This window comes from Thamnophis sirtalis, unplaced genomic scaffold (assembly GCF_051295495.1).
Source record: "Thamnophis sirtalis isolate CommonGarterSnake01/CBP01778 unplaced genomic scaffold, rThaSir2_p1.2 scaffold_3, whole genome shotgun sequence".
Taxonomy (NCBI): Eukaryota; Metazoa; Chordata; class Lepidosauria; order Squamata; family Natricidae; genus Thamnophis; species Thamnophis sirtalis.
Window position 1 is genome coordinate 60,827,464 of NW_028261383.1, and position 144,179 is coordinate 60,971,642.

General features: G+C 37.7%; 2 protein-coding genes across 2 annotated transcripts; both read right to left on the reverse strand.

Annotated features, from left to right (window-relative positions):
• Positions 1 to 6,575: 6,575 nt before the first annotated feature.
• On the reverse strand, positions 6,576 to 67,854 carry LOC148047983 (uncharacterized). Its single transcript, XM_087708214.1, has 27 exons — positions 67,829 to 67,854; positions 66,628 to 66,845; positions 64,727 to 64,892; positions 62,746 to 62,952; positions 62,257 to 62,418; positions 60,102 to 60,182; positions 57,522 to 57,684; positions 55,419 to 55,493; positions 53,275 to 53,427; positions 52,368 to 52,472; positions 49,086 to 49,095; positions 44,966 to 45,062; positions 40,191 to 40,393; positions 37,967 to 38,043; positions 37,780 to 37,854; positions 36,847 to 36,979; positions 35,760 to 35,914; positions 33,671 to 33,839; positions 32,119 to 32,186; positions 24,919 to 24,988; positions 19,323 to 19,354; positions 17,436 to 17,458; positions 14,928 to 14,996; positions 13,957 to 14,081; positions 10,067 to 10,202; positions 8,475 to 8,615; positions 6,576 to 6,884 (listed from the first exon to the last, which is right to left on the reverse strand). Exons 1-27 carry the CDS (start codon positions 67,852 to 67,854, stop codon positions 6,758 to 6,760), a joined length of 3,066 nt encoding a protein of 1,021 aa, XP_087564340.1. The 3' UTR covers positions 6,576 to 6,757.
• Positions 67,855 to 77,208: 9,354 nt separating this feature from the next.
• On the reverse strand, positions 77,209 to 103,404 carry TXNRD3 (thioredoxin reductase 3). The gene is made up of 16 exons (XM_014054518.2): positions 103,166 to 103,404; positions 96,481 to 96,541; positions 93,850 to 93,959; positions 93,047 to 93,166; positions 91,081 to 91,153; positions 89,126 to 89,245; positions 88,378 to 88,520; positions 85,718 to 85,833; positions 85,402 to 85,627; positions 85,144 to 85,236; positions 84,794 to 84,870; positions 84,179 to 84,335; positions 83,707 to 83,814; positions 81,832 to 81,927; positions 81,068 to 81,202; positions 77,209 to 79,692 (listed from the first exon to the last, which is right to left on the reverse strand). The coding sequence occupies exons 1-16, from the start codon at positions 103,286 to 103,288 to the stop codon at positions 79,624 to 79,626; spliced, it is 1,827 nt and encodes a 608-aa protein (XP_013909993.2). The 5' UTR covers positions 103,289 to 103,404; the 3' UTR covers positions 77,209 to 79,623.
• Between the last annotated feature and the right edge of the window lie 40,775 nt (positions 103,405 to 144,179).

Below are 144,179 nucleotides of genomic sequence, written 5' to 3' on the forward strand. Positions count from 1 at the left end.
AGATAGAAAGAGAAGCTAAAACTATTTTCTTAAAGTCAGCCATGCTTTGCCCTATCTCTGAGGTTTTGTGCACTTTTAAGATAAATACAGTAAGGTTTTAAATATCAGTGCTTGTTCTATCTCACGAGTGTCAAACTCACTATGTCACATTGCCGTCACATGACATATCGTGATGTTTTTCCTTTGGGGAGCTGGGGTGGGTGTGGCCTGTGTGTGATACATCTGGCCCATGGGCCACCAGCTTGACACTGCTATATCTACTATATTTTTCATAGTATAAGACACACCAAGTTTTTGAAGAGGCAAATTTTTAAAAAAAGTTTTTGCAGACCTCCAAAAGATGGCCCGTTTTTCATGAAAACAGACCCATTTTTTGTCAAAAAAAAAAGAGGAGATGAATAGCCTTTAGGAGGCTTGTAGAGTGTTCCTGCGGGGTGGCCCCCCCAAAAAGGAGCTCCAAAATGGGCCCATTTTGACAAAATAGCCTTTAGGAGGCTTATAGAGTGCTCCTGAGGGCTGGGCAGGGGCAAGATTGAGTATAAATAGGCCTGTTTTTCACTCATTTCTGCCCTCACCAGCCCCCAGGAACACTCTGGAAGCCTCCTAAAGGCTATGGATGGCCATTTTGGTGAAGGGGGTAAGGTTTCGGGAGGCCAAAAATGCTGTATTCAGTGTTAAAGACGCAACCAGATTTTCACCCTTTTTAAAGGGAAAAAGGTATGTCCTATACTCCAAAAGATACAGTATCTGATCACTCTTCATTTCTTCTGAGTATATAAATGTTTCATTGTGCTAACAATTTCCCTTTATATGTAACTGATTAAAAGATTGGAGGGAATTCTCATTTTAAACAGAAACATGTTTGTCAAATTTTTCATGTATTTTAAAAAAATGCAAAACAGGGTATTAATAACATAAAACGGGCAAAGTAATTACTAAGGTAGACCTTGACTTACAACCACAATTGAGCCCAAAATTTCCATTGCTAGGTGAGAGTTTTTAAGTGAGTTTTGCCCCATTTGACGACCTTTCTTGCCAGTTGTTAAGCAAGTCACTGTAGTTGTTAAGTTAGTAACATGGTTAAGTGAAGTGAATCTGTCTTCTCCATTGATTTTGCTTGTCAGAAGATTGCAAAAGGTGATCACACGATCCTGGGACACTGCAGCTATCATTAATACTTGCCAGTTGCCAGGTGTGTGAATTTTGATCATGTGATTATGAGGATGCTGCAAGGGTCGTAAATGGTCAAAATTCAAAGTTGTAACTTTGAACAGTCTCTAAATAAATGGTCACAAGTTGAGGATTATCCATGTGTATCATCAAATATTTTCTTTGGGGAAAATGAGCTTCAAATCATTCCCAAAGAACTCTTAAAACTGTAGAATCGTGGTATGGAAAGGCATGGTTTGGACAACTCAGTTCAATCTTTTGCTTATTGTAAGGATCAAAATCAAAACTTTCACAATAGGTGAGAATGGCAGTGAGAATGACACAAGGTGGTGGTTGTAGTAAATACACTATTAGGAGAAGCAACTTAGGGAATTTTAATTTTACCAAGAGATAAAAAAAACTATTGCTAGAAGTATTATAACACTTGCAAAGTTTCTGGAGAAGTGCCTTACAGGAGAAAGTCAAGATCTATTCTGTATTATCCCTGGCTGATGTTTTTCTGGACTTGGAACAACTGTCTAGAATTGTAGGAAAGCAGATTCTGGTTGAATGTTAAGAGTACTATCTTACAGGTAAAAGCAATTTGAGAATGAAATCACCACCATAAAGGTTGTTGGCTTCCTTTCACTAAAATATTCAACATTCTCTACATCTCCACCATTCAAAATGATGAATAAGCAGGGGATCGTGGTCCAAAATGAAGAACTTTCTTCGGAAAGGTGAAATGGGGAACCAGGTATCACACATCAGTCTCAGAAGAAGAGCAAGTTATGCAAAAAGAGAAGTCACCTTCATATGGAGGTTCTAAAAGAGGTCAGGTGTCTGCCAGGTGCTACCGCCAGCAGAGACAAGAGGCATATTCTTAAGATAGTCAAGAATGCAAGTAAGGACTGTGATGTTGATGCTATTATACATCTTGGCACTAATGATCTGTCCCAGAAAGATGTACTTTCTGTGCAGAATGATTTCCAGAACTTGGGGTATGAACTTAATAGTATAGGTTGTAGGCTTATCTTTTCAGAGGTTTTACCAGTATATAAGGAACAAAAAGGGAAGGATCAGTGTGTAGCAGAGTTTAATGTGTGGCTAAAGGAGTGGTGTAAAAGGGAAGGCTTTGGTTTTATTAGTCATGATGCCTGTAGCTGGTCCAATGAAAAACTGTACAAAAGAGATGGTTTGCACTCATTCAAGAAAGGGACTGAGTTACTTGGCATTAAATTCACAGATGTTCTGCATAAACATTTAAACTGAACAACGGGGACAGAGAATTAATAGATACAGAACATTTCTGTCCCCAGCAAACTAAAATTCATATGATTATAAGTGCATGTAACATAGATGTTTGTGCGGGTAAGATTATCAGTCCTGCTGTCAAGCAAAACCAAGCATTTAATAGTGATTGCCATACCATGTGCATGAATCATACAAGTGGCAAGAAAATAGGGGCAGTCAGGCATAACACAGGTTATGTAGACAGTAAACATAAGGTCAATCAAAATGGACTCAAATGTCTATACACCAATGCACAGAGTATGAGGAATAAACAGGGTGAATTCGAAATTCAAGTAAATGAGGGCAGATATGATATTATTGCCATTACAGAAACTTGGTGGGATGAAACCGACAAATGGAATATACAGCTAGAAGGATTTAAATTATTTAAAAGAAATAGACCAAATAAAAGAGGAGTTGGAGTTGCACTATATATAAGAAATAACTATATCTCTACAGAAATAGAGCACAACAATGATGAGAATTATCTTGAATGCATTTGGGTCAATATTAAAGGTTGGTGGGAAAATGATATTGCCATTGGTTTAAAATACAGGCCATCCAACCAAGCAGAGGAAGTAGATGAACTTTTTGCTAGTCAGCTAACTAAGGTATGTAGGGAGCACACTACATTGGGCACTATCTAATAAAATGAAATTCAATGGTGAAGAGTAAGGTTCTACATTTAGGCAACAAAAACGAAATGCACATGTACAGTATAGGTGATACCTTCTTCAGTAGTAGTAACTGTGAAAGGGATCTTGGAGTCCTAGTGGACAACCATTTAAAATGATCCAGCAGTGTGCAGCAGCTGCCAAAAAAGCCAACACAGTTCTAGGCTGCATAAATAGAGGGATAGAATCAATATCACGTGAAGTGTTAATACCACTTTATAATGCCTTGGTAAGGCCACACTTGGAATACTGCATTCAGTTCAATTAGACCACGATGTGGAGACTCTGGAAAGAGTGCAGAGAAAAGCAACAAAGATGATTAGGGGACTGGAGACTAAAACATATGAAGAACGGTTGCAGGAACTGGGTATGTCTAGTTTAATGAAAAGAAGGACTAGGGGAGACGTGATAGCAGTGTTCCAATATCTCAGGGGTTGCCACAAAGAAGAGGGAGTCAAACTATTCTCCAAGGCACCTGAGGGCAGGAAAAGAAACAATGAGTGGAGACTAATCAAGGAGAGAAGCAACTTAGAACTGAGGAGAAATTTCCTGACAGTTAGAACAATTAGTCAGTGGAACAGCTTGCCTCCAGAAGTTGTGAATGCCCCAACACTGGAAGTCTTTAAGAAGATTTTGGACAGCCATTTGTCTGAAACGGTATAGGGTTTCCTGCCTAGGCAGGGGGTTGGACTAGAAGACCTCCAAGGTCCCTTCCAACTCTGCTATTGTATTGTATTGTAAAATTTTAGCAGATCTCTCAGCAGATACAATGCAGAAAATAAGCTCGCATGAAGGCAGAGCTATTATGGCCCATTTCAATTACTATTGAAATAGCCTAAATCACTCTAGAGTAGTGTTTCTCAGCCTAAGCAATAGAGTATCTCTGCAAAATAAAGCATATTTTGCTTTTTAAGTAAATCCAGGACCTTTTCTTTTAGCTAATCCTGTGAATGAGGTTGAGTGGAAACCCACCAGCAAGTAATATTAAAGATACTTTTTAAACTAACAATAGCTTGAAATGAAGGCTATTCACGTTGTCTCTTTCTAAGTTAGTAATACAATAGAAGTCCTGAAGTTGGGAGTTATTTTTTGTACAGTAATTACTACATGCTGGTAATTGGACAAAAATGCAACATCAAATATCCATTGAAAGAATTCAATGCCTTCTGGAAGTTTGGGCTTATAATGTTGCACATTTCCAAAACAGATGTCTGCCTTGTACAGACTGTTTGCTACTTCAGTTTTAAAATAACAATGGTTGCTCCTTGGATCTGCAGAGCTCAAATCACAGATCAGATTACAGAAATCTTCTTGATGAGAGATACATTCACCTGCTCCGAGCAGCCTTGTATTTTGCTGCACAGAAGGCAGCAAAGGTTGGTGTTACTCCCCCCCTCCTCGATGCTGACAAAAAAACACAAAGGGTTTTACTTTTACACATGTTCATTTTAAAGGGGAATATTTGAATGGAATGGAATGCAACTGGTGCATAAGATGAATCTATGCAAATGCTCACGGATAACTTTTTTATTTTAATAGTGTGCACACACTCAATTTTGGCACGCCTTTACAAAAAGGTTCGCCATCACTGACCCAAGGCATGTGTCCCTCTCTAAAGGGTCAGTTAGTCCAGGGCCTCCCAGTCCAAGTGATCTGGCACAATATGGGTGATGGTGAGGCAAAACGGGCAAAGCTGTTCAGTCTTCATGATTGAGTCTTAAGTTTATTCCTTTTCATGTAGATCTATGCAGCCTTCAAATGATGGGTTAAGACTTCTACTGCCTCACTTAACCTGCTGAGGTTAGCGATATACATCATATTGATGATAATCTGAGTCCTAACTAAGGGAAACCACTTCACACAGTGGTTTAATGTTGATATTAAAACAGAAAGGGAATGTTGAATCAGCAGCACCCCACAAGTGGGTGGGGATGGGTGCAAACACTCCCTTCCTGTCAACCCCAACTGAAACCAGCCACATAGAAAGGAGACACATTCTAAAATAATGCTTCCTACCCTCAGTCCTAAATTGATCTGAAAGGATCTCATGGTTGATGGCAATAAAAGCAGCTGAGAGATTAGGGAATACAAGGAGAGATATACCACAAATTTCTCAGCTTCACCACAAGTCATCAAGGACCATAGCTAATGCTTTCTTCATACCGAATCCTGGCTTGAAACCCTACTGAAATGAGTCCAATCATCTGCCTTCTTAACAATCCTCTGGAGCTGAAGTTCAACCACCCTCTCTATCACCTTCCCTAAAAACATAGGTTGGAGATTGGATATCCAAAGATTTGTTTTTCTGCAGCAAATTTCTAGCTCAGGTAATTTAAATCATTATTACTGCAGATAAAAATAAACTCATATTCACATAGATGTGTCTACATAGCAACCAAAGAGTACATATAGATTTATGATCCAGAGTTTAAATTTTAGAGTTCTCCTTCCATCTTTCAGAGTCAATGGATATTAGGTCATTCTGTTCAAGCCCAAGGAAGCAATATTGCTCATATTGAAATGAAAATTGTCTTAGGTTAGGTCATGTATTTTATTCTGGCTTTTTGGAATGGGTGGAGTATTTATTTGATTTTAAATGATTGACCTTATATTGTGGCTTATACTAATATTATGTATTTCCAGCCTCAAAACATTATTGCTGTTTTCAAAGAGGGCACCAAGTGTTGTAAAAAGGGGTTCAAAGGCCCAATCCAAGATATGGAGAGACCTATTTATTGATTAGACTAGAAGAACTCTGAAAACTTTAGAAAGCAAATAAAAGACAAAATCTTACACAGTGAAAAGGGAAATCGTGGCCAAAGAATAGTTTTAAATTAATCATTTATTGGTTCAGCAAAATTACATTATCTTTGCTTTTATACCAGGTATTTTAATTACAGATTTTAAGGGTATGGTCTTATTTAAGGTTTGCTTAGCAACTCACATCTCTTGAATTTAATTAGTACAATTAGACATTTTAAGGACATAGGTTACAATGCATTGATAAGAGGGTAAGAAATCTGTATATGCAGGCTTCAGCAGTTTGTGAGATGTCTCAATTTCAAAGTGACTCCCCTTTCAGGATTCACTAACCCTAATCCTAACCCTACATCTCACTTAGTAGTAGGTAGAAGTAATTAACATAACTACTAATTAATCCTCAAGGAAAATTGGACCATGAATGAATAGATCACCAGTTTACCAAAAACATGTTGATGTGGCTAGAGAAACAACACAGATAGTTAACAACACAGATAGTTAACTCTGTCTTTGCAGGTACAAGAAAGTGAAGTACATACCATATTGGGGTGTGTGTGATATTTTGCTCTGCTGTTATTCCTTCAAAAACTACTTCATTGACAAAATATTCATGTAAGAATAGATTAAAAGCTGCAAAAAGTACATCATAAAAATAAATCATGCTACACAATCAAATATGGAGGCTCAGATGCTGGTGTTATTGCATAGCTAATCAAACCAGGTTAATTTGTTCAAATATTAAAAAGGGAGAATACGCTGTTACATTAGTTTTTTTGCGTTACTATCTAGTGAAGGTATGCAAGAAGATGTTGAAAATGGCTTATTCGTTACAACGAAGCTGGTGAAAGAAGTGGATAGGACTACTTGGCTTCCCTCATATCTCAGAAGAGAGAACGAAGAATCTTTTCTTTCTGCACAGGGAAACGGGCACTGAGCAACCTGCTTTCCAGTGAACTCATAGTGGGAATTGAAGGTGATGAATTTGGGTCATTCACTAAGATGTATCTCCTGAAGAATGGAAGAAAGAAAATTAGTCAGTGACCATATTAACTGTATTGATATATTAATTAAACATTCAATATTTTTTAAGAATGAAGTCCCCACCATGAATTAATGGACAAATGTGGCCTTAATCAAGAAAAAAAGTAGTTCTTAACTATGGTGAACTGACTAGAACTTCAAAAGTTAACAAAATAAACAGAGCTGAAGAAGCTTCTTGGATGAGAAGTGAAACGTCTTCAAAGAAAAACAAGAAAGTCCAGTTGCCTCTTGGAAAAAAGCACCTTTGGGACAATTATGGCCTGGATGACTGAGAATCTCCATAAACAAAATAAGCAGTTTATGTTTCAAGTAAATTACAAACATCAAATGAATGATCAAGTGTTTCATGTTTCATAGACAGTATAACTTTTTTTTTTTGGCTATGTTCAAGGAAACGGAATGGTAGTATAGCTGGATGTAAAAAAAACAAAATTGTTGCATTATTTCTTCAACTGGAAGTTTTTAGATGGGTCTTTATGTAAGTGTAAGACAACAAAAGTATGCTTCTTTAGCTTATCATTCTCATGTGTCACACATAATTTCATTTTGATTTACACTCACTTAGCATTACAGAACTAGTAGAAGTAAAAACCAAAGACCAATGAAATGCCTCATTGTTTTCCTGCTGATAGTTTGTTCTTCAGGAACAAAACCTATAAGAGGTCTTTGCATTTTGATTTCAGACCACCATGGATCATAAAGCAAGGTATCACTTTTCTTTAGGTATCACTATTTTGGGATCCTCTCAGAAGTAACTTTTTTAAAAGGATAGAAGTTTGGGATTTATAGCATATTTATTGTGCAAGGATACACTTGCCAATTCAATTCCAGTTCAATGCTTGTTTTTCCTTCTATTGATTTTCCTATTTTTGCTGTTGCCATACTCAATTTTCCAATAGAAAAAACAATAAATCTGCTAAACTAGTGAATATGGAGATTTTTAAAAAATGTTTATCTCTTTATTACATTAGCAATAGGAGCTTGGAAAATTCTGCAAATCCATGGAAATATACCACATTATACTAGTGGTAAACCTTGCATATTATGCAGGATAAAATTTATTATGATTCATTTTTATTTTATTTATTGTTTTACTCTGGAGTCATAGATGCATATGTGAAATCAAAAGATTGCCCAAAGATCTCTAGATCCTGTTACTTGCTGGCTCTGTGAAATTAGCACCAGATCTGACATTTTTATCAAGGCAAGAAGTCTACCATTATAGAGAACAAACTCTGCCAAAAAATCCCAAAATAAACAAAAAAAACCGATTACTGTGGAAAAATGTAATAAACATGGATGATATCTATCTGCTCAGTTCAGCTTAAAATGTTCAGATTTTAGTAGCAATCTTAAACAGCATTGTTCTAAAACTGGACTGTTCCATAAATATTTCCCCTTTTACTTAAAAATCTATGAAACCTTGAAAGTGCATTGAAAGACCACACTGAAAAGTTTGCTCTCTTTGTCTTCACATGAAAATAATACTGACACAATTAACGCTATTGCTAACAAAGGAGTATTGGCATCATAGTGACTGTTATCTGTCAAATATACCCTCTGTCTGGAATTGATCTGGTTGGTGGCAAAGCTTTTTCTTGAACCACTTTGCTTGTTCCCTGTTCTTTTCTCAATTTCAGTTTAGGATGATAGAGTTTTATGCTCAGATCTTGAGTGGTTGGTGTCCCCCAGGCCAGTCTATAAATAGAACAGATTACACTGAATTAAATGTATATTATTTAAGGACAAAAATGCATATCAATTTAATACAATCCTAGTGTCTGAATATTTTGCATTCCTGTGTTCACTTCCCTAGGGACATGATTAGGATGAGGTTTTCAACATGTATTTTGTCTTCTGTAGGATATTCTCAGACATTCCACAGAAGGCTTACTAATTGCCATACGTTATTTCTTAATTAATTAGAGAGCCAGATACCATAGAGAGCCATACCATCTCTTTACAGTTATCATGTATTTACAAACTTCTTCCACAGTTTTCAAAACTCCCAGAACTTGGTTACAGTGAAAGTGTTTGAAGTGTGAATTCAGTGGCATTGATCTTTTGGTATCTTGCAAGCTACTGAACACAAAGTGCAATGGGATATCAATAGAGATTTATTCTGGGTCCCTCTTCGTCTCTCTGCCTGCTTTTTGCTAATTTCAGATCATTTCCTTTTGTTTTTCTTCCCAGGCACACTCACACAGAGCACGTACCTTGGGATTCTGCTACATGCTAACATGCAGTTAACTAAGTGTCAGGCTTTGTCTATCGTTACAATGTTTTTCCTTGTTAAAAATGTCATTTGAACTAGAATTGTAAAGCCTGCTTTGCTAAGCCTCAGGAGAGATTCCTGCTCTCAGGAACACTCATATTACCAGAGAGAACATGTCTGCCTGCGATAGGAAGTATCTCTGTTGTCATCTGTTTCTTTAAACCTGGATAGGTTAGTATACATACAAACATAGAACAACCAATTTGACAGGCTTCAGAACTGTTTAGGGATTTTAAAACTTCACACAGTGAGGATGGTTCTTGGTTCTTTTCCAGCTTCCCCCCCAAAAAAAAAATTAAAAATGAGATAAGCATTTTAGCAGTGCAGTACTACAGAAAATAACAGGAATCAATAATAAAAATATGACTGAAGTGTGCTTCTCATGTTTATTAGAGCCAAGGATACAAGAAGATATTAACAAAATAATATAGAGCAAAATTATTTATAAAGAACATCCCCCCCCCCAAAAAAACCTGGAGTAAATTATAAGAGAAGTTTATTAAAATAATTCTTTTTCAAACAGAACAACCCCTTTTCTCTTTAATTATTTTTCTTGGTGAATTCTAGAAGGATTTCTATGTTATCTAGTTGGACAGGATATGATACAGTATCCCCTGCAGATGTTAAAGTAGGATAGAAATCCCCTCAATGCTGGAAATGTACTCAAAGACACATTTACCCAAAAAGGAAAGGATGAAAAGGCAGAATAAAATTTAAAAGTTGAGTGCTGCATTATACATGGAACAACTGCATTTGCTCTACTTTCAGATGGATGAAATCTTAATATAAACAAGAGCAAGATATTTTGAACTATACTAAAAGGAATTCATTTACTAAACAAATTGACATTTTTAAAAATAATTTATTGATTTACCTGTAAGGGAAGTCCCTAGGAAGGTTAATGGTAGTTTCTTCCATCACTGTACATGGGCGTCTTTGATATTGTTTGGAAGGCTTCATCATAGCAAAAAATGATTCAGATACAAGGTTGGAATAATCTAAAGTTTGATCTAGGCAACAAGGAATAAAGAGCAAGAGGTATAAAACTTTAGGAGTGTTGCAATATATAATTTGTTAAATTTACATTCTTGTTTTTAAATTGACCTTATGGTCAATAAACGTTCTCAGTGATAGTTTCCCTCCGTTATAAGGTTGCTTTATATGTATTCACAGTCATTGTAAAGCATAATTTCTGATATCAAGCTTTATGCATTGATGCAAAAGAGCAGTCTTATGCTTACCGACTCACAACTAAGTCTGAGTTCAGTGGGAATTGTTCCCACTGAATGATAAGGAAGAATAAGATAGCAATTTAAGTTAAGATAGTGCTTATATTTACTTATTTTGACCATGACAACTTTGTTATGGCATATTGTCATGTGAGAAGATTTGAACTGTCTTTTTTGCTATCAGGCTCAAACATATTCAGTATTATTATTTTTTGCATAAGTGATTCTTAATAATATACTGCTTTTATTAATTATTTTTATATTAAATAATTGATGTATTAAATTGCTGGTTTTTGTACATTTGATACTGGAAAAAAGTTTCATTGATTTGTGCAATATGTGGATGAAAATGAATAAATGCATGTATTATTTATTCCCTGTTGTATTCAAGACTGGAAAGTCACCCTAGCATAGCATATTTAGAATGTGTCATACAGCTTTGAGCTAGGAATTTTTAAAATTATATAATTATTTAATGAGCTTATAGGCTTCACCTATAAAGTAGTTTGATCTATCCAGAATTAAAGATGAAATTTCTGTGGAATCATAAGGCTTTTAAAAAAAGTATTTTTATCCTACCTTCATTATTTTTATAAATATCTCAATGTGGCAAACATACACAATACTCCTTTCTCCTCTTATTTCCCCCCACAACGACAACATTGTGAGGTAAGTTGGGCTGAGAGAGAGTGAATGACCAAAGGTCACTCAGCTGGCTCTTCATGCCTGCTAACATAACCACTAGACCAAACTGCCTTTTACATTCACAGCCATTCTATCTTAATAGCATTGAACCTAAACTTAGTCATCCCTATCTAGACCCAATTGTCCCAGACATCAAGAAGGAATCCTAATCACATCTCCTGTTTGGTCAGCAACTGAGACTTAGAACTGATTATCGTACATTGTATACTTAAATGGACTCCAGAGGATGGTAGAGGACAGGAAGGCCTGAAGGAACATTGTCCATGGGGTTGCGATGGATCAGACACGACTTCGCAACTAACAACAACATACTTATGATATAAGTACAGAGTGTACTGACTGTGTAGTAATTGATAGCTTCCCTCTGTGGCTTCATATTCATGTTAAATAGAAAGAGAGAAATTGTCCAACGTTGTAGAACTCCACAGTAGAGGACCTTGAACCTTGAACTTCTTTTTCTCTATCACCACTGACTGGAACAACACATTCAAGAAGGTGGGAAAGCACTGAAAAACAATGCCTCCCACTCTCATTACTTGCAGTGGGTTTGGAACAAAACTGATTAATGTTATGGAAGGCTGTGAAAGATCAAGCAAGACCAAGAGGGTTGCATTTTCCCTTCCCCAGTCTTGCTAGAAGTCAATTATGATCAATGTGGGATTGATTCTATATCCCAAGTGAAAATTATCCAGAGGGTATAAGTATTAATATCTATATCATGGATATCTCCCTATCTAGAAAAGTGATGTTCTTCTAAATAAATGCCAGAGAATGCATCAGGAAATGCATGCAAAGCCCTTTGTGATGTTTTAAAAATATTTAAGGAATTTTGTATAGTTCTGTTGTTTTTGTTTTATTATGTTTTTCACTTTCTAGAAACATTTTTAATAAAAAACCCCACAGAACTAATTTTATAAATGAATTATAACAAGAACAAACTACATTAAAATGCATTAATCCAATCAGCCTTAAAGAGGCAAGTTGGTGAATTATGCAATTTTGGACCAAGAGTAGAACCTCTGGTCATGAACACTTCTAACCACAACCAAATCAGGTTCCGATCAAAAAAATCACACACACACACACCCTTCTGTGCCATTTTTTTTTGTAAGTGCCAAATTTCCAAAATTTGGTTTGGGTTACGACCAAATCGGTTTGTGACTAAAGTTATGGAATGAATTATGGTCATGACCAGTGTATTTGACAGATCATAAAAAGCCATTCTATAATAGGTCTCATCTGTGCTAGATCAGTTGACCTCAAATAGCACAGTCATAACATACACCTAAGATATCCTGTCAATAGGGAGATTTTTTGGACCTAATTTAAAGATGACAGGCAAAAGAACTTCACGAGGAAACAGTACATATTTGTCTAGCATTTCGTCTAAACTAGGTGGCAGGTACACCAGAATGTTCTATGGCTAAGCATTTGTTGCCTGAAGGCATCACATTTAAATAAAATATAATAGTGCAGAATCTGAAATCTTGGCGAAGAATTAGCTTGTCTTCATGTAAAAAATAAACATTATACCAGTTACAAAATATTCCGACTGTTTGCAACCCCAAGGCATACTATCATCATCATGTTGGTAACATTAGTTTTCTAGGACAAATTATAAAGGCATGTGTTAAAGGTAATTTATCTACTATTTTGCTCATGTTTAAATGTTAATTTGTAACCTAAACTTATAAATTTTGTTACTCAGTTAATATAAGGAGTCTACTTCAAAGGTTCAAGTTATACATATATTTAAAAATCTAAATGATATCAATGAAATAATATGGACAGCTCTTTTGTGGTATATTGTGGCATACCTAAAATTATACCAGGGAAGAAGTGTTTATTTTAGTTGGAAAATATATTCTATTGATGTCATCTGTTGTGCTGGTATGGAAAGGGTGTATACTGGGCTTTAAGTGGCCAGTAATTATGTAGAATGGAAGAAACGCTTTGAATTGCTTGCCTCATGTAAACCATATGCTCAATCTAGTTGTTATTTAAAGCAGAAGCCACCCGCAAATAAATTAAGGTTAAGGGCATGTTGACACTTAATGAGTCATAACTTCTAATTTTGATTATTTTTGTGCGGCCTAGCATTAAGCAACAAGAAAAATTGAGAGTAGAACTTTGAAAAAAAATGTCAGTCCATTCAATTAAAATTTTTGTTAGTGGTTTTCATCCTTTAGCATCACCTCAACTTAATTCATGATTTCACTTTGATTATTCCTTAAACTAATGATCATTGCAAATAATTTTACTAAGAAAATAGTGCTACTACTGTAGTTTTCAGAGTATAAGATGCACCTTTTCCCCCTCAAAAAATAGGCTGAAAATATGGGCATGTCTTATACACTGAATACAGCATTTTTTGCCTCCCGAAACCCCAACCCTTTCACTAAAATGGCCATGGCCTTTAGGAAGCTTCCGAGTGCTCTTGGGGGCTGGGGAGGGCAGAAATGAGCATGCTCTTTTTTTTACATAAAATGGGCCCGTTTTCATGAAAAATGGGCTGTTTTGGGGAGGTCTGTAGAGTGCAAAACCTTTTTTTTAATTTGTCTCTACAAAATCTTGGTGCGACTTATATTCCAAAAAATACAGTAAGTCAACATTAGGAAAAAGGGAGGAGTCATTCCTTTTGGTGCAATTTTACATTTAAATGTAAAATATCTTTTAACTTGAGCTCAATTATGATGACCTAAACACCTGATTCAATTCACTTGGCAATGAAGTGGAAAAGATTTGCCTTCTCATCTTTTTCCCTAATGTTTTTTGGGATTCCCAGACTAATGCTTTAGCCCTGTTATGCTAATTGAATAATCAACCTTACATTGCTGAGAGTTGTTAGGTGTGCAACAGTATCTGTGAGAAAATGATCTTTTCCCCAATTCGTGTGTCAAACTTTGTTCTTCCACTGGCTGATTTCGTTCATTTTCTTTCCTCAAGAACACCGTTCTAAACAAAAGGCATAATATAAATAGCTCAGAATTTTATCTATATACTTCTGGACTATCATTCATTTAAGATTTCTGATCCTCCAAATTGGCTATCAAGATTTATTATGAGCTTGCTACTAAAAGCAAACCTTTTAGTAATCAATATTAGGAATTAGATCTTTTTAAAAATGTACTTTTACTGTCATTTAACAAAAAGGCCTTAAAATATACCTTCAATAACAAGTGCACTGTAATGATGAGTGTACATTTTGGAGGTCATGACTATCGATAGCCTTTCTCTTCCCAAAAAACTGTACACAACTTATTACTACTACACTGCGGTAAATGACATATGAGGTCCTGAAGGTACGCATAGACGTATTCCTCATACAACCCACAAAAACTCAGTAAAAAGTTGAGGATACACAGTATTAAGTTTTCCCAAAATAACAATATTAGTTTTTGATGTTATATAACCCCAGGCTTGCAAGGAGTCCTGGACAAGCTTGCTGCTTTGGAAAGCTTTGGCTTAACTAAGCTCTAGTTTAATAGGAGCTCGTGGGGTAAGTTCCTTTTATACTTGTACAATTATTTGACATGCATGGTGTGTCAGAAATTAGAGGAAAAATTGGATATGACATTGGCAGCTTATATTTATAGTTATTATTAGCTTGATTAGTTACTATTAGATTGTGAGTTCATTCTTTAATAGTTATTATTAGCTTAATCAGCTACTATTAGGTTGTGAGTTTGTTCTTTAATATACTATATATGATTTGGTGTAATCATACTGAAAGAGAAAATCAAATTATTAATAACAGTGTTTGTTATTAATAATACTTCATATGTTTTATAACACGGGTACCTTATATCTTTTTCATTAGAGGATACAGAGCCTTCATTGTACTGTTCTGTTTTCTTTCTTGAAAATGGCCTACAAAGAAAAAATAATAATTTTGAACAGTTGGATGGAACAGGCCACCTGCCTAAGACCATCCAAGCTTTTCTGACCTACTGAAATACCTCATATGCCCCAAATTGCTTTACCCCCCCCCCCAGTCTGCCCCACCACTTACCTTCTAGATCTACAAAGCAGTCTCCTCTCCAGCCTTGTGCATTCCATTCAGTATTCTGCGGGCCTCCCCCAACCCATTGCAGTCTGAAATGGATCCTCCGGAGGCTGGATCCACGCCTCAGAAGCCCTGTTTGGCCACCCAAAGGCCTCGCCTGGCCTGTTGCAGTCTGAACGGCGCTTCTGAGGGGTGGATCCACCCCACAGAAGCTCCATTTTGGTTGGCAAGTTGCCAAGCGAGACCTCTGAATGACTGAATGGGGCTTCTACAGGGTGGATCCGCCCCATAGAAGCTCCATTTTGGCCAGCAACATGCAGGATGAATGTTGCAGAGCCTCTGCTATTGTTTGTAAGGGCGAACAACTGCCATGGTGCTGCAAGATTTGTAGTTTCAGGCCTTGTTTGGAAATGCTTGGGGGCACTTATCCTGCAACTTCAAACGTTCGCTAAGGGGACGCTTGTAACCCGAGGATTATCTGTATTCAACAGCATGATTTCATTGGTCTGCAAGTAAGTATTATCATAATATTGATAATTACTTCCACAAAATATGTGTTTTATTTAACATTAAAGATTTTCAAAGCTTCACAAAGTGTATGTCAAAATGCCACGAAATGTCTGCCATTAATACATTCCCAGGCCAATACAATAAATTTAATATAGTATAAAATAGCAAGAAAATTGCATTTATAGTGGAATAACTATAAACTCAAAAGCAACATATGTGTCAAAATCATTTCAAACAGAGGCCACTGGAAAAAACAACAACCCAGACCCCGAGTTACTGCACCAAGACACTTGACAGGAGGAAACTAAGAACCACAATGAGTTTGGCTAGAACAGTAGAAATGAAAGCCAATTTATCCTTCGTAGGGGTGGGGGAGGTCTAGAAACTTTTTGTTCAGTATGGATTACAGAGACATTTTATTTAAGTTCTAAATCAAACCTGTATAACTTTATTAACTTGACATGATAATCACTGGAAATCCAATAAGATTGACAATACACAACTTTGTGTGTGGGATGGAGGGTGGGAGAAGGCCTAGCCCTTGGCTTTTGCTTTGTGGGATGTGGCAGAACTCAACCTTCTTTCTGCTCCTATTTAAAGCAATCACTGGCAAATGTAATCTGGAAGCACCAGGTTAAGTATCATCAATAGGTTGATGATACCAAGATACATCTGCACCTGGACAGTCCAAGTGATGCATTGGAAGGCCTTTCCCCATGCCTTAAAATTGTGTAATCCTAGATAGACTTGACTGAATCCTAACAAGACTGAGAGATTATGAATTTTAGTCGTCGCCCCCCCCTGAGATATCTGGAGACCTTCCATCATTGACTGTGGCTGTGGTAAACTGATGATCCTCCATGTCCCATGGTCTTGAATAGTAGGGAACAGTCATGGCCAGGGGGTCTTTTATATAAATCAATGTGCATCACTTGTGCCTATTCCTAAACCACAAAGGACTGCTCAGCCTTAGTTCTGTACATGCAAGACTACTGCAATGTCATCTATCTGGGGCTACCACTGAAGAGCATTCAGAAGCTTCAGCTAATCCACAGTGTGACAGAACATGACATTTTGGCGTACCATAGTGTACCCAGGTAATATCACCCCTATGAGAGCTGCACTGGTTTTCAGTAGGCTTCCGGGTACAATTCACTTAAAGCCCTACATGGCATGGAACCAGCTTAATTGCAAACCTGAATATTTCTGTCTATTGTAATAAGATCCGATAAGGGTCAGCATGCTCAGGTTCCTTTCTGTGAAGCAATGTTATCTGGCAGGACCCAGGACTCCTTCTCTGTTATGGTACTTGCCTTGTGAAACAATTTCCCCCCTGAAATTTGGATGGCCCTAACCTGCTGATCTTCTGGAAGGCCATGAAGATTTAGCTCCTCCCCTGTTTGTGGAAACAGAATTTTAGTGGAGCCTAGTATGTGTGAGCTTTTATGTGTTACAGGATTTTTTTTAGGATAGATCAACTATCTGGCTTCTGATATTTCTTTGTGTTTTGTCTTTGCTTGTGATATTGGTTAAGATGAGTGATCATAAAATATTGTTAAATAAATACATGTTGAATGAATGAATGAATGGTGCTTTCCCTAATCCTTGTTATGCAAATTCTTTTAATTCATTTTTCAATAGGAATAAAGACAAATATGAGGCTTGCAATGAATATCTCCCCAAAGTCTTTTCCAGAAACAGAGAAGTTTGAGGAAGTAAAGATTTGATCACTTACTATGTAATCTAGTTACATTATTTGCAATATCCCAATATTTTCTTTCCATTATACAAACCTTTTTTCAGTAGGTGATAATGCCTAAAGTAGAGAAAAATACTAAATGAATTATCTTTTTTAAAGATAATACATTTTTAAAATGTTATTAAATATGTTAAAACATAAAGAACAAACAGAAAAACAGGAAAAGCAAAAAGTAATTAAGAAAGAGGTCCAGAAGGATTAAATAAAAATGTTAAAGCAAGACTAAATATACAGTGTCCACTTAAAACTTCAGAGTAATCAAAATAATATGCAATGATTATATTGTCTAAATTATAAGCAAAATGAAAGATTGTAATGATTTTTGCCAAAACAAATATCTATACATCACAAATCAGAAAGAAACATACCTGTCAAAAGCTTAGGAAAGAAGAAAACCGAATTTTGGCTGCAGTACAAACTCACATGTGAAATTGAAATTCAGGACTGGTTTCCAAGTCACACTGAATTCTTTATCCAATTTATTTTTAAAACACAAGGTTATTTTTGACATTGAACATTCCCTCCATGCAATTTACCATATTTTACAGGACTGGTTATATCTAATTACTAGTGAAAAGCACAAAATATCTTAGCAGCTATCAACCTATACAAAGCCAACTTGGTATATTTTATAGAATATGTAGCATTCAACATTTTAAATATGTTTTTGTTCTTTTATAGATAATTTTCTAAAACCATTGGGCTTTAAAATATTGTCATTTATTATGAAAAAAATGATCTGACCTGATTATTACATTTCCAACAATTTTAGAGAATGAATTCTCTATTTTAGCAATAACTACTGGAATAATTTACTACCAGTGGAACATGAATGTTTACGTGAGGAACAATCTAAGATGAAAAAAAAACACAATGGACCAATACCAAGCTGGTAGGTCAATGAGAAACAGACTATACAAACTATATTTAGAATAGAATAACAGAGTTGGAAGGGACCTTGAAGGTCTTCTAGTCCAACCCCATGCCTAGGCAGGAAACCCTACACCACTTCAGACAAATGGCTATCCAACATCTTCTTAAAAACTTCCAGTGTTGGAGCATTCACAACTACTGAAGGCAAGTTGTTCCACTGATTAATTGTTCTAACTGTCAGAAACTTTCTCCTTAGTTCCACATTGCTTCTCTCCTTGATTAGTTTCCACCCGTTGCTTCTAGCCTTGCCCTCAGATGCTTTGGAGAATAGTTTGATTCCCTCTTCTTTGTGGCAGCCCCTGAGGTATTGGAACACTGCTATCATGTCTCTCCTAGTCCTTCTTTTCATTAAACTAGACATACCCAGTTCCTGTGCTTCATGTTTTAGCCTCCAATCCCCTAATCATCTTTGTTGCTCTTCTCTGCACTCTTTCTAGAGTCTCCACATCTTTTTTACATGGTGGCAGCCAAAACTGGATGCAGTATTCCAAGTGTGGCTTTATCAAGGCATTATAAAGTGATATTAATACTCCATGTGATCTTAATTCTATCCCTCTGTTTATGCAGCCTAGAACTGTGTTGGCTTTTTTGGCAGCTGCTGCACACTGCTGGCTCATATTTAAATGGTTGTCCACTAGGATTCCAAGATCCCTCTCACAGTTACTACTATTGAGTAAGATACCACCTATACTGTACCTGTGCATTTCATTTTTCTTGCCTAAACTTTTTTGATCAAGGTGAGCAGGACAGACTGTCAAACATAAAAGCCAGTCACAAAAGCCAGCTCTTCTGTTAAAGTATTGACAATTTTACCTAGATTAGCAATTTTTAAGAAGAAAACCTGCTCAAAGAACACTACTATCCAAGCGTTGTCAACTTTCTCCCAAATGGCCCAATGTTTCAAAGTATAACACCCAATACACAAATATGCTTTTGAATATGACCTCAATTTCTTTCAAATATTGCATTTATGCTAAATATGTCATACCTGAGGTCCAAGGGCAGGGAATGTTTTTTGTCCTAATACAAAAAACAAACAAGTAGAATATTATGTATATTTGTTAGTCCTAAATTGAAATTTCATGCTATCTGAACATTCTGCCTAGGAATTTATTTATTATGCATGTGGAGTTTCCTTAGGTTGAATGAGAACCCAGAGTCTACCTGCAGTGTCAGGTTGCCCCATCATCAACTGTTTCTGGAAGACAGAAATTGAGAATATTGTCTTCTATTCACCCAGCTTGCCTATGTTTCAAATGGAAAATTTTGTTTTCTGGATTATCTAGTTCAGGGGTGTCAAATTCGCGTCGTCACAGCTGTGTCACATGATATATTATGACTTCCCCCCTTTGCTAAACTGAATGTGGGCATGGCCAGTATGTGACGCATCTGGCCCGTGGGCTGCAAGTATGACAGCCCTGATCTAGTTCAACCATTGTTTTTTTTTCTTTTGGAACCCCACTAAACTTTAGCTGTTTGAAGAAAAATGTCTCCTCCTCATTCGCCCCCCTTGACCCCAATAACATCTGCTGCAGCTTCAGTGACAGGTTTTTTTTCTACAATCATACTGATTACGCTTGAGATGCATAATATTTCCAGTCTGAAACACAGCATTTTAAAAAAAATATTTTTCTTGCATAATGCAAAATGGAATACAGATTAATGACTAGATTAAAGTATACTGAATTCACCGGGTCTTAGATAACCAATTCTAAAATTGACTTATCTTTGATAATATGTTGTGTCAAGTTGTATCAATTCTGAGGGACCAATTTAGGTTGTTTTGTTTGATTATTCCTTTATTTGCTATTCTTGCCTATTCATGGTATTGCCAGGCAACTTCTCCAACACCAAAGCTGACAAGTGTCCATAATCCTCTGATATGTTTTTTTTTTAATTCCAATTTTTGCTTCCATAGAGTGTCATAGGGAATCCCATTCTGATCTTTGTAGCTTTATTCACATGGCTACACCTGAATACCCTCATCAGATTTATCTTTAGCCATACACAAGTGCAGCCATGAGTTCAGAAACCTGTGGTGATTAAGTTAGAGTACTCCCTTCTTTTGCTCAACTGCTCTCATTTTTATTGTATAGAGATGGGTACATCCAGTGAGAATCCAAATGCTTCCAGCATGGTAAAATTCTTCATTTTCTTTGCTTTCAAGATAAACCTAGAAGATGCTATATAATATTTGATATAATATGAATATTTAAAAAACTAGACACCCAGCAAGAACCATCTCTTGTGATGTGTAAGACTCAAACTAGAAAATTCAGATTACATGCCCAGTGAGCTAATATAAACTATGCATGCTTCTTGTCTATGTTCTAGAGCAGGGCTGTCAAACTCGTGGCCTGTGATCTGGATGTGTCACATGGTGGCCATGCACACACCTAGTTTAGCAAAGGGGGGGGGGAAAGTCCCAATACATTACGTGACGCTGCCATGACGATGTGAGTTTGATACCCTTGCTCTAGAGTTTTCTTTAGATGCAAGTCAAAATAGGAGGTTTAACACCCATTCTTGTAATTAAACACGGGAAGCTTATGGATCAATCAGTACTGTTCAAAGTACTAGAAGCCTGGTCTTCTGATCAAAATAGATCAAAAGAGCAAGGCCATTTGCCATCTGCATTCAGAGTCTAGCTGAAGCCACTAATTTCAGGGAATCTTCCTTACCTCGTCTTAAATTGGCTAAAATAAAAACTATGGCCTTGACACTAATAATTAAGGTTAATCCTAGGCACGTCAATACTTTTAAGCCACTCTAGCTAATAACAAGAGAGGCATATTACAAATCAATACCACTACATCCTTCCTTTCTGTTGTCATAAGCTTTTCTTATTCTATTCTTTTTAGCAGGCCAATACTTGTCACAAAAATGAGAAATACAAGTATAGACTCACATTCCTCTTCTGTTAATTTATCTTCACTTTTGGGGTTCTTTTATATTTCTATTATAGAAATATTTCTAGAGCAGATGCAATTCTATATAATGGAATGTAAGCATATGTAAAGTCATATTTCTACAACAACCCCAAAGCGAAATAATAAAAGAAAAATCTCTCAAAAAGAAGTTCAGTTTGACATCTTTATAAAGTGCAGTAGGCTAGTCCAGTCCTGTTGGCAGAGTAAAGATAACACATAATAAAGATTTGTAAAAGCTAGTTGAGCATTGTTGTTGACATTTTTATATTATTCAAACATGTACATCTCTTGAAGAATTGAATTTGTAGTGTGCAAAATGCACACACAGTCAGAGGTTTTAACACATCAGGCTGTATTTCCTGAGCAGTTTGAGTTGATAACAAAACAAGATAACTTAAGCAATATTTATTTAGTGGAGTGTTTTCTAGAAGATAATAAGAAGTCCCTGTGATAGAATGAAATCCTGTATTTTCCACTGACTTCACTATATATATCTACAACTTTTGTATTTCACCTTAATAAAGTAATTTTACTAGTTAGAATTATTTAAAATGAAAGGCTAGCAATATGAGATCCTGCATAACTTCTTGGCTTTTTACTTATAGAAGCCAGAAGCCAATAGTATACTAATTTTGATTTGTTTTATAGAACACTGTTATATTTAGTTCTTAGGATAGCAAGTAAATGGGCTACCCACAACACAGTTCAAACTATTCTACTAAATAAATCACCAACCTTCAGAAAATAGTAATTAATCTAATAAAAATGTAGCCTCAATTTTCTTGGAAAAAAAATTCTTATTTCAATTTTAGTACACTTCAATTGCTTTACCTGTGGATGTTTCTGACAAACTGGAGGTTTAAAAGTTTTTAATATTTCATAAATATGATACACATTATATTACATCACAATAGTACAAAAAATGTCACTGAATGTGGGTCAGTGTGATAGTTAATTGTAACTGCCTCCTGGGTGCCTACTTGTTAGGAGTGACTACTGAAGGTTTTGATACATTATAGACACCAGCCTGAAGAACATCTCAGCTAGTACTAGAGAAGTACTGGCACTTAAAATCTGGACACATCACCTTTAGAATGCCCATTTTATGAAGAATCTTCTAAATGAAGTTGAAGACTTTCTTTATAGCAAGTTGTTCAAGTAATTTTACATGCTACTATAATTAGTCAAGAGTATGCTTTAATTCCTTTAGAAATTTTCTACCGATTAGTCTTGTATTTTGATTTTTAATGTTCCTTTTAATTGTAAGGACTTTTTAGAAAAACCAATTTCTGTTCTTAGCTACCTTTAACTCGCAGCAGGAAAGAAGTAACATTAATGCTTTAAATAAAACAAAATCAATCTTGCATTGTTCTTTCTTCCTGCTTTTATCAGAATCATATTTCCTTGTTTCTCATTTCTATTAATATGCAGTAGAACCTCGGGTCACGGACGATTCTGACTATGACCAAATCGGATGCCGACCAAAAAATCTGCTAAATGTTTCACTCTGGTCGCAAACACATCCTCAGGTGGCGATCAAACACAGCGATTTTCCCTGACGCAGCAATTTCCCCTTCTGCACCATTTTTTTTGTACGTGCATGCACAATCAGTCTTGTTTCTGGTCATGACCAAATCGGGTTGTGTCTGAAGTTCTGGAATATGGATTAGGGTTGTGACCGGAGGTTCCACTGTACACCATTCTTACCATACTTAGGATATGAGTATCTACAACAGTGATAAAGGAATACTGATTGTGGAATCTCAGTGGGAAAATGTGACAGTAGCCAATTATAAGAGTGCTACTGGATTAAGCAGTTATGTTATATAAGCTGCTTGGTGATGGTGATGGTGATTTTAAAGCAACCACCATTTAATACTACAACTGGTAATAATCTAATTTTAGATGTGGCCTACATCATGAGAATAAGGACTTTCTTCCAAAGAAGAATCTATTATATTAGATCATAGAGGCCTTCACATTGCCTTAAGAAAGGCAGGTTAGAAAATTCACTCTGAGGATGTTTGTAGAATCGTTTCACTGCAGACTCACTCAGCAAGGAAATATAGCTAAATTTTTCCAGACAGTCATGTTTCTGTTTGAGAGAGAAGGACCATTTCACATAACGGTAGCGAATATGTAAGAACTAACTTCACATTTCCAAAAACAGTTTGTGCAGTTTGTGCTCCACATTCTGACTGTTTAAGGTAACTGCAATGAAAGCATTTTTCCTCAGAGAGGCCAGTATTTATCTGGTAATTGCTACCTTGCGTGGCTTAACTACTGTTACTCAGGGGTGGAATCCTACCGGTTTAACAACCGGATCGTTGCGCGTGTATGCACAGTTTACAGAGAAATCACCTTCCGCATTACTGCTGGGGAGGAAAACAGCTGAGGCGCAGCAATCCACTCTGCTGCGCCTATCAGCTGGGCTTCAGAAAAGGGAATATAGGTGAGTATAGCGCAGGGGCGGGTAGGCTCAGCTAAAACTGGGAGTGAACCAGTTCGCTCCAAGCTGATAGTTGGAGCTATCCATTTTTCCAAACCAGTCCGAACCAGTCCAAACCAGTAGAATCCCACCTTTGCTGTTACCCCTTCCATCCCCTTCATCCCCATCCCCTATAGCTCCTCTTTCCCTGTCAAAAATATTTTATAGTGTTTCAGTACAGAGGAATTAATAGACTTAAGGCATCTTGCCCTGAAGAAAGTTTCCATTAGATCAGTGATTTTTCTCAGAGCAGTATCCTGGTGCTTGGATTTCTGGAGCAGCATATACCATTTGGAATTTGTACTTAAAGGGATATTTAGTATTATTCCAAGCAGTGGCACTCAATCTTCCACTAAACTTTCTCTCAATGAGGATAGGCATCAGGGCAAAACTGTGCCACGGAAACTTTAATTAGCAGAGTTTTTTAAGGTTAATCATTTTTGCTGCTGCCAAAAATCAGTTTCCTAAATCCTAGTTGACCGTTATTCTGGCTGCTCCACATTGGATAATGTAAAGTGTGGGTAAGCATATATTGAATGTATGAGCAGCCAGCCTTCTTGATCCATCAGCTGAACTTCTTTACTGAAATTAGGTTAAATGCAAGCTACTGTGATCCACCAATTGGATTAAGAAATTTATCTTGGATCATGAAATACCTGAGCTTGTTGCTACTAAATATTTATTTTTGCTGCTCTTTTGGTTCCAATGCTAAACTCTACAAATTTACCTCTGAGTCAAACAATGGGGAAACAATTCTATATCATTTAGCATTTCATTAAGAAACTATGATATTATGCATAAAAAACTATACTGTAATTCACAATGCATAGAATAAAAAAAATAACTTCCCTCAAATATTCTTAATTCAATAGCTGTTAAAATTAATATGACTTTAATTTTGAAGAATATTTATTACACATTTTTTGTTTCCTTTTTTCTGTACAAAACTGTGATGGAATGTGCACCTGGAGAAGAGAGGGCGGGGAGGGGGATGGCAACACAAAACAGCCTAAATTAAGAGATTGCACAGTCCTGAGCAAGATTCTATCCATTACTGTTGGTGCAAGAAAATAAAGGATTGGACTCAATTAGATCTTACTGTGTCATCTTTGGACTTGGGCCTGCTAGAAACAAATTTGTTTTAGATTCAGAATAGCTGATCTTACCAACGTAAGTTGCAGAGTGTGCTGACCGAGGCCGTATGTTACAAGTGATGTCTCTTGACCTTCCAGAACCCTGGAAGCAACAGAAATTGGTGTTTATTTTTCTTTAACAAATGTAGCAAAATGGACACTACAGGTGAAACAGTTAATTCTTCTCCATCATCTACTGAACGCTCGTTGCATTAAGCTACTGTGTGGGTAGGAATATGAAAAAGAAGAATTAGGAATACATTTTAAGAAACAGTTTAATGCTTTATTGTTGTGGCCATGTGGTGTCAACCACCACCAAAGAAAAAATTATGCAGCCATATCTAGAAAACAGGCTTTATGGAGTTTGAAAATTGTTATTTGGTTGCAAATCCCTCATCCATTCTCTCCATAAGAACAGGAGACTTGAGATCATACTAGTAGCCCAACCACAAAACAGAAATATCTGGACAGGGTTTATCTGGGGTCAACTCTCAATATTTAGATTCAGCTGGCATCATGTGATAGACAAATTGTATAGATTTTATGTAGCAGTAATTTCTTATAATTTGATTCTACTAGCAATAATTATAAGCTGTTAGTAATAATAACTGTTATCAGCTAGGCCTGGTATGGAAGATGTATGGAAGATTATTTGGTAACTTTAAGGTTGGATTTTGTTTTATTGGGAATGCCCTTAAGGCCAGGAGAAATGTGCAGCTGGTTCAGCCTCGTGTAAGAGGTTACAGCAGATTTACAGATCGTCCTTGATTTACAATCATTTGTTTACTGTATTTTTTGGAGTATAAGATGCACCGGAGTATAAGACACACCAAGATTTTGAAGAGGCAAATTTTAAAAATAAGTTTTTGCACTCTGCAGACCTCCCCCAAACAGCTTGTTTTTCACAAAAACAGCCCTGCTTTTGTCAAAAAAGGACATGCATAGCCTTTAGGAGGCTTGTAAAGTGCTCCTGGAAGTTGGGGGGGCAAAAATGAGCAAAAATTGGCCCTTTTCACCAAAACATGCCCGTTTTTTGTAAAAAAAAAAAAGGCATGCATAGTCTTTAGAAGGCTTAAAGAGTGCCCTGGGTGGGGGGGGGCAAAAATGAGCAAAAAATGTCCTGTTTTTTGCTCATTTTTGTCCTCCCCTGCCCCCAGGAGCACTCTGGAAGCCTCCTGAAGACTATGCATGGCCATTTTTGCAAAGGGGGCATGGTTTTGAAAGGCCAAAAATGCTGTATTCAGTGTATAAGACGCACCCAGATTTTCACCCTCATTTTTGAGGGGAAAAGGTGCATTTTATGCTCTGAAAAATATGATAGTAATTGATCGTCTTTACAACCACATTAAAAAGAAGTGTTTTAGAACCAAACCTTCAACATCTACATGGTCATGTGATCAAAGTTTGGGCACTTGGCAACTAGCATATATGTACAATGGTGGCAGCATCCCAGGGTCATGTGATTGCCATTTGCAATCTTCCAAACTAGATTTGTGGTGGCACAGAATACAGCACGGCAGGCTAATTTGGCAACCAGAGGTTTGGCAGTTGGATTCTCACCAGGCTCAAGGTTGACTCAGCCTTCCATCCTTCTGAGGTCAGTAAAATGAGGACCCAGACTGTTGGGGGCAGTATGCTGACTCTGTAAATCACTTAGAGAGGGCTGTAAAGCACTGTGAAGCAGTTAAGTTAGTTTGTTTTTAGCGTATGGCATGTGTTAGCCAGGGATTACTGAGGTGGCTGGCTGCCTCTTGCGAAAGGAATTTTTCGGGCAGTGTTATCTTTTACCCGCGGGATGCCTGAATGCCAGTAGGCAATTGGGGGAGGCTCCTTTCTTATCCCTCCATGGTTTATTCACTCACTGGGATCGAGCTGCCGACCTCAGCTGTGCGCAGGCCCAGCGTCTTACCACGTGAGCCTCCACAGTATATACGTTAAGTGTTATTGCGGTTCTGAAAAAGTTAATGGGGGAAGCCAAATTTGTTTAACAATGGCATGGTTCACTTAACAGCTGCAATGATTTACTTAACAACCACGGCCCAGAAGATTGTAAAATTGGGTGCAACTCAACACTTATTTAGCAATCGAAATCTTGTTCCCAACTGTATTTCTAAGTCAGGGACCACTTGTATGGAGCTTTAAGTAGTTCAGAAACTTCTTCCCATCTAGGCATATCAGGTTATTATATTCTATTAAGAATCCTTTACCTGCAGTGCTGTGATCTATTGATACTTATTTATCTGGGCTTCAGTCAGATGGCCTTCTCTTTTGTGATGTCCATTATGCAGAACAATCTTCCCTTTTAAATTAGAGGGTGTCCCATATGCAATGGTGGGTTCAGCTGGTTCTCACTGGTTTGAGTGCACCAGTTGTTAAATTACCCACCCCTGCTGTTAAAGTGGATCCTGGGCGCTGCGCTGCAACAGAGAAATGGGCAATGGAGTGGCTGGCACGAGGGAAGGAGAAGGCCACTTTCCCTATTTCTTCTCCCTGCTCTTCCTCCTCTCCTAATGCTGGTCACTCCATTATGTGTTTCTCCATTGCAGCACGGGGTCCAGGATCCACTTTGATAGTGTGTGTGTGTGTGTGTGTGTGTGTGTGTGTGTGTAATTTAACAGGCTCGTCTCACATGTGCGGCGGACCTGGAGGACGGGGATGGGCCACGCCTCTGACAGCCAACCTGTCCCTGGGCAAACTGATTGTTAAATTATTTGAATCACACCACTGCTAATATATGAAAATATGGTGTCTATTTGGCGTTTCTTTGACCCTGGTGCAATGTTTTTATTGATTTGTTAGTTTTCTGTCTTGATGTTCATACTTCTTTTTAAGCCTCTCAGTCACGGGTGTCAAACTTGCCATGTCGCATTGCTGCCAGGTGACGTTTTCCCCATCTGCAATGCTGGAGTGGGCGTGGCCTGTGCGTGAAGCATATGGCCCACAGGCCACCAGTTTGACACCTCTGCTCTCAGTCATTTATTGAGTGGGTGGTAAGAAAAGAAGAAAGGAAGGAAGGAAGGAGGGAGGGATGGATGGAGGGATGGAGGGAGAGGAGAGGGAGTGCAGAGAAGGGAAGGGAGGAACTATTGAAGACCTATTCATTTCCTCATACATTTTCCTGAATATCTTAAGGTGGTTGTGGGAAGAACTGAGAAACAGAAGGTCTAGTTTAATTTTAAAATAGAGGAGGTATCATTTTTGCTTTCAACATAATAGTAGACCCTGTCCTAGACATCAAAATGGAGAATGGTAAGTTCAGAGCTGTCAAAATTTTGTTAGCAAATTTAAAAATGTTAATTATAAATAAATAAGTAGCATGGAATGCATCTGATCCGACAGTTTGGCTGGGTGCCATTTAGAAATACCTTAATTAAAGTTGATTTGTTTGGCATGTTTCTGTGAACAAAATTCCATATACTACTGAAATATTCTTTGTGGCCTCCAAATGTAATGCACACATTTCAACATGCACTTATTCACTTGGTTAGCTTTTTAAAGACCTTGTAGAGAATTTATGGTAGACAAACAGTGAAGGAGATGGAAAAAGGAAATGAGGGGAGATCAGAGCATAGTAAACAAGGGCGATCAGTAATTGGGTCAGTTAGAAGAGCAAAAAGAACAATAATGTCAAAAAGTATTTCCCTTATAAAAATCCAGATACTGTTTTTATTTACAAAAGAATAATTACCATTGTTGCAGAAAAAGGTTTTCTATGGTTCGGCGACCACTTCTTCATGAAACCAACTTTCCCTCTTTTGCCTACTTTCCTTGGCTTATGCCTCTTGCGCTGTTGTTTCTAAACATTTCATATAAAATAATTATAGAAACAATAGAATAATTATATTTTCCAAACATCTGCCCTTATAAACAAGTACACCTATGACCAAGACACAGGAGACAGTGCTCCATACAGGAACACAATACTTATTTTTTTAAATACAGCATAGCCTCATCAAATTTTGATAAGGAAAATTACATACATAATTTTTTCTTATTCATTCAAGCTTGGTAAGCTTCAGGATTTTGACGTCAACCCAGATAGTGCTACTGTTTATAGAAGACTATAAAAATATCAATTAACATAGCCACATCAAAAAAAGAGCACAAAAGGAAAATTAAGTTTCTTTAGATGAAGACTGAATGAAACATTGTTATAAAAAGAAACATTGTAAAAAGAAGTTAAAAGAAATTCCCATAAAAGCAAACTATCACACAACAAATTAAACGTTTACGTCAGCAGTTCTTTATTTTAATGAGACAAATTGAAATAAAATAGTATTTAAAAAAAGCTGTGGAAATGGTTGCTATATAAATTACAAAAAGAAAAAAAAATAAATGATATTAAAAGTACAAGTGAGAAACATTATGACAAGGCAAACTTCTAGAATAATTCTAATAAGCCAAGTAACAAAACCATTGTTACAGTTAGAAAACACACACTTGTCACCAACAGATGGCAGCATTTGCCGGTCAAACCCTTAAAAATATTATAAGCACAGCTTTCCTTTGAGAAAATTGGCCCCAAAAGATGTAAATCATGACATAATGACAGAACCAGTGTGGCTTTAGAGAAAAGAAGAGAAAAAGCCATTCCATTATTATATTAGAAATTTGCATTTTTGCTGCCAGATTTGGGTTACATGACGTTAGTGCGCTGAGCAGCACAATCTTAATTGTTGGTATCTATTTTGAGACACAAAAGACCTGCTAATGCTAGAAAATGATGCAGCACTCAATCATCAGGTCTGGATTCTCAGAAGCAATCATTTTTGTTCAGGCTTGAACTGGGTTATTTTCTAAGAGCAAAATCCTCTAAATTGCAAATATACATATTGGAAAAAAAATGAAGCTCAAAGACCTTTTTCACTCCTTTCTGTATTTCGGTCAAGCTTGAGCATGTGACTTCCTCTTCCAAATGCATCTTCTCCTTAAGATACTAGGAAGCAAATACATTTAATTAATTAATCGCATTCGAACAATAAACGGGGATCAAAATTCTAATTATTACAAAATGAAACGAGTCACAGATGCCTTATTTGTATTATGATGGGGCCAATACCTATTTACATAACTGAACATCGAAATTATTTTATTATATATACATAAGTGTACCCAATTCCATGGTGATATTAATCGACTTGTAATGATGACTTGCGTGGGGGCCTAGAGGTGGAGCTTTTGCCCACAATCAGGAGGGTGTGAGTTCGATCCTAGGTAGAGGCAGATATTTCTCTCTCTGGGCAAAATGAGAATATTATCTGCTGAACAAAACTCAGTAGACAGGAAGGGCATCTGGCAAGTAAATACCCAGTTGCATTCAGTTGCCAGACTCCACCCCGCAAGAGATGATGGGGTCATTAAAACAAGATGATTCATCATCTTATAACAATACAGCAAAGAAATAGAAAAGAATCCTGAATGTTAAATTCAGAGGTGGTATTCAACAGGTTCTGACCAGTTCTGGAGAACCGGTAGCGGAAACTTTGAGTAGTTTCCGCTACCGGCAAATACCACCTCTGACTGGCCCCATCCCCATCTATTCTCTGCCTCCCGAGTCCCAGCAGATCGGGAGGGAATGGGGATTTTACAGTATCCTTCCCCTGCCACGCCCACCAAGCCACAGCGACAGAACCGGTAGTAAAAAAAATTGAATCTCACTACTGGTGAAATTCCATAGGTTATACTAATAAAGAAATGGAATACATGCAACCTGGCAAGCCTTAGCTAAGGGTCACAGATTACTAACCTTACGCTGCAGCCTAACTTGAATTAACTTTCCTAGTCTGTGTAAATTTAACCTGGTCATTTCTGAAATACAGGAGCCTCGAAATCCTGTACTACAGAGGAATGTATATGATACAGCATAAGTGCAGCATGAAGTATTCTGCATGCGTGATGGATCCTAGAGGCAAGCTTTTGATCCATTATGTGTACAATACATAATATACAAACACAAACACAATATGTGTGTGTGTGTCTGTGTGCATGTGTACACAACTATACATACACATACATTCATATAACATATGATTGTTATATTTAAAAAATTTCAAGATACTAGTTTAGAAGATTTTTTCCAAAGACGTTTAGAGGATGGCATGGGGAGCTTAATTTCTCTTCCAAGAATGCACATCATGGCCGGTTAACACAATCACAACTTTTTAAATTTAATTTAATTCCCTTGTCTCTATATATGAAATCACAAAGCAATACCAACTTAAATATAAGCAGCCTTTCCTGCATAGCAAGGATAGAATAATATAATGAAATCCAATTACAACAAAAACTATTTTGCTTGCCTCTTCAGTTACCCAGGTAATGTTAACCATGACCTTTGAAGACTAATTTATGATGACATCAATGTCTGTTATGATTTATACAAAATAGTAGTGATGCTTCTGAACACAAAAAATGTGTCATGATACGCAACTTAAGCATTTTCCAGTTATATTAAAATAGGCTATGATCTATGCCTTTGGGAGCTTTAACCAAATGCATCTAGATGGCATTAGGAGAGAGAGGCTGATTACTATATCGTTATAAAGAAAGTGATCAGAGGGATCAAATGTAGTTCTTTTCTTCTTGTTTTAGTTTCTTTCTAATGCCTCTCTCTCCCCTTTTGCCTTATTCCTGATGTAGGCTTTGTTGTTTTCTAATTATTTGAGTCTATACCACGGGTGTCAAACTGAAGGTCCATGGCCCGCATCGGGCCCGTGGGGGTGCTTAGATCTGGCCCACAGGGCCAAACTGGAAACAGCGAATGACTGGCCTCCTGAGCTCCATTTTTGCTGGCAGAGGGTTGCAGGAAGCCGTCGTAGCCTAAAATGGAGCTCAAAAATCCTTTTTCGCTGGCAGAGTGCTCGGGCCACCACAGGCGCCCCGACACGAATGAAGTTGAGCTGGCCATGCCCACTCCTGCCCCCAAGGTCAAACACAACCCTGATGTGGTCCTCAATGAAATTGAGTTTGACACCCCTCGTTTATACTCTAGAAACACTGTGGATGACGTCTTCCTGACTACGGGGAGTTGCCCAGTAAATACTGAGTCTACATTATTATTCCTTATCTGTGGGAAAATTAGTATTTGTAGCAAGTTACTGAAAAATTATATCGGAAATATTTAATTCAAATTAAGCGTGCTTATTTATTACAGTGACCGTTACAGAAATTATTATTATTCTCTTGTTAAAGGCAGTAGGCTTTAAAGTAATTTTATATTAAGTGAAATGATACCGTTTCTCTCCTGGGCAGTTTGTCTTTTTCAGAATGTTTTTCCACTTGTTCTTCAAAGATGTAAGAATCTAACCAAAAAGAAAAAAAAAATGTGAGAACTAATGCAATAATTTTATTTGCATGTATCAAGTATATGGGAATAGCTACATCTTAAAAAATGTCCATACTGGAAATTATTGTTAGTTACTTTCTGTTGCTTTTCAAACTGCAACCCATTATGCTATCATAAGCCAAATTTGTCTGTAAATCCAACTGGTCATTGTAATTTCTTGTTTGTAATTCATAACCAAGACAGGGTACATGACAGTGACTCAGCTTTCTAATAGCAAGAATAATATGGTTTGTCTTCCAAAAGGGAAAAAGTAGGTAGGATAAATCAGTGGTGGGATTCAAATTTTTTACTACCAGTTCTGTGGGCGTGACTTGGTGGCCATGTGACTGAGTGGGTGTGGGTGGTCATGTGACTGGGTAGCAGTGGTGGGATTCAAATTTTTTTACTACTGGCTCTGTGGGCATGGCATGGTGGGCGTGGTAGGGGAAGGATATTGTAAAATCTCCACTCCCTTCCCACTTCAGGGGAAGGTTACTGCAAAATCCCCATTCCCTTCTGATCAGCTAGGACTCAGGAGGAAGAGAATAGATGGGGGCCGGGCCAGTCAGAGGTGGTATTTGCCGGTTCTCTGAACTACTCAAAATTCCCACTACCGGTTCTCCAGAACTGGTCAGAACCTGCTGAATACCACCTCTGGGATAAATGCAGAAAATGCCACATTCTGCCAGCAATAAGTCAAATAATATTTTATATTGGAAGGAGAAATATTTTAAAAATGTTTAAATTTGTAATGCATAATAAAAAGGCAAATGGAATTTTGAGTCTTAAAATGGTATCAGTAGAAGCCCTTTATTTATGAATGGTAGCTCTTCAAACTAATGGGAGTCAAACTGAAATCCAGTAACAGAATTGAGTGAGAGCAAGAATCGGAGCATCAGTAATGTGGAGACAACAATATCAAGGTCAATTATTAAATGGAGTTCAGAAAAACAAGGAGCCAGTCCAGGGATTCTAGAAGTTTGCTTCTGTTCATGCTCTAGCTATGGACTTTTAATTACGAAGCATGAATACCTACATACACAGGGTTCAATTCTAGTGATTTGAAGGATTTTCTTTTTCTGACTAAGTAGACTTTTAAATCTTCCTCTTCTTTTCTCAAGACTATTTTGGAGTGCTGACTGTTTTAGTGGGAGGGAAACATTGCAAGGTTCCACTTGTTACACACACACACAAACACACACACACACAGACACAAACATGAATATATTCTTGCATTCTTTACCTTAATTCTATAAAGCAAAAACAAAGCTCTAATTTCAGAAGGAAATGTATTAAATAATATTTGACATTCAATCCAAAACGTATCTTTTTACTTTTCAGGAAAGAACAGATATATTGATATGTGCCTATTAGTACAGTTATGTGGTCACAAAATCAACATTTACTCCCAAAATAATATCTATTATGTTTAGAGATTTCATGTAGATAATGGAAACTCACATGTACAAATATTTGGCTCTGATTTTATCTTTTTATGCAAACAATAAGACGGTTTTGAAATTATTTCTGATACTTTTGGAGATACTTCTTCATCAGTGTGCTGCTGTGTTTTCTTCAAAGTTTCTTTTAATGGCTTCTCTATGGTTACGGCAGTCACATTATCAACTATCTTTAAAACAATAAAGCGTATTAGATGTCACAAATGAAGTACAATACCCACTGAAAATGAAAGAGCCAAGTCTACCTTTTTGCTCATAGCATAAATACTGGCAATCCTAGGACTGTAACATAAATGTGATATTATAATATCCAGCCAATGATACTTATGTAGTTTCCAAATACAGATAGTCCTCAACTTACAACAGTTCATTTAATGAACGTTCAAACTTACGGGGCACTGAAAAATGTGACGTACGACCATTTTTCACACTTACGATCTTCGCAGCATTCCCGTGATCATATGATCAAAATTCAGATGCTTAGCAACTGGTTCATACTTATGACTGTTGCTGTGTCCCAAGGTCATGTAATGCCCCTTTTGCAACCTTCTGACAAGCAAAGTCAATGGGAAAGTCTGATTCACTTAACAACTGGATTAATAACTTATCAACTGCAGCGATTCATTTAACAACCGAGGCAAGAAAATGGGGGAAAAACTGACTTAATAAATGTCTCACTTAACAATAGAAATTTTGAGCTCAATTGTGGTTGTAGGTCGAGAACTAAAAGGAAAACCAGAGGGAGATGTTTTGCTCTTCAGAAAATTGCCAGACAAATAAAGGCATTAACCCAATTTGCCTCCTTAGTGGAAATGGAACTCCAAAGCTTTGAGATGGTGGGAAGTAAGTCACCCTTGTAGGGCAGATGGGAAGCATAAAAATTTAATAAAATAAATAAATGAATGAAAATAAACTCAAAAATTAGAACCAGAAAACGGTAAATAGAAAATGGAAAGGGGACTAGAAAAAAAAAGCGAGACAGCAAATTGGAGGAAAAGATAAAAAGAAGAAACAGTGGGAAAGGAAAATATAGGACTAAAAATTCAAGGAGTGGGGGTAAATAGGCTGAAAACTGAAGACAGAGTGAGAGAAGGAAAAGAAAGAATTCCACTGGAAGAAAATGCAGAACTGAAAATAGTGGTAGCTCGTGATCCTGATTTGCAAAGAATTTCCTGCTTGGGATTCTGTCCTCTTCTTGCTGACAGCGCTAATGCTGCAGCAAATGGATGACTACCGTATTTTTGGAGTATAAGACCTCAAAAAATAGGGTGAAAATCTAGGTGCATCTTATACACTGAATACAGCATGTTTAGCCTACCGAAACCCCGCCCTCTTTGCAAAAATGGATGAGCAGAGGGTTTGGGAGGCTTGTAAAGTGCTCCTGAAGGTTGGGGAGGGCAGGTTTTGCTTGTCCCCCCCCCCGTCCCCAGGAGCACTCTACAAGCCCCGCAAAGCTCTGCATGCCCCCCCTTTTTTGCAATAAACGGCCCGTTTTTGTGAAAAACGGGCCATTTTTTGCTTGTTTTTGCCTTCCCCTAGCCCCCAGGAGCACTCTACAAAGTCTCCCAAAGCTCTGCATGCCCCCCCCTTTTGCATAAAATGAGGTGTGCCGAGGGTTTGGGAGGCCTACAGAGTGCAAAAACTGTTTTTTTAATTACCTCTTCAAAATCTTAGTGCGTCTTATACTTTGGTATGTCTTATAGTCCGAAAAATACGGTAGTTTGGGCAAAGCAAAATCACAGGCATTGGTACTGTTGTTATCATATGCTTACTATTCACTTTTTCTAATAAAAGATGTGATAATAGTCCTAGGATCCTGGCAAAATCACTGCTAGAATAATGTGTGTGCAGCTTCAGTGTCTTTTGATGATTTGAGAGAAACTTATTTTCCACACAGGTAACGTGAACCATCCAGAAAAATAGAAAAGATTTGATCTCACTGAAGATGAGCAGATATTAAAACAAACAAACAAAAAACATACATGGCAACTGGAATGGAGAATGTACACAAATATTCAGCTGCAGCTTATTTGCTAAAGTAATTGTTCCTGTAATATTTTAACATTAACTATACAAAATATCACAAAAACCTGCTTTTCTTTCTGTTTAATTGTCTCAAGCGGCTCTTGAATAAAAGATGGAGATGGAGAAACCCCAAAGAAAGGCATTTCCAACCTTGCTGGTGCTGCAGGTATGGGCTCAGGCATATATTTCATATCTTTGGTCACAATCATTCTTTCATACACTGAGGAAATAAAGGAAATTGTCTTATCTGTTGAGACGGCACATTTATTCTCCATCATCAGAAATTTGTGGCTGAAAAAGCAAGCTTTACAAGTTTAAACTGAAACTGAATTTTCCTTAACTGAAGTAAATTGTTAACGTTTGTTTGATTCCATTCTATCTTTCTCTATTTGAAATAGTGTTGCATTATCCACCTCTAGTGTTCTATGTAAAGGCAGGTAATATACAGTACTTCTGCCCTCTATCTCTTCAGTGTCTAGCTTAAATGTTTGCTCTCCCTCTGCACTATGTGAAAGGAAATATATGACACTTAAATTGGAGTGCAGTGTACTAATTTACACAGTTTCAACAATTTATTTGACAAAATTTGGAGGTTCTATTTAATATGCAGAAATCTTTTGCTTCTGCTAATTCTGTTTAATTTCCAAAGCAAGCAAGATATCCTCTTACAATTAGAAATAACAATTTTTGTTAGATCTACCTCAATGGTTTGTTACAACTCAGAAACAATGAATTGGGAATCACAGTTAAGTGATAAGTAGATAAATTGCTGGGCACAACTTTCCACCTATATAGTGCTCAGAAGAGACTACAAAGTGGAAACAAACTGCAGTAAAAGGAGGAAAAAGTATAAATAAATAAGATTAAGAAAACATAGCATGTATAATCAAGGTGAAATGTTCAATTGATTTTTTCCTTTTGTGTTGCATCAGGACATTTCATGGGCAATTATTTAATCATAATATAAAATAGTTCCCAATTTCCCTCCATTATTCAACTTTTACTGCCAATCAAACTAAATGAAGATATTGTTAAAGTAGAAAAAGTATTCTCGTTAGTCTGGGATAGGTTTTCATAAGACAGAGAATGTATGATTTTCAATCATGGGCACTATACTCCTGTCAGAAATGAATTAATTCTCAAAAAGGTTACTTTTAGCTTTATCTTGTTCTTCTAAGTCATGAGTTCCAGCTTGGAGAAGGAAATCAAACATTTTTAAAGATGCCTCTGAGGTACAAGGAGACAAGTATATCATTGAGGAAGCTACTGGTATGTCCCAGAATTTCTAAGGGATAAAAAAAAAAGATATCATTGGGGTTGTAATATTCTAAAAAAAAATCAAAGTTGTTTTATTAATTACTTATTAATTATATACAAACACATTTGGATACATCTTAAACTATTTGTAGGATCCTTTAAATACTACAGAAACTGTGATTTCACTCACTAAATGATACATTAGCAATTGTTATTAGAAAGGTAGGCTAACTTAAGTATTTTCTTTTTTCCTTTTCCAGCTATATTAATCACAACATAATCATGACAACTTCAAAAGCAAAGAAGTGTGACCTTTAATTCTCAACTCTATTAAAGTTCCACTGCACTCATTAACAATTAAACATTTAACTGCTCCAATATTATATATTACTTTGAATCCTATCCTTCCTTCAAGTAAACCTTCTGAACTCCATTTATAGATTTATATTTTCAGAACAACTTCACTGAGGTAGACTAAACAAAAGCCACCTAATGAGACAAATAAAAAAACAAATACTACTTAGAAGACCCCTCCCCCAAAACGCCTTTGCATCTTCAATCAAATAATAAGAAATAGCTAGTAAAATAGGAAATACTTTTCTTTCCTTTATGTTATACTCTTAAGATGTTTGTTCTGCTGGTATCAAACATGATTGGTTTGAGACCATCATTAGTTAATTCGTCCATTCACAGTTTTATTCATTAAATCACACTAGTCAAATCTTGTAGAGATAGAATAGAAATATATTTTTCTTTATATTGTAGGCCTAGACAGAAACTGGAAAGAACAACATTTTTCTTTATATTGTAGGCCTTTTGTGTTCTTACTTTTCCTTTCTTTTCTGGCAAAACTTGCAGCTCTGATGTAAAATCTTCAGTGAAGGCATAGCCCTTATAAGGCACCTAACCAAAAGAAAACAAACAAAATGCTGTTTAGTTAACTGGTCTATGTCTTTAAATCTCAGCGTGGTTTCAGGTCCTCAGGTGATTAAAGTAATACCAAAAGAGTACATACCAGATATGAAGCCATCTCAACCGATTTAGGGGCATCCATTTTGTAATCTAAAAGCAGACTTTCAAAAATATAGGATTCTAGAAAAGAGATCACAATGGAGATACATATATTGTAATGCTACATGATGGTTAAATTATTTTTATTTTAAAAACCCACTTAATTTTTTTTTAAATTTAGAATTAAACAACAAGGAAACCTAATTAGCTTTTCTTATGAATGAACATGTCTCAGGATAATGTTGCAGGATCTAATCTGAGTTGGTCAGCAGGAATTTATTCTTCCAAGCTTTTGGGTTCATGCTGGAGCCCATCATTGGGGAACTTCTCTCTTCAGAATATCATATTTTTCTTTTATTCGTTACTTATATTCTTCTGTACTTTGCTCAAGTGAATATCGAATACAATTTGTTTTTCTTGAATCGTTATCCTGCCAAACTTGATTTATTCAAGTTTAAGTCCTTGGAGATATAGGTTACAGGTAGTAAAATTTGGACTAACCTTAAATAAGTTGTTTCAAATATTCAATAGTATGAATCACTTTCTCCTTCCTTTGTTGCATTTAATCAGAAGCATGGGTATGAGCAAGTAACAAAATAGATGTCATAATACAAACATCACAACTTAGGACTTGCAATGACACTGAGATACAAGAGTCTACAAGAGTGGGCTTTGCCTCATGACATTATTATGTGTATGTCACAGTGGTGGGTTGCAAATTCCGTTCCAATCGATACGGTTGGAACAGGGCTGGCGGCGTCCTCATGGATGCGGGCAGCACGCGCATGCGTCTTAGCGCCTCTGTGATGCTCCAACTGCTCTGCGGAGCATCACACAGCATATGCACCATGTGCGAAGCCTTTAAACACCGATAAGGAGCATGGGTGGGTGGGTAGGCCCTCCAGAGCACCGTACTGGAACGGTATCCGGTGCTCTGGGCTGGCTCTGGTACACCCGTACCGGGGCGTACCGCTTGCAACCCACCACTGGTATGTCATCATTTTGATGCAATCTTTGTTTGCTGCAGATGCTTGTGACCAGGAGTTACTATTTCAAATAACTTCACTATTCACAGCTCATATTATAAAGATATGTAAATGTGTCATGAACCTTACTTATGAAAAAAAACTATAATTTCTCCTAATGATAGTTATTACATCCCTTTCTAAGGAAAAATGTGGAATGGCAACATTATATTTTTGATGGGTAGCATTAATTACTTGGAAACACTTTTTATAAACAAACAACTAGTTTGTGAGTTTTGGTAACCCCGAATTTTACCAACTGGGATTTTCACAGCAAATAATTTGTTTTGTTGCGCTAGTATGCCTTCAAAAATTGTATTAATGATGCAGACACATAATTGAGGGTCCTCTGGACTTGCAGATACCGCATGAAGAGACCTTGAAGAGATCTCATAAAGATCATTCATGTCCTCATCCCTTCACAATTGCAATGAGTTCTACAAGGGGAACTTGTATTCTTGAGGACCATCTCAAAGCAACAGCTGGTTCAAAATGCACCAGTGTAAATAGCAATGGGTGTTTTTCATTATGCCCATGCCTCAACATTACTTTGCAAATTGCATTGGTTACCAGTTGGCTTCAATATGCAATTCAAGATGCAGGCCAAAACCTGTAAAGCCCTTCATGGCATGGGACCTGGTTACCTGTCTCCACTTGTTTCTTCCCATCCAGGACAACCAATGAGAATAGGTCTGTCTGGGCCCCTTAAATATCATCTTGCAGACCTAGGTAGTGTGATTTCTCTGTTGAGGCTTTGCCTCTGAAATAGCTCCTCCAGTTCCCCCAGAGATATGTACAGTTTCCATGCTTGCAATCGTATGGTTATGTGTCAACGTGGGGTGAAGGGGTGTCTTTGGGAAAAGGCTATATATAATAATTTTCATGTGCAGTAGGTGTGCACAAACATTATTCATCTGTTTTTATTTCCCCTTCTGTGTAATTATTTTTAGTTCGTGTTTCTGTAAATTTCCCAAAATGTGTTGATCCCTTCATTTTTTGTGCAAATGCTTTAGTTATCTGAGAATCCACACAATGAATTCCCCATTAACATCTAGAACAACTTATCACTTGACACAAAGAGGCTGCAATATTAGAAGGTCTTAAATATCATTAAATGTAGCAATCTGATTCATCTGAATTAAGAGTTGAGGTAGACTGATATAAAAACCCACACTACTGAGTTACTATCATAATTAAGATTACCTGCTTCTGAAACTCTAGTTTGAATGCTAGTTTTCAAAACGTTCAACATTTTAGTGTGATGCAAGATATAAATATCATTTTTGAAAGCCAGTAAAATATCACCAGAACTATTGAGAAAACAGGCTGTACTTAAGGTATTATCAAGTGTGATCTGAGCCATTAGGTCTTTGTAAATATTCCATAGTTTTATCACAGCATCTGAACTAGAAAATAAAAGAAATAGTCATAATACGGAATTTATTTTTAGGCAAATGCTTAAGTTCAAATTTCACATATCAGTAAAATAAATAGGAAGCAAACTGCGTAGACATTTTTGTTTCAATTTAGCTTGTAATCAAATTTCGTCCCAAAACTGTATCTAACAGAGGGAATAGTTCAATACTTAGATCAGGGGTGTCAAACTTATATTGTCATGGCGGCGTCACATAACGTATCAGGACTTTTCCTCCTTTTGCTAAACCGTGCATGGGCGGGGCCAGAGTGTAATGCATCTAGCCCACGAGCAGGGAGTTTGACAGCTATGCCTTAGATGTATACAGAAAAATGCTTCCTCTTCAAAATACACATCAGATGCATTTTTAAAATTTTGTTATATAACTTTCAGATAAAATTTATTAAGATGACTAATTTTTTTACATTTCTACATACAATTCACATTTTAAAATATGCATTAAATGTATATAACAAAAGGCATTTATAGATAGATAGATAGATAAATTTATTTATAGGCCGCCCTTTTCCCTGAGGGGACTCAGGGCGGCTAACAACGTATAGGGAAGGGAGTACACACAATGACATATAAAAACAGTACGTAATTAAAAATAGAAGCAACATTCATCATTCGGGAGGGGACGGATTATAATCTTTAACCCCAGGCCTGACGGGATAGCCAGATCTTGAGGGCTGTGCGGAAGGTCTGAAGGGTGGTGAGGGTACGAATCTCCACGGGGAGATCGTTCCAAAGGGTCGGAGCTACTACTGAAAAGGCTCTCCTCCGCGTAGTTGCCAGTCGACACTGACTGGCGGATGGAACTCGGAGGAGGCCTAATCTGTGTGATCTAATAGGTCGCAGGGAGGTAATTGGCAAGAGGCAGTCTCTCAAGTACCCAGATCCACTACCATGGAGGGCTTTATGGGTGGTAAGTAGCACCTTGAAGCGCACCCGGAGATCAACAGGTAGCCAGCGCAGCTCGCGGAGGATAGGTGTTATGTGGGCGAACCGAGGTGCACCTACAATCACTCGCGCGGCCGCATTCTGTACTAACTGAAGTCGCCGGATGCTCTTCAAGGGCAGCCCCATGTAGAGCACGTTGCAGTATTCCAGCCTAGAGGTCACAAGGGCACGAGTGACTGTTGTGAGAGCCTCCCGGTTCAGGTAGGGTCGCAACTGGCGCACCAGGCGAACCTGGGCAAATGCCCCCCTGGTCACAGCCGACAGATGGTGATCAAAGGTCAGCTGTGGGTCCAGGAGGACTCCCAAGTTGCGAACCCTGTCTGAGGGGTATAATATTTGGCCCCCCAGCCTGAGTGATGGAACACTAGCCAAATTATTGGGAGGGAAGCACAACAGCCACTCGGTCTTTTCCGAGTTGAGTACAAACTTGTTAGCCCTCATCCAGTCCCTAACGGCTTCAAGACCCCGGTTCATCACGTCCACCGCTTCATTGAGTTGGCACGGGGCGGACAGATACAACTGGGTATCATCCGCGTATTGGTGGTATCTTATCCCGTGCCTCCGAATGATCTCGCCCAGCAGTTTCATGTAGATGTTAAATAGTAGGGGGGACAAGACCGACCCCTGCGGCACCCCATATGTTAGGGGCCTAGGGGTTGATCTCTGCCTCCCAACCAACACCGACTGCGACCTGTCCGAGAGGTAGGAGGAGAACCACTGCAAAACAGTGCCTCCCACCCCCACCTCCCGCAGTCGTCGTAGAAGGATACCATGGTTGATGGTATCGAAAGCCGCCGAGAGGTCAAGGAGAACCAAGATGGAAGCATGGCCTCCATCCCTGGCTCTCCAGAGATCATCGGTCAATGCGACCAAAGCGGTTTCTGTGCTGTAACCAGGCCTGAAGCCGGACTGGAATGGGTCAAGGTAACTGGCTTCCTCCAAGGACCACTGAAGCTGAGAGGCCACCACCTTCTCAACAACCTTCCCAACAAAGGGGAGGTTGGAGACTGGACGATAATTGTTAAGAACGGCTGGATCCAGGGATGGTTTCTTCAGGAGGGGTCTCACCACTGCCGCTTTAAGTGTGGAGGGGAAGATCCCCTCCCAAAGGGAGGCGGTAACAACCGCCTGGATCCAGCCCCGTGTCACCTCTCCGCTGTTGGCAACCAGCCAAGAGGGACACGGGTCCAGTACACAAGTGGAGGCACTCACAGCTCTCATGGCCTTGTCCACGTCCCCGGGGGCAACATCCTGAAACTCAACCCAGCGATGGTCTGCCAATTTGTCCTCCTGTGCCTTGGCTGGATCTGCAGAGGTGGAGTCCAAATCCGACTGAAACCGAGCGAATTTACAGGTAACTTCAATGTGCAAACTTCCTGTCTCAATCATATTGCCCTAAATGAATGAATTTGGTGGTCTGTACAGAGCATTTCAGTCAAAATAAGTAGATGAACAAGTAAGGTGATAGTGTTTTTGTATTTGTTATCTCTTGCCTACTTAGGTGAAAAAACATAGAAGATTCTAAAACTACAAATTTTGCAAAGAGGAACGGAATTATAGTGAAAGGATACTTGAATTATTCCAACACTTGCTGAGAAAAAAATCCAAGCATAATCCTTTTAGGAAATTCCTGAGTTGTCTTATTGGCAACTTTATTATTCAGATGATGGGGAAAACAGAAGAGAATCAGCTATGCTTGCTTTGATACTAATCAACAGGGAGGACATGAGGAAATTTCTCTTTTAAAGCATTCTGTTCCTGGTTGAAAAACCAGGAACATGGGGATAAAAGATCATCATGCAATATAAAAGTCTTGATTGTAACATAAACTAAAATTGAAAGCAGTCAAATATATATCCCAGATTTAAAAACAATCAGTAATATTTAAATCAGTGGTAAAAAACCTTAGCAAAAGTAACTCATCGAAAAGATTCTCAGCTGAATGGAAATTCCTAAAGGAGGAGATAACAAAAATACAACTGCACCTAATTCCTATCAGGAGAAAAAAAAAATGAAGACCCAGAAGAACCATTACTGTACACAGAAAACTTAGAGGAGGTCTGGAAATAAAACAAAAATGACAAAAAATAGAAAAAGGGTGAGGCCACAAAGTAGCAGGGTTGATGGAGGAACAAAGAGAAGACAGAAAGGAGATGGTTTTTCACTGAGGAATCTAACACTCTGCCTAATTCCTCAGTATAACATGAGACAATTCTAGCTTATTTCATGGGCCCTGGTAGCGCAGTGATTAGAATGCAGTACTATATTGCAGATTAACACTGTCACTGCCAGGAGTTCAATGCTAGCCTGCTCAAGGTTGCTCAACCTTCCATCCTTTCTTCAATCAGGATAGCTAATAGAAAGACCCTTTGGAAATCAAAAGCTTAGAATCTTTCATTTATATTAAAATTTTAAAAATAAAAAAAATCAGCTGCTAACTACTTAGTGAAGAATATAAAACGCTAATATGTCATTGAAAAAAAGTCAGAACTATTCAATTTCTTTTTAGATCAGACCTCCAACAGGAAATTGTGAAGACAGTGTGATTAGACCTGATCTGGTAATCCCTCTTTACTCTGCATGACTTGAAACTTCCTTGACTGAATGTATTGCATCCTAAAGCAATGAAGCAACTAATTTATAATTTGCCCAATTGTGGACAAATCCTGGAAAACTGACTAGATGATTGGAGAACAAATGTTGCCCATTCTTTCAAAAAGAGGAAATAGAGGATTAAGGCATACTCAGGCCAATCATTCAGGCATCAAAACATGGAAGATTTTGGAGGTCATCATAAAGGTACACATTAAAAATACCAGAAATAAACTTGCATTTATTACTATAAATCTTGCCAGATTAACTTTGTGTTTTGTATTATTTTAAATTAAAATTATCTGTAGATTTCCCTCATTTATCTGGCTTTAAACAGTATATATTTTATTAACTTCCTTAAAGGGTTATTAGAACACTGCAGACATAATATATTTGATCTCAGCAAAGTACTGGACAAAATAACCAATGCAAATTAGGTGCATAAATCATGGGATTGCTGTAGGCACAATATATTTTCACTTCAGTGAAGCATTTGACTAAGAACCCCCTAACAGGCTGATTATTCAACTTTTTAACAAAAGTAGAATTAAAAATAAAATATCTTAAGTAACTGTAGCTAAAAAGAATTTCTCAATGTGCTTCCATGCATTTCTATAAAACTGAAAATGAGATGTTATGAAACACAAGCAATTCTTCTGAAATACAATGTAAATACTAGATTCGAAAGGCTTTGGGTAAGATGCCATGAATGCTTCCTAGTGTTGAGTTTGTTGGGTTGCAAAGAAGGAGACAATAGCACCCTGCTGGATGGCAGTAAAAATGAACAGTCAGATGCCGAAATGAGAAGTTTCAGAAGTAGCTGCAGTAGCCCTTCTAATCAGAAATCCAAATGGAAAATTAAGGAATAGTCACCAGCATTATTTTTTCAGAGTACCAATCTTTCATTTTTTTAAAAAAGAGGCAGTGGTTTGTCTACAATCATCTTTGCTCTATTTCATCACTTTATGATCTTATTTTATAGAAGGGCAACACTGATTTATTTACCTACCCACAACTCAGAAAGACAGAAAGATTCTTGCAGGAATCCACTGATATCACAGGACCCTCATGGTAGGTTGATGGAAGATTTTTTTCTTCTACTTTCTCTTGAAGATAGAACATAAACAGCAGTTCTCAATTATGCTACATAATTTCACAATTTGAATACACTTTTCATTTTAAAATTATTTTAATACTATCCACAGGATTTAATTTTATTTATTTATTTATTTCGTCAAGTATGAATTAGATAACAGATATAAGTATAGATATGATTATGAATACATGGAATGAAGACGAATACAAGAGAATATTAGGACAGGGACGATAGGCATGCTGGTGCGTTTATGAATGCCCCTTAAAGGCCTCTTAGGAGTGGGATGAGGTCAACAGTAGACAGTCTAAGGTTAAAGCTTTTGGGGTTTGGGGAAGAAACCACAGAGTCAGGTAGTGCTATCCAGGCATTGACCACTCTGTTGCTGAAGTTGTATTTTCTGCAATCACGTTTGGAGCGGTTTACCATAAGTTTGTATCTATTGTATGCTTGTATGTTGTTGTGGTTGAAGCTGAAGTATTCATCGACAGGTAAGACATTGTAGCAGATAATTTTATGTAGTACACTTAGGTCGCATCAAAGACTGCGAAGTTCTAAATTGCCGAAGCCCAAAATTTCAAGTCATTTCTCTGCTTCTATAGATTTCTCTATAGATTTCTTTGCTTCTATAGATTTGTTAATTGCGGTATGGCTAGTTTTGTGCAATAATGCTACAAACCATAGTCTGACTAAAATTTACAGAGGGAGTACCCTTCGATAATAAAAACAATTCACACTTACTCTTTAACATACTGTAAGATACTTTTTTCATGCACTTCAATTTTCCTTATATACAGTAAGTCCTAGTAATGCATCTTTCAATGTCAAAATAGTTCCCAATGAGTATTTACACATGTAAGCATTACTTCCGGTATATAAGATAATATTTAAAAATCATTTGAGCTAGGGTCTGTCCTAAATTAGGTCAGAAAAGTTGTTGATATAGGCCTGTTTCTGCTTATTATAATCAGCATATGCTCTCAACAGTATTAACCTCAGTTGTTATTTGTTCCCCTCAGTTATTTGAACTCTAAAGATGCATGTGGCCTGTTATCTGAGCGTAATTGTCCAAGAAAGCTTTATTTCAAGACATGGTGCAAACATTATAAATAAAAAACTTCAGCAAATTCATAGCAAATTATGGTGAAGATCGGCAGCCACATGACGATGAATTCTAGCCAGCGAAGTCTGCCAGAAAAAGGAGAAATCCTAAGATTCCCAAATGTAACTCAGTGGTTAAGATTTGCCCAGCCTTATCTCTTAAAAACTTTCAGAAATCGCTTCTAAGCTATTTTTCAGTTAATAGAAACCTACAAGTTTTATAATACAGGGTGAATTTCCTTCAATCCTTAGCAAAAAGACTTTCAAATACAAGTTTAAGGAATTTTAAAAATTCTTTTTTGGAATAAATAGCAAAAGGGTGATTACAGCATGGAATTTTGGAAAGTTACAAACAGACTAAGGGTCTAGATGGATTTGAAATAAGTTTTTGAAATTAAGAATCCGTCCTTCCTTGCTGTACTTTTGAATTCTTAAAAAAATGACAGAATGGGATTATCAATGTTGGATACTAGAGAGATCAGAAGGAACTAAAATTTACAATTAAAGAAGAATAACACATTTGACTTACTGATACCCAGCAAAATAATTAAACAATGGACTTATTGAAGGATATTTATGAACAATTGTTACAGAAGTTAATTTTAAGAATATAATTGCCATCATAGATAGATTGTGTTTAAAAATATGGATATCATGGAAGCAGAACAACTTTTTCCAGACAAGACTGAGACTTATTTATAAGTGTATTTAAAAATGATGGATTGCAACAATGATATGGAAAAAGATGCTACACTGCTGATGTCTTAATAACAACAGAGGTTTACAAATAACAACAAAAAACTCCTGACCTAGATAACTTTCCTATCCTGTATTTACAAAAGAGACTTGTAAAAGTTTTGAAGGATTTTATGAGAAGTGATAAAGAAAAACTGGAAAGCAATCCAGTTTTAGGACATTATTTGAAGGAATTAAAAAAAAAGATTGTTAAAAATAAAAGGAAATAATATAAAATTAGTTGATCAAGGTTAAAATAGACATATTATCTCTGATAATCTTTAATGGGCTTGGAATCACAATTGATATAAAGTCATTACTGATATAAACGGACATCATTTAATTTTATGGGCTAAAATAACAGCTATTGCAGTAATTATAGTTAATGTTTATGGAGCAAATTTCAATTTCAATGAAATATTGGACACTGAAATTGAAAAATATACTGCCACTCCAAAAAACCATTAGTAAGATTTATAAGATTTATATGAAGATTAAGATTTATATGAAATAACTGAATTTAATAGATTCCTGGCATTCAATTAAAAGGCTACATTTTATTTAAATGCCCACCAGACTTTTATTAGGCTTCATTACTTTTTAATAACATTGACCTTCTATCACCATATAGTACTATTACTTTGAAATGTACATTTCAGAAACCCACTAAGGTATCAAAAAATTAGTGTTTTAATGTTTCTCTATTGACTGATAAAGCTTTTGCTTTGAATTCATTTTTTAAAAATGAGAAGCATATTAAGCATATTTTCAAGGTAGAATTATTCTGTGTGCATCAAAAATAAGATTAAAAATAAAATGGAAAATAATTTGAAATATAAATAACAATATTATGCATATGTGGAGTTATTTCTTCAGAAATCAATAGATGTTTATTGTCATTAAGCCTTAACCCTTTGAGGAAAAGAGAACATTCTCAAAATAAATATTATTCCCAAATTAATGTATATTCTGAAGGGCACTCCAGTTTAAATATCTAGAAAATATTTTCAAAAAATAATTTCTGTGGGTTTCTTCAATTTTGATAATATCTTTACAGAAAATGAAGTTACCAATTGATGAGAAGGTTCCAGTTTTTCAAATCTGGAGCTATATCATTATGCTTACAGATTGTCAAGCACTAAATACTGAAAACCAACAACAATTGGTGTTGATTTTCTAATTTGGGCAACTTTGAAATATACATATAGAGCACCTTTGGTTGGATGGACGGGTTCCAAATATATTTAAACTCTACTGTCTCTGGAAACAATTATGTCAGTTAGAAAGTTATGTACCATTTAATAAAGAAAGATCTGACCCTTTTTCCATGCCAAATTAATTTTCTGGAGAAGCCCAATTTTAAATATGGGAAGAAAATGATCATGTGGAAATACTGGATAGAACCGGAGATATTGATTTTGGACCAACTGATAGCTGACGAAGATCTTTTTTTTTTTTAAAAAAAAAGATACTGTATTCTTTGTCAAGGGATGAATATATGAATGATAAAACTCAATGGCAATATTTATAATTACAACACTTGTTATCATTACATTTTTAATTTGCTACATAGTATGCTGGTGAAAGACAACATTCTTGTTATGCAAAGACTGATCTTAATACAGCATCCACTGCATGCAAGGTATCAAACACCTTTTCTTTTCAGATACTTTCTATGTGCCAATGATGTTCTGCATAGAATAATGGCTATAGACCTGGTGGTGATGATAGCTTTTAAATACTATATCCAGGAGGTGCAGTTGGCTAACATTCACCCCTGTCAGAAAACCCTTTTAACATGCAATAAGATATGAATTTAACACTGTCATAACAGTAGGAGAAGTATATTACTCATAAACAGTACATGTGCTAATTGTACATTAAATTAAATTGGAAATGAACTTAGCTGCCTTCTTAAACATATCACTTGTTTCAATTACAATCAATTGGAAAGTTAAATGAATCAATAAATTACAGCTGCCTACGTCTTCCTTGAAAGCATTGACAGTGCATAGGGATGACTAAATAGAGAGAGATGACTCAATTAACAGGAAGTAACACTGAACTATCCATCAACCCTTTATTGTACCTCATTTCCCTATGCAGTGCAATTACTCTTATATTTTAGAGTAAACAATCAGAAATACATTTTTCTTTCCAAAATCTAATATTTACCGTATTTTTGGAGTATAAGACGCACCCCCCTCCCCCTAAAAGAGGGTGAAAATTTGGGTGCATCTTATACACTGAATGTAGCCCCACCCATTATACCTCCCAGCGTCCAATAAGATCTCACAGGGTGGGCCTTCTCCGGGTGCTATCGACCACACAATGTCGTCTGGCGGCTCCTCGGGGGAGAGCCTTCTCTGTAGCTGCTCCGGCCCTATGGAACGATCTACCCCCTGAGATCTGGATCCTCCCCACTCTCTCGGCCTTCCAAAAGTCTATTAAGACCTGGCTGTTCCGGCAGGCCTGGGGCTGCTGATCTTTGATTGAACTTCAGCCCCACCAAGATTGAGTGCATGTTGTGTTCTTTTAATTCGTTTTATCTTGTATTTTAAATTCTTTTTAATATTTTAAAATTGTTTTTATGTAAGCCGCCCGGAGTCCTTCGGGATTGGGCGGCATACAAATCCATTAAAACCTTAAACCTTAAACTGTCCCCCACTCTTTGGCCTCTGCCTCCCAGCAATTTACCTCCTTGCCGCAAATGGGGAAAATGTGGCTTGCAGAGGCTGCAATAGGCTATAGCAATCCTTGCAGCCTGAAACAGCTGATGATCGGGAGGTGCACTTAAACTGAAAGTGAAACCTGCTGTTTGCTCCATGAGGCAGAAGCAGATTTTTTTTTCTTGTGCTCATCAGGCTGTTTGCTGCTTGCTGCAAGAAGGTAAGTCAATAACTACAAATGCCTATAGAATGTTCAAATTATTAGACTTATTTTTTAAAGACTGCTTTATTATTGTTCTAGACAGCTTAACAAAATGAAGAAGCTTTTTAAAATAAATATTGATCTGAAGAGGCTCAGTGCTATTGTATCTTCTTTTAAATAGAAAAGAATAACCAAACTTCCAGAAAGCACATCAATTTTAACAGCATCTGTACAAGTATAATCTGAAATGTAACACTACAAACAGTGTATATTGTCTGTACTGTTTGCTGTTTTTTGCAAGGAGGCAAATTGCTGGGAGGCAGGGGCAGATTTTTCCCCTTATTTTCCTCCCCAAAAGCTAGGTGTGTATTATACTTCGGAGCATCTTATACTCTGAAAAATGTGGTTTTTTTTTAAAAAAAAATCAGTTAAAAACAGATAAATGTAGAGGGAACCCTTGGCAGTGACAGCAAGGGGGGGGGGGCTCTTCTTTCATTTTGTTTTCTCCACTGACTTTAAGGCAACACACCTGATTTCAACACACTTGGTTTCTAATGATAAAAGAAAAATTCTGATAAAAAATCTCCCTCTCTCTCTCTCCCCACCTTTTGTTAGTTAGCAGAGAATTAGAATTTGCAGCAGCCAATTTAACAGATGATTGATAATAAAAAAGGAGCAGGCTTGAATTTCAACAAACCAATAGCAGAGAAGCTGAAAGGGTAGCAATGCTAAGCAGCCTCACCAGCCCAGCAGAGCAGTGGTGGGTTGCAAGCAGTACACTCCGGTACAGGCGTACCGGAGCCTGCCCAGAGCACCGGGTATCGTTCCGGTACGGTGCTCCGGAGGGTCCACCCACCCGCCCGAGCTCCTTACTGTCCTTTAAAGCCTTCGTTGCTTCCGCGCATGGCACGTACAGCGCCTGCGCGATGCTTTGATGAGCAACTGGAGCATCAGGGAGCTTGCGGAAGCATCGCTGGCAGCTACAATGCATGTGCGTGCTGCACGTGTCCATGTGGGCGACACCGGGCCCGTTCTAACTGTACTGGTTGGAATGGGTTCCAGAACCCACCACTGCAGCAGAGATACAGAAAGCCTACTGCAAGCCAGCATCTGGTCTAGCACCTTCCTTCCTCCCTCCCTCAGCATATAGACTGAGAGACCATGCAAAGCTAATTTTACAGTTCATAAGAGCAGCTGGCAGCAATGGATAACAATTTTGTTCTAAGCTCAAGCAACAAAGCAGAATAGTATTGTTCATAGGGCTGTTCAGCAATTATTCAAACATACAGTATATATGACACATACTGTAATATAGCATAGGGTTAGTGAAAAATATTACGGCAGAGGTTAGGAAATGAATATGTTAAACGTTCATACCATAAAGGCCTTCCAAAAACATAAGAATGCTAGCAGTCTCTTTGTTGATGGTCTTACCACTTCTTTTATATTTTTTTATTAAACCTTATAACCTTAACAAGGTAAAACATTACAAACGTTAGAGAAGAAATAAAAAAGAAAAATAATGAATGAATAAGAAAGAAAATGAAGAAGATAATAAAGACACAGCTTCCTACCTTTTTAGCAATAGTTATAAATGCATTTACATTTGATTCCCTTATTTATTTATCAAACTTGTATGCCACCCATTTCAAGGTGACTCTGGCTTGAAGATTACATATAATTTCCTTCTTTCTATAATCTAGCTTTTCTTAGCCATCAAACCCATAAATCCACCAATTTCTTTTTTCTTTCTTTCTTTCAGCAAAAAATCCACAAAGGGTTCCCGGGCACTAATAAATGAGCTTATTGTTACTTCCCTAATCAGACAAATCAATTTTTTGTCTAACCATTTCTGTTAATTCTGTCATCTTCACCAACCATTGCAAATATTTCATAATCGTTCCAGTGTCCTGTTCTAGAAAGAGAAGTTTTTGTTCCAGTTAAATATTGATCTTCAAAATTATTTCTAAGTGGTCTGTTTCTCATGAGAACTGATTCACAATACCAAGAGCTTGGAAGGTATTCTGAGTGCCCATTTTAAAAGCTAAAAAACATTTGCTAATTGCATCCTTGTGGGTTCTCTCTCTGTTTTCATTTCTGGGTTCAGAAATTGGCTGCACCCATTGCATCCATGTACATACTTAATATTCATCTTATCTATTTGAAGAGCCTTGTGATTTAAATAACAGTTGCACAATATTTAAGTTGCCTTTTCTGGGCATGATGCCCAACTAAACGATAAGTATCTGATGATAGAACTCACGAAGGAAGAGAAACTAGATTGTTACTTTGACAACATAAGTGAATTAAATTGTGCATCTGCTGCAAATAAATGGAGCAATCAGCTCCACCTATTTGCAATCAGATGGATTTACACAGCATGACAACCATAATGTAGTATCCTCTGTTCTTAACTGAACATATGTGAACTCAAACTGTTGTCATAAATTATCCCTTCTTTTCTTACTTCGTTTATTTTGAGCCCAGCCGTAGAATCAGGTATCCAGAGAAAGGGAGGAAAACTGTGTTAGTGGTGCATGTTAGAAAAAATGTCTAATACAGAGAATTGTGTTTTAATTCTTCTAATTTATTTGTACATTAAATGATTAACAATGAATTTCATACCTTTTTCAGGAAATGTCACTTCATTGTTTTCCTCTAGAATACTTAAAATATCCACGATGCCAGATTTCAGGCCAATAAAAAGTGATCTGTCCTGAAATATGCAAATTATTTTAGTTTGCTGAATGTAAATGTTGTCTACTTTGTTTATAGTTTAGTCCACAGTAAAAAAAAATGGTTCAGAATGAGCAACGGCTTTATCATAGCTCTCAATCGTAGTTTTTTCACCTAATAAAAACACAAAAAACTGGTGTGTTTTCAGCTTCTGTTCCTAGTTTTTCTCTGTCCTGACACAGAAGAATCAAAACAACTATATACATGAAACTCAAGCATTAAGCATGTATTAATTAAAGTGTTTCCCATACAATTTCCCAAATATTTACTAGTATTGTTCCACACTTTCACTATTAACAGCATTATTTTATAAAAGGTAAAGGCAGTTCAGTATCATTAGTTCAAAATTATGATAAAAATATGTCATACGGGAATATCTATTCCCGAATAGACAATTATATTACTTTAGGAAAAATCTCCATCTATATAGTGAAAGCTGAAAGACATCTGCATATCTATTTCATACCATTTTTTCCACCATTTTTTAAAACTTTGTGTGTAGTAGAAGTGCTCATCATTCAAGAGTCTTAGGAATAATAAATTCAGCACAAATATTTAAAAATCTCCACACATGCCTCCACAATTAGAACTTTTTTCTCTTATATGACTAGCTGCAGATATCTAGCCAGATATATCAAACAACAACGTATAGCATCCATACAACACAATTAAAGGAATCATAAAGAAACACGCAGTTATAATGAATAAATAAGTACATTTCTTTCAATGATATGCCATTCAACTCTTACACACAATATTATACAACTATTCCTATTACTCACAAGCCTTGTGAAATCAGTGGCTTCGTTCGGCAAATAAACTTGAAACACCAGTTCCAGAGCAGGTAGACTCCTGTAGTGAATCAATTTGTATTTTTGTTTCTGGCACATGATTACCAGTTGATGATGGATTATATCATGCTGCAAATGGATGATCTAAATATTGAATGTATTTTTGAATAAAAACAATTTCTAAGTAATTATATAAATTAAAAATAAAAACAAATGTGAAAATTATTGGATTAAATGGGTTAAAATTTCTATATAGTTTTTGGAAACAAAACACTAATATTTAAGGAATATGTTTTTAATATAACCTTAACACTATTAAATTCTTACAAAACAAGTTTGCAACTCACAAATGTGATTGCACATTTTTATTATTATTGTTATTAAAACCACATGGGCTGATCCAGAATGGTTGCTTGGCAGACTTTCCAAATTCACATGGCCATATAAGCCCTGTAAATAAATATTCCTTTTATTCCTTTTTACAACTATCAAATGGGGTCTGGAGCATGTTATTGATTTTATGCTTATCATGACATTTAAACTTGGTGAATCAGACAAACTTTTACTTCCATTTCTAGTAATTTCAGTAACCTCAACCCTTATTTTTTTCTGAATTCCAGAAATACCAGTCATGGGAAAAACCATGCCAGATTTGATGTTTAATACGTAACACTTTAGGAGTTGGTAAAACAAGTGTTAATGGATATTGGAATTTTGCGGTTGAAAAAAAAAATCCCCTCTGGAGTAACTGAAGGAATCCTTTGGGTGGAATACAGATCACTGTGTATATATGCAACTTTCTGTGCAATCAAACAACTGTGTCTCAACCTTTATTACAAAAGGGCACAGCAAATCAAGATACTATAACATGTAGGATTATTCTTATAGCAGCTTTTGATAACTGAAATGGTAATTTTTGCGCAACTATACTGAAAATTTCCTGACAGCTTTTAACATTCCAAAATGGATAAAGGCCTGCCCAGTGTAGCAGATCCTGGTGATATCCATTTCACACAACTAAACCTTACTTGAAAACCATGACCACAAAAATTGATAATTTTAAGTGGCATTACACTGAATTTTGAAACAAGAAACTGGCTACTGACTAATTTTGAAACAAGAAACTGAATATGTGTCAGGTCCCATAGATCTCTATCGGGACCTTGCCATTCTGGGGGGAGGGGAGACTTGAGATTATGCTTGCAATGGGATTTCCTTTTGTGCCTTTCTCTGCTTTGATGTATCTGTTGGCCGCCAGCCCCTCCAGCAGCCGAATCAGAGGAAGAGGAGGCAGCATGGGAGTCAGGATCAGCATCTGGGCAGCCTGAGAACTCCGAGGGGTTAAAAGGGAATAGAGGTGGCAGAGAGACAGAGGTGGAGCCTGGGCAAATCCATCAGCCCACAGATGGAGAGTCAACAGCCCCCAAGTCTGGAGGTGGTTGATGAAGAAGAGGAACATCTGGGTCCAGTGCCTGACGCCCGGTTGCACAGAAGGCAGAGAAGGAGCAGTGGAAAGCCTTGGGCCGATCCTGGGGAGGATGAGCCACCACTATTAACAAGGCTCCACCCTAATTCTAGGATAAAAGGGAGGGGGCGGAGATGAATAGGTGTGGCAGACAACCATTCATCTTCCGGATGGCCTTGTTAGCCTGTGAGAGAAACTTTTTGCTGGGACTGCTGGCATTCCTAATAAAGGAATCTTTTGAGTTTACCTCAGAGGGTTTGTTGTGTTTGGGTCAGAACAGAACCTTTGGGAAGTTGGGAGGGGGGGGAAGAATGTGCCTTGGCCCATCTGTTTTGGCTCAAAACTGGAGGAGTGAGATTGTGGCGCCTGGGAACTGCCTGTTATCACATTCTCAGCTGGAAGATCTCACAACATCTTTGGATCTTGGGATTGGCTCAAAGATGATCTGGATATTTGAAGGGGCCTTAAACCTAACACTCCAGCACGGGAAATTCAGATTCTGCCTGCATTCTCTCTGCAATCACTGTCTTCCAATAAAAGTTTATTTTTAAATGCCGTTTGTTTCAAGAGTTCTGCTTTCTTCAGAAAGCTGGCGAGACAGGACCTTACATTATGTTTGTGCATATATATGGCATTAAATTAAAAGAAATATTAGGAAAGATGCACTTACAGGATCTTCATAAGTAGCCATCTCATGATATACCAAGTTTTGAACAGATGTATGGAGAAATAGAATTCTTCCATCCTTTTAAAATAAATATTATACCCAATATGATGAAAATCTGCTATATCACATGAACACACCCAAACACATATATGGAAATTCACAAACTGAAATTTTCTGTGGGAGTATTATGGGATGCTTTCTCAACCTACCACTGTGTTCTGTAGGCAATGATTTTGAGCTATTCATTTTATATGAATAAGCTGCTTAGAATGTTTAAATCGAAAACAAATGTTTTATAGATCAAGGTTTTTCAAAGGTGTTTCATGGAACTCTAGTGTTTCCGAAGAATTTGATGGGGTTTCTGGAAAGACTAAGGGGGAAAAAAAATCATTCAAATGCAGCCAACTTTTTATCTCTAAAGTTTTGGCCCTGGATCAAAGATTCTGGAATGTTTTAAACTTACAAGTACTGCTGCCTGAAAAAATTCAAAGCCCTCGTTATAGATATTAGCAGTTTAATAAAAGTCACCAAATAGAAGTCCAATGACTAAATCTTAAATTCAATGAGTCACAACTATCAAAATATATGAGAACCACTCTACGATACAACATACATTTTATGTTGTACAAAACTCTGTGGCAAATTGAAATAATGTAATTTCACATCTCATATGTACATTAATGAATGGATGAGATACAAAGTTGCTTATCCTTGCTTTCAGTAATCCCCAAATGATGTACATAAATTTATTGTGTGTACTGATTACACTGTTAAAAGGTTTCTTTTAAGGTACCGAACAAGTAAACATTTCATACTGCATTTTACATAATGCCTGAACACACGAACCAACTAAAATATGTATTTATATCTAACTTAATTAATTGCTATACTTGCTCAAAATACACTAAACACCTCAAATATAATTAAAGGTTGTCACCTAGCATGAAAGATAAGGAATATAAAACTATGAAAACTTGTGCCCAATAATTAAATTCATCTAAATAAATACAACTAAGTTTAATCTTGTTTAATTTCAATTTTACTCAATGGAATTTTGATTGACTCAAAATCATAATTTAAATGATTGGATGAATTTTAAGTACTCCCTAGAAAGATAAAAATTTCAGTGTTCCTTAGAATCATTGTCCAGTTAGGCAACCCCTAATATTGCATCTCTGGCACATGGCATTCCGCCTCTTTTTAATATACTTTCACCACTAGAGAGATCACCACTTCTCATGGCAATCTACTCCATTGCCAAACAACTCTTATCATTAGGATCCCCCACCCCTCTGATATTAAGCTAAAATCTACTTGTTTGCAATTTGAACACACTTTCTCCTCCTATCTTCTGGAACAAATCTGAACATTTCTATATCACAATTCTTTGCATGTTTGAAAAGAGCTTTCATGTGTCTATATATTCTTCTCTTCTATAGGCTGAACACAGCCAACACTTCAAATAATTCCTTATAGCTTTTTGAATTCCAGACGCTTATAATTTTGGTTGCAGTCTTATGGACATATTTTGCCAATCCTATCTGCTCACCTGATACTATTTTATAATCTTTATGCAGTGGGTCACCTTTCTCCCCCTTCATCTCCTTGGGTGAGTTGGCTCATTTTCCTCAAACTCAATGCTCATTTTCTTTCATACTCAACTTTTCACCTTTCATATCAACCAATATGTTAGATGAGTCTAAATGTGCCTTATTGTTTAGCATCTTTTTTCTCACACTGATCCAGTTTTGATTTTTTTAAATATGATTCTACTTTACCTTTATTAGACTGTGACTCATATTACTTTCTTGATAAGTATAATTCAGTGTGTGATGATACTTCAGAACCTATCAGTAAATGTGAGCTCCACTAGGTAAGCCAAACTATAAAGTCAATTCAACAGGAAGACTAAAATTACTTTTATTAAGATTGATTACATTAACAGAATTTTGCAAAACTGATTGTGTGTACCACTTGTGTGTACCATCAGTGATTTAGGGAGGAATATTTTTATTTGTAATGTTTGTGAAACATGCCAAAGCTGTTATCATTTTCAAATAAACTCTAATAGCAAATATACACAAATCTATCCAGCTGAGTTTTTACCTGCATACCGAGAACCAGAAATTCCTGATTATCTGCAAACACCATTCCTTCATCTACCAAGTAACATAATGGTGAGGACAAGCTGCAGAGGCATTCACATTTCGCTGAAGTCCTAAAGTTCTTTTTTTGTGTATGTTGAAAATATCCATTTTTCTCAATACATCTAGGAAGATATATTGAGATACCTTTTAATCAATAAGTATCTATCAGTTGTAAGTCAACTTACTTGTATAGCAGAGACAACAGTTTCAAAACAATTTTGATCAATGTTTTGCATTTACCACTTAAAACTATTAATTACCAATTGATAATCATAATACTACAATGTGAACATATAATTTTCCTAATCGTTATTCCATCCCAACAGCAAAAGTGAGCCAACACCTGCAAATTATTATTTCAACATGATTGGCAGTAGCTTTTTCCCTTCCCAAAGAAGCTGTTTCCCTGAGTTGTTGAGTGTCTAGCAGCAAATAAATTTAATAATTCGTTATTATTTCAAGAGGTTGCATGTGGAAATATAGTAGCCCATAGTCAGGGATCACACTTTAAGCCAAAGTTCTAATTTTCATTTCTGCTCTGATCAGATGTTTCAATAATTTGCTTAAGTTCTCAGATAATGACTTTATTTGCATGATATGACTGACTCAGCCAGCCAGCCAACGCTCTTAGGTAAGTACTTAGCCCTCTGCACTGGCAACACAATCAGTTGATCAGATCTCATAGAGAGCAGTCTTACAGCTACTCCAAAAAGGTAATTGGAAGGCTCTTCTTTCCTGTTTTTTTTTATTATTATTATGAAACAAAATAGGCTTCTGCTTGAATGTAAAATTGAGATTGTCTGGCCATTGTGATGTGAAAGGGATCAGGAGAACACAGTCCTATTAGTTATCTTGATCTCTTTGTAGGATGTCAGCTGGGCTTGCATCAGCCATTAGCAATTTTCATTCTTTCCTTTCAGGCCATGTCCAGAAGATGTTACTAAGTGATTATGATACCTTCAACATTGATCTGGCTGCTCCAAAGAGCTAAATAAGGTAGTCCTAACAATTTTCTCCAACAACACTGTGAAGAGGCATATTTTTTCATTCTTACTGGTTCTTCAGATCTTTTTCCAACTGTGTGATTATGAAAGGTTTTCTGAAAAAGCCCTGTCTCTATTTTCTGGAAATCCATTCGGTGGGGACTATCACAAGATCAGACCATCTTCCTTCTGAATCAGAAACTACTTAGTTTTTCCATTATTACCAATTACTGCAGCATAAGAAATAACAATTCTAAGTTTTCATGCACAGCCCTAAACAACCTAAAAATATAGTTTATATACTATGACATAAACTTTTGCCTTTTCATTTGTAATTAAACCTACACCTTCACATCCCTATATCATTCAACTCTCCTCCACTGGATTAGATTGTTTTTTCTTCATAGAGAGTACTTTGCAAATTAATTTAGAGTATTTAGATCCTACCACCATAATGTTCTAATCCAGATACACAGTAAGGATGCAGTGTGCTGTTAACTATCACAGTACTATGCAAATGTTACCTCTTTGTTGAAAGTCCTGTACTGTTTTCAGTTCTATTCTGGCCACCATATATAATGTTGCCTTTGACCTAAATATCTTAGGACATGACTAGGGAGCCATGACTGGGCACTGATATCTGGGGAAACCTCTTAAAATTTTTAGGAAAGGATATGGAGGTTTCAAAAGAAGCCAGGTGCTACTGCCAGCAGAGACAAGAGACGTATTCTTAAGATAGTCAAGAATGCAAGTAAGGACTGTGATGTTGATGCTATTATAAATCTGGGCACAAATGATCTGTCCCAAAAAGATGTATTTTCTGTGCAGAATGACTTCCAGAGCTTGGGGTATGAACTTAATAGTATAGGTTGTAGGCTTATCTTTTCAGAGGTTATACCAGTATATAAGGAACAAAAAGGGAAGGGCCAGCGTGTAGCAGAGTTTAATGTGTTGCTAAAGGAGTGATGTAAAAGGGAAGGCTTTGGTTTTATTAGTCATGATGCCTGTAGTCTTTAAGAAGATGTTGGATAGCCATTTGTCTGAAATGGTATAAGGTTTCCTGCCTAGGTAGGGGGTTGGACTAGAAGATCTCCAAGGTCCCTTCCAACTCTGCTGTTGTATTGTATTGTATTGTATTAAATGTTTTCATTTTTGGTTGTTGCTGTAGTTCTATGGCATGCAGCTTCTTGGGAGATACCACTAATTGCTACTACTATTTTGACAAAGATTCAAGACTTTATCTAGATCTACGATTTTTAATTTTAAAGGTGTTTTTATCCTTAGCTATCTTCTCCATTTTATGAATAGAAAGGATAATTATGAATGCAATAAATAAATAATTTTCATAATGATCAGTGTATTAGAAATTTGTGAAGCAAAGTTATGGCATGTTTTGAAGAATGAGTTATATAAACTCAGTATTTTAAATGTAGTATGCTAATACCACCAAAATGTCTTGTCTTGAACAAACCAAATTTTTTCATGAACTTCTCTATAACATAAAAAAGTTGCCTAGCTGCCTTGGTTTAATTACAACAAAAAGTAAAGATACTTGCGAAGCTAAAGGGTGTTTTCGATGTAAATGTTCTTGCAGTTCTCTTGTGGTCCATACTGCTGCTCTACAGGCAGGATCAGTTCTAAAATCAAAACCAACCTCAAGTGTATAATATCAATAGCAATAATCACAGAACTAAGATTAAATTGAAATTAACTATTGTATTAGGAAGAACAAGCAATTCACACCAAAAACATATATTACATACAAAATGCTGTTTTGAATGTTTTTTTTAAGTTTGTTATCGTAACAATAAAGATGAAAGTTAGGAACCTTTCTTTGACACTGAAAGCAGAAAAAATACTCAGATAATTTCATTTGGGAAATTACTTTTTGAGTTATCTTTTGAAATTAATTTCATTATCTTTTCACTTTAGAACGAACAATGTAGGAAAAAAATAGTCCTCTATATTCTATGTTCTCACTTTAATTGTAGCTGCATATGTTGACATAAATATCCAATAAACTGTTCTTCAGATTGCAACACAATGCAAGAAACTGAAAGTCTGTTTTGTTTTTTTAGATTTTATGTCAGATTTCAAGATGGCATATTACTATGGAGTTGGAAGCAAATTCATATTCTCCTATATTAAAGTTCTTTTATCAAATTAACAGTTCAATTATTTTTATTAATTAAAACACTACACAATTAGCACAACACAATTATAAAATGGGGATGCAAAAACAAATACATATGTTTTGCAACTGCTTTGTTTACATTTGTTAAAATGTTTTTATCCCTAAGACACCTGAAGCTGAAAGCTAATATATGTGTTTCATTTTAGTTCTGAAATATATCAGCAAAACAAAGAGTATTTCTTTTTCATTGAAATATGATCCACAATACTCTGATATTATAAGTCTTGGCCCATTTCTATAAATTAATTCCATCCACATGTTTCACTTACATTACAAATACTTGCCAATTTTCTCTCTTAGGTTTTCAGGACTTAGGACTAGGAGAGACATGATAGCATTGTTCCAATATTTGAGGGGTTCCTACAAAGATGAGGGAGTCAGACTAATTTCCAAAGCACCAAAAGGCAAGGGAAGAAACAATGGATGGAAACTAACCAAGAAAGAAGCAACCTAGAACTAAGGAGATATTTCCTAATGGTGAGAGCAATAAACTAATAGAATAGCTTGCCTCCGGATGTTGTGGGTGCTCCATCACTAGAGGTGTTTAAAAAGAGACTGGACAGCCATTTGTCTGAAATGGTATAGGACATGGGATGGCGACCCTATGGCACGTGTGCCACAGGTGGCACGTGGAGCCATTTGTCAGGGCACGCGAGGGGTTGCCCTGTCAGCTGGCCAGTGAGCATGTGCGCGCTGGCCAGCTGATTTCAGCCCTTTTAAAAGCCATTTTTCGCCCTCCCCAGGCTCTAGAGGCTTTATAGGAGCCTAGGGAGGGTGAAAAGAACCTCCTCCCCCGGAGGCCCTCCGAAGGCTTCAGGAGTTTCCCTGAAGCCTCCAGAGAGCAAAAAAAACCAGCCCTATGGGCAAACTGGAAGTTCAGGAACAGACGTCCCACTTCCGGTTTGCTCGTAGAGTCGTTTTTAGTCCTTCGGAGGCTTCAGGGAAACCTCCTGAAAGTCCCTGAAGCCTCCGGAGAGCTTAAACCAACCCTACGAGCAACTTCCGGTTTGCTTGTAGGGTTGGTTTAAGCCCTCCAGAGGCTTCAGGGAAGCCTCCTGAAGGTCCCAGAAGCCTCCGGAGGGCCTCCGGGGGGGCGGTGGTAGGCTGTTTTTGCCCTCCTCAGACTCCTATAAAGCCTCTGGAGCCTGGGGACGGCGAAAAAAGCATACAAAAATGGGGGGGGTGTGTTTCCCGCCTCTCATGCACGCATGCATACTTGGGGTCATGCGTTGCATTATGGGTGAGGAACGCCTGCGCACAACACACACACACACCGTGCTCCTCCCCTCATGGCATGTGAGCCAAAAAAGGTTCGCCATCGCTGGTATAGGATTTCCTGCTCAAGTGGGGGATTGGATTAGAAGACCTCCAAGATCCCTTCCAATTTTATTATTCTGTGTCCTCTTCTATATTCAACTTCAACTTTTCTCATTTTTCATATTTAACTCATTATTCTCTCCTAAAATAATAACTATTTTCAATTGTTATTAAAATAGAGGGGTCATACTTTCTATTACCTTGCTGTATAAATCCATATATCATAAGGTGTCAATAGAAAATACACAGTTCCACAAGTCCGGTTGTAGGTAAAGCTGAGAACTGGCTGTATCATAGGGGGATAAGGAGGTGGCAAAACGGTGCATAATTTCTTCCCAGTTTGAACAGAGAATATTCTTAAACTTTGAAAATAAACAGAGAAAATTTAGTAGAAATTATTTAAAAAAAACATTTCATGGTTATAACATAAATAAAATAAATCTTAAATAAAGATTTTGTTGTCATACCAGGCTTTCATATAGTCAATCATCATAAATTAGGGAAGTTTGCTTTAGTTATACAGTATATGGTAAAAATTTTAATTGATATTGTTATCCGCAAGTGTACTTAATTGGGGCATATTTCAGTTCTTATCAGAATTTAGTTCATATTAAAAACATTTATATCTAACAAAAATCCTAAAAAAGGTTTAGAGGAAGATTGCCAGTTTTATTGTTGTTTTAACATACCTGTTGTCAATACCCATTGCAGCCACCCTGGTGGATTTCCCGACAGCGCTACAGATGTGGAAGTGGTTTACAGGGCTGTTCACAGAACTCCAAAAGCTGGTAAACGAATTCAGATCATAAATGTGAACATTGCGAGCAGAGCAGCAGTAAAGAAATTTATCTTCCATCGTGCCAATCGAAAGTATTCCTTCTTGGAAGAGGGATAAACTGGATGAAGAAGAATAGCAGAATAGACCAAATGTAAGAAGAAAAAAGGAAGTCAGTGGACAGTTATATAATGACAGAACAAAATTTAACATGTTCATAAAATGATAATAATTTGTACAATTGAACCAGAGTCTTCATAGATGTTTCAGAATACAACTTCATTCCCAACCAATAGAAAGGCTGAAGGGAATAGGAATTATATTCTAAATACCTGAGGTAATTTGTTTGAAGAACGCTGTACTTTTGTCAACAAATGAACATGTTACATTATTACTGTAATAATTTCTGTATAATCCCTGAAGATCACACAGAAAGATGCAGAACATATTCTGCACAATTTTTATTTAACTCCATGTGAAAGCTACTATAGTTATATATCACTGAGGTAATTACAATGATTCGTGCTAGGGAAAAATCCAACATCTTTATAAAAATATATTTCTTTTATGGACACTAATTCAAAACAACTTTATATGTACTAATATCTATGTTATCTCCAGTTTATTTTGAAGCCTGTTTTGCTCAATGTTAATATTTATATTCTATTTATACTTTTATATTCTCTTTATATTTTAAAAGCTTAATATTAGCCTACTTATTGTATGCAACTGATATGAATATATGAAATTGATCCAAAGGTATCCTGTCACCCTTCTGCATATTTTTAAAGTGTCAATTGAATGTCTCAATTGCTTTGATGACATCAAAACAGCCATGTTTCCCCAAAATAAGATGGGGTCTTATTTTCTTTTGACCCACGAAATAAGCGCTTGGCCTTATTTTCGGGGAGGTCTTTTGAAGTGCAGGAAGCGGCAAGTATAGTCATCTCATGGCTGCTGCTGTGTTGCAATATTTTGGGGAGGACTTATTTTCAGGGGAGGGCTTATTTTGGCACATGTGCTCAAAAGCCCAATTAGGCTTATTATCCAGGGAGATCTTATTTTCAGGGAAACAGGATCTTATTTCTAACCTGATGCTTGTACAGCTTACCCTTTCTGTATTTCTTGCTGAAACTCTTTTCCCTTTTAATATGTACAGCGTTGCTGACTTATTCTATCACTGAAATCTTCCATAACATTTGCCTAGCTTATGAAAATTGCCTGCTCTTCCCAGGAGGATTCCCCTCCCCCACATGTAAGTCTGATTCTTGTCTTCAGTTTCACCATTTTATTTTCATCTGAAATCAGAGCAGGTAATACTATCTGCAATCAATCCTCTCTCCATGGCTCCATTAAAGTCAGTATTTTGTAACAGGATTTCTATACTCTGATATTTTTCTAGGCATTTTTATAGCTGCTCTTTTTTTGTTTTCTTACCAAAAGGCTTCTCAATGCAGATTTACCACTATAATACCATAACTAAAAGCATTTGCTTATTTTTAAAAAAATCCCTTGTTTTTGTTTTATGTATATGTTTGTTTTTTTTTGCAAGCTACTCAATGTTGAAAGGGAATGGAGAGTTTTCATTAACTTAAAATCAGATGTATTAATATCATAGTGAGTTCAAAGGAGAGTTTGGTTACTGGTTACAACAAGATAACAAGAGAAAACAATGATACTCTGACATTCCTGCATGTTCCAGAGCTGCAAAGTATACTCACAATTATTTTTTTCAAAGCCTCTGAAGTGCCCTGATTTTTTTTAAAGTACGTATTTTAATATAAGAAACACATGGACTGATGCTCAGGAAACTTTCTTTGTAACATTGTCTTTGGATTCAAACCAGGAAATATGTAGATTTTTTTTAAAAAAAAAAACAGGTTTTTTTAAGCTACCTGTAGAAAGCATCCATAGAATCAAATGACCAGAGTCTGACTGATCCATCTAGAGATCCAGAGATAAATAACGAAGTCGTGTTTGGGTGCAGTAGAAGCTTTGTAACCCTTTTGGAATGACCTTGAAATACATGGAGCAAGCAGCCTTGGTCATTCCAAGATTTTACTGGATTAAAAAAGATAAGAAAAACATAGATCCAGTTACAGGTATAAAGTTGGAATCCACATATGTGAGATTCGCAGCTATGTGCCTTGAACAAAGAAATAAACTTCTGTACATAAATACTTCAATGACAACCAATGAATGCAAAAGGTGCTAGCTTATCTTATAAGACGTTATAACCATTCCCTATAATATTCAAACCATTCCCACACACAGATACACAGATATATGCATACTCTCCTCCCTCCTTATACTTCTCCCTACATTTTCCCTTCCTGTTGTGTATATAAATTACCATAAGGAAGTGGAAATGAAACTGAAGCAATACTGTTAGGATGAGAGGAAGAAGTAGCTGTCCAGGGAAGGGAAGGCAAAAAGGAAGAGCGGGGGGAGGGACAAACTGGTTAGGGCTGAGGTAAGAGAAAGAGATGATGGATAGAAGAAACAAAAACAATAGCCTTATTTAAATGTTAAATAAAGTGTTAATAATAATTAGAAAAGCAAACTCTTCCAAGCAAGAGTTAATCTTTAGACTAATATTGAAAAAAAATACCCTCAAATTTCCAAGTAAAAGTACATAATTTCTTCTTTATTTTCAGTAACTTCTTATCTTTTTAGCAGGGGAAGTGAAATGACCCTCCCCCCACCATCTCCAAATTACAGGAAAATAGAAATCTCATCTTCTTAGGGCAGTGATGGCTAACCTTTCTCTAAAGGTGTGCAAAAATTGTTTGTGCGTGCGCCCTACCCACTTGCGCATGCGCGAAGAACCCCTGCAAGGGGGAAATTTTTGCCCTCCTCATGCTCCGGAGGCTTTCCTGAAGCCTGGGGAGAGCAAAAACCGCCTCCCCCCCCCCGAGGCCTCCAGAAGGCAGAAATAGCTTGTTTCTGAACTTCCGGTTGACCCGTTGGGCCCAGTTTTTATCCTCCCCAGGCTCTGGAGGCTTTCCAGAAACTTGGGGAGGGCAAAAAACAGCCCAACCGGAAGTTCGGGAATGAACATCCAGTTGGCCCACTGGGCCTGTCCTTCGTCCTCTCTAGGCTTTCCTGAAGCCTGGGCAGGGGGAAAACACCCCCCCTCGGGCCCTCCGGAAGGTTGAAAATCAGCTGGCTGGCGTGCCAGAGCTGAGGGCTGCCATGCTGGTAAATATGGCTGTGCATGCCACCTGTGGCACGCGTGCCATAGGTTTGCCATCATGGTCTTAGGGGGTAACTGTAACATATATTCTTTAAGCATTAATTGCATCTTAGAATTCATAAAATAAAAGGAATTTTTATAATTGCAAATTTCTTTCATGGGTTTAATAGAATAGTTAGGAGAATTAAGAAGGAATTTGGGAGGGAAGTAGGGAGTTAAAAATAAATAAGTAAATAAACAAACAAACAAACAAATTTCTCTTTGTAGAAAGCAAACTCAAACCTCTGGGTAGTAGCTCCAGCTGAGATTAAATCAATCCAATCTAATCCATGCCAAGTTTATAAATCCTTTTAAAGGTTATCTTACATATATTTTTATATATCTGCCAGTCTTCACTGCCTAAAAGTAGTATCTTTTGAGGTATCACACATTGTTCCTGTTCAATTTTCTGAAAAAAATTGCAGGTAACTAACTACATTAAAATAAAAGTTCTGTTTTTATGAGATTGCTGTTCAAGTAGTATAAATTTCATAATATTAATGAACATCTTTCTGTTAATATCTTTAGAAGTGGATTAAAATAACTGAGATGCCAACTTACTTTCATTGCCTTTTGAAGAAGTAAGCAAAATGTTAAAATTAGATGAGTAGACACAGGAGAGAATAGAACTTTCATGTGCATTGAGTATCTCAAGTAGCATTTTCCCATTGATATCATAGCAGAAGAAGTGGTTGTCAGAAAAGCAGTAATATCTTTGCATAGTGATATCAAAATCCATGTTTGTACACCATTTCTTTCCCATATGCGGATATTCTGTACTGCAATTTAAAATATTAGCAAAATATTGAATTATGAAAATGCCACAAACATTCTTTACATTTGTTTTTCATAACAAAAAAAGAGAACTCTTTCAATCAGATAGGAAAGTGTCCTGGCATTTTAACAAGCAAAAGCATATTTTTTCTACAAACCTATAAACAGTGATATGAGAAAACAATACCAATACTTTCTCACTAATATTTGGCAAGAACTAAGGTGAGTTGATTATGTTCTGGCAGAACAAAAACTGAAATGCTTTTTTGTTCTAAGCATGAAACAAAATTTCTGAAATGTATACATGTTGCATAGAGAACAAAATACATGAAATAGCCAATTTCAAGCCTGGGAATTTCTCCACTTCATGGTGACTTAATTGTAAAAAGTTAAATGTTCCCATCACAGATATGTGCTAGTCGTTCCCAACTCTAGGGGGCGGTGCTCATCTCTGTTACAAAGCCGAAGAGCCAGTGCTGTCTGAAGAAATCACCATGGTCATGTGGCTGGCATGACTCAACACCGAAGGCACATAAAATGCTATTACCTTCCCACCAAAGGCGATTCCTATTTGAAACAAGTAATGGGGGCTCACTCTGTTACGCGACACTAAGGATTCAAACCGCCGACTTTCTGATCAACAAGCTCAGCGTCTTAGCGACTGAGCCATCATGATTTTATAATACTCATCATTCAAACTGCAAGATCAGAACAAGACTCTCAGACAAACACGGGATTAGTTCTGAAAGTCAGAATATTCAAAATGGTTGTTCTAAATTCAAAATATTTTGCACACTTAGTGAATATAACACGACCAGAGGAATTTAATTTTGTCTCCTATTCTTATGGTTAGACATAACTTTCTTAGCATTGTACTGCATTCCCATATATTTAAATTATATAATTTGTGAAAAATAGAATGAACACATATAGAGATTTAGCTCATAGTTATGTAGTAGGTAATTCAAAGCTCAGAGAAATAATGTACCTAAGGAAAAGACTGTAATTATACATTGGAATAGGATTAAAGTCAAGTGGGAGCTTCTTTTCTTTAAACTTCCAAGTCTAAAAGACAGAAAGAAATATAAATATATGCATAAGTTTATTTAAATATACATTTAAAAAACGAATTATGATTTGATATTTAAAGTGGATATCCAGAAATTTAAGAAAAAATAGTGTAACACAGTGCTGGGTCATAATGGGATTATACAGAAGTTACAGCATTTATGGTTTTTAAAAGAACTTATTACTGAGATCTGTAATACCAATGAAGGAGAATATTGTAGATCAGGGTTGAAACGAGGGGTCCCTGGTGCTCTCATTCTCAGTGCTAGCATTGATGATGTTACCTAGTCTGGATACGAAACCTCTGCAAGAAAATAATCAAGCTCAGAGAGCACCGAGGATCCCTGAGATCTAAGGGGAAAAAATTCAATTCATGGCAACGGCAGCTACCTTCATTACATTTCACCCATACCTGTTGTTTTTCCTGTGGTGAGTATATGATACACTTAGTTAATTAATTCAGAAAGATAAACTAATCAATTCTCAAAATAACTGCTTGTACAATATATTCATATAATTACATACATTTTGATAGGAGGGTAAACATAAGCTTTACTTCTTTCACGAAGCCAATAAATCCAATGAGTCAAGAGAAAGAGACACATTATATTTTTATAGACCAGATTGTTCCTTTTTGAATAAAACTCCTGCATTCAACAGTACTCGAAAGAAATGCCAATTATTAACAGAAACTTTCTAAGAGGTTTCTGATCAGACAAGAGATATCGGGAATAACATCTAAATATGTAGGGCTTTAAATAGCAAGGTATAGTATCTCCTGTACAGATCCCTTCCCAAACATCCAATTTCTCACATTACTGATCATTTCAGCAGCAAGCCAATCTATCAATAATAAGGAAGAAATAAACCATCACCTTTACTCCTGTGATTCCTCCGCTGATAAGTTCCTCTTTCACTGGGTTAAAGGATATAAATGTCATTCGTCCTAAACCTGGATTATCTACAGAGCAAATTTCAGCATAGTTCTTGTTGTAAACCTTAAGAAACAATTATCAATATCAAATGTATGTATCAAAAATTTAGAGGAATACAAAACAAACAAGCAACCAACCAAGAATTTAACTACCGGTATATACCTGATCACCTTTCACAAGACCTACCTATTTAGGATGGTCTTACCATATAAACTTTTTGCTGTTTATTTTTTATCAATTTCTGCTTTTTAAGCACTATTGACCTTTGCTGCTGTTGTCTACTTTTTATTTGCAGTTTATAGCAACAATGTTCTAATGTATTTGCTGGAATTCTAGAATTCTGTAAAGGACATGATATATTTTTTTAAAAAAATACCAAATCAACATGTAAGCAAACTAGCAAGGAAGCAAACTTGTTGTTTAAAACAGAGCCAACAGTGCAATGAAAATCCCATCTACCAAAAACATGCACAAGTTACAGTCAATATGTGAAATTACGCATTTTATAGAATACCTAGGAAATTTATAGAATGCCAAAAATGGGATATCAAAGTATGAAACACTTACTATTTCACACATTTCCTAGGCATTCTATGCAATGTCAAAAGGCAAACCTGCGAAGTATAAAATATTCCTGCTAAAAGGCTATTCTAGCCTTTCTTGATTCAACAGTAGGTAAATTCTAATAGTAAATTGTAAATCTACAATAATAAATTGTAACTATACCTCTCAACTTGTTTTAGCATATCCATTCACAGCTACCATTATTGGTTCTCAGAAACTCTCTAGTTTTAAATAACATATTTATAGTGTCTTAATGTTTATTGTAGTAACAACATTATCATCTGAGGTTGGAGTTAGAATGACTTTATCACACCCTATACATTTTGATTGAATCAGTCCTAATCTCAAATCTGTATATACCATTTTAATATATTTAAAGACCTGAAGTCATTGCTATAGCTTTATTAGAAGTGCCAATTCTTTCTTCCATCTTTCAAATATTCCAGAAATGTCCACTTTAAAAATATTCTTGCCCTTTTGATAGGGATATATTATAAGGAAATATATTAGCTTACCTTTATTGCAAAGTCTTTTTGCAGAACAAAGTAAACATTGTATTTTTCAGAGTAAGTGATGATTCTTGCCAAATTAAATTGATACTTTGGAAAATACATGTCTCTTTTAGCTAAAATGTTAAAATAAACATTATGATTAAACTTGATAACCAAATTCACTCAATGAATATATAATACTCTTTTCTTTAAAATAATTAACTATTTACTAGACACTAATAATTGTGTTTCTAAGCTGGCTACAGCAAAAGGGGAAACTATTGGATAGTAAGCATAGAATTGCAACTACTCTTTTAGCAGGCTGTTAAATAAATTACTCCATTTAACCAAAAAGACAAACAGAGAAAAAAAAAGGAGTAATGTATATTTCATCAACATGCTTACTTATATTGCAGTATATATCCTAGTGCCTACAGTCCAATCTTCCTAGTAAGATAATACATAAATCCATAGAAACACATATGCCTACAATGCATAAATAAAAGTTATTTGCATACATGCTACCTTAGTTTTGACTCAACATTTTAATGTATTTCCAATAATTTGAATAATGGGTAGAAAATTGTTTTCTAAAAGGATTCAAATATTCAGTAAAACAATCATACTATTATAAAAATATTGGAAAGCATTAAAACCTCAACAGTGAAATGAAGCAAAAAAGAGTTAATATCGAAGTTTTAAATATACTTTTATAATAAATCTTATAAATGAATTCTGGATTCTTATAATAGATATATCTCTACAAATAGAATATATAAAAGGAAACGGAAGACCATCTTTTGATTCACCTCACCAGTAGAATTGGAAGGTAGCAAATCCAGACTGAAAAATCCTCTTCCGTCTATCAGCACCAGTTTTTTACTCCTGTTGTTATATGTTGCTACACAGGATTGTGAAAAGGAGTGTTTTTAAATCACAACTATCAAGAAAATAATCTTGCTTTGTTTTATAATAAAAAGCAAAGTGAGATTCAAAAAAAAGAGAGGGCTATAAATATGAACTCTATTGAATTTTATGCCTAAGCTCTTTTCAAGAGACGCTTCTCTGCAAAAAGAAAAAAGAAAAAAAAAGAAAAGAAACAAATATTGTCAAATTACTACTATTCCTGCTTCAGTCTTGGTCCCAAAGGTGCTTTTTCAAAAGGCAACTGGGCTTTATTTTTTTCCTTGAAGATGTTTCACTTCTCATCCAAGAAGTTTCTTCGGTTCTGACTGAATGGTTGGGAATGGAAGGATTTAAATTTGTTGCAGATCTTTGGTCATTAGCACTCTGAAGGATGATCATTAACTCTCTGAGAGTCGTTGAGACCACTTCTTGGATCTTCAAGGCAAAATCAAAGAAAGTCCAATTACTTTTGGAAAAAACACCTTTGGGACAACCATGACCTGGATGACTGAGAATCTCTAGAGACATGCTTCAGTCTTTAGTGTAACTTCTTGATGATGTTTGATCGTTCCTCCTATTCTGAAAAGCAAATTGGGAGTAGTGATCTGCATGGACAAAAAGAAATCAATTAATATGGCCTCTTTGTTCATTCAAAACTTCTGTGGAACTCCTCAATTTTTTTCAAAGGCAAAAATTAAGTGAAGGCAACCATGTTTCTATTACAGATTTCAATCAAGGCCACTGACTCACCACCTCATATCTGCCAAACAATAAGTAGACAGTGGCATAAAGATAAAGGATTAAAGATTTACTCTGTGTCCACTCTTTGCTTATCACTCCAGCCGTTTTCTGACTAAGAGATTGTTTAACTGAAATAATTTCCTTTTCTCTTTCTTCCTAGGCACTTACATATGGTGCACATGGTTTTTGATGATGTCTATAGGTGTAAACTGTTTCACTAATCCTTGCTAACATTAGGTCCCGTTCAAATATCTAATGCTCAAATATACACAAACCACCCTTTAAATTTCAACAATTTCTCCAGACTTTTTATTTAAATAAGTAAAATTTATTTTTCTCTTACCTCCTACTATATCTAGATTATGATAAGGTAAGCTTTTAATTAAAGCAAAGCCAAAGGTAAGATAGCTAGTAGTCTTTGCTGTGACTCTGAAACAGAGGGGGGGAAATCAAATGTTGGAACACACTGAAACAGTTTTTAGAAATATATCAAAAACATATGCATAAAATAAAATTTTATACAAAGAAAAATGTATCTGGTAGGTATCTAATTATCCACATTCCCTTAAAAGGGGAAAACTCATCAACTTAAAACGTCAGTATGATTAATATTAACACTCAAAAGGACAGCTACATGTTTTTGTTATCCTAAAACTCAAAGTAATACAAGATGACTTGCACAAGAAGATGTGGAGAGACTTGGCTCATAGAATCGCTAAGAGCTGGACACGACTTGAGTGGATAACATCATCATTAAGATTAGATGGTATTTCAGGTAGATTTTACAGTATAGATACTTACAAACGTTTTGCATCTTTTAAAAGTAACTCCTTTTCAGTTTGGGCTTCATCTTGAAAAGTTAATCTTCACAAAAATAAAGATTCGAATTAAACAAAAAATTGTTATTATTCTCATTTTGGGTCAATTAAGTAGAATATTTTAAAAATGAAATTACAACACCCCTTATTACTATGTATGATAGAACACAAAATGTGCCATAATGGCAATTTTTTCAAACAAAACAAAATTTTGGAATACAAAACAATGAGAAATGAAGTATTTCTGAGTGTGTCCTAAAACTAAATTAATTGATGAATATTGAGAATCAGCTTTCACTCGTTTTTAAATTAAAAGCAAAAACAGCAGAGAGCTGCCTCACCTCTGGTTGGATATTGCAAGAAAAACAGAATTCATTGAAAGAATTTTTAGAAAAAGGAAAAGCCAATAAGTAAGCATTCAAACATAAAATGAAGATAAACCCAAAAGGAAAAAACAAAAACAGAACGCAAACATCTTTTCATGTAAGAATTATAATTTCAAATTCACCTTTTCTTTTTGACACCCCCTTTTTTTGGCTTTTTAATAGCACTGGCAATTGTTTGATTAACATCCATTCTGAAGCCTGATGATCAGCCAAAACAGAATGCGTCTTGGCTTAAGCAGATTTCTGGTACCCAAGAATGCAATCATTAACTAGTAAAGTATTTATCTGAAATTAAAAAACAAAACATAAATTTCCCTAATAAAGTGCCCTAATAAAGTGGAAGTATCACACATTTATTTTAACCAGATTTTCACAAACTCTTCAATGGAATTCATCTCATGATAATTCTGTGCAGCTTATGAGAAAGAGTTATAGGAATTTGATCAAATGTAAAATATTCAGTATCCTATTTTTCCATCAATTAATCTCAAAACAGGTATCTTAGATCTTGAAAACAGTTTTCTGATTAAAAATAATAATTTTACAATATTTAAAGCATTTAACTTAGAAAATGTCAGAAAACGTTATTAGATATACAAGATCAGTCAGAGGAATTGATCAATGGGGCACTGAGTACAAACAAAAGAAATAAAAATAATTTGCCAGACTATAATGAAAATACTACAATATTGAAACCCCATCAAACAATCATGGGAAGTAGCACAAATTCTTAATACAGAAAATACAGCTGTAGTGAAAGAAGAAATATGATTATGATAAGAGGCAATGCCAATCCAATATAACTACGTAGAGAAGAAAATATGGTAATAAGTTTACCTTCCGAGGTTCCAAATTCACAGAGATATGAGACTGTAGCCATGAAATAATATAATCATAAAACATTATTATTATTGCAGACCACTGAAACTGTATTGCATTGATTGTGTGCTATCAAGTGGGTGTCAGTTCTATACAAGAGGAATGAATAAAACTTGGAAGAAAGTAAAAGTGTAATACAATGATTAAAGTGTATTAATCAAGAGAGATACAAATTATATTCTACCTTCAACTACAGACCTTCACTAGGTAACTTTGGGCTGTTTACCCTCTTTTCAGCCTAACACAAGGTTGTTATTGTGGCAAAAAATAGGTTCAATCAATCAAACTGAAATATTTGGTTCAAGAGCCAAAGGAGGTGTCTTATATCTGTTAAGTCTACATAGAGCTCTATAATTAGGGTATATAGCTATATTCAATTACAATGATCAATAATTAATTTTCTCCCAAAACTTTGTCCAGACATACACTGCACTATGAACAGTTTCCTGTTACCTGCACCAAGAGGATTTACCTCTTATAAAAAAAGGACTCCTATGCTCACCCCCCACACCCACAACCAGCCATCAACTCGCTTTTTTCCAGTTACCAAAAGTGCTTGATTCAACTTAAAACGGGATTTCCAAGAAATAATGAAAAAGGGGGAATGAGAAAGCTCTGTTTACGACCCTCAAAGCATGGGGATAAGATGGCCAATGGTGAGGAGAAAAAGAGTGCTGGAATTGGCGCTGGGAGAAACCTCGTATTCCCGGTGGAGTGGGGGAGAGATCTAGGAAGTCGTTCCAGGGGCGACTAAGACAGGCTGTCCAGAGAACCTCATCAGGAAGTGGCGAGAGAATGGACCACCGCCCACCCTTCCAAGTTCGAACGCGGCCGTAATTCGCAAGCGCGCCGCCTTCTATTAAAAAAATTCCCAGCAAGCGGATGGGCGGGGCCAGTAGCATCCGGCGTTCCAGCGGGAGGAGAGTTTGTGCTTGCCAGTTTTAGCGACGCTTTTACTGGAGCGAAAAGGGGACGTTTCCTTTAGAACTCCATTCCCAAAACAGAATTGTCTTGTAGGGGAGACGGGCGGCATAAAAATTCGAGATGGATGGATGGATAGATGGATGGATGGATGGATAGATGGTAGACGGACGGACGGACATCGCTGCTAAAGAAGCCCCCCGTGATTGACATTTCCTTCGCTTTGCCGCTACAGGCGAATGGTTTGGAAAATGGAAGATTGTGATTGCCGACTAGCGGAATGTTCCTACCGAAGTGGAAGTATTTATCAGAAAGACAAATTTATGACGTTTCTAGATACTTTAAATACTTCTTCTGCAAATCGCTTTAATGAAGCTTCTGGGTACTTTAAATACTTCTGCCGAAAGGAGCCGTAACGTAAGGACGAATTGAAGCGGACGCAGTACAGCCTTCCTCGGGCTGCCCTGTTTGTGGAAATATGGCCGACCTGCGAAGGAGCGGGAGGTTCGGACTGGGAAAGAGTAAAACCTGTTTTGAAACCTTAACATCGGCGGTCCCCTTGCCTTCATTGCTGAGATTTGCACGTGAACGTTACGACAGGTCAGGTGTCTGTGGATTACACTTCTCTCCCCCGGTTGCACTTGATCGAGGCACCACCGTAGTAACTATTCATTCTTCCCCTTGATTGCACGATCAGTCTGAATTAAAACAATTGTAACTCGCCTTCAAATGGAATAAAACAAATATCTCCCCTTGTAAGCATTGAGTTACTTCACTGCAGAACTACAATAATTGTTTCAATGTGTTGCACGTTCTGGCGTCTTTCTGGAGAAACGCATATATTCTTCTTTATTAGATTTTACCCACAGCTCTCCACAGACTCCATAGTATAATAAAATTGTGAAATAACTTTTATTCCTTAAAGGACTGAGGAGTCCTTTAGTTTATATGCAGTTTATATGCTGCATGCAACTTCCAACTGCCCTCTTTGTATCCCATTTTATATTCTACAATTTATATAATATTCTTACAATAGATTAGTGAGGAGATATGATGCCTCAATTCTTAGCTATGTTTTTGTTTCAGACAATAGCATGGGGAAAGTATGCCAATACAGCGGTTAGGCTCACATTTGTGCGAATTTGAATTGAGTCCTGCAGATCCCAGATAGTCTCTTGCTAGATGAACTTTCTGCATTGAGGTTAAGGTCCTGGATGTATGTGATGACCCATTGGATCTGTTTCCTGCAGCTCAGTTCTCCTTTTCCCAAGCCGGACCACCCAGCAGCAGAGATTGGGGACCACTGATCTATAGTATACTCTTTAAAAGTCCAATTTCTCTATATTTTCATATGTATTTTATATCTAAATATATTTATTGAGGGACATTGTGGCTCAGTGGCTAAGATGCTGAGCTTGTTGATCAGAAGGTTGGCAGTTCAGTGATTCAAATCCCTAGTGCCATGTAACTGAGTTTCCGTTACTTGTCCCAGCTTTTGCCAACCTAGCAGTTCTAAAGCATGTAAAAATGCAAGTAGAAAAATAGGGACCACCTTTGGTGGGACGATAACAGCATTCCGTGCACATTCAGCGTATAGGCATGCTTGCCACATGACCACAGAGGTGTCTTTGGAGAGCGCTGGCTCTTTGGCTTTGAAATGGAGATGAGCACTATCCCCTAGGGTCGGGAATGACCAGCACATATGTGCAAGGGGACCCTTTACCTTTGCTCTTGACCTAGGCTTCCTGATACAGCAACAATTTGGTCCAAAAACCCTCTTTTTATTTCAAAGGCTGTATTCATTCACAGCCGGTAATGAGTCCCAAATAGGTGTAGTTGTACAATAGACTGCCAAAGTCCTTCAGGATAAGGCTGATAAGCACCCACCTTTATCTTCTTTGAAAACTCTGCCAAAGACTTAATTGGCAATTAGCTTGGCAAGACCACATGGAGCAGTCACAATGGAGCTTCAGAAGGTAAACTGACCAGCACGAAGGAAGTTGCTTCCTGCAAAGGCTCACCCTTTGCTCCTCCTTTATGTCCTATGGGAGGGGCCAATCACCTCCAAGCTTTACTCCCGAGTCGTCCTTCTGTCTTAACTGTTCTTGCCTTTTGGCAGCTCTGCACATGTGCGCACTGGGTACAGGGGGAGCCTGTTCCTCTGCCTTGCTGCTGTCCAGCTCTGGAGACTCTTTCTGTCTTTTCACACTACACCTCTAACTAAAAATCTGTTTATATAAGTAAGCTTGTTTTTGCAGTTTCTTTCAAGTATATATTACCACGCACTTGTATATCTCAGCTTTAATTTATTGATTGTAGAACTGAAGCAAGTAGCACAACATTCTACTTTTAATGAATTACTAATCCACTATAAGAAATAACCATCTCCCCTATTTTAAAATGAATCATTTAAATAGTTTGAACTTGTTCTGAAGGATCTAAAATCCCTTGCCTCTGGGTGCACATTCCACTTATGTTCCCTCTGTCATGGTTATGTGTGTATCAGCCATTTTTAACTGCATATACTTTGGATGGCTCAGAAATGTTTACATTTTTAACTATCATTAACAATGGCCATTCATTAGGTCCAATATATTAAGTTGAATAATTAACAGGCTAACCTTAAAACTTAAATATAATCAATAAAGTTAGAATTAAAGAACTTAAAACACTTTTTAATGCAAGTACAAATTGGAGATTGCTACAAAGACTTCCAGCCTTCATTATTAGTGCATTCATTAACCTAGAATATTTTCAGATATTTTGCATCTATAGTAGACTTAATGGAGGTTTTACAGTCTGGCTGAGCTGTCAGCTACTAACAAACTTTTTCCTTCTGATAAAGTCTAACGTTTGTCCCATTACTTTTCAAAACTCACAATCTCTCATACAATGCACCTTTAAAGTATGAATTGAATCAACATATTTAGAATACATCTGTAGAATATGTGGGGGAAATATATTATGTAGGGTTACAACATTAGAAATAGGGCAGGTAATCCATCTCTCCTAAGAGTAACCCCTTTCAAAAATACCCAGCTCTAAAACTAATTTCAGAATAGTCAAATTGTAGAACAATTTGGTCTACAATTTGAAGTTGTTCTAATTAGCTACTGACGAAAGGTTGTTTTTATCCAGTGGTTGGAGAGCTTGAACTAGATATGAGAAAGTAAGACAAATCTGAGAAAAACAGGCCGAAGCAGGCATGGGAAATTTGTTTGGGCGAGGCAGAGCCTTAGGTGAGGCACAGAGCCTTCATTCCCTATGGAATGTGGAAATCAGGTAAAATATTATACCTGCCCGTAAGCATTGTAATGATTAATAAAAAAATTTGATTGGACTATCTCAAGAAAGAAGTGGATACATATCTAAAGTATTAGCACATTCCTGGTAATCTCTTGAGAATATGCAATAGTTATGATTCAATAGGGGTGAGAATGGAGAAGGCAACCAGAAACTCTTAACACCCATTTTAAGCTAGAGAAGGGCTGAAAGTTTTGGTCTTTTCTATATTGGGGTTAAGACACTTGTTGTAAATATAGTAATGTAGACCCCACTCCGCCCTGAGTCTTCTGAGAGTGGGCGGCATACAAGCTAAATAAACTAAATAAACTCAATGCTGGGCTGATTTTTCCATCTGGGGTTTAAGAAACAAAACTGGTGTCTTAAATTGTTGCAAGATTAATGTTTGCAATTTCAAATGCAAATAATTTAAAACCTCTTACTTCTCAACATGAAAGTGAAATCATTTCAGCTTCATCCATTCTAATTATATCTGAATATCACTGCCTAGATCTCTCTACCCCTCCTCAGGCAGAACAGAAAATCCTATTTTAGGATTTTGGTAAAAAAAAGTTATCTGTATCCCTCCTGGCACCAAACGTTTTTAGTTTTGAAGAATACAAATGCATACTTATTTTAGTAAAAGCTGCATTCTTTAATGAATGTAACAATTTACATACATAACATTGCTTATTTATTGGTTTTCTCTTCATGATGCATTACTTTAAAATTCTCTATACGATACAGTTTTTGAATTGAAGCACTTAGAACACACATATTTGAATACTTAAGCCTAACCTCCTCAAGCTATCCCAAATAGAGAATTGCCAAGAAGACCTCCGCAAATTAAAACTGTTTACTGTAATAAGAATTTCACAAAGCACAAAACCTAATTGTCACTTCTATGGCAAAGTTGAGGCATTGTACTTATAAAGTAGCAACCTAACCAAATACATTTCAATTCTATGGCTGAAATTATTTGCTTACTGCATAAACAGAAAACTTCATAAATAGATGATTCAATTTTATTTGGGAATATTTTAGAATAGATAAATGTGGGAGATGGAAGATTTTTTTTAAAGAGAAATACTAAAATAGTAACTGTTTCCCCAAATTAGTAAATATAATTTCAGGTGTTAACATTGCTTTTTCTGTTGACTAGAATAATAGGGATTTTATTTTAAAAAACACATACCACATTTCATGTTGTTGGAACTTTAATGCCCAGGGGAATACGGTGCATTAACAGATTTTGGATGAATGAACTGGAATATTTATTTTAAAAAATGGAAACAAACATCAGCGTTCATATTAACAAGTAACAAAATGCACTAGTGTCTGAACGAAGTTAATGGGATGCCAGCAAAATTTAGTTCAACCATACATTCAACTGTGCCTGAGTGTTCATACAAAACCACTACAACTAAAAAATTTCACCTGTGCAATACAGAGTTTCTCTGAAAGAATTTTTTCTACTTGTTTGACTGGACGAATAGGTTTTCCCAACTGGTATAGAAATCATCAGCCATGACTCGCCTCCAGATGAGGTTCAGAGCCATAACTTCAAAAATACACTTGCGTGCCATTCTAATCATGTTGGGATTAATGTTCACCCTGCTGTTTGACTATTTCTGGCAAAGACCATCATCTTTTATAGAAGTTTCAGAAATGCATCACCTGTAGTATTAAAATACTACAATCACATATTACTTATTTACCCGTGTATTTGGTATACATTATGAAACTTCCAATAGATAAGTGGCCCATCAGAAAATAGTTTAAACAGCAGGGCTTAACCTCAGCAACCACTCTGACTGATATCTTTTCCTGAAGATTTGGTAATGTTCATTGTAGTGAATACCTGCAAGAGAATGAAATAGCAGAATGAGATTAAAATCCTAACAACAAAACATATAAAAACTTTTCAATTATATATACAAATATATATGAACAGCAACATGGATATCTTACTATCTTAATGTCTCCACTGATTCAATTTAACTAGAAGGAAGCTCTAAAAATGCTGAAATAAATATACAATGCCAGGTTTTACAGAGAAGACTTACAGGTAACGGGTGGTTATGCATCTATATGTGGGAGAATGCCTATGCGTGGAATGAATATTCTCTTGCTATCAATACAGGTAGTCTTCGAATTATAACAGCTTATTTGGCAACTGACTCATATTTATTATGGTTGCAGTGACCCAGGGTCATCTGGCTACTTTTGCAACCTTTTGACAAGCAAACTCAATGGAAAAGCTAGATTCACTTAACAATCATGTTACTAATTGAACAACTGCAGCAATTCACTAACAACTGTGGCAAGAAAGTGTCAGGCTTGGAAGTCGTCGTTGTATAGGGCCTCAAGCCTACCACATATTCAAACAGATTCTACTGTGTGAAACTGGGACGGGGGATTGTATGGAGCATGGGAGATATGTAGCCAAAATAACATTCCTTTTGGAAAGTCAAGGTTGCCTTGTCTCTGCATCTGGATGGGAGGAAACTTCCTTCGTGGCAATGACTGATTGGACCATGTGATGGACCTGTGGGTGTTGGGGAGGGTCTTGAACTTTCAACTGGGTGGGGAAAACCTGGAAGCTTTCAGATTTGGGTTTTCCCAGATGTGCCAACATGGCTCTTCTAATAAATTGGTGTTTTAAGGAATGTCTCTCCTTACTTTATTGAGGATGCTATTTGGAACCCTGACAGAAAGGTTGTAAAATGGGACAAAACTCACTTAACAGATGCCTCACTTAGCAACAGAAAGTTTGGACTCAATTGTGGTTGTTAAGTTGAGGACTACCTGTATTAAACCGAGTTTCCTTTCCTTTCCTTAAAAAAACGACTTGTTTAAGATTAATGCACTATAGTATCTTGTCTCCTAATATAATGTCATGAGGGAAAGACGTTGGAAGAATGGGCAAAGATAGCTGCCAAGGATAGTCATGGAGAGAGCATAGGCCACAACTGGATAGTGGGCAGGGCAAAAGACAGTCCCTAGTTGTAAAGGAGATTGTGGGGGGAGGGTTGAACTTTCAAAATTTGCAAGATACTGTTAACACATTTTTATAACGAAGTGGGATTAATTCATCTGATTGTGATTTCTATCTGGTTTACCCGACACCTAAACAGCAAGTAATTCAACCTGAAATGATTATTATTGTTTTAGAAAACAGGATGTATATATGCAATATCTTTTAAGCAATATTTAAAAAACACTGTAATTATTACCTCTGCACAAGTTGGATGTATGCCAATGGTTTCATCAAGTAATTCTTTTGTGATACCACATTTCATTGCTGCCCCAAAACCCTGGGTTATTTCCCCAGCATTAGGTCCAAGTACATGTAATCCAATTACACGGTACTATAATTAAGAGGTGTGACGTAGAGGAAGAAACAAGAATAGAGATCAGTTACTTCATATTTTTCTCCTTTTCTACTACTCCATTAAAGAATGATAATCAAATTGCATAAGTTAGCCCTTAAATCTTGCTGAAAATACAAACATTTAACTTTTCATCTGCTTCCTAAAAAATAAATAAATTGGAACACGTAAGATCAATTCCAAAGTAATAAAAGTCTACATAGATGTGTATATTAAGGTCTACATAGCTATGTATATTAACAGCTTTATATATAATATTATTTCAAAGTAATTAGATGGATTTGGATCAGGTATTAGAAAAAGAATGAAATTCTACATATGATATTACTAATAAAATATACATTGAAATTGACCAATGTCATGTTCTACTTGATGATCCTTTTCCCCAATGGAAAAACTGCTTCAGAATGGAAGGCAGCAACAATTAATTTAACAATCACTTCTACTAGATCTCAGAGCTTTGAAAGAACCCTTCTGTTTAAGGGAGGATTTTGTATCCAACCTATAGCAAATATTTCAGGGTTATTGTAAATATCAATAGAGCAATACACATAACGTTCATTTCTGAAAATATGAACATAAAAAATATTTTAGAGCAAAATACATACATCGTTAAGTTTATTGCAGATAACTTTTGCATAACAGGTATTGTTGTCTCTATTTGGTATTGTCCATTCAAGTGGCCAGAAGTAAGTGTGATATACCTGAAGAAAAACAAATGTCAGCTGTTATATAGTGGTTTTTAAAAAAAATCTTATGTGTTTGACATCATGGGCATTTGCTGACTATACCTAGAGGTCTGCATGGCAGAAGTCTAAACTATGAAATGAAAGCATGAAGTCTTCTGCCTTTATTTTATGAAAACAATGAGTACAGTGGTCTCATTCTGAAAAAAAAAACTCCACTATTTTGGCTACTTTGGTTTTTCAGTAGATTACAATGTCTTCCTGATATGGTCTTGTTTCTCTACCTTGTTTCTCTCATCAGATCTTTAAAGAACAACAGAGTTGGAAGGGACCCTGGAATTGTTCTAGTCCAACACCCTGCTCAAGCAGGACACCCTATACTATTTCAGACAAATCTCTGTCCAATCTCTTCTCAAAAACTTCCAGTGATGAAGTACACACCAGCTCTGAAGGCCAGCTGTTCCACTGGTGAATTATTCTAACTGCTAGGAAATTTCTCCTTATTTTTAGATTGATTCTCTCCTTGATTAGTTTTCAGTTGTCATACTTTCTTGCTGAATGACACTGGGATCCAATACAGCTAGTCGTTAATGACAACCACAATTGGGACTGGAATATTGGTGGTTGAATGAAATAGTTGTTAGGCAAGATGCCCATGTAACTGCTTCACTCAGTAACTGCAATCCTGGCTCTCCCATTTGTAGTCATTAAGAGGATGGAGCAAAAGAGCTACCAGGTGAAGGAGGGCAGGCAGTTCCCCTGCATGCAAGGAAAGGAACTCTTGCAGCAGGTCGCAGAAATAAACCATGGATCATCAGGTTTTCAAGACTGTTTAAATGATAACTGAATTATTAGTTGGTATGGATAACCTTTTGCAGACCCTGGTAATGAGTTAGCTTTGATAAAGGTATCTAGGAAAAACAAATTCCATTGCTGGATTTTGTTGATCCAAGAAGCAATCAAACTGGGAATTATTGGCCCAAAACACTTTACTGTAGGAGCATTGAATCAAAAGGACATGGAATCCTATTTTTTTTTAGGCAATGAGGAAAAAACCCCAACTAACTTTATAACTGAGTACCAATCATATGGTTTACAGTTATAACAGATTGTTTTTTTGAATTTGCCTGATAACAATGGACATATTGTTATATTGCTTCATTTTGGAAACTTATTTGTGTTGAATATTAAAATAATTTTGATTGATTGAAAATACCCAGTACATAATGCAGATTCAAATAATTAGCTTGTGTAAAATTCTTTCAGTGATTGTTTGAAATTGCATGAGCACTGAATAATGTCACTTATCACCATTTTTTCATATTTATGACTGTTGCAGCATCCCACAGTCACGCAATCAAAATTCAGATGCTTGACAATGACATGTATTTATGACAGTTACAATGTTCCAGCCTCTTGTGATCACCTGTTGCAATCTTCTGGTAAGCAAAGTCAATGGGGACACCTGATTCACTTAACAACTGTATTTCTAACATATCTGCAGGTATTAACTTGACAACTGTGACAAGAGAGTCATAAAATGGGACAAAACTCACGTATGAACTGTCTTGCTTAGCAACAGAAATTTTGGGCTGAATTGTGATCATAAGTCGAGAATTACCTGTATATTTCCCTCAATGGTAGAACTTATATCACATTACATTACAACAGCATACATTACCACAGATCATACAGTTTTACACTCACTAATTAAAAAGTATGGGTTACATCACTGGCGATGTATTATACAGGTTTTTTTAATGTGATGTTTTTCAAATAAAAAAGTTTCAAGTATACCTCTATATTTTCTTGTCCACATAGTTCAATAGCTTTTTCTTCTGGGAAGCCACAACAACCATATTCCAGAGGTGTAAACACTGTAGTTGGCACATTAACATAATCACACTAAAAGTGGAAGCATAAAATAGGACTCAAAACATGTAACAACAAGAGTAAAGAAGCCAACAATTGTATTCCCCCCTAAATACTTCAAGACCAAATGTACAGATAGTGGTCTACTCTGTAGTTTTTTTTTAAAAAAAAGCAATTTTCAGCCCTTTTAGGGACATTAGGTAAAGAGTATGCATACATATTTAAACTTTATGGAAGAGAAAAAGTTGATATATTATGGCCTAAGCTTATTTTTTCCTTGTTTAGCAGTGATGCTACATCAGACAGAAGTTTTTTTCAAGCTCCTGAATATAAGATTGCCAGCCTTTTGTCTAAACTTAAAAGTGTTTCTCTACTATGACTAAGAATATACATTTACCTTTACAGAACTTCCTCCAAAAAGTCTGCGAGCTAATAGCTTGCCTGCCTGTATGGCAACTGGTGTAAGTTCCAGCTTTCCTTCCAAAATATCCCCAATCGCATAGACATAAGGTACATTGGTTTGTTCTTCATCATTCACAGGTATTTTCCCATTACTTGTTAGGAAAGAAAAAGATAACAACTGAAAATCACAGCTCTTTCTTTCACACAGACAAAATTTATCTAAAGATTTATGCTTAATGTGTTCATCAAGCAGATAAAATGTTCCCAAAGTAAATAATTTCAGAGTTTGTCTACAACAAATTGAAAATTAATTCAAGGTAGTGGGATCTTCCATTTCTTTTAATACTCATCTAAAACCAGCAAAATAAAAAATATGAAAAAACTCAAAATTGAAAACAGTTGTGCATTTTCATTACTGGCAATAAAAACTGCAATCATTCAATCATAATCTGAACTAAAACTAATTACAATCACAATGTTTAAGATTCAGTAGTTAACCTTATATTTCAGGACTTCTAAGTATGCATGTGAAAGGTATTCTCTTTATTTTTTAATAGAATTTGAAACATATGAGTAGCTTTTCAGGAAGTGAAACAGTTCAAATACTTACTTTTCATTTATTTTCACACCAATTTTATCCAAGCCAATAGTCCTGGTGCAAGCATCACGGCCAACAGCTATCAAAACCTAAATAAAATGAATCATGTTTGAAATGTAGTGTGGCAGTCCTATATTAGAACTGTTTTCACACTCAGAAGAAGTTATGGTTAAAAACACAATAGATTTTGCTACAAAACAAATTCAGAAGTGTTAGCATAATTCATTTCTTTAATATTATTAATAGATAGATGTTAGCAATTAAATCAAAGGGAGCAATCCAATAACAAAAGTTCAACACAAAAGCTGTTGCTAAACTCTAGATTTACCAACCATATGCACAAAAATGCAAAAGTGTCTTACAGTGTTATATTCTCCTTCAATCACTTGTGATCCTTCAGTGGATTTTGCAATTACTTTGAGTTTTCCGGGCATGCCATCTTCCAGCTTTATAATCTGCATGGAAGAACAACAAACAAAAAACTTACAGCATACTGATTGCTATAGTCTTTATTCTGATTTGTATATTAGCCATTCCAAATTAAATAATTGTTTATGCTTATGCTTATATCACCCAATCCTGGAAAAAAGAAAAAAAATCTTATACTGAAGAATACTTGCCTCAATAGGAACAAACTTTCTGATGAATTTTACTCCATGTGTTTCCATGTAGGCACCTGCTTTTTCTGCCATTTCTTGATCAAAGCCACGAAGAAGAATTGAGCGCACCATAACAGTGACATCCAAACCAAGGCTAGCAAGAAATCCTGCACATTCCAAAGCTACATAAGAGGCTCCCACAACTAGAGTCCTTCCAGGGCAATAGGGGAGGGAGAAGAGGTCATCGCTGAAAAGAAGAAATATTAGTGTAAATTATTAAAAAAGTAAACATTCTGTCCAACAAACCAAAAAAAGTAATGATTTCATTTCAACTAACCTCGTGATACAATATTCTTTATCTCCTGGGATACCCAAATATCGCGGTCGTTCTCCAGTAGCAATAACAAATGTCTGTGCTGTATAGAAAGTTGCTTGTCCTTTTCTGTTGACTGCCTAGTAAAATAAATCTCAGCATCACATCTACTATCCTTTTAAACATGAAATATTTTCCAAAAGGTATTTCCAGCAGCATATATTTATTACATTTTACTCTTAAAACATTTTTATGCAGGGCATGAAATATTCAAAGGTTACTATATTTTGAGCTTAAGATGATTGTTTTCTTTTGTTCTGACTTACATACTTACATACTTACAAACTATCCTACTTTGGATCATAATGCGAAGACCTAGCTCTCAGAAAAAGATTTAATGCTAGGAAAGGTAAAGGAAAGTGAAGGGACAAACAGAAGCAAGATTGCAGATCTCAGTTCCTGTGGCAATGAATGCACAGTTGGAAAACCTGAAACAGTACATTAAGATCAGATTGGCAATCTATGTGGTTGCTAGGAGTCCACAGTGACTTGATAGCACACAATCAACCAATCAATATTATGTGGATGACACAGCAAAAACTGTTGTTTTATTTTTGATGAGATTTGCAGGCAGGTACTAATGTCAGACTTGCCATAGTCTGATCCCTTAGGGAAGAAAAACCCTTGACTCCATTTGGTGGAAGTGAAAGGAACTTTTACTAAGAGATGCTGGTTGCAGTAAAGTCAAGCGGAATCTGAGTTTCCCATGCAACAATACAAAACTTCAATCCCATCCCTCCACCCATGAAAAGTCCAAACCTAGCCAATACTGGGAAGTTTTGCGAATGCTGAGGTGTTTGGCTTGGTTACTTTCCACACTCAGGGCAAATGGCCTTGAAGATGCATTGGCACCGACCAGTTCCACATTGATCTGCTTTTCTTCAGCTTTCATCTCCCTTCCCAAAATTCCCATACAAAAATGTGTACAGGTTTGTTGCCCATTTTTTTCCTCCACCTCTCCCCACATGTCCTTTGACAGTAGAATGGAAGTGTGGCAGCAAGCCAGAGATGATGAACCGGACACATAAAATATACACACAAATTCTCTATACACCTGTAGCTAACAACTAAATAAGTACATTGTTGATGTTGCTATGTTGTCCATATATGGATGTAAATCCTTCATTGACAATTAAATATTGCTTTAATGCTTTCGGACAGGGATTTAAAAATATTTAATTTTAAATTTTAAAAAAGTCACTTTCTTAACCAAGTTTTCTGTAAGCAGGAGACAGGCACCGTACTTATTTTTGTTACAATTGAACAAAAAAGACTGGCATTAGGTATTTGTTTTAACTACTTAACATGGGACATTTGAGAAGTTTAGAGTTTAATTCCAATATGAATTATGTTACGATGAAATATTTTGAATAGTGCTGATTGATTTTAAACTTGGAATATTTTTTAATGTATAGAACTCTCTTGTTTATAGAGGAAAAAGAGATAAACATTGCAAACAAATAAGAGAATCAATATAGAAATTACTAATTTTATTATCCTAATTTTAAAAACATGCATTGGAAAAATCAACATTTTCTTACTAATAGGAAGGTAGTATTAATCTCTCTATTCATATGCATTCAAAACATTTTTATCTAATTGCATGCAATCATATTGAGAACAAATGGGTTACAAAGCTTATTCTAATTACAGTTTTAGAACTCCTTAGTTGGTTTTTGTTATCATAAGTACTCATTCTTTATTGAAACAATGCGTAAAATGGACTTAGTCCAAGATCAGTTTTAATAGAATAGATCACAACCTTCATTTCAAATTTAAATGTCCTTTTTCATTTTGTTACTTTCAAGTGCATAGAAAGCCTCTTTGAATTCTCACTAGTTTACATTACTGGTATATGGAGCTTCACCACTCTAACTTATTTTAAGTAATAAAAAACAGAATGTAACATTAACATGCAAAGCACAGCAACAGCAACATAATCAGATACTTGAATTTTTAAAAACTGATCTTTACTTCAATAATATTAATAACCAAATGCAGTTTCAATTTAATACAGCAGTCGGAAACACATCTCATTCAAATGCACATAATAAAATCAGCAATGAAAGTTGCATAATGTAATATCAATTTGCAAATAAATTAATATAAACGGTAGATATAAAAATCTTAAAGCTATTTTCCTTTTAGCAAAGCTCCAGTTAAAACTTGGTACTATTCTCTGCGAGTTCCTCCAAAACTGATTATAATATGCTCATATATCTTATTGGTTACTAATAGATTCAATGTCTTTTGAGTGTTTCAAATTTAAGATAATGTAGTCGGCAACTGCAAGCAAATTTAGCAAATTTCAAGTTTTTTCTGACCCATATTCACTTTGACCCATTTAACTGACTTTTTACTCTAGTATTAAACATAAGGTTGTACCAAAACCCAAACTCCATAAGCCAATTTCAATGTTTCATGATTTTTGGTTTTCAAAGAAAATATTACTGTTCTTAAGAATATTCAAATATCATGCATCAAATGAATATGTTTAGAAGCAACCAGTCAAAACATGTAATGTAATTTATGTGATAAATTATTTATGGGGCCTGACTTCTGGTACACCCTGTAGATTCAGCCGATTTGGAAGGATGAACACTTATGTAAATTTCTGCAAGTACCTTGATTTTATGTGATCCAATAAATTCCCCATACGCATTGAGGTATGTCACAGTCTTCTCACGTAAAGCCACCCGATATCCCCAATTCAAAGACCCTATGTAATTTTGAATTCCTTCAACCATGGTTTCCCAATTGTGTTTAACTGAAAAAAGATACAAAGAATCACAGGTAAAACAGTATGCAAACAGATTAATTCATATAATTTATAGTGAGCTTGTATAAGTACAGTGCAATATTCAATTGGAAAATATTTAAAATCCGAATGCTTCAGAAATAAGAAATCAAGCATATCATATTGAATACACAAACAACTATTTGTATCTCTCTCACACACACACTAGTCCTTTCTATATGACCAGTCACTTATTGGGTCCTTATAATCCAGATTTGAAGTAACAATGGTTGGACCCACCTTCTGTGGTCAAATGATAGGACTACCCACATTCATGGATAGTATACCTTTTGAAAAACTTGGCAAAGAAAACTTCAGGGACTAGTCCAGGCAGTCTTTAATAAATAGATACTATTGAATGGGAAAAACTACAAATATACATACATACATATGAACGATAAAGAATATTCATTGTTCTTTAAGAGGCAAAGTACAGAACAAGTCTATTCAGACCAGATTGCCAAGTTTGAGAATATTCAATGAAGAGACAAACTTAGTTTTACATAAGTTGCACAGATTTTACATCCTAGAATCACCATGAGTTCTTATCTTTCCAGATAAATACATTCACAAACCTTGTTGATCATATTCCCAGCCAAACTTTCTTGAATCTTGCAGTGCCTGACCTAATAAAGCTGCTTGATGCATCAACTTTTTAGGAATACAGCCAACATTTACGCAAGTACCACCAAGCCCTGAAATGGAAGGTGCAATTTTAATTGTTTTGTTTAATGTTACAAGTATTTAAGAAACTTTATCATTAATGCTTAGCCATGTTTATGTATCATAGCTGCATTTTTAACATTATCATGTTAAAAGAGGAAAGTCATTTCTAATTATATTTCTTTTCTTTTTCTTGACTATATTATTTTTTTCTACACCTATTTTCTCTCTTTATAATTACTGTATTTTTTGGACTATAAGATGCACCGATGTATAAGATGCAGCAAGATTTTGAAGAGGTAAGTAAGAAAAAAAAGTTTTTGGCCTCCCCGGCTGCCAGGAGCCCTATGCAGGCTTCAGCGAAGGCAAAAACACTAGTTTTTGCAGAAAATGGACCGTTTTTCGCACAAACAGGGACATTTTTGCCTTCACCCCACCCTGCTGAAGCCTGCATAGTGCTTCTGGGAAAGGCAAAAACGCCTCCATTTTTGTTAAAAACAGCTCATTTTTCACAAAACTGGGATGCGGGGGCGGGGCTTCAGGAGGCCAAAAGATCTATGAGGTCAACAGTTTATTGTATGAGTTCCATGATGATACTAAAATGTTGAATGAGTAAGCCAATAGTAATATTTTTCTAGTACAATATTTAAATATAATATTTAAAAATAACTTTTAATATACTTATAGGGGAATGAAAAATAGTGGTTATCTTAGGTCCCTGGAGGATCTAGGCAATACAATCTTTTGGTGGAATGTTATTCCAAAGGGCAGGAACCATGAAAAATTATTACTTATCATAACACTACACATTGTATACATTATTATCATTATCAATTATTCATTTAACTATATCTATTGTCACTAAATTTCACTAAGTTTAACTAGTTTTAAATTATACTCTTCCATCTATCAACCTGTATCTTTCCAGTAACAAAACAGTCTCATATCTTCTGTCATTTGTGGTGTCAGTCATCTAATCATCTCCTTAATCAACTTTTTATGGACTCCTTTTAGCAACTCCTTGCTTATAAAATCTCTCATGTAATTTCGATGCCCTTCTTCTGTTTCCTTAATCAGCTTATCTTTAATAGATATGAATATTGAATGGTACCCATGAAAGGAAGATTAGAAATCCTTTTGGATTATATATAAAGGTTAATAAAAAAGAACTAAGTTAGATGCAATTAAAAGTTTTGATTATTAGGGGGGAAATCTTATGATACATGATATAGTCAAATAAAGGAGGGATAATGATAACAATGTATATATAGGTATAGGTACAACATAAGGAAACTGGATGTAAATTGTAAACAGTGATTTGGAAAGGAGGATTAGAAAATTTTGTTATTAAATATTATCAATGTTTAGCTAGAATAGGACATAAGGATTCAGTGTTAATGGAGGATTTTAGAAATATGTGGTTATGTATTAAATCTTGGTGTATTTTATGATGAAGGACATTTAAACAATTATAGTCAAATGAAAATGGAGGTATGATGATGGTAACATGTATAAATATTTGAATTAAAATACTTGAGTTAATATGAATTATATTTGTTGACTGTGGAAGAGATGCATGAAAGTCTTTTTGTAACCAACTAATACACTTTCTATAGTATGTAAAGAAGGATGTGTTGTGTTTGTTTTGAAAATAAAAAAAATATTTTTTAAAAAAGATGGTCCCTATTTTTCTACTTGCATTTTTTACATGCTTTTAAACTGTTAGGTTGGCAGAAGCTGGGACAAGTATTGGTAGCTCACATTAGACACAGTACTTTTGCTGAATTATTTAGAATAAAGAGAAACAGAAATGGCAGCAAATTAAGCAATGTGGCATTAATAAAGTTAATATAAGCATGAAACATACCCCATGTTGTACCCAATGGTGTTGGCACAACATAGTCTAAAACCATGACCTTCTTCCCTAAGGTGGCAGCTTCCTGAAAAGAAAAAAACAATAGATAATCAGAATAGATTATGATTTAAAATATAGAACTTAAGAGTTACATGTTAACTATAATCTCTAATTAAAATAAAATGCCAAATGTTTGCTTCCAGAAGTCAATTTAGCATGTATCAGATTTATTCAAAAGGATGATAAATAGAATTAAACATGGTTTCACAAAAACAGAAGTGGTATATATAAATACAGAAAGAAGTTAAGCTTCCTTACATTATTAACCTTGAATTATTACATCCAGTAAAAACCAATTCTGGAGATTTCTCCTTCTCTATAAACACCTGCAAGTTACACACTTGTGTATATGGATATGTATATGCTAAGCATATATCTAAGGAGTTTACAAAGTAATAGATAATCTAAAACAATTAAAATTAAGAGGGATTAAATAAACGTTTAAAAATCATTAATTCAATTAGGTACATATAGGGATGTTTGTCATGATCATCTCCTTTTTTGCAGTATACTTTCAGGCAGATACCTTTTTTGTTGGGAACAGAACATTCTGGGAAACTCCAGAACATTCTGGAGTTTGTTGTGGGGGAGTTAATCTTCTGCAAGTGGTTTGGGTAGCTAGAACATTGTAAACAGCTTTCAGGTTTGAGGGTTAATTTCTGGAAGACTGCTGGATCATCTCTAGAATGGCTGGAACAGCATCCTCAGAATAATAAGATTTTGAACATATACTTCTTAACTTTAAAGATTTTTAATCTTTATTTAATGCCTCTTAATTTTAATTGTTTTTATTAACTTTTTATCACTTTGCCAGCCACCTAGTTGCATATAACAAATCTATTTATGAAATTAATTTATCCTCACATATCTCACATATAAAACTTTCTCTCACATATAATGCATAAGAAAATGTATAGACATTTTTATCCTGTTTCAAGCAAAAAAGAAAAATGGACATAAGACAATGGTGAGGAAAAGAGATAACATTAATTAGCATTACAAAAGGATTAAAATAACTAGGAATTAGGAAAAGGTCTATCACTCCCAAATGGCTGGTGAGGCTAATTTTCTATGGTATTCTAGGCAACTATGATGCTTTTTGCCATGCAGAGAGCCACTCACTGGCATTTTGAAGGTGCCAAGCCGCAGGAGCCGGGCGGCGGCAAACAGGCGCTCACACAGCTTGACGATACCCCATGGTCAGTGAATGGTGCTCTACACGGCTGGAAAGGGGGTTTGCCGGGTGGCTGCTCTTGAGCATGGTCACTTCATGGCTGTTGTGTTGATGCAACAGCGCAACACAGCCATTCACCCATGTGGCTGTGCCAGCTCTTTGGGAGCCTGCTCGCAAGAGAGCAGCCCCCTGGCAACCCCAAAACAATAAGCCCTCCCCTCATAATAAGGCCCAAGCCATATTTTGTGTGTAAAAAGAAAATAAGACCATGTCTTATTTTCGGGGAAACACGGTAACACCACACTACTTGGGGTTTGGGAGGGAGTTTGCAACATACAGGTCTATAACTGTAAATTGTTAAAATTTTCATGATGGATGGGACTGAGGAAAATTATAGTTCAATATGGAAATCACCAGGCCAAAAAAGGCCAATACATGAGTATCTGTATCCACTTGCAGTAAAAGCTGATGTGTAGTGAATAAGGTCCATGTTTCATACTATTGGTCAAATTTATGTGTAGAACTCTACATAGGATTCTAGCTTCATTCTATCTCCCCAAGATCTTCTTTAACACTATGATGTAAGCAAATTGGTTTGCCTATTGGTTCAACATCACTATGAAATACTGATAAGTCTGTCTGTCTGTCTGTCTGCCTGCCTGCCTATCTATCTATCAATCATGACCAGTAGGATGAATCTGAATTAAAAAAAATTAAAACATAGAAGTAACATTGAGTACATACCTTTGAACAAGCAAGTCCACCAGAACCACCACCAATAATAATTAAGTCATAATCATATGATTCCATCTCTTCACCCTTTCTATCCCCTAAAAGCTTCTGCAATGTACCATCATGGTAAGCCTGCAATAAAAACGTAGCTTATTAAAAAGGGATGAATATTTTATTAGTTTTCTTAATCTTCAAATGCATAACTCTTAGATTATAACTAATGGGTTTCTTCCTTTTGGGGCTGGCTGTTTGATCCCATGAAGATTTCTGGAAATGAAAGGGACTTTTACAATTTCCCATTCTGAAGTCAGATGATCCTTTGGAAAAGTGAAGGCAGGTCTTAGTAGAAAAAGGAACCTGAACATTGCCTTAATTCCCTTTATATTCATATAAATTCTACTTCTATGAACAGAAGGACACTAGATAAAACTTGATGCTGATCCTCAAAGTTTGTTTAGCTAACAGAATGCAACTAACGAGGTCAGCAACCATACTGAATATCAGTGCTTTCTTGAGCTGTAAAAGTTAATAAAAACTATTACTGGAAAATTCATTTTTAAGCAATTAATGTAATCTATAGCTTTAGAGAATAACAATACAAAAAGATATTAGGAAAAGCAAATACTACATACTCAAGCTACAAAGAAAAAAAAAGATATGATGTATGTACACAATTTATATAAGTGAGCAGACTATTCTTTACAATAATTCATTTCAGTAATAACCAGAATTTGTGAAAGTAATCTACTGAGGAACTGCTTAAAAATGTGAGTCAGAGTTATTTTCATATATAACAGAAGGAAGTTGAAAATTACTTGAAAAGTTTGATCACATCCACCAATATGGTTTCCATTTATAAACACATTGGGGACAGTCCTTTGGCTCGTCAGTTCTAGTAGTACTTCCTGGATAATAGGTCCATCATCTAGAATTAATAAAAGCGAAAATATTATTTATAATAGTAAAGTTCATTGATTTGCTATGAAGCATAAAGAGCACTATACAGCCTGTTGAGATCCATTCAAGTAGTAAGGCATCTCAAATTAAAATATCGATGTATATTATAAAACAAGACTTGAAAGAATTAATAAAAATATTTATTCACTAACTGAAGACAAATTAAAAACTGGTTAATCTAAAGTTGAAATATGTTTTAAAAATCTGCCAATAAAAAAGTACTTCAGACTTGTAAATTTCTGTGGAGATGTTCAGTCATCCTGGTCATAGTTGTCTCAAAGGTACTTTTTAAAAAAGCAACTGGACTTTTCTCCTTCTTTAGATGTTTAACTTCTCATCCAACAGGCTTCATTGGTTCTGACAGGATGGTAAGAAGTTGGAAGGATTAGTTCTAGCTAGTCCTGTCAGAATTAATCCTTTCATTGCCCCACCATGCTGCCAGGACTGAAGAAATTTCTCGGAAAAGAAGCAAAACATCTTCCACGGGGAAAAAGTCTAGTTGCATTTTGAAAAAACAGCTTTGAGATTTCAGACTTGTATTATTTGCTGTAAATCTAAAAAAAAACATTTTTATTCTTGTTCTCATACAGTTTAGTCATAAGAGGCAGACAATTAAATCTTTCTCTAATTTTGCTTCATATATTATAGTTATTATGAACAATAGCTAAAAAGCACAAGAAGCTTCATTCTGATTTCCCACACAATATTAAAAGATTAGTATATCAATTCCATCTTTGATACTGTAACTGTCAAACTCCAGATTTTTTAAACACAGTTTTAGAACTTTGTAATAAAAAGGGGGGGGGACTAGAATAAAATCATCACTCATTTTTACTTTACAGTTCTTAGAAAATACAAATAGCAAGGAGTTTTAAGTTCTTATATGAAGTGTGCCTTTAAATAAAACTAACTTTCTGAACTTGCTTTCAAAAAACAGAGTTATGTCTAGTAACCCAAAAGATTAAAAACCTTTAAGCCCCAGTTTCAAACTGGCTTGATAAAATGAAAGCAGATATAATTAATCAGATTTATTAAGGTTCAGAAAAGGCAAAACACAATTCATATAAAACAAAATATCTCAAAATCTTTACCAAATCTTCAACTAAATATCTAAGATAGGTGGAAAAGAAAGATTCAGACCTTTCTACAAGTTTTCTTCTGAGTTAAACATTACATTTAGTCAGCTCTCTATATAAGAATTCAGGCAGAATTAGTTTCTTAAAAGTATTTTCTTGCACTGTAAATTTATTAGGAATGAATAATTCCTATTTAATATTCCATCTCCAGATTTATATAGTAAAGTTGTGTGTAGGAGTGAGTTCTACAACATACTGGTTTGGGTCAATACAATTAGAATCAATCACTTTTGGGCTGCTAACTAAAACACAAATAAGCTAACAGATAAAAATCTGTTTTGCAGAATTCAAAATCTAGAAATGCAGACATGCAGTTTAAAGGCTTTCTGTACAGCCTCCAACTTAGTTACCACATCCGCCATTCATACAGAAGACAAGAACTTGCTTATCCCATCTGGGTTTCTCAATTATTATGTACAGTAACACCCAAGACTTAAACAGATACCACCAAACAAAAGATGAAGTGCTAAAGTGAAATACCATAATATATTGCAACATAGGACAGAAATTTTATTTTATAAAGAAAGCATTTCCTCAAAGCATTGGGTATTTTTCAGTTAAGTCCTTATGGCAAGTGCATTATTTTATTTTAGACTGAAAATATATATCGGGAGAACTGTAAGTCAAACTGCAGTACAGTATATTTATACAATAAAATAGCAGAGTTGGAAGGGACCTTGGAGGTCTTCTAGTCCAACCCCCTGGCTAGGCAGGAAACCCTATACCATTTCAGACAAATGGCTATTCTCTAGTTGAGGTTATATTTTAACAACTTATCAAACAACATACACTTTTTTTTTGGGGGGGGGGGGGGACACTGTATAACTATCTCCATGCCATGGAAATATAAATGCTCTGTTGGATATCGGGCATCTCCCTTCTTGACCACATCACAAATGACACCATTTGACAACATTTTGGTGTGGCACCAATTACAGAGAAGATGAGAGAAGGCCGGCTCTGCTGATATGGACATGTCCTGAGAGCGGCACCTTCCACCGTTGCCAAGACTGCCTACCAAATAGAAGTCAATGGCCAGTGATCTTGAGGGTGCCCAAAACAGAGATGGCAAGACATAATCAACAAAGATATGCAAGCTATGGGCCTGCGGCCTGGAGATGCAGCTAATCGTGCAAAGTGGCATTCAATGATCTGAAAAGCAGCCCTGCATGTGCGAGAATATGCTAGGAAGAAGGAGGAACTGTATAATTCCAGAGATGAAACAAATTCACAAAAAGCTTCAATTTTAAGAGCCATTTGTTCAAAACAAAATCTTGAAAAGTTGTGGCATTTTATTACACGTTCTAGTTGGAGGAAGTTCGAATTGTATATAGAGATTAATGTTATCCTTACCAATCTTGTCAAGCTCCAGAGCACTATATTCCACTCCTAGAGTATGAAAGAGATCTTTCACCTGTAAAAAATAAAATTTGATAAGGAAATAGGAAAAGACATAAAACTAGAATTTATGCTCCTCTTGAACAATGCTGCTCTTTAGATTAAACAAGCATTTAAAATAAACAAGTAAGTAATGGCAGGCTACATTATTTCTTAAAATATACTGTACACAACAGGTATGGCAGTTTTGGCATATATCTTTTGTATATATATATATTTTGTACACAAAATCATTAGCTTTTTAAAAAAATATGCAAACCATTTAAAAGTGTGGGGGAAATGCTCACTTAAATAAGGAACCAAAGCATTTGGAAACCCATGCAACAAAGCATCTTTTATTTGCAAGTACAACTACAGTGATTACTGGGCTCCTTACCAGAAGAATGCAGAAGAGCTTGGAGAGTCACAAGGTTACAGGTTATACACCTTCTAGAAATGATACATAAGACTTACAAAAGCAGAGAAACAAAACCTTTATTACAGGAATCTGATAACAATATGGGAGGATCTTACTATGAGATAACTCAGTTCTTCTGGGGTTACATTCTGGTCTTCCAAGAAAACTCCAAATCCACCCTTTTTACTGATACTAGCACTTTTCTAAGATAAACAATGTCTTTTTTTGGACCCATAAAATACTGTTTGTCCCCTACAGCATTTTAATCTAAGGCCACATTCAAAGAGTAATATTCTGCTACATCATCTCCCAGTCATCTATATACTACTAAAACTCTCTTGTCTGTTTTTGACCTTCAATTAGTCTAGCTTGTGCATCACAGCACAACCATTTTTGAGTGAAGGTATCTAAAATCTGCTAACTCAAAGAGCTTATATACAAAATCATGAACCCATTACTCCATTGTAATTGAAATTCCAAGGATCATCACACCAAGTGCATTTCCAAAGTTGTGGCCAGTACAGCAACATCACAGCTGTGTTCACGATTGTGATTTCCAGCACTCTGTGCCAGTTTCCCATAAGCAAAATCAATGAAAAAGAGGACTAAGGATAGAAACTACTATGCAGGAAGGAGAATGGCATGTTCACCAAGTGCGGCTTTCTAGAGGAGAGAAGAGGATTTGAAGGGAAAAGAATATTGTGGATGTTCTAGCTCTGGGCGGTTGCCACTAAGTTCTAATTAAAGCCTTTGGTTAATTCTAAAATGAAATCATAATTACTTTACACATAGCAACACCTTATTAAAAACACTACACACTCGAATATTAGCAAAAACAAAACAATTCTAGATAAAAAGATAGTTAATCTCAGAATGATAGAGCAATTTGGCCATAAAACTATTTACTATAGTCCATCTTCCTCTTGAGTCAGAAGGGAAGTGAAACTGAAGTTCTTGTATGATATAGCTGAATGTCACTTGCTTCATTATCTGAAGCAATCAATTTCTCAAAGAAATTAATGCTTCTTTATCTTGCATGTGTCTCATATAAAGGAGCTGACTGGTTTACAAGAATATTTTTGCATGTCGCCTTTTGTCTGATGAATCCAAAATTCAATAAAGTTCTGCAAATGTTTCTAATTTAAAGACATAATTGTTTTAAGTTTTTTAAAAAAGTTTTCATTGTTTCAATTTGTAAAAATACCTTAATGGTAAACTATATTATAAACCTATGATGTCAATGAAGTACAGAATTGCTTTTACATCTATGAAGTCCTTGGGATACAACCAACAATTTTTAAAGGTTATGATGGCACTGAATAAGGCTGATTTATGATTTGTCATAAGCAATGCTGTGGCCGTTGCAGCACCAAAGCAATCATATGATCACGATTCAGGCACTTGGAAACCAGCTCACAATTACAACAATTGCAGTTGCATGAACACCATTTGTGACCTTCCCTGCTGGCTTTCCATAAGCAAAGTCAATGGGGAAGCTGGCGGAAGATCAAAAGTTATTCCCACTGCTTTTTCATCTGCCTGCCCACCACTGTCCATGTTCTGCAGTGCCTGCCTGCCCATAGCTCTTCTTCACCAGTCTACCTGTCTGAGAATCTCACCTCTTCCCACATTACAATCATATGTGGTCCTCACTTAACAACCTGCATGGTCCTGAGGTTACAATAGCAACTGGGACTGCCATCACTAAGTGATGAAGTCATGTGGCATCATGCAGTTCAGGTACCAATTGCTGTGGTAGCTCAAGGGCTAACTGTAGGCAGCAATTTGATACTTGAAAATACTGAAAGCTTTGAGAGATGCCCATTTTATTATGAATGCAGAAAATTGTATTTGCCATTTAAACTACTGTACATAACTTTTATTGAATACAAGCACAACCGTTCAGTAATTTAACATAAAGAAAATGAGAACACAACTCCTTATTTTAAAAAAGTCTTTTAAAATAGGACTAAAAGTGTTATAATGTACCGCATTTTTCAGAGTATAAGACCCACCCTTTTCTCTCAAAAAAGAGACTGAAAATCTGGGTGCGTCTTATACACTGAATACAGCATTTTTTTGTCTCCCGAATCCCTGCCCCCTTCACCAAAATGGCCATGCATAGCCTTTAGGAGGCTTTCAGAGTGCTCTTGGGGGCTGTGGAGGGCAGAAATGAGCGACAAAAGGGGCATTTTTTGCTCAATCCCCCCCCCAGGAGCACTCTACAAGCCTCCTAAAGGCTATTCATGCCCTTTTTTTGAAAAATAAAAACAAAACAGGGCAATTTTCGAGGTCTGCAGAGTGCAAAAACTTTTTTTTTTAATTTTCCTCTTCAAAATCTTGGTGCGTCTTATACTCCAGTGCATCCGAAAAATATGGGTATTCTGAATGTATGGAATGAGAATAAATTAATTGATGCTTAGTGTTTATGTAGTGAACCTTATTTATCACCTCCATTTTAAGAGTGCCAACTACTGTATAAAATGTTTTTGCTAACTTATTTAACAGTTCTTAAACTTACATCCTTATAATAGCAGCTCTTTAAATTTAATTGCTAATATGACTTTTATCTGTCTTACACAGGTACTCTCTGGACAATGTCCAAGGTCTAATGTGTAATAGCAATTCCTTCTGCTAATATGACCAGGAGTTTTAACTGCTTTTTTGAGGGGTGGGGTAGAGAGTAGAATCCAATTGGTTTTGTGTAGTTTAAAGAATAATTTAAAATAATGTAACTTTTTAAACCTTTTATTTAAAGGTGGTTCCAAGTCGTTTTGCCCAACGAGGAAGCACTGGGAATTGGCACAGGTCATAAATTGTACAACTATCTGAATTCTATTTGACTTCCACAAAAGCCTGAGAAAAAAATTCAACTGCTTTGAGCACTGGACTAAGCTCATATACTGGTATGCAAAAATTTCAAAGTACTAATTCATAATAATTTTTGAAGCATGCATAGCCCTAAAGGTCAGTTATAATTCAAACTGCTTCTTATTTCTTCAGAGGACTTAAGGTGATAGCAAATATATGAAGCTTACCCCCAAACGACAGCACAACCTAGCCAACCAGCTGATATTCAGCAGTAACAACAGCAATAAATAAAGATTTATAACAAATTAATCTCTAAATTATTTCACTTAAAATATGTTATGGTACCCAAAGCAGTATTTTCGTAGAAGTAGCAGCATGCTAATTCAAAAACTGCCTTAGAATTCATATGGTAATTTGAAAGTTGATTGTAAATTACTTTGGTGGGAATAGTTAAGATGGACAACTCAGAATAATCTAGAAAAGCTTGCAATATACAGTGGCCCTGAGTTTAGCAGCCAACATAGATACATACAGACATACGGGAGAAGCATTTCAATATAATTTAAGTACAACCATTTTTCTATTATTATCCAGTGCTGCATATACAGAATTGTACCGTAATCATTCATGACCATATGTATTTTTGAAGATTTGTTATAAATACCTCTTCTACTGGATTATGAAAAATATGACCATAACAAAAATGGAACTATAAAAACAGCTAGACTTTCTTAAGTAGATTTGGAAATAAGTATTTCTGAATTTAACTCAGGCCTAGCTATTCAGGACATTCAACTGATTTTATTTCAAACCTTCACGAACATTTGTAAGTTAATAACATAACCCTATATTTTTGTTAGTACTAGGCCAAATAAACATTTTGAATTGATTCTTAATCCAACCAAGCCACCAGAAAGAAACTTCACTTTAAAGGATTTTTTTAATGTCATTATTAAATGAATAAGGAAGATATAGTGGATAAACTTTTTAACTGCATGTAAGATTCAGTGGAATCCTATCTAGGAAGGAATTCATACTGTCAATATTAGCAAAAAAGTTTGCATCTCACTATTTTGACTCGGGAAACACCTGCATATCCTGAAATCTTTTAGTATAAAGTTCCTCCCAAAGTTATTTCACAACAATGAGATTAACTGTGTTTAGTTGTTTTAATTTGTACTTATTTATATTTTGATCTGGTTCCACCAGTAGTTTTAATGTAGCCATTCAGAAAAACTCTGTGGCCTTTTGATTTATTAATACTTTCTTAAACCTAATATTTTTCTTATTCAGTATAGTTTCTTCCCTATATTGCCTTTTGAGTTTCCATTTCTATAATCTACAGTATTTTTCCCTGTATAATTTCATTCTCTTTATTCAGCTATTTTCTACTTCTTTAGAGATAATGCAGGATTAATATATGCTGATATTAATATATGTGAATAATGCTTATTCACATTAGGTCCTGTCAAGTATATCATGATGGTGTTTAATTACCACAGAGGTGAATTTCCACCATGACTCATTATATTAATGTCTTCCTAGGCCCACAACAGAGTGCAGCATCATATTAGCGAGAGTTGTATAAGACAAGCTGTTGTACAAGGTGTATTATTCAATAATAAGCTGCTTCTTCATAATTTCCAGCATTTCTTTTATATAGAGTATTAGTTTACAAATTAGTCAAAATTAAAACCTGCAACAAACAATTACTAAATTAATGGAATCATATACATTTGTTAGTAATTAAAACTCCAAGCAATAGGTCAGAATAACATCGGAGAAGGAATTCAACATTTCATTTCATCAATTTGTTTCTCTGGAATCTGTTTAATCGTATAATTATTTATTTAAATTAAGAACATTTACATTAACTACAGTCACAATCGATTTTATTTCCATGAAGAAAATTTCTTTCCCAACAACTTGAATGTGGGATTCAGAAATGATACACTAAAGGAAAAGAAATACATCACCTTTTACAAACAAAGGCAAATATACATGTTCCAGGATATTATTGCAGGATCCAATCTGGGTCGGTCACTGGGATCAATGGTTTAGATTCCTGAGCTTCTCTCTCATCAGAATGATCGAAAGACTAAACCTCTGGTTTTGGTAACCGACTCAGATTGGATCCTATCATATTTTAAACCACACTTAATTAACATTATTTTAATTTCCAACATGCAAGTATTGCACTTTCTCTCCTCTGAATATTTTAAATGCTTCTGAACACCTTAACATATGGCATAAGCATGGCAAATAAGCTATGTAAATACAAGTGGAATTTCATGTATGAGCACACATTTGCCCAACTGTCAAATGACACATTTTACGTCCTCTCAATGAAATTTATTTCCAAAGAACGTGCAGCACAACATTCCTTAATAAAGGACTCGGAAATCCTGGCACTGTGAATCCACCTGGGATTTCCAATGGAGGTTGATGATGAACTAGCTCTTTAGACAAAACTTGGTAAGGCAAAGGGGATCTGGGCTTTTCCAATTTGGTCTCCAAAAATCACCAGTGTTGGCTCCTGGCACTGCCTGGACAAGTCCCTATAGGGCAGTGGTTCCCAACATGAGGCCCAGGCTCCACGGGGGGGGGGGGGGGGCAATCTGATTTTTAATGGAGACAATTTGAACCTTGTTTAAACCAAATGAATGGCCTTTTAGGCTTCCTCCACTTGATTAGAGTTCACTTTTTGAGTAAAGTAAGAATTATATGTCAAAGGGGGGCATCAGGATTTGAGAGATGCTTAGGTGGGGTATGGCCAAAAAAAGGTTGGGGACCACTGCTATAGGGATTGGGGGGGGGGCAAAACGTCAAAAGTGGTTTGTCACTGCCTTCATCTGAGAGCGTTGGCCACCATATTTCAAGTATTACAAAGCCCATGCTGTTTGGCTCTGAAAAAGAATTGGCCCAAGGTCTTATTGTCTAAAAAGGGAACCAGAATTCATGTCCCCTTGGTCTCTTGCCTGGTTCCTGCAATCTCTACACAAAAGTTTACATTGCCCAATTGTTACTTCGGAGCCTTGACTGAGAGATTAACCCGGACGCCCTATTATGTCACTCCCGGACGGCCGAACAAGCCTGCTGGCGCGAAAGCATTGGAAACTAAAGCGAGGAGGGCCTAGCCTGCGCCATATGTATACCCCATATTCCTCCAGATAGCGGAAGAGATAGCACAACGCCCTCCGGGGGAGAAGAAATAGCTAGAAGAAACGGGAAACGGCAACGGAAGGGACCGTGTGTGAGAGAGAATGTTTGTGTGTGTGTATGTGGGGGGGGGGGGGCTTAATACAAAGGAAGCCCCGAACGACCTGACACCAGCAGAAACCTAAACGGCGGGCTCAGGCGGCAAGACGGGCCCGGCAGGACCGTTGCCACGGCAACCCCTGCTTCCTCTCTTCCCCCCCCCCCCCCACTCACCTTCCTGCAGAAGGGGCAGTAACTCTTGCTGAAGATCATAACCCAGTTCGTGCTGATCAGGCTGCGGACGCGGAGCTTCACCGCATCCAGGTCTGTGACACGGACCTGACCAGGAGGCGGCATGGCGGGGGGTGGGGAGGGCTCGTTTAACACACACCACACCACCACCACGGAGGCCGAAGAAGCAGCGCAGACTTGCCCGGCAGGATCTCAACTATGCGGTCACCTCCGTCTCTAGGCGCTCCGTTTTAACTCTCGTGCATGCGCGGCCCCCTAACTCCGCCTCCTTCCTGTCCAATGAGAAAGGCGGAAAAGAGACAGGCAGGCAGGGGGGGCGGGTAGTGGGGAGGAGAGGAAGATTTTACTCGGCGGTTCTCGAGAAGGCGGGCTGGGTGGGAGAAATTGCGGACGTCGAAGCGGGAGAGGGCGGGAGTGTGGCGGGGTCGCCGTACGAGGGCGGCCAGATGGAAAGCGAAACCGACTTTCGGCTTTCCGGCTTATGAAACAGGGGATACGGTCGAGCCCCATCGAGCATAAATAATAGGAGAACATTTGGGTCATAGCTTCCCACCCGTTTTGATTTCGCAAGGATTTTCCCCCCTCTCAAAATACAATGGAAACTTAATTGACATACGCCCATTTACAAGTATACCGCCCTGCAAACCCTTATGTTTGTACTATGCAGTACAAACCTTTTTTTTTCTATTGCAAATAGTAATAAGTAATCCAGTATAAGGAACGTGGGAGATCGATTATGAAGGAGAAGAGAGATCCTCTTTTGCATCTAACATCATTTTGGTATTAGAGTCTCTAAAATATAGAAAGATGTTTTCAATTCAGGCTTTCAATATGAAGGATTTAGAGAGGTCTATTTTTTTTATCTCTCTGTATCTGTGTTTGATAAGATGATCCATGCCTGGTTGCAGGATTTTTCCAGCTTACTCTATATCCACAATAATAGCTATTGTACCTTTAATAATGACTCAGCAGTTTTCAACAACAGTATCTACAATCCAAAATACTGCTGTCATATAAATGTGGAGGGAGTTGAAGGAAGTTTGGATAAGGAAGGTTGTTCTGAGCAAGTTTGTGAATCCAAGCTTCATGCTACATAAAAATGTCTGCGTATCATCCAGGTTTTTTTTTTAGAAAAATATCCCAGAAGGATTCTAAGGATTTAGAAAATGCAGAAGTTAAATTTATATTCTAAACATTAAAACTGAAACAGGAGAGGGGCTGGAATATGAGGGGAAAGACAGTCTACATAGAAATTTCAGACTAAACATACACAAAAAACTCCCCGTGTACTGGAAACATTTATTATCTCTGATTATGGGAAAGCTGAGCTGCAGTAAGGCCAGCTTTGAGAAAAGAATATTAACTAGTGCCTTCACTTTAGTAGTGGTAGCACAACAAATAGAACCCTTCAAGAGTCTCCGTAGGTTACAGGATCCTTTTAAAAGTCAAGATAAAAAGAAAGGCTCTCCACATAATATAGGCTGCACAAATTGCTATGAAAGAAGTGGCACTCAAAAGAGTTTTTAAAAAGCCAAAATGGAGCCCTTGCCTGTACAATCAAAGTCCTACACTTTGTATATGCATCAGCCGCATGCATCCACATACTTATAGGGCTTTGATCACACATTTGCAACCAATAAGATGGCTTTTGGACTCTTCCTCACTCCTCTAAACTGTGTATAAAGGTTAGGAAACAGGCATAGAGTCCTTGGACTGAGGTCACATACAGTACGTTCCAGACCGGATACATTTGTGTACCAAATTATGCAAAAAATGATCATTGAGCACAAAATATCTCCATCTTAATGATGGGCAATTTGTTTTTTATTTACTTTTCATTGGATAAATTGACTTTATATTAACTACAATCTATTACCCAGGCTTAGTTGCCTGAATTATTTCCTGATGTGTTTTATGAGTCACTTCTTTCAGTCACTCTTTACTCCAAGCTTTTCTTTATTTCACTGTTCTGTCATTATGCCAAGCCTGTATCACACACTGAAAACTGATCAACCCCCACAGCCAAGACCTGGCTCTGCCAAAACTACTGGGTCCTTAATGGAATATCACATTTCCAGGGTGGTTGTTGAAGTAAGAGGCAATCCCTTTCCCCCAGCATCCTGTTCCCTCCCTCCCTCCTCCCTATCTTCTAACTACTGTATATTTTATTTGGATTGGGATTTCTGTTTTTATTCCTTTTAACAGAATAACGGAATTAAAAGGGGCCTAGAAAACATTTTAATTGCCATTAGTGTGGTTCCGTTAATGGCAGATTTAATGTGTTATGCTTAATGCTTTGAATGCTTCCAAATAGCTCTTTTTTGTATAAATAAATAAATAAATATTGAATCATTTGTTTTATTTAAATATATTGAATGTAATACTGCATGAGTTTATGATATGTTTATTTGGAAAAATGAAGTTCAGATAGTCAGCTATTTTAGTTCATGCTTCTTCCACTGAAAAGCAAGTAAAAAAAAGTAAAAGAAGGCACTGGGAAAATTGTAATTTTTGTGTTCCTCAATTAATTGTCAGTATTTTACTAAAATAGGAAGTGGATATAGATTTACTAGTAGCTATTAGTAAATATGACAAGAATATCTGATTTGCAAAGCATCAGAAACTAAACATGGGACTGATATAATTTAGAGATCTCCTGTGTGGCCCACTGCAGGTATTCATTTATCTCCCATTCGCCTGTATCACCATCTCTGTATTTTGCTCCTGATGCCATCACACCAGGGATTCCCTTCTCACAAGCCTGGTTCCTAACATGGCTGCACTCCAAGCAGTCCCCCATATGGAAGCCTGTCAAGAGCCTGATCTATGCTGCAGGAGTGGCCACATGAGGAATGTGTTTTTTCCAAGATTTATCATGATTTCTTTTTTTTTTTTTTGCATAAAGTTTTATTTTTAAATATAGATCAACATTATTACAAGGACAGTGTGGCATCTGTCATTCACTTTGATATAAAAATAATATTGATACAAATGAGAATTACTACGTTAATCAAACATATTTTTCTAAAGTTGTTATACATATTTATGTCAGCACATAATCCTTCATTCTTCAGTTATTCAATATTTGCTACACCCTTCTAATAGTAATAGCATTGTTCTTGAGCATACCTGATAACACTCTCTTTCAAAATCTGATCTTAACCTCTACCTTTCATTTTCAACATATTATGCAACAATATTTTATAGCAATATATAACAAATATCAGTATAACAATATTTTATGATTTCTATAGGGAAAGCATTATTTGCTTGTATCCTGCCTTTATTATTTTTACAAATAACTCAAGGCAGCGAACATATCCAAGATGCCTTCTTTCTCCCGTTTTTCCCACAAAAATCACAACCCTGTGAGGTGGGTTGGGCTGTGAGAGAGTGACTAATTGAAAAGATACCCAGCTGGCTTTCATTGGGTAAGACATGCCTTCAATTTACAGTTTCTGCTTTCTTGCTTGGTGCGTTAAATCACTAGACCAAACTGGTATCTCTGCAATGTCAGAGCCACTTTTTGGCAGTATATCTGCAAAAGGCCATCCACTTTTAATAAAGACAAATTGAAGCAGTTTCTGAGAAACAAGTGATCAAAGAAATGTCCTTCTGGGTTTGGCTCCAAGTGGGGAAAAGACACTGGAGACATGGAGGCTGCTTGGAAAGATGGTTTATTGGTGGACAGGACCATATGGCTTGAGTCCTGAACAGAAAAGGTGATCACATGCTTCAATGTTGGTGGAGAAGAAGAGAAGGGCTGAGGAAGAGGCTTGTTAGGCTTTTTATAACCTGTTCAGTCCCACCTCTCTGTTTCCTGTTCCTGTGTAAGAAATGTATTCTGATTGGTTGTCAGATTTCCATGGGGCCATGCGGGGGCAACTCTAGGCTGTGTTTTGAATCCAGGTTTGATTGAGTTCTCAGATGCCATGTGGTGAGTTGAGTAAAGGGCCAATATTATCATGCTTTTAATCCCATCCCCCTGGGGCTGCAGTGGAGAAGTTTTTATTATGTAAAGGGCTAGCTTGGCATTCTTAATGGCCCATTGACAAAGTGGGGATGGGCAGGAAGCTACAGTGAGCTATTCTGTCTTTTAAAACATTTATTTATTTATTTATTTATTTATTTATTTATTTATTTATTTATTTATTTATTTATTTATTTGACTTATATACCGCTTCATAGAGCTTTCAGTCCTCTCTAAGCAGTTTACAGATTTTTAGCAAATTGAGTCAGCAAATTGCCCCCACAGTCTGGGTCCTCATTTCACCCACCTCGGAAGGATGGAAGGCTGAGTCAAGCTTGAGCCAGTGAGATTTGAACCGCTGAACTGCAGATAACAGTCAGCTGATGTGGCCTGCAGTACTGCACCCTAACCACTGCGCCAACTTGGCTCTTTCTTTTTCTTTTTTTTTCTTTTTCTGTTTCTTTCTTTTCACATCCAAAGAAACATTCTGCCTTTTCAATATTTCCTAGAATATTCCTGGGAGAAGGCTGGGTGATAACATCCTACACAAGATTGGCACAGGAAAAAAAATGTTCTCTGAGCAAGCTATTGAAGAAGGGACTAACTGGACAAGAAAACACTATGAAGGACTATCAGTGTACTAGATCTAATCTGAAAAGGAACAGACTAAATTACTATGTATGAGTGGAAAACAATCTTGACAATGAGAAAAGTTCAACACCCAATAATTGAAGAGGTAGTGGGAAGTCTTGACAACATTTGATGAAGAATTGTGAAAGAAAATTCTTTGCCATGGTCTAATTATACATGAATGTCTGCACAGAGTAGGAGGTCAGATAAAATAGCTTCGAGGGAATTTCTATTGCTATAATTCTACATTTTAATATCTAAAATTAAACTCGTATATACATATAGCACAGAGCATGTATTTTCTCCTCAAGCTTTTTTTCTGAACTTTTACCATCTTGCCTGACAAAGATGTCTTGAAAAGCTTGCTTTTGGGTGGCTTCTGGTTTGGGTGGTGTCTGTGGGAGTTATTTCATTTTTAACAGTTCCGGACCCTTGAATGTGTTAAGGTGTCTAAACAGCATCCATCAACTGTTTGACAGTTTGATTACCTCTCCTTTGGGCATAGGAGGAGAGGTGAGAAGCTGTGTTTGGGAAATACTACATTCATCCTCCCCCCAAACATAAATCTGGGGGTGGAAGGGGTGAGCCACCCTATAACTCAGTGAATTCTCTGCGCCAAGGACTTTTCTGCTTTTTTGCTGAACGAAGGCATATGTCCATCCTCAGCTCAATGATTGATTTATAATTGATTCCAACACGGGCAGATACCGAAGAACTTCTAATTGTATGTATTACAGACTTTAACTCCATTTAAAAAAAAATTCCTTCTGCTTAACTAAATGGCAGAAAGACAAAGACAAAGATGGCGCCGAACAGCTTTATAGGCGTGGTCATGCTATGATGTTACAGATTTCCACGGAGCTTAGACCATCTAAAGATCATTAAATTAATAGTGATTTGTTACTAAACTACATAGTAATTACTGGAACAAGCGGTTTGCCGGGATTTAGTAAATGGGTGGATAAGATTAAATGAGAAATGGCCTCTAAGCAAAAGATCAACGCCTCGAAGAGCGCTGGCAGCTCACCTGCTCCGGCATCTAAATTACAGTCATTACTCCCCTCCCAACCCCCTCCTACTCCTGCTGGGGAACCTTTGACTCGAGAAATATTGCAAAAAGAATTAAGTGAGGCTTTAACTGAGGCTTTAAAAATCATGCAACTGTGATGGAAATTAAAATACAGGAAAAGATCTCTGTTGCTTTTAAGGAATTGTCAGAAAAAGTTATGAATTCAGTCCAGATTCGTAATCAAGAAATTAGAGACGATATTCTGGAGGCTTTTAAATGCTTATCTGGCTATGTATCAGGAATCGAGGATAAATTGGAAGATCTTAGTGATGCCAATATTAACCTGGTAACAAAAATGGAGGTGGTCCAACGCAAGGTTGATGATGCAGAAAATGAAATTATAATGTTGCAGTACAGACAGATGGAATTTGCTTTAAGGATAAGGGGCCTTAAAGAGAAAAACCAAGAAAATTTGAAGCAGATCTTCTCAGAAGCTTTTGATCAATTGATGGGATGGCCAGGAGGGGATTTTGACTGGCAGATTGACAAGATATATCGTCTTAATTCCTGGCTTGCCAGACAAAAACAACTCCCAAAAGACATTGTGGTGTATTTTGCCATGAGAGATATGAGGAATTTGATATTGCAAGAGTCTTATAAAACTAAGTTGCAAATTGGGGGTCAGGAGGTGACTTTTTTGAAGGAAATACCACCCAAAATGTTAAGATCAAAGAAAGACTATGCCTTTTTAGTGGATGAGCTCAAAAACCGTCAGTTACAGTTCAGATGGGAAGCTCCAGATAGGTTAGCAGTTAATTACCAGGGACAAAGATATCGTCTTAACTCAGTATGGAAGGCTTAAGATTTTTATAATAATATAATGAAGGCTGGACATCCCCCCTCCAGGACGCAGAGAAAGAGAACAAGAAGGACAGGACAGACAGCAAGATACCCAAGGATCATTAAGGCTGGATCAACTTCCTCTCTCAGAACTAGAAAGAGTGAAGGAACAAAGAGAAACACGTGTGGTCACTAGGCGTATGGAACAAGAGTTAAAAAAGCAACAAGCTTTGCAACAAACACACGCAACGGTTCAAGAACTCAAGGTTTTAGCTCAGAAACAGTGGGAGGAGCCAGGCCGAAAGCCAAACTACAGGATTTTCAGATGGCTCTTAAAAAGCTTCAGGGAGCTAAAGATGACAACTAAGTTCTTAACCTGGAATGTTAATGGCTTAAATTCTCCACAGAAAAGGAAGAAAATAAATCATTATTTGAAACAATTTAAGAATGACATAATTTGCCTGCAAGAGACACATATCAGATTAACTGACCAGAAATATTTGATCAATACAAGACTTGGACAACACTTTGTAGCCTCCGCCCCAGAGAAGAAAAATGGTATAGTTATTTACTTAAGAAAGGACAGGAAAGCCGAATTAATTGAAGCATATTCCCAAGGTAGATATATTGCAATAGAACTGGTATTAGAAGGGAAAAAGATGGTTTTAATGGGAATATATGCTCCCAATCAACAACAAGACAAAATTTACAAAATGCTCCATACTAAGTTAATACAGTGGGACTATAGATCTGCCTCTTGTCCTAGAATGTATGGTATGAACGGCCTGCCGGGGAGAACGGAGGCTACGGGAGGGGAAGAGGGGTCTACGGGTGCAGGGATGGGCCGGTGCATCCCGGTCATAGTTGGGAGAGGCAGGTTTGATGGGAGTCACAGGATTTGGATTTGAACCATTTAGGTGGTTCCGCCCCAGGCGCCTGATGGACCCTATGGGATTTCAGACGGTGCTTGGTGAGATACCTGACTCCCTGGCCCACAGTCCGGTGGAGTCCTTGGTCGCTGCTTGGAATACAGTGGCGGTGGAGGCTCTAAACCGGATTGTGCCTTTATAGCAGTTAGACTTATATACCGCTTCATAGGGCTTTCAGCCCTCTCTAAGTGGTTTACAGAGTCAGCATATTGCCCCCAACAACAATCTGGGTCCTCATTTTACCCACCTCAGAAGGATGGAAGACTGAGTCAACCTTGACCTCTCCGTGGCAGTGGATCCAGGAGGGCGCCTTGGTTTACCGAGGAACTCTGGGAGATGAAGCGCCAAAAGAGACACCTAGAGCGACGCTGGAGGGCTAATAACTCCGAATCCGACCGAACACAATTAAGAGCCTTTATTAGGACTTATCTAGTGGTGATACGGGCGGCAAAATGTGCTCATTTTTCCGCTCTTATTGCATCCGCAGAATCTCGCCCAGCCGCCCTGTTTAGGATGAAAGGGAGGGATGCGGGTGAGCCCTTACAGGGTAGAGCTGAGGAATTTGTTCAGTTTCTGTCGGATAAAATCGCTCGGATTCTATTGCGGGTCTGGAAAAAATATCAACATAAACTAAACGATAAGATACCTATGTGGGCAATTCCCAGACATGCAATAGAGAACATAAATATAGTACAAAAACAGGATGTACCCACATACAGACAGCTTCTCACTTTAGAAAGAGGTGTATTACAACTAAAACCCTTGAATGTATTAAAAGAGGAAAAGGTAATTCAAACATGGTTTCAGTATGGGCAATTACAGGCCAGATGAAAAAAGATCAAAAAATTGGTATTACGCAAAATGAGGATAATCTACTAAAACAAATTAGGGATCAGAGTCAAATGCATATAAAAAGGTTATACAATGTATTAATAGAAATGGATTCGGAAACAGAATTAGTCAAAGATTGTATGATAAAGTGGGCACAAAATTTTGAAGAACCAATAATGGTGGATACATGGGAAAAGATATGGGTAAGAAATGTAAAATTCACACAAGCGCAAAATTTGAGAGAGAACTTTTATAAGATTTTTTATAGATGGCATTTAGATCCTAAAAAACTGGCCTGTATGTATCCGAATTTACAACCTAAATGCTGGATATGTGATTGTGTTGATGCTGCATATTACCATATATGGTGGACTTGTAAAAAGGTTAAAGCATTTTGGATAAAAATATGGTGGATTATGCAAAATGTTCTTAAAAAAAGGATAAAGTTTACCCCTCAGTTATTCCTGTTAGGTATAACTACTGATTGTACGTTATAGAGACTAACTTGATTTTGTATTTAATAACGGCAGCAAGACTGTTGGTGGCGCTTTACTGAAAGAAGGAAGATTTGCCTACTATTCAAGAATGGACATTAAAAGTCACAAACGTAGCAGAGATGGCTAAAATATCAGCATATCTCAAGGACCACTCAAATGAGAAATATAAACTGGAGTGGAGAAGATGGATTGAGTATATTAAAAAAAAATACGAGACTAAGAAATTCCAGATAGTTTATGACTGAAGAAGCAAGGAATGATATAATCTGTTTAGAGTTAGCCTAACAAAAGAGGAGTTAAAGCTCAAATGAAAGAGGATACTAACTTTTTTAAAAAATTTATTTTAGAACATCTTTGTTAAAGATTTATACCCTGAATTTGTTCTGGGAAGTTGGGGGGGAGGAAGGTTGGGGGGGGGAGGGGGGAGGGTGGGGGAGGGGAGGTAAATATTTGTAAAAGTCTTTTTTAAAAAAAATTTCAATTAAAAAAAAGCTTGCTTGCGTAAGCAATTGGCCTACTAAAAATATTGCACCAATATAAATTTTATACTCAGATATAAAAATGTACTACTGCTATATTAATTTAACATACCAAATTTGCTTAGAGTCAACAGAATGACACATAAGCTAAGAAAATAAATAAGTAGATAGAGAACAAGAGAAAGAAAGAAGCAAAGAAATGTACAGTTCTACCAAATAGCAAAGTCAATATGTAATGAAAGATTAATACTGAAAAAAACTAATAAGGCGCATAGGAATTTTGTTTATGTGCGTTGGTGCCTACTTATAATTTAACCATGATTTATGGAATTAACCCAATTTTCTGGACTTGCAGAACACATTGAGAAATTTAACAACACAGGTTATAACAGGATAGACTAATTTGTCTTTGGTTAATTTGTTAATTTAATGTATTATGTGAATATAGCCTCTGTGACAGCAATTAGTGAACACCATCTATTAGCAACACAAAGGTGCTTTTCAAAAGGTAATTGGACTTTCTTGGGTTTTTTTCCTCCCTTGAAAATGTTTCGTTTCTCATCCAAGAAGCTTCTTCACTTCCAGAACTTCAGAACTTCATTTCCAGAACTGAAGAAGTTTCTTGGATGAGAAACGAAACATTTTCAAGGGAAAAACAAACAAACAAACAAGAAAGTCCAGTCTCCTTTTGAAAATCACTTCCAGGACTTGGATGATTGAGAATCTCCATAGACATCTATTAGCAACAATTGTATTATGTTATTTCTTCCTTTTTCATTATAGGGTTGAGTATTCTGGAAATTATTGTCTAATAAAATGACAAGATAGTAGAAGAATATTTAAATCTTGGATAGTGTAAGGAATCAAGAATCGTTGGTATAAAGATACATGATAATTTGATAATCCAGTTATCTGAAAACCCCTTTTAGACTTTGATGAAATAATATAAAATACAATATAATTCAATGGAATGTTTTACTAAATATATGTCATGCCCATGTCGGGGGGAAGACAAACTGGAACTGGAGCCGACAGAGATCCAGGGGGTGGCTTCGTTGGCTTCAGGGGAAAATGGGGAAGAGCAGGGCCAGTCAGGCCAGGCCTTTTCAGGATTAGGACAGCTTGTAAGCAGGGAGGAACGGGCAGGATAACCAAGAGAGGCTAAGCAGTAAACATGAGAAACAGAGCTCAGGTAATGCACAAGGACCACCGTTTCCTGATCTGTGAGCACAAAGAGTGGAGAGAAGGCGAGTACAGCACAGACTGAGCCGGCTACTCAGGAGGAGAGCGCCCTGCCCCTCTTCACAAGGCACACCTGGGGACTGAGACTTAAGGAAATGATGTGGGGAGGGGCATTTGTCAGAAACAAACACTGACTTCCTGGAGTATTGAGTGCCAATGTTTGAATTTTCCTGGATTCCTGCATTCAGCTTTGGTCGCAACGATGTAAAAAAGATGTGGAGACTCTAGAAAGAGTGCAGAGAAGAGCAACAAAGATGATTAGGGGACTGGAGGTTAAAACATATGAAGAATGGTTGCTGGAACTGGGTATGTCTAGTTTAATGAAAAGAAGGACTAGAGGAGACATGATAGCAGTGTTCCAATATCTCAGGGGTTGCCACAAAGAAGAGGGAGTCAAACAATTCTCTAAAGCACCTGAGGGCAGAATAAGAAGCAATGGGTGGAAACTAATCGAGGAGAGAAGCAACCTAGAACTAAGGAGAAATTTCCTTAATTATTCTTCTGGACTAGAAGATCTCCAAGGTCCCTTCCAACTCTGTAATTCTATATCCTTGCATTCTGTCTAGATTTCTGGATACTTGCCTTGCTCTCTTGCTTCCTGGACTCTTAAACTTGACCTGCAGGATTTATTGCTGTGCAGCTGTGGTGTTCATAGGGTTGGGCTGGACCGGTGGTGAAATCTAAATTTCCCCACCACCGGTTCTGTGGGTGTGGCTTGGTGTGTGTGGGGTGTCATGTGACTGGGTGGGCATGGCCAACTTTTCACTTTTTAAAGCATTTTTTCCCTGCTGATTCACCTGAATCGGCAGGAAAAAAATGCTTTAAGAAGTGGGAAAAAAGCTTCCGATGATCACGCAGCTCACAGTTGAGCCAAATAATCCTCAGAAGCTTTTTTTTTTTTTTTACTACCAGTTCACAGAACCAAGGATAATCTTCCCTACCGGTTCGGCTGAAACGGGCCGAACTGGGAGGATTTCACCCCTGGGCTGGACTATTTGCAGCCAGACGCTCCTTGAGGTGTGTGTGTGTGTGTGTGTATGTATGTATGTGTGTTATCTCTCTGCTGTGCCCTGGGTCGTCATAATATATTGCATCATTAGGGCTCAGTCCATAGGATGAAGGTCTCACAACTCTCCTAAAGATCTGTAGACTGCCTCAGTCCTCTGCTTTGGATTAACAACTTGGTAGCTACTCCTGCTTCCACCTGTCTTCTAGGGGGAGGCCATTACCTGGTGTGGTTTCACTATTCCTGGGATGGGAGAGATAAGGCCATCACAGCCAACTTACCTTACAGAAAATAATAATAATGAAAAGATAATTATAAAGTTCCTGGCCTTTTTAATACTGAGGCAGGAAATCAGCTCTACTATTCTGGGAGTTAGATCAATCTCTCAAGTTCTATTTATAGTTTTGTTTCAAACAAGAAAAGATAATGGGTAAACATTTCTCTTTTTTTTTTTTTTTACTTTCAGTAATCGTATGTAAAACACTTAGTGGCGGAGGAGATAAAATACAGAACTGCTGACATTACAGAGCCTTCAGTGGAAAAATATACAGGAACAGATAAAGTTCTGACAGATCACAGAATAATGCTCCTCTTTTTCCTAATTTAGAAACGGCTATGATGTAATGAGGTTCCACATGTCACAAAAGCAAGCAAGTTACTTGATGTGTTTAGAGAACATAAATATCAGTCAATCAATGAGATTTAAGTGCCCACAGTGAAAGCTAACTTTAGGCAATGTTTTCAGCTAAATATGTACTAGTCTTTTATGAAGCGATTTTTCTTGAAACAGATTTCTCTCTGCCTCGGTTGCTTTTACAGTTCCAAGCATTCCACTCAGTTAATTCTAGGGAGATGAAAGATGCCTCGTTTCTTTTTCTCATTCCTCAGTTCTCAGCTTCGTTTTAAAAAGAGAAAATAAAGTGACATTCACTTTGGCATTCTTATTGTTTCAGAGACCCACAAATTTATTGAATAAATTTATCACATGATAATAATGATAGTAAGCCTAAATCCAGGGTGGTTTATACCAGCAGTCCCCAACCTTTGTGGCTTGGCAGCCTGGCGGGAAGGAGGAGAAGCAGGCCGTGCAAGTGGTGAGCCAGTACACAAGCGGCTCAACTCAGCCAAGTGCTGGCTCATGTACACACAGCTTGATTGCAAGTTGAGCTGCATGCGCATTGTTGTGCCAGTGGCCAGCAGAACTGGCAGCAGAGTTGGACAGTGAGGAGGTTGGGGATGAACATGGGCCAGTCCTGAGGGCTGAGAAAAGCTCAGACAATGGGTCTGTGTCGGAGACAGGGAGATAGTTAGCAGTGAGGCAGAGGAACAGCTGGAGCCTGTTCCCTGTGTGTGCATGCCAAAAGATGAGAACAACTAAGAAAGCAGGGTCGACTTAGGAGTAAAACCACACCTTGGAGGTGATTGGCCCTTCCCATAGGAAACGAAAGAGGAGCAAACGGGGAGTGGGCATTTGTAGGAAATAATTCGTTCATTCAGTTGTTTCAAGAGTGGAACGTTTTGTTTGTGACTAAAAGACTGCGCCAAGTTTTGTCTTGCCCTGCATTTGGAAACTAGTTATTTGGCAGCTCTCCAAATGAGATAAGGTTCGTGTTGATAAACAGTCCTCTGAAAGACTGTTTGCTAAGCCTTTCTGACTGTGAATGAAAGGAATTTACAGTTGTGTAAATAAAAGGGGTTTCACCAGGACCAAGACTCTGCTTCTTGCTTTTTAATGAAGCCTGCGTCAGAACACGCATGCCCGTTCACGCTAGCCCACCACTTGCACGGCCTGATTCCAAATAGGCCAAGGCCCGGTAGTGGGCTGCAGCCAGGGAGTGGGGACCCTGGCTTATACAATACTTTTAAAAAATGCAACAAACAATGAAAAAAAAAAGCTCATGTATGTCTAGAGTAGAAATGATATATGAAGCAAAAGAAGAAATATAAAATAAAATATAAATAGCTTGGAGAGAGCTGTAAAACATTGAAGTGGTATATAAGTGCTATTACTATTGTTATATAAAACCCTAGTTTCTTTTTTTTATCATTCATGTCAGATTCTCAGAGACTGCCTGGACAAGTCCTTCCAGTTTTCGTGGCAGGTTTTTCAGAAAAAAACACAACCCTGCCATTCTTGCCATTGTCTCCTCCCTAAGGCTGAAAGAGAGTGACTGGCCTATGGTCATCCAGCTGGTTTCTAACCCCGTGCTTTAACTACACCCCCGATCACATGCACATGGTGCAGGATGCCTATCAGTGTCTAGAGGTTGCTATTGCACACTCTTGACAAACTCTGGTTTCTGAATGTTTTTTATAGGCAGCCCAATTACAACAATCCATTTGTGAGGTGACTAAGACATGAGCAACTATCTAAAGGCTTTCCTGATCTAGGAATAAACAAACATTTGTCCCATTAGGTGAATCTGTGCAGAGGTCCCTTGGGCCACAGTTTCCACCTGCAGTTCAGGCAGACACGTCCCTGGCTTGTTGGTAACAGAAGGAGGAGCACAATCAGGCATACAAGATTCGATTATTGTAGCTCATCTCAATAAAGTTCATTGTAATGTTCTGTGGTTGGTCCTAGTAAGGTCTATCAAGTAGGACTACCACCACCAGACTTTTGGGAAAAACCCAATCTCCCTTTGGGATCTTATCTCCATGTGACTGTGATTACACTAGCAAGACAAAAAGGCAATCGAGTGATCTGCCTTCAATGTTCTGAAATGTTACTGGGATGTCCTTCGATGGCAGATCATGTTGCAGCTACTCCAAGGCAAAACACAAACTGCAATGACTGGTATGAATAGAATAGAATAACAGAGTTGGAAGGTACCCTGGAGGTCTTCTAGTCCAACCCCCTGCCTATGAAGGAAACCCTACACCACTTCAGACAAATGATTATCCAACATCTTCTTAAAAGCATCCAGTGTTGGAGCATCCACAACTTCTGGAGGCAAGTTGTTCCACTGATTAATTGTTCTAACTGTCAGGAAATTTCTCCTTAGTTCTAAGTTACTTCTCTCCTTGATTATTTTCCACTCATTGCTTATTGTCCTACCCTCAGGTGCTTTGGAGAATAGCTTGATTCCCTCTTCTTTGTGGCAATCCCTGAAGTTTTGGAACATTGCTATCATGTCTTCCCTAGTCCTTCTTTTCATTAAACTAGACATACCTGCAACTGTTCTTCATGTTTTATCCTACATTCCTCAGTCATCTTTGTTGCTCTTCTCTGCACTCTTTCTAGAGTCTCCACATCTATCATGGCGACCAAAACTGAATGCACTGAGCCTTCTTCGGAATAAGTCTATGGTTGCCATGGAGGCCACGAACTCCCATGCTGCTCAATGTTACTTGGCAGCAAATTGAAAATCCCTGAGGACTAATACCCTTGGGGCCTCCATAGTCCACCACCATAGCTTGAATCCAGCAGGTGTGGCAGAGATGATGCGCAGCATGGAATGGTTAGGGAAAAAAACTGTTTTCAGAAGCTCATCTCTTGTTATGTGCAGAGCAGATTCTCTGAAAGTCCTTAATGTTTTACAGATTATAAAAACTGGGCTCTCAGGTGGGCACATTTTCAAAAGAAAAACTACATTGTGCATGGGGCAAATTTATTACAGACTGACCAAGAGCAGCAACCAAAGTTCAGATTGAAAATGCAAACGTTCACTTTAAACCACATAGCAAAGAGGCAAAAGGTTCAGTTAGATTCATTTCCCAATAATTAGATTTTCTGTGATGAGTTCAGTGAATGAATTTTCCCAATAAAAACATACTTTCTATATAAACTTTCTCAAAACAATACTATTACAACACTGCTTGTGGTAAAGAATGTCATAATTCCATGTTGGACACTGGAAATGAAATATTTATATGACCGTATATAGAACTAATTATTATATGAAAGAGGAAATAATTAATATTGAATGGAAGTCAGATTATAACATGTCAAAGAATTCATGACTGGAAGAGACATGATAACAAGGTCAGCCAATGAATGGGGCTTTGTAATGAGGACAGCTGATGGGAACTGCGACAATATGGAGCCTGGACGTGGCTTAGGTGTATTAAGCTCTGAACTCTGAATTGAAACCAATCTCTCCTCTGCCTGTGTTTTGTCTGTAACTACTACCATGTTGGAGAATCCACTATTGGTATTGCATATGTTACTTCATGTGTTGTTATGTATATAAAGAAGTTAATGAATCCTGCTGAATCAATTATCTGTGTGAGCTTTCTGGATTTGATTTTTGCAACAAACTGACATAATACTAATCATTCAGTGATGGATAGCCCTTGCCAATGTGTCATTTGCCTTAAAATGCTAAATTTCATCTATATACTGTATGTTGTCCGCTGTATTTCATTGTACCGTTATGCTGCATAGAAGAAAATATATAAAGCAACTGGTTAAGGTTCCATCAAAAGCACATCTTAAAAAATATTACATACATTGAAATTTCCAAAACTCATTTTATATTTCTTGCCTTCCCATGAGGTAGCTGTCAGAAATAATGTTCCCGCTTAAGCGTGTAATTGCAAAAAGCATTTTGAAGAGAGACTGCAGCACAAAATCAGAATTTACCATGAAGTAATTCTGTTAAATTGAATCAAGATAAGGGCTGTGGATTTTCTTGAAGATCTTAATTAACATAGAAAAATGGAATATTTCATAATATCAATTGTTCCTTTTGTGAATGCTTTAGCCATTTCACATATCTTAAGTTTTTGCTCATCACTGGTACAAGCTATTCTTACATCTTATTGTGATTTGACCCTATCACAATTAATAGAAAGGGCTACCAAGACTCTTAATTTTCCTTTATATATATATAATTTCCAACAAGCCCTTGTTTTAAAGGCAAAGTCTCGGCAATTCTTCTAAAGCATGCTTTGGATTTATGCTTCTATAATAATAGGAGTCTTATGCGTAGTTTCATACGCAAATTATGAAACTATTTTGCTCATATAGCAAATGGAAGCACGCAGCCAATCTTAGGTGATCCTGGAAGATAAACAGAGTTAGATGAAGGTGATGTGGAATTCCAGAGAAATTGGCTAGACTGAAGGGAGGGGTGGGGGGTGGGACATTCCACAAGATGTAAATGGTGAAACTGGTGAGATGTGAACCAGTGATTCCCAGGCCAGAAATATCTGTTATGTAAATTGATTTAATTTATTCAATATGTGTGGCACGGGTAATGCACAGATGCCTCCAAATTTCACAGCAAATAATTTATGTATTCATCATTTATGAAACTTCTGCATCACTTACAATAAACTAAGCAGGACACATGTAATATAGAGTGCATAATACAGCAGCACTGTATAAATGCCACAAAACAATAAATTGCAATAGCATCTACTAATGACAATACAGCAGGGGTGAAATGCTCTGAAGTCTGCTACCGGTTTGTTTCGTGCGCATGCGCATGGCTGGTGCTAAGAAGCCTTTTCTGAGTCTGCAAAGGTAAGTAGAACAGTGGGTGGGTGGGGAAACAGTTGTGCCGCACAATTTTCATATATAAATAATAAATATAGATATATAAATATAAATTGCGTGGCAAAGCTGATGTTCGCACAGCTGATTGTTGGAATGTTTTAAAAACTTTTTAAAACATTTTTTTTTACTAATGGTTCAGGTGAACCAGTAGCATTTTTTTACTAGTAGTTCGGGTGAACCGGCCCAAACCGGTAGCATTTCACCTCTGCAATACAGTACTACTTGCTGAAGTTCTTCCAGAACGACCAAGTTTGACCAAGTTTCCAGAAGATCATGAGGAAGGAAGAGGCATCCTCACTTCTTCCCTCAGAGCGGAGTCACTACCACTCTCTTTCCCTCCCATGGCCCAATACAGGGAACCTCAGAAGACATTCCCAGTATGCATTTTGTAGACCAATTCTGCTTGGAATGGGGGATTGAAAAGATCTTGGGCTCCAAGCTGTACTGGTTTTTCTATCTAAGTGATCATACAACCTGTATCTTGAATTGTAGGAAATGAATACCCAAATGAAGCTACACACTTTATGGAGCAAAGCAAAACAACTTTAATGTCAAAATAGAACATAGGTTGGAAATATTTTACAGGCAGGACAATAAAATAAGGCATGGCAATGTTCAACAGAAAAATGTCCTTTTGCCTGGAAAGATACCCCTGATCATTCTGGTTAATTTATAGCACCATTAGTAGGCATCATTATAGAACGGGTTTCCCATCTTATAGAGCAGGCTATTGTACTTACTCATTCTTCTTCTTAAGTGCACACATTGTTTATACATGTATGCATATAATAAGAGATGTGAGTAAGCGCCAAAAAAAAATTATGTGAGAGAGCACAGCTCCTCTCTCAGCCTGTTTTTGCAGGGGTTGTTGACCTTGAGGTTAAAAGGCTGTGATTCTTGAGCTAGACTGCATAAGAAAACATTGAAGAAGAAGAGGCAGAGAAATGTAGAGGCTTGTTTTTAAACATCTATAAAGTGAAGCTGTTATATACAGAACAGTACAATCATTCATTCAACAAACCTCATTAAGTTACTCATGTTCTTCGCATATTGTGTGGACATTTGACACACTGCTTACATCTGATGAAGGGACTGTAGCCCACAAGACTCAATGCTACTACAATCTCTGATTCTAGAGAGTGTGATAAAACATTTTAATTTATTTGCTGCTGTAGGAAATTAGCACCGACACCCCCCCCCCAAAGGATGAAATATTCTGGAAAATATTAAAAAGGCAGAATGTTATATTTCCCCAGATGAGAAAAGGAGAAACATGTTTTTAAAGACAAAGCAGCTCCCTGCCCCCCACCCCACTTCAGCTCCAGGGTGATGGGATTTGTTAGATCGGCGGCAGAAATGACGAGGAGGTGTCTGAGGTAACCTTTCAACGATTTATTACAAGCAAGATAGAACGAATGTCAACTGTGAGTAGACCGGCACCTCTCCTCCATCTGACAGCCTTTTATACTCGGCTGTCAGACAGTCGAGCCAATAGACTCGCGTATGACAGCCCGACAACTGGCAGGCGCGTCTGATTGGCTAAGATGCGCCTGGCTGCTGCCGAGCTGTCATTCGTAAGTCCGAGGACTTACGAGGCTACAACAGGATTAAGACATGGCCCTCTGGACGTGATAGGATTAGCCCTCTACCCATCTCACCACATGGCACCTGGGAAGATTACATCACCCAGCAAGGATCAACAGAGCCTGAGACTTAGATCAGCCGACAGAGTTGCCCCTCCATGGCCCCATGGGAGTCTGACAACCAATCAGAATACAAGCTCAAATTCAAAAGCTCAGAGAGGGTATAAAACTCTCAGCATCTCTGCCCCCTTTTTTTTCTTCACCCAACATCTTTAAGGCATGTGATCCTGTCCCTGTCCACCATTAAAACCATCCTTCCAAGCAGTCTCTGTAAATCCAGTGTCTTTTTTCCACTTGGAACTGAACCCAGATGGACATTTCTTCCAACACTGCAGAGGTACAAAATATATATGTAGTACTTGGGTTTGAACAGCCTGGCCTGAGTGGTGTTCTAGTGTGAGCCAGCCAAAGAAGTGAGCAAAAGGAGAAAAAGTAGCTCACTTTAGGCCTTGGAGAACAGCTACTCTCTCACAACACCTGATGAGCGGTGGAGATTTTGAGTCAACAATCTAGTTGGTGCCTTGAGGTAAATAATGATAAGGACTAGAGTCCTGGGGAGAGATTCAATTATTGCAGGAGATCCTGCCAGTCTAACCCAAAATTGAAAGAGAAAAGAAGTAGATAAAAAGAAAGAAAGAAAGAAAGAAAGAAAGAAAGAAAGAAAGAAAGAAAGAAAGAAAGAAAGAAAGAAGACTACAATTTGAGTGAACTGAGCAGCTGACAAAAGTTGGCAGATAAAAGATAAGTGTACAGATCAGGTATTGGTTCCTGGTTGGAAAGGAAAGAGTGGCTTCCCTGAAAGAAGGAAAGTAAGACATGAGAGAGCTCTGTGGATTTAAAAATCCATTTTTGTAAAGTGATTTATATATAGTACAGTATGTGGAGTAGGAGTGTGTGCAGAGTGAGAAACTAGCAAAACCTGCCACCTGGAGGATTGGCTCTGGCACTGCATTTTCACTATAATTTCTAAATTTCTGTCCTGGGGAAATAATAATAATAACAACAACAACAACAACAACTCCGCCGTTGCCGGTCCCAAGCCCGGATGAGAAAGGAGGAGGGTTGGGGTCAGTTGGCAACCTGGCCTCATAAAAAAAACCCTGCCAACCCATACAATATGGTGAAAGAAACAAATAAAATTTTTATACCGCATCAGTCGTCGTGCGGGTTAACAAGGGCCGTGGCGGATGTTGGGGTCCTTGGACATCCGTCAACAAGTGGGCTACAAGTGGACCAGCCAACAAAACGACAAAAATATAGTGCAGATGAAAACCGTGCCATAATGGCCTGTTACTACAACTCAGAGCCAGAAAAAAGAGGTTATTCAAAGCGAATGTATGAATTATGGAAACAACAATATCGAGATTCAAATGTTAGTGAACAACGACTAGCAGATCAAAGGCGATTTATTATACGGAATAAAGTGTTTAGTGAAGTTGAACTTGAGGAAATTCAGGCAAATTGCAAAATCAAAAAAACAACATCACAAGCGGAAATAACTGATATTCAAGACACAGCTAAAGACATTATAGTAGAACTCCCAGAAGAAGCTCTCGGGGAGGAAATAACATCACCACCACTAGAACCAGTTATCACTGAACCAACTGATGAACTAACTCAAAAACAAAAAGAATTGAAGGATAAGATCATGGAGCATTTTCTGCTTAATGAGGAAAGACAACGTTTACCATCACTAAAAACTGTGCCTAAGAAAATTTTGGCCCCTATCATGAAAATAGTTAATGCAGTGTTTTCAACAATTGAATCGAGATCCATCTTGGAAACGAACCAGTTAATGTACAGTGCAGCTGTAATAGTGACTAATGAACTAGGCATTAAAATCAAAGTATCTAGTCATACAACAGAAAAAGCATCAAAGCCAAAGTGGAAAATCCGATTAGAACAAAAAGTCAAAAAATTAAGGGCAGATGCTAGTAACTTAAAGAACATGCATGAGCAACAGCTTAAAAACAACAAAATCATAGATCGGCTAATCAGAAGATATAGATTGGATACAAGAAACATCAATGAAGCTGTAGAGATTGTGAAACAGCAGATAACAGCAACAGCTAGAAAAATTGAAAGATCTAGCAATAGCAATAGTTAGACTTATATACCGCTTCATAGGGCTTTCAGCCCTCTCTAAGCGGTTTACAGAGTCAGCATATTGCCCCCAACAACAATATGAGGAACATATCATCCAATATAAACAAAATCAGCAATTTCGATCAGACCAATGGCATTTTTATCAAAGTCTTAATGTGAATGGTGGCACCAAAAGTGAAAAACCAGAAAAGCAGGCCACAGTTGAATTCTGGAAAGAATTGTGGGAAAATGCAAAGGACTACAATAAGGAAGCAAAGTGGATACATGACTTTGAGAAAAGCATTGGCAACAAACAAATGCAAGTATTAGAAATAACAACTGAGATGGTCAAAAATCGAGTAAAAAAAGTAAAGAATTGGACATCACCTGGAAAAGACCAATTACATGGTTTCTGGCTCAAATATCTGACCAGTTTACATGCAATATTGGCCAGGCAACTGAATGAAATTTTACAAAAGGGCCAAATTGATGAATGGTTGACAACTGGAAAAACATACTTGATTCAGAAAGATGCAACTAAAGGAACAACACCTGAAAACTACAGACCAATAACATGCTTGCCAACAACCTTCAAATTTCTCACAGGCATTATTGCAGATAACATGATGGATTATTTGGAAACAAACAACATCTTGCCTGTAGAGCAAAAAGGCAACAAAAGAAGGAGCCGGGGCACAAAAGATCAGCTCCTAATTGATAAAATGATATTAGAAAATTGTAAGAACAGAAAAACGAACTTGAATATGGTCTGGATTGATTACAAAAAAACATTCGACTCACTGCCACATAGTTGGATCATAAAATGCTTAGAAACAACTGGCATTAGCAAAAATATTACATCCTTTACTGAAAAGGCGATGAAACAATGGAGAACTGAGTTGGCAGTAGGGAATGAGATCTACGGAATGGTTAATATCAAGCGAGGAATTTTCCAGGGTGATTCACTTTTACTCTTCTCTTCATCATCGCAATGATCCCACTATCAATAATCTTAAAAAAAATGAAATTAGGCTACCAAACAGCCAAAGAAGCTGAAAAAATTTCGCATTTACTATATATGGATGATTTGAAACTCTATGGAAAGTCAGAAATAGAAATCCAATCATTGACAAACACAGTCCGAGTATTCAGCACCGGTATTTCAATGCAGTTTGGCATGGAAAAATGCGCCACTGTATCCATAAAAAGGGGCAAAATCACTACATGTGAGGGAATTAAAATGCCCAATGGCCAACTAATTAAATGCAACGAAAATGAAGCCTACAAATACTTAGGCATTCTGCAGTTGGATAACATCAAACATGGAGAAGGAAAAACTATTGTCAGGAGAGAGTACACCAACAGAGTTAGGAAAATTTTGAAATCTAAATTGAATGGAGGAAATACAATCAAGGCCATAAATACCTGGGCAATACCAGTTATAAGATACACAGCTGGTATAGTTAACTGGACACAAGCTGATTTGCACATTTTGGACTGAAAAACCAGGAAACTAATGACAATGCACTACAGTTTACAGCCACGTGGTGATACTGATAGATTATACCTGCCCCGAAAATCAGGCGGCAGAGGATTATTACAAGTGAAGCAAACAGCTGAAGAAGAAAAACATGCACTGGCTGATTATTTAAAAGAAAGTCAAGAACATCTATTAATCGAAGTAAAGAACAAAAATCTACTGAAGGCCCAACAAACGAAACAAGAATACAGAAAAGATGTGATAAAATCAAGAATGGAGAGTTGGCAGAACAAAGCACTGCATGGCCAAAACAAAGCACTGCATGACCAATTTTTGGAAAAAATAAAAGATAAAGTGGACAGTGAACAAACTTGGTTAACAACAGGTACATTAAAGAAAGAAACAGAGTCACTAGGGTCTGGATGGGAGTAAACAAGTTGGCACTCAATCCAGACAAGACCGAGTGGCTACTGATGTTCCCTCCCAAAGATTGGCCAACTATTCCATCTCTCAGGCTGGGGGGTGAAATTATACACCCCTCAGAGAGGGTTCGCAATTTGGGAGTCCTCCTGGATCCCCAGCTGACTTTAGAACACCATTTGTCGGCTGTGACCAGGGGGACCTTTGCCCAGGTTCGCCTGGTACACCAATTGCGACCCTACCTGGATCGGGAGGCCCTTCAGACAGTCACTCACGCCCTTGTGACCTCAAGACTGGATTACTGTAACACGCTCTACATGGGGCTGCCCTTGAAGAGTGTTCGAAGACTTCAGCTGGTCCAGAACCATAGCCGCGTGAGCGATTGTGGGTGCACCCAGGTACACCCACGTCACACCTATCCTCCGTGAGCTGCACTGGCTACCCATTAATCTCCGGATCCACTTCAAGGCGCTGGTCGTTACCTATAAAGCCCTACATGGCATCGGACCTGGGTACCTGAGAGACCGCCTCCTGCCGATCACTTCCCATAGACCGATTAGATCTCACAGGTTAGGTCTTCTCCGGATTCCATCTGCCAGCCAATGTCGGCTGGCGACTCCCCTGAGGAGAGCCTTCTCTGTCGCAGCTCCAGCCCTTTGGAACAATCTCCCCATGGAGATCCAGACCCTTACTAACCTCCCGGCCTTCCACAAAGCTGTTAAGTCCTGGCTGCTCCAGCAGGCCGGGGGGCTCTCGAAATATCCAGCCCCTCAGAAATTGTGACTGTTGTGTATTTTAAAGTGTTGTTTTGTGTATTTATCCCCTTCCCTTGTTTATTGAAAGCCGCCCGGAGTCCTTCGGGAGTGGGCAGCATAGAAGATCAATAAACTCAAACTCAAACTCAAACTAATCCTGGCTGCGCAAGAACAAGCTATCCGCACAAATGCCATTAAGGCCAAAATCGAAAAATCCTCTGATGATGCCAAATGCAGACTTTGCAAAGAAGCTGATGAAACTGTTGATCGCATACTCAGCTGCTGTAAAAATATCGTGCAGACTGAGTATAAATTGCGGCACAATTCAGTAGCACAAATGATCCATTGGAATTTGTGCAAAAATTATAATATTAAAACAGCAACAAACTGGTGGGAACATCAACCTGAAAAAGTCACCAAAAATCAGATGGTCAAGATCTTGTGGGATTTCCGTATACAAACGGACAAAATACTGGTGCATAATACACCAGACATCACACTGGTTGAGAAAAATAAGGTCACAATCATAGACATCGCAATACCAGGTGATAGCAGGGTCTCCGAGAAGGAACATGAAAAAATCGTAAAATACCAGGACTTAAAAATCGAAATTCAACGACTATGGCACAAATCAGCAGTGGTAATTCCAGTGGTAATTGGCACACTGGGTGCTATTCCAAAAGCACTGGAATTACATTTAAAACAGTTAAAAATTGACAAAATCACCATCAGTCAAATGCAAAAAGCCGCACTGCTTGGATCTGCACGCATATTACGAAAATATGTTATGACGTCCTAGGCCCCTGGGTGGGGCCCGACTAGTAACCAATGCCAAATCCGGCGAAACAACTGGCCGCTGTGATACAATTCTGTTGTGATGATAACAACAACAACAACAACAATAATAATAATGTTGAAATTATAAAAGAAATTGCTCCAAAAGATAGAAAGAAGGTGGAGAAAATGCAAAATAAAATCTTTTTGCCAATTATATGAAAGATACATTATTTATCTGACACTATAATCTTGCATACTGATGGCAAATTTAATTATATAGAAACCTAACTGTAATCCAACGCTAAATTAAGTTGCGTAAACACAATGTGATATCCATCAGTTAACCCACCTCACTTTCCCCAGGAACTGGCCTCCAATCTTTAGATAAAACAAGGAAAATGGAGTGGGAGGGGAAGAGAACCATTGTGCAATTAGAACCATTTGAGATATGAGAGACTTGGTATACATACGTATATGCTCACAGACAACAAAATCAAGAAGCTATGCATACTGTTACATATACAGGCCTGAAATGCATACAGTTATCCATAAGTATATTTTCTGGGCCAGAAACTATTATTTCCTTCACATAAATTAAAACTACAGTTATTTTAAAAAGCTAGGGAACAAAAAGAGTGACTCTAGCTACATACAATCTAAATAGAATATCTTTCTTTTACTGCCTCTCATAGTCTCTTCTATCTTTATCACCTCCCCTAGCTCGTTGATCCTTCCAGGATCTTCTCAAAGTGAGCTCAGTGATTTGGACCACTTTTCTATTAGCTTAGGTCTAACCCTGCTTAGATGTCCTCTACTACCTCCTCCATATCCACTATTCCCAATGATAAATTATAACACAAAACACCTCCACCAACCTTCTCCAATTTAATATTTTCCAAACTTCTTGGAATTATTATTGTCTCCCATTATCAGTTTTGAGGAACTGGTGACCAACACATTTCAGGAGGGTCAGATTGGAAAAACTGGACCTAAGAACTTGACCTTTGTCCAGAGTCTGTATTTGGATTCCCTGACATGTTCTCATGTGGAGCTTATTGATTTGAGAAAATCAAATGCCATTTTTTTTTCCATTCTGTTTGACTATATTGGTTTTTTTTTCTGAGAAGGTTTAAAGATAAAGGCTTTATCTTTAACTTGGTGCATTATCTGCATTTTTAATAAAACCAGACTCTCTTTGTGTCTGAATTTACACAAGCAAAGAAAACAATCCCTTTCAAAGATAAAAAGAATTACCATACTGTAACAAAATGGCCGCAGAGAACATTAAAATGATATTTCTTGTGATGAAGGCATGAAGAAAAAAAAGGAAGAGTTCCATCAAAAACTAAAAAAGAAAAAATCCAGACCAGAGCTTTTAAAGAGTTAAATCCTGTAGTAAAATCCGGCATAGTTGTGAATCCAGTTTTGTCAGTTTTACTACTCAAAAAGTTTCCCTTAGCTTCCATACAGAAAGCAAAAGTAGTTCAAACAACAACAACAACAACAACAACAATAAAGCAACAAAATAAAATTAACATAATATACAGCAGGCAATTAGAGTAAATCATGTTTCAACCACTCATTAACTTTTAAAAAGTATCAGATTAAAAGAAAAAAACCCTTTGAAATGTGTAGTTAGAAGCCAAGCTTGCTTAAAAAATGGAACAGGTCAGAGGAAAGATGGAGACCAGAACACTGACTGCCCTTATTGGGAATTGCAACCACCAGGATTCCTCTTCCCAGGGGTGTCCAGGTTCATTCAAGAGTTGTCTTGGATCATTCCTAGCTACTCCCATTCAATCTAGGGAGCTGGCTGTCAAGGAACCTGCTTTGGCACTAAAACCAGATGTACTTGTCTTAACATGCATAGGATTGCTTTATTTATTTCTTCGCTGGATTTTCTTTAACCTTATATTTAGTTTTTGCCAATGCACAAAAATGTACATATAAAATGCTCCATATGCTTCTGTATTCTAGTTTTATGATGGGAGCACAGTTGGAGGAATAGTTTTTAAATGTAAAATGCATTTCAGTAGGCCATCCAGGAGGTGATGAAAGGATGAGTTACAGTATCTGGATACTTCTGCACCAGGTACAGTTTGCAAGTGGTACATAGCTGTAGCTAGGCAAAGGTCCCTCTAGCCACAGCCTCTACATAATCTTCTAGCAGGAGCTATGAGTCTTCAAGGACCCCCTAATCATGAACCTGCACTTTCATGCGTAAGAGAAACACTGGTGAGAATAGAGAACCTAATGTACAAAGAATGACTCTGATTTACTTGGGTTCAGATTTGGTCTTTTTTGTCTCATCAAAACCATTATGACCTCCAATTGCGCCATGCTCCATGCCAAATCTCCCACAGCCCAGCTCTATGGGATAGAGTGTTTATGGGATTAAAAACAAAACTGGTTGCATGCTAGTCCAGCAAAAAACATCCCCAAAGAAGCCATTCCATCATCAATACATTTCCATTCTAATCTGCTGTCTTCTCTTGATAATGGTGATAGCACAACAGCAATGCTTGTTTCAGTCACTCAAGCAATGTTCCTATTGAAAGTCTACTGCTATGGCAAGTTCTTTAATTTGTAGACCACCAGGGGAAAGGACTGGAATAAACTGAGGGGTTGGGGGTGGGCAGTGTTCCAAAAAACAAATTCTTGAGGACATAAATAAATAAACAATCCAATATGCTGACTTTGTAAAACCGCTTAGAGAGGGCTGAAAGCCCTATGAAGCGGTATATAAGTCTAACTGCTATTGCTATTGCTAAATACAGCAACACATTTATTACATTTTATTACATTTTTAAATTAATACTAACATGCAAATATATATTTAATTTTATCAACCATTTACATTTTTAATTCTGTGAGTAGTTGTTGTAGGGGCCCCAGTACACGGCTTTGCCCGGGGCCCGTAATGCTATTCAGACGGCCCTGGGCATGTGGCTTGCTCCAAAAAACCCAATTCTATCACTCCAAGAAAACAAAAATGAAAAACAAAGGGCCAAGAGAAATGCAAATGATCAGGTGGACTAACAAGAACAACAAGTTCCCACCCCCGCCCCACATCCCTGGTTGATCAAAGAAAAAGATTCTGTGCTACTTTGCATTTGGGGAAAGGTTAGGGATTGTGAATTCAGTGTTCTGCAAGACCTTGAGAAGAATTGGCCTAATTCCTGTTTCCAAATTCCCTTTCAAGACTGAAGGACAATAAATCATGCTTCCTTTGCCGCAGGGTGCATTCATTCATATGACAATTTAAATGCCTAATGTAAAACAAGGCTCCGTATATTGGAAAGGATAATAGGGTGCATCAGACATAAGAATGCTATCTTATGTATACTTCCATTTCCCAGCTCTTTCATTTCAACCCTATACCGTCTTAGCAGACCTTCAGTAGTCCTGGTCTCTAGTTACTGCTATTGAATGCAAGGTCACTCTGTAATAAGGTCTCCCTAACCCACAGTTTGGTTGTGAATGAAAGGGTCAGCCTGGCATGCACTACTAAGGCATGTCTGGGTCTTGAAACGGGATTGCCCCTTCTGAAATTTTCCCAGCTTTCGAGTATGGTATCAACTGAGACTCCAGGTCGAGGTTGAGGTCTGGCAGTTGTCACCAGAATCTCATGGCTTTTAGGAGCAGTGCCCCACAGCTCCCCAGTTGTGAGACCCTGTTCATTAAGTTGGACTTTAGGGAACAGCTGGAATTGTTGCTGTTGTACCAACCTCCCTGATGTATAACAGCTTTCCTGCCTCAGCTCTTTGGCTCTATTTCTGAGTTGGCAGTGGAGTTCCACAGATTTATGGTTCTAATCTAGGTGATTGTAACTTCCCTTTCCTAAGAGTGGAGTCTGGGATTTAATGCCTACCTCTTGAAAAGACCATGTTCCTTTCAGACCAGCATTCTGTCCTTCAATTTTCACATTTGCCAATTTCATAAATCATTCTATCAACCCTAACAGCCAGGTCATTAATAAAAATGTTGAATAATATAGTCCCAAGATTGTTTGCAGCTCTCCAATACAGTGTAAAGCCATTTATGCCAATTCCCTTGAGTGTAATTAACTACACAGTTATGGACCCACCTTATGGTAGTGCCGTCCAAGCAGTACTTTAATAACCTGCCAGTAAGAATGTCCTGTGAAGGTTGGACCATAAGAAAGGCTGAGCGCAAAAGAATTGAGGCCTTTGAACTATGGTGCTGGAGAAGACTCCTGCGAGTCCCTTGGACTGCAAGGCGATCAAACCAGTCAGTCCTAGAGGAGATCAACCCTGACTGCTCTTTAGAAGGCCAGATCCTGAAGATGAAACTCAAATACTTTGGTCACCTAATGGGAAGGAAGGACTCATGGGAGAAGAGCCTAATTTTGGGAAAGATTGAGAGCAAAAGAAGAAGGGGATGACAGAGAATGAGGTGGCTGGATGGAGTCACCGAAGCAGTAGACGTGAGCTTAAATGGACTCCAGAGAATGGTAGAGGACAGGAAGGCCTGGAGGAATGTTGTCCATGGGGTTGCGATGGGTCAGATATGACTTCATAACTAACAACAACAACAACAACAACAACAAATGTCCTATAGAACCTTGTCAAATGCTTTGCTGCAGTCAAAGGGGATGATTGATAATTACTGATACTTGACAATCATCATAAGCCACATTAGAGCCCCAGTCTGGTTAATGATTAAGGTATAAGGCTAGAAACCAGAAGACAGTGAGTTGTAACACTGCCTTAGGCATGAGGCCAACTGCGTGACCTTGGACTAATCTTTCTCTGTCAGCCCTGGGAAGCAATCAAGGACAAACCACTTCTAAAATCTTGCTAAGAACATTGCAGAAACTTGTCCAGGCAATTGCTAGGAGTCAACATGAACACGAAGGCAACCTTCTCCAAAACCACTTTGGGAAGATTTCATTTTGATTGTTGGAACATGTGTATTTATAAGAAACAATAAATTAAATTAAAAATTAAAATTAAAACAATTAAGGTCAAACGACCTTATGCTACAACTATAATAGTAGAAACATTTAAACTCTAAATGTCAAGAATAAGGTCATCAGAAGGGGAAGAATTGACTTTGATTGAAATGAAGAACCACTTTGAGGCGTTCTTCAGAGAAGCTCTTTGGTTTACAAAAGTATTGCCCTGCTTCTACCCACTCCTATGACCCACAAAAACAGTTCCAAATTTCTTTTTTATAAGTGGTACTAATTTGGAAGTGATGAAAGAGGAAAGGTTTCTTTTTCACCATCTTTTCTTTCTATCACCTAGGATAACAAAATGAGAACACATGAAAAACTTTTCAACTGAACCCCTCAAATTTTGGGAAGAACTATATCTCCAAAACAATTGTCCACTTTTAAATACCCATTAGTTAAAATTACAGAAGAATGGCAAGAAAGGGGGGAATTTCTTCCTTTTTTTGTCTATGGAGATTCTCAGACAACCAGGTCATGGTTGTCCCAAAGGTGCTTTTTCAAGAGGCACCTGGACTGTCTGGTTTTTCTTTGAAGATGTTTCACTTCTCATCCTAGAAGCTTCTTCAGAGAAAATTCAAATGTCTTCAAAGAAAAACCAGAAAATCCAGTTGCCTATTGAAAAACTACTTTTGGAACTTCATTTCTCATAAAGTGATATATGCACATAAAAAACCCCACCACACCATTTCTCTTGAGCACAAAAGAAGATTCCAACCATAGCTAGCCACTTTGTTTAGAGAAACAGTTCCTTATGCTCCTTACTTTCGCTTACTATATGATTTTTCCAAACCTTCCCATCAGTTTCCCCAAACTTGCATCTCCAGATACGTTGGGAATTCTAGCTTTCATCTATGATTTATGGAGGTTATATCTCAAAACCACCAGAAGATTGCAGGCAGGAAAGTCTCCCCATTCAATCCAATGTCGTGTACATATGGACTCAGCAGATAATCCACTACTTCCTCTCCATGAAGAAGTTCCTGGAATGCTTTAGTTTTGATAGTACAGCATGCGAGGTAGCAAAAATGTTGGAATCTTGAGAAAGTAGAGATTTTAGCAATGTTCATTTTTATTTTAATTATTTACAAGGTTTGAACTCTGCTTTAAATAAAATAGGGGAGGAGGTATAGACAAGGATAAAGATTTCCTTTAGTCAAGTTTCATTCTTGGTGGCTATTTGGACTTGTGCATACACTTGGCAACAATATAGAAATGGCTGATCATAGCTTATTGGCATATTTTTTTTCCAGTTTTATAGTCTCGGTTGGGTGATCCCACCCAAAAAGCAACTTGGATTAATTTTTTTCAAGGTCAGCTCAGGTCATGTGGTCCTGGCAACTGTTATGACAGAAACATCAACCACATAATATATTTCATAGATGTTCTTTTTGATGGCAACACCTCCATGTTCCTCCATTAACTAGGAAGGGCAAGCGGTGACTTGCTCTCAATGCCCTATGATTTGATGGTGACTTGCAAAACCAGGCATGCCCATTCCCTTGCTTTTGGAATTACTGAAATATCTTGCTTAAGTCCTTCATTCACAAACGTGGTTGGGTGATGACGATAATGATTACTCAACAAATCACCTGTTATAATCAAATATGAATTCCTATCTCTAGGTGGGTTTGTTTGTTTTGTAGTGAGGCAGGAGGGGGTGCACAGGTAAACCCACCAGTGGCTGGCCAGGTTAGGTGATCCTAATATGCTGAATACTATAAATTTATATTAGCGTGACATTTCACTCTAGTCCACTTTGACTTCTAACTTCCTCCTAAGTATTAAAAATAGTGCTGGAACAGTGTGGCAAGATGCTGTGAAGGAGGGGCACAGGAAGCCAGGCGGGGGTGTAAGATAGAACAGAGATGAAACGGCCGAGAGCTTAAGACATTATAAGAACTTCTCTTTTTGGATTTTTCCTATGTAGTTCTCTGTTTGTAACATTCCAAAATGAACTTCTCCTTTTCGAAATGTCATGTTTGTCTCGTGTATGGAAACACTTTGAGAATGCACAGTGTGGAACACAGCATAAAAGTAGCATCTTGGGCAGAGCCCAGGCAGTTCAGATTTTGGTGTGTGAACACACTGGACTCTTGATGCATCAATAAAACTGTTTCTCTCACCTTCGTGGTCTCGAGTCCTGGTCTTTCGTAAGTAGATTGCTAAACCAAACCTCAATCTGCTGCTACATTTCTGGCGAGCCAGCCAGGAGTCGAGGGGTCTTGGGACCCTCTGGACCGTCCACCCCAGTGTCAGGGGGAACCTCCCTGGTGCCAATGGACCCTTGATCCGAGGGACTTCCCAGCGACAGAGGGCTCCGGCAGCAGTGATTGGTGATTCCAAGAACCACCAGAGAAGGACCAGAGACCAGGCATCTGAAGGCTGGCCAGCATCGCAGGAGGGAAGCCAAGTACAGGAGGCAAGTACTGTGGGGACCCCATTAGGCCTGGACTCCTTGTTGAGCCGGAGGCAAGGCCCGATCTCCCTCGCTAGGTGGAAGGTATTGGGAGGATTGTTTAGTGTATGTGTGTTTGTGTGATTGAGGGGGGCTACTGCATTTCCCTACTGTGGCCGTGTCGATCCGGTACCCTGGGTCAGAGCCTGTGTGGGGTGACTGCTAAATCTTTGTTGTCTGGTGCCCTGGGAGGACCATGGGTGGTGGCAGCAGTGTTCCCCTTACCCCCTTACAATGTATATTAAATCATTTTAAAGAAGGGTATATGACCCAGGATTATGGCATTGAGTGGAGCAGGCATGAGCTTAAAAAGTTTTGTGAATCTGAATGGCCCACCTTTGGTTTTGGGTGGCCCGACAAAGGCACTTTTGATCCCAACATAGCTTTAAATGTCCATAGGTTAGTGTTTGATCCCGATTTAGAACATCCGGATCAGGCCCCGTATATTGACGTGTTGTACAATTTGTTGAGGAGACCCTTCACCTTGGCTAGAAAAAATGCAAGGACAAACAGTATATGCTTATGGCTGTTCAGGTTATGCGCCCCAAATGTCCCAAGCAGAGACCACCAATCCTAGCTAGTGCCCCAGAAGAGTTGCCCCAACCACCCTACATGCCCCCACTAGGGGTGGCAGTAAGAGAAAGAGGATCAGCACCATGACCCTCACCCCGACCATACCCAAGGGGGGCTACACCTAGTAGCTCAGGAGACTCGAGGGCATCAACAAGCCATTCATCTGTGGGGTGGATGGAGCGAGGACTGGACGCTGTGACACAGGGGCCAGAATACTGTGAGAAGAAGGAAGAGGAGATAGAGCAGTTGCTGGGAGCTGTGGGAGGAGAGCCAGAACCAAGTGAGGACCAGCCGGTGGCAGCTAAAACCAGAGCAAAAACAGATGCTCCTATTTTGACAGCCCCACTTCGAAGAGTGGGTCAGTTTTTAGTGTATCCAAGCGATCCATCCCAAATCTCCACAGCCTCACTGTTTCAATATGTCCCTTTTACCACCTCTGACCTGCTCAATTGGAAACTTCACTATGGACCTTATAGTGCTAAGCGAAACAAGGTGGCTGATCTGGTTAAAACTATTGTGGACACCCACCAGTCTACTTGGCTGGATCTCCAACAGCTAATGGCTACCCTGTTTAATGCTGAAGAGAGGGAGAAGATTAGAATTGCAGTGTCTAACATTCTAAAATGTTAGTCAGCCCAAACCACTCTGGCTGACTTTAATGAGCAACGCTTCCCTTCAATGGACCCTAGATGGAGCCCCTATGACCCCCACCAGCTGACTCTGCTACGCAATTATCAACAGTTAATTGTAAGGGCTGTCCGCCTGGGAGGGAAACCAGCCACCAATATATCTAAACCCAGCCTCATCACTCAAGGAGCTACTGAAAGCCCCAAGGCTTTTTATGCTCGCCTGATAGAAGCCTACCAAATGTATACTCCTATCGACCCCCCCCTTCCTGAAAATGCTCGGATGCTGGCTATGGCCTTTATTTCTCAGCCAGCCCCTGACATCCAACACAAACTTTAAAAGCTGGAAGGTGCACTAGGGAAGCCCCTCAGCGAACTTATGGAAGTGGCCAGAAAAGCCTTTGTCAATAGGGACCTGTTGGAGGAAAGGAAAAAGGATCAAAAGATGCAGGAAAAAAGCAGAACTTCTAGCGGCCGCTATTATGACCATGCCAGGAGGGGGAAGAGGAACTAGGGAGAGGGAAAGGGCCCCACCCTTGGGGCGGAACCAATGTGCCATCTGTTACGAACATGGCCACTGGAGAGGGGAGTGCCCCAACCGGGATCAGGCTCCACCCCCTGAGGAAAGGGAAGATGACCACCCTAGGATGCCAAGGGATCCCCCTCCCCTACCAAGCTGCCCCAGGAGACGTGAATCTCACAGGAGGCCCTTCAATGGCATGCAGAGGCGAAATGGTTTTCAGTCATTGATTCAAAGGATGCTTTCTTTGCAATCCCCATCCATCAGAAAAGTCATCACTTGTTTGCCTTCGAATGCCCAGTCACAGGCAGGAAGCAACAATATGTTTGGACACGCTTGCCTCAAGGCTTTAAAAACTCCCCCACCTTATTTGGAGCTGCATTAGCCATGGATTTGGAACTTTTAGACATTGCCCCACCTGATGTGGTTTTGCAAGATGTAGCTGACTTGTTGGTCACAGGACAGATGGAGGAAGCCTGTCATGCCAATGCAGCAGCCCTACTGCTCCTCCTACAGGAGAAAGGCTACAAGGCCTCTCGGACCAAAGCCCAGTTAGTCCAGTTGGAGGCTAGATATTTGGGTTACGACATCCAGCAGGGACAAAGGACCTTGGGCCATGAAAGGAAGGAGGCCATTTGCCAATTGCCAGCCCCACGAAATAGGAAGGAATTAAGGGGCTTTTTGGGAGCAGCTGGGTTTTGCTGCATTTGGATTCTCAACTTCGCATTGTTAGCAAAGCCACTCCATGAAGCTACCAAGGGGAATGAAAAGGAACCTTTGAGGTGGGAGAAAGAGGAACAGAATAGTTTTTTGGAATTGAAGCATGCTCTGACTCAGGCTCCTAGTTTCCTGACCTTGACAGGCCTTTCCAGTTGTTTGTGGACACTAAGCAGAATATGGCCATTGGGGTACTGACCCAAAAGTTAGGAACATGGTATTGCCCGGTTGCATATTTGTCCAAACAGCTGGATCAGGTGGCCAAAGGGTGGCCGGCCTGTCTTAAGGCTGTGGCAGGAACTGCCCTACTTACTCAGGAAGCCAATAAGCTCACCTTTGGACAACAATTAGACATCTACACCCCCCATGATCTTAGAGCCGTCCTCGACCAGAAAGGCCATCTGTGGCTTACCAATCCACGAATGCTCAAATACCAGGGGCTTATTACACATAACCTCCTCATCAAGCTTGTCCAGTCATATGCTTTGAATCCAGCAACCTTATTGCCTGAACCAGATTCTGAAACAACCCATGATTGCTTACAAACAATTGAAGAGACCTATGCCAGCCACCCAGATTTGAAGGATGAACCCCTTTCCAGCCCAGACCCAGCTTTCTATATGAGGGCGTGTGAAAGGCAGCTTATGCTGTGGTCTCCCTCGATGATGTGTGGGAAGCCATGCCCCTACTACCAGGAACCAGTGCCCAATTGGCAGAACTACATGCCCTCACAAGGGCTCTAAAATTGGCACAAGGTCTATGAGTCAACATTTACACAGACTCCAAATATGCCTTCCTAACTGTCCAAGTCCATGGGGCTTTATATAGGGAAAGAGGCCTCATCACAGCTGGGGGAAAAGACATCAAATATGGCCCCCAAATTATGCGTCTTCTGGATAGTGTATGGGCCCCAAGCAGGTTGCCATTATGCACGTACGAGGTCATCAAAAAGGGGTCTCAACAGCTGAAAGAGGAAACAACAAAGCTGATCGAGTGGCCAGAGCAACGGCCTTGGATCTCCCTTCTTTACAGGCCACCTGCCTCACTCTGTGGACCCTGGCCCAGGAAGAACAATCCCCATTGTATAGTCACACTGAAATCCAGCAAGCTGAAGCGATAGGGGCAGAACTACTAGATGGGTGGTGGGTTCTGCCGGACAAAAGGGTGTTTGTTCCCCAGCAGTTGGCATGGGACGCAGTCTCCTCCCTGCATAAGCATTTGCACTTAGGAAAAACGGCTTTGGAAAAGGTCTTGGCTCAGGGAGGTCTATATCAACAATTTGTCTAGCCTGGCAGCTGCTGTTTGCTCTCAATGTCAGGTATGTGCTGCTAATAACCCATGTCAAGGCCCAGTTCAGGTGGGAGGGTCGAGGGGGCAAATCGCACCATAAAGGATAAGTTGGCCAAAATTTGTCAGGAAACCCATCTCAAATGGCCAGAGGCCCTCAGCATGGCATTGCTGGCAGTGAGGTGCGCTCCCACCAAGGAGTTGGGCATCTCGCCGTTTGAGTTGTTATATGGGAGGGTTCCTAATTTGCTTGGCCCACAGGTGTTGCCCACCCCACAAGTTGCAGACACGGTGAAGCTCAAACAGTTACAAGCCCTAAATGCCATAGTCCACCAATTGGAAAAATATGTTCTGTCTTGTTGTCCTCATGTAATTGTAACTCCAGTCCACAACTTCTGCCCAGGACAAGAAGTCTGGGTAAAGGACTGGAAGAAGGAACCATTGGGCCCCAAATGGCGTGGGCTGTATACTGTTGTTATTTGTTCTCCCCTTGCTGTTAAGGTAGCTGAAATTAAGCCTTGGATTCACTGGACCTGTCTCAAGTTGGCTGCAAAAACTTGCTGGAAGGCCTCCAGTGACCCCGCGGAGCCTCTGCGCCTCACGTTCCGGAAGCACCGGTGGAACGCCACCTCTTCTGAGGACACACGGGAAGCTGTCGCTCTACGAACATGTGGTGAAGAACCAGCGCCCCCTGCAGGTGTCACTCTGGATGTTGACATCTGTTGCATGGGCAACGTACCGCGTCTACTGTGGAAGCTCCGCCCCCGCCCAACCCCCAGGCACAACCATGGAGACCGACCAGCGCTTACGCCAAACTGCATGTATTAGGAGAGGCCAGATGCCGGCAGTTCTGATTGTGGTTTTTCTCCTATTCATTTCTATTCTCATTAACTCTCTTTATCTCTATCAGGCAATCCTGGCCAGAGCGAAGGGTGAGGCCCCAATGGTGGTATAGGATGTTCCCTATGATTACAAGGACCCCACCCCCTCTCCTGCTCCATCCTTTCCTAAAGGGGGGAATGAGGGTACTCCCCAACCACCGGAAGCTAGGCCCCTCACCTCTACAAATGACTCCCCTCCACTGGTAACTTCTGAGCCGATGCTAGAGGAAATGGGTTCAGGGCCGTTCCCCCTTTGCAAAGACTACTTTTATCAGGGTAAACAGGGACTACATTTTCTGTATAATGAACGCTGGTTATTAAATTGCCATCCAGAGGAGGGGCTATCCCCCTGTTCAGAGGAGACAGGGAACTATTGGCAGTGTCGAATGGACCCCAATGTCACATTTTGGGTACCTAACAAATGATACAATTCGACAATTATGTGCCATCACAAAAAGCCCATTCAGAGACCATTCCCAGACCCCTTTCCAGAAAGGACAAGGGCTTGGGTGAAGCAGGTCCCCCTGTGGTTTCAGCCTGAAAATGGTATATGACATAACTTATGACCAGATTCCCATAATGGTGGAGATAACTTGTCAGCTTATTGGGAATGTAGGGAATCAGTGGTTTCTACAATGGTGGTCAGAGGTTGAGAATCAAGCCAGTTGCCTGGAGGTCTGGATAACCCAATCCAACTACTTGGAATCATATCAATGCCATGTGGGGACACTTGACAAGACCCTCAGCAGAACAGCTATAGTCACCCTAAATACACGGGGAATGGGAATGGTGGTTCTGGAGCCACTCTTGCAACAGGGTAAGAATCCCCGTCCACGAGGAACCCTCAGGAGGGTAGGAGGGGCGGCCCACAAAGGAACCCAGGGCCACAAGGGAGGCCATTACCCCCTCCCTATTGGAATGCACTGAATGCCTGCTGGGTCCACAAAAAGACACCCTAAAATTTAAAATAGGAAGACCCAAATCCTGCCAACACTTTAACCTCCCGAATTGTACCTTTGGGAGAAAGCAACCCCGCCTCTATAGCCAATGCAGTGGATCTGAGGGGGTGGTGTGTTAACTCTCCGCAACACCGGGGGTGGATGAATATAGCCCATGCCTCACCAAGGCTGTGTCCACCATAGAGGCTTTTGGACGCCCCGGCGCTGTGTCCACCATAGAGGAAAAACTTCCTTAGACCAACGAAAGACTTTAAAAGCAGAGAGGACCTATGGAAAGCTTCAAATAATCCATGCTGGATGGAACCAAAGCTGCCCTGCCACCCCGGCACTAGAGGCAAAAGCCACCCTGCCGCTATGTCCAAAAGCCCTGCTGCTATGTCCAAAAGCCCTGCCGCTATGTCCGACATAAAAAAAGTGCCAGCCCGCACACCAGCAGAAGTGGGTAGAACACACACACAAACACAAATTACTTACAATAATACAATTACTTACTTTTCCCAGCTGTTTCACAGAGGATTTCAACTCTGCTCTCAACGCTAATGAGGTCAGGCTGGATTAGCTGCTGCCAGAGTCCCCAATGGATGACTCTGCTTAACTGTTTAAAAAAGCCTCTTAAAAAGTGCCCTCTACAGGAGGAGGCGAGAGAACCAAGTGCCTCATCGACATTTTTGGGCTTTTATCCCTTGCTTAACTCTGCTCAAGTGATCATAAAGATAGACTAAATGCGGCACGTGGTTCTCCCGCCTCCTCTTGTAGAGGGCACTTTTTTTAGAGGCTTTTTTAAACAGTTAAGCACTAAGCAGAGTCATCCACTGTGACTCTGGCAGCAACTACCTCAGCCTTTTTCCTTTTAATTTTTTTTCTTTTCATGATGACAGTGGTGAGGCCCTGCCTCCCCTGACTGCACATCCCTGCTCAACGTCATGTGTTCAGCTGCACAAGGACCATGTGCTTGATGGTTCTGCTTCATTAAACCATCTGCCGAATCAGCCTCCATGTTTCTAGTGTCTTTCTCCTCACTTGGAACTGAATCAGATGGATATTTCTTCCAACAGTTTCTAGTTCTAAACACTTTCCATGTCCAAGTCAGCGCCTTGGATTGGATAGCCAGGCCAATGCCAATAAAAGGTTAAGCTATTTGGACAAAAGAATAGTCAAATATTTTTTCCTTCTTTGTTTTGCACAGCCAATTTATTTTTTCTCCTCTAGCAGCTTAAGGATGCACAGCAGGGAGGTCAGATAATAATTCAGAAGCAGATATTTTTTACATTGCCTTTCGTCACAGATGTATTCGCAGTGGGTCTCCTAAATTATATTTACTGGACTTTTTCTCTTTAGTAGGTAAATGATCTCCCATTCAGTGCACTGGCTCAGAAACAATTTTGTTTTTCAGAGAGGAATGAGCAGAAAACCCATCAACACAATTTACTTTTTAAGTTGACCTTCATATTTTTGGTGAAAATTTCAAATATAACTTCATGACTGCTGTCATCAGTTGCAAGATAGAAAAAAATATTGAAAGCAGCATTCAGAGATATTAACTTTAGCCTTCTATTTACATATATTTGGAAGTTGGCTTCCTGAATTACTGCTTAGTGGTTGTGTAGATCTTCTCAACTGAACTCAGTGGGGTTTAATGGCATTGGTTCAAAAACAAGCTTGCCATTTCAGGATTGAAATGTCAGTTCTCTTATTGCTATGGACATTTTGAACGCATCTGGAAGACAGGAGTTGGGAAAGGGTGGTTTATCTTTCTTTCTCTAGCCTTCCATGGCAGAACACTGAAGTGCAAGGTAAAAAACCCGACATGCTAAAATTTAAAACCATACTTAAACATAAGCACAAATTAAAAATGTTGCAATGCCTTCTTAAACACAGCAATCAGGTCAACTATTGTGCTTTGTGTTCAATGAAGTAGTACTTCTGGTGGTGGAGAATATTGCATTAGAGTATTTATAGCATCTCTATTTTATGTTAATGCACTTAACTATAATCTAGTGAAAGGAATGTAAGTGCTGTATGACAAAGGTCAACTGCCCAAATGAAAGCTAAGAGAATTATGGATTCATTTAAATACATTTTTTTAAAAAAAACCATTGCCAGTGGTCAGAATAGGCCTTCTGACATCTACCATAAGAGTCTTATGACAATGAGACTCTTAATGACTTTTATTCCAGTCCTATGCCTTTTACCAAAATATATTTAAAACCTCCAAGAATTGCGGTTCAATATACCTGACAGATATCAGTGTAACCAAGGCTTATTGGAAGAAATACCAATCTGGTTCAGGCACAAGTGGGCAGAAAGACACTGGAAAAATGGAGGCTTTTCGGAAAGAGGGTATAATGGTAAACAGCACCACCAAGCACATGATTCCTGGTGCAGCAGATCACATGGAGTGGAGCGTGAAGGCTCCCTTGAGCTTCCTGTTCCTGTGCAAGAAATGTATTCTATTGGCTGTAGTCAGACTCTCATGGGGCCATGTGGAGTCATGTTTGTCTGAATCAAATTTGGTTGAAGCCTGGAGGGTGATGCAATGTCCCCAGGTGATTGTGCCATGTGATGAGCCCTGCTGCTAGATAATCCTATTATATCCTGGAGGGTCATGTCTTAATCCCATCACCCTGGAACTGAAGGTCTTTTGTCTTGTAGATAGGCTGGCCCAGCCCTTCTCAATGGGCACCAAATATCTGCTGGGGGCAGGGAGCTAAAGCTCTGAGTTTCTGTTTCCCTTAAGATTTCTATTTCTCTTTTAGGAGAAATATAATATTCTTTTAATATTTCATTCTTCTAGGAGGGGTCGGTGCTAACTTTCTACATGCTCCTACTATAAGAACTCCTCCCTGCTGTAGTTCATGAATGATAGGCTGTAACTCTTTCCCTATAGCAAGAAGTCAACTGCTGCCTCTGTTGATTAATTGCATGAATAAGCTCTTAATTGCCCCTTTCTCCACACTACTACTATCTGGCTGGGTCATGTTACACAATGAAGCACAAACAACTCAACCACCTACAGAACAGTATATTATACAAACTGGGTTCATTTGATTAGCTACTCACTATGTGAAAAAGTTGGGGTGTTGAATAAATTAAGCATAAGCATGCTGTGCAAGCAGCCAAAGTTTATGTGATTCTTTCAGTTTTATGCAATTTTTCACTGATTCTCTGTTTCCTGGGATTGAGTAAAACCCCAAACCACTCTCTCTGTGTGTGTGAGATTGAGAATCTCCATAGACTGCTTTTTGGATGCCCCTTGAAAACCAGCTCCTAGAATTATTGCTCAAAGGCTAATCCTTCCATTTTAACAGATTTTTATTTTCGCAAAAAGGAGAAAAAGCAAAAGCTCCAAGGGTTTCTGCTGTTTTATTTAGTATCAGTTGTGTGTCTTCTGAAGTTTGATAACAGGTTGTGAAAAGGGTGGGGGAGACAGAAAATCTTGTCTATCTTTCTCCCTTTTAATTGCCATAGCTGTTTTAGCCAAAAACCTGTGAACCTCAACCTACAATCCTCGCTTGCTACACTTTCCTGTTTTTCATGCAGGAATGGATCCCGTAATCGATAACCTTTTCTGCCAGAAGCTTGAAGGTTAGTGACCCATTTATAAATGCAAACAATCTAACTGCTTGCGTTCACTTAAAAACAAATGCAAGGAAACAAATGGAGCTTTCTTGTTATTTTTCACCTATAAGGAAGATGCACCAGAGGGCAGCATATCATCAGGTTTAGTGAAACATGCAAAGAATTATCTTGCAGCCAGGGATGGGAGCTGGGCCATGTTAGTGCCTGAAGAACTAAATAACAGAAAATTAAAGTACTTCCAACAAACATGAAGGTTTCAGAGGATTTTTTTTTAGAGCGGTCTTTTTATGCAATAATGATTTGACTGCTTTAATTTTTATAGTAA

Excerpts from the sequence above, each read along its gene's own strand:
- LOC148047983 (XM_087708214.1), bottom strand. The coding sequence starts at position 67,854 with ATGTATAATTACAGTCTTTTCCTTAG. Across the intron at positions 33,840-35,759 it reads TTAAACAGAAAGAAAAGCAG|ATAGTTGATAATGTGACTGC; the intron begins GTTTTTGTGATA and ends ATTGTTTTAAAG. Across the intron at positions 19,355-24,918 it reads ACACTCTGCAACTTACGTTG|GACAAAAAACATTCCCTGCC; the intron begins GTAAGATCAGCT and ends TTTTTGTATTAG.